Here is a 143,494-nt window from a genome sequence, read left to right as displayed (position 1 = left end):
TTTTTTTTTGTTTTGTTTTGTTTTTTGTTTTTGTTTTTGCGGGGCAATGGGGGTAAAGTGACTTGCCCAGGGTCACACATCTAGTAAGTGTCAAGTATCTGAGACCGGATTTGAACTCAGGTACTCCTGAATTCAGGGCCGGTGCTTTATCCACTGCGCCACCTAGCCGCCCCCCCTCCTCTGCTTTTGAAAGTTCTGATGTGGGATCTACCATCCTATAAGTAGAAGGATGCATGCTGGCATATCTCCTCCATCTTCTGAAGCAGCAAGTGAAGATGGAGGAAGGCATGACAAACACTAGCAGCTGGGGGCCCTGCTCTAAAGAGAAGAGCTCTTTTCTTTCCTCATGAGCATGGGCAGCCCAACTCCAGGGTTGCCCCCTTGAATTGGAATGGTCCACGTGGGTAGCTTGTTTTGCCTCCTGAGTTCAACTTCTTATATGGAACTTGAAGCAGCTTCAGCTGTTGAATCCAAATTGGCAACAGTTAGGCTGCTAAGAACGATAGGGAGAAATGTAAAGGCCTGTACTTGGGTTCTAAAAATTCACAGGCCGAGTGCATAGCTTTGGATACCAGTCCATATGACAAAGTCTTGAGGGTTTTAGAGCTGTCTAGCAGACATGGCAGGCAGATGAGCTAATTTTGCCCTTTCCTCTTCTGATACTAGAAACAGAGCATCCAGAACATAGAAGCTGCCCCCACCTGCCCTCTACTGCCACCTCCCATGGGGTAGAGAAATCCATCAAACTCACTCTGGAATCAAGGTGGGCAGGACACGGGGAGCACTAGCAGTAAAGTAAAAGCTGGAAGAAAAGAGTCACAGGCAGAATGAAGAAGAGGACAGTCTTACTGCCCTAATCCTCATCTTTGCTTTAGGAAGCCATAGATTCCTTTAAAAATCAGCTCAGCAGGGGGGGCAGCTAGGTGACACAGTGGATAAAGCACCGGCCCTGGATTCAGGAGGACCTAAGTTCAAATCCAACCTCAGGCACTTGACACTTACTAGCTGTGTGACCCTGGGCAAGTCACTTAACCCTCATTGCCCCACAAAAAACCCCCAAAAATCAGCTCAGCAGGAGGTCTTTCCAGATTACTCCCGCCGGTGCTCCCGTCCACCAAACTACCTTGTATTTGTTATTTTGTCTAAATTCCACATGTACTTCTAGACTGAAGGTGAACAAACTCTGGTCCTGCCTGAAACATATTAACACTTAAAGTGTAAAAACCATTCTTAGTTCAGCAGGCTGTATAGAAGCAGGTAGCAACTGACTTGGATCTTGGACCGTATTTGGCTAAGGAGACCCTGTTCAAAACTATGTTGTCTCCCTGATAGAATTCAAAGGCCCTGGATGCCAAGGATTTTTGTCTTTGTAGCCCAAATGTTCTTTTATTTTGAACTTTCCTATTATTGTGGAGGGCATTACCATCTTTCCAGTCACCCAAATCTCTCCTTCTAAGGGAGATCCCCACCTGGTCAATCTATTGCCAAATCTTTCTATTTCCACCTTTATGGCACTTCTCCTATAGCCTAGGAGGTCGCGACCCCACATGGGGTCAAGTAACTGAATGCGGGGGTTGTGAAAAATTTGGCAAGAGTAAAAGGTTATGTATACCTATTTTATATACCTAGATACTCAAGGTCACCTAAACATTTCTCTGGCGAAAAGGGGTCACAGAGTGGAAAGAGTTTAAGAAGTCTTGTCCTATAGGTCCCCTTCTCTACAATCACTAATTACATCATCATAAGCCATTGTTACTTTTCACTTGCACTATTGCAATAATGATAGGGCTGATCTCCCCAATTCCTATCTCCTTATTTTAATCCATCTACCGTTGAGTTGCTAAGGTGATTTTTCTAAAGTGTGGGTCTGAAATGCCACCCCCTAGCTCAGTGAGCTCCAGCAGTTATCCCAGAACTCAGATGGGTCTTGGAGCCATCACATCTGCCTTCACTTTGAACTACACAGCTCAGAAATACCAGGGCAAGGGCAGGGTCAGGGCAGTAGGGGGATGGGAGCAGGGTGTAGGAGCTTCTTTCTGCTTTCAAATACTGGGCAAGAAAGTGTCAGGGAATAATGGGGTGTTCAGCCAGCCCTGGATCTTCAGTGAAGAACTTTCTCCACCACTGCTGGTCTTAGATCCTGGTTCCAGTCCTGGGGTACATTGAGGAGTAGTGACTTTCCAGGGTCACATAGTGTCATAAGCTGGTCTTGACCAGACCTTTCTGCCTCTGTCACCATCAGCTCTATCCACCACCCTGACAGGTCATCGGTGTGAAATTGTCATCAGGATGGTAAGGGAACAGAACTTTGGAAGAAGAGAAAAGGGCTTCTTGGTGATAACTCAAAGCTATTCATGCCCATAAACAGCAGGAAAAACCCTATGACAACATGGAAACCATTGGTTTGAGGCAAAGCAAGTTCTGAATTCTGAGTCTGGGCCTCATCAATAAGACTTGTGGGCATAAGACCAAGCTCAAAGCCCATTACCCTGAGACAGTGGTATGGAGTGGGAATGAACATTGGCACTAGAGAAAGGTTGGCTTGAAATCCTGCCTCGAACACTAATACCAGTGTGACCTGGGTCAAGTCACCACTTAACCCTCTTGGCACCCATTCTCCTTTGCAAAATGTGGGGATTGGACTACATGGCCTGAAAGGTTGCCCCCTCCTCCTCTCCATCTCTGATGCCCTTGGCCTCTCTATTCACTTATATCTCAGCTGTCCAGAGATTTCTTCACTGGTTGTTCTGTACGAATAACTCAAAGGCAATTTGGCTTTTCCCATGCCTGTTTGGTTCTCAAATGCCTGCATCCAAAGCCAGGTGTGGATCAGGAAAAAAAAAAATTGGTTGGAGTAGTATCAGCCCATTTAGAATGGGGGAGAGGTGGAAGGGGGAAGACACAGACACTATTTGTTTGTCCTTCATTTTCTTTTTCTTTTGTTGTAGGGCAATGAGGGTTAAGTGACTTGCCCAGGGTCACACGAGAATGAGGATCAAATGTCTGAGGCCAGATTTGAACTCAGGTCCTCCTGAATCCAGGGCTGGTGCTTTATCTACTGTGCCACCTAGCTGCCCCTATGTTTGTCCTTCATTTTCAAAGAGGACCAAGCAGACAGGCTAAATCAGGTTGAGGGTAACCAACAGGCCTCAAACCCATGGGTGAGTTAGGACGATGGAATTCTGCCTCCCTTAAATCCAATTCACACACAAGTCAAGCTATCGCCCCATGATGCCATTGGTCCTCTTTATTACTACCAAAAGTCTTCCCAGGTTTCTCTTAAATCTTCATATTTGTCATAACTTATGGCACAATACAATTTGATTAGTGGTAGCGAAAGATAGTCGGGTAGTGTAGTAGAGCCCTGAGATGGGAATCAGGAAGCCCCGAGTTCAGATCTGTCCTCAGTCATTTACTAGCTGTGTGAGACCTTGGGCAAATCTTATAATCTCTATCTACCTCTGTTTCCTCAAGTGTAAAATATCAATTATAATAGTAACTACCTCACAGGGTTTTTGTGAGGCTTAAATGAAATAATATTTATAAAGTACCTGAAACATAAGGCAATAATGGTTTCTTAAACACCATAGTAGACATGGAATAAATACTATTCCCCTCCCCCACATCCATCTCCCAATCAACAAGGTTCTATTTTGGTTTTAGGTTTTTTTTCCTACAACAAAGTGCTGTCATGAGTGTTTAGACATATACTCCAACCTTTAAACTATTAAAGCTTCTGTGGCTTAAAGCTTCCCTCAGACTTTTGGGACACTTGGGATATGGACCTGCTTGGCTTCTATGCCCAGCAATGCAAGAGTTAAGGATCGACTTGTTATGGGCCTAGCACCCCTGGGGTACATCAAAGAACCTTCTCCTGGAGAAACTAAACCAAAGGACAGACACACCTAAGGAGATAAGTGGCACCTGATCAGGACTGAGCTAGCTCCAGGACCACCACCCTTCATTCCAGTCTCCCCCACCCCTGGGGAGATAAGATTAGGTGTGGCTGCTGTCTTTGTGGCATGAGGGGGACAGAGATGCCTTGAGAGATCCAGAGCCCCCCTCACCCAACTTCCCCCAGTCACCACCAGTGGGGGGATGGTCCTCCCCCAATAAGGGAACTTCAAACAGTCAGATGATCACCCCCATCAGTCCTCTATAAAAGTATCTGCCTGTCTTCTGCTGGAGGAGATTGGTATCTCAGAGCCACGCTCTGTGCCATGTCTTCTCCCCATGAGAAGTCCAAGGATTTCTCTCTTGGTTTCCCTTCCCCAGCCCCTAAATAAACTATTATCTTATTCTATTGGATTTGTGTGCAAGAGGGTGTAATTCCTTAAAGAGGAATTCCTAAGGACCCCTAACCCCTATCCCTAACCCCCTACCCCATTTTCCCCATGACATAACTGAAGAACATTTCTGGCCAGTGGTCATAGGTGCATCCTGCTGAGTGCATTACTGGCTCACAAAGCTTCCCTTCTCACAGATTTTGAGGTTTAGTGGAGCTGTGCTCGGATCCACAGTCACCATTTCCACAAAGAGAGTCACAGGGCCAGTTTCTTCCTCTGCATCCCACTGCCTCATGGGACTTGTTCCATTTTTCAGGAAAGATTAATTATAATGGGCCATGAGACTTGGGACTTCCAAATGAGGGCTTCCCTTCCTAGAAGCAAGGGATGGAAAGGGCAGAAGAAGAGAATTGCAGTTCCTGAATTAAAGTTGCCCAAAGAACAAGTCTGGGGGCTGAAGTCAAGAGTGGCATTTAAGCTCCAGAGACTAAGACTTTAATGGGTCCATTATAACAACTGAATGGCATTTCACTGCTAAAGAACCATTGAAAAGAATGAAACCTGAGACTGAGGAGAGGAAGTGTATTCAATCCTGGGAAACACTTATTTGCAGCTGAATGGTTTGGTTTTCAGAGACAATTTTTAGTCCCTAGGTAGAATTCTCCTTAGACTCAAACCAGGTGCAATAGGAGTGTGGACTGGGGTCTCCCTATGATTTTGTCTCGACCTCTTCCCAACCCTTCTCCACATTGCTCCCCAAAAGGAGGCATATCAAAGCTTCTCCCCAGAAGTATTATTAGGCATACTACAGGACTGGGGAGATTCTCAAAGGGCAGCACAATTCCTAAAAGAATTTCCTCTTGACATAGATCCAAAACTTCATATGCACCAGTTCTGATTTTCCAATACCCTAGAGAAAACAGAGACATGGTGAAAATGTTATGGGAGAAAGATCTCTTCTCTGAGTTCATGTGGTGGGTAACTCTTGCTAAATATATGTTATGGGCCCAGAGCACCCCAGAAATTCTCTGGGGTACGTCAAAGAACCTTCTCCTTGAGAAACTAATCCAAAGGATAGATACACCTAAAAGATAAGTGGAACCAGATTGGACTGAGCTAGCTCCGGGACCCCCACCCTTCATTCCAGTTTTCCTCACCCCTGGGGAGATAAGATCAGGTGTGGCTGCTGCCTTTGTGTTGTTATGAGAAGATTATGGGCCCTGGTTACCCCAACAGTCGTCTGGGGAAGTCAAGGAACTTACAAACTTGAGAAAGAGATGTATGATCTATTATTGTAACGCTGTCTGGCCACAGTATCCGCTAGGGTCAAAGGAAACTGGCCTATACACAGAACCTTTAACTATAACACCATTGTGCAATTGGACAAGTTCTGCAGGCGTGAAGGGAGATGGAAGGAGATTCCATATATTGTCCTTTATGACTTTAAGCCAGAAGTCAAAAGGAAAGGATGAGGTCCTCTTGCTGGTAGAAAATCACCACAAGTCCAAGCAATTAGCTAACTCTTCGGGCACCTCCTCTGGGACCCCATCCCCTCCTGCTCCTCAGCCTCATTCCCTCCCTGGTTCTCGATTCACTCCTTCTTCCCCCCCTGCTTCTGTCCCTATGGGTCAACCACTGTCATACCACTCCATGACAGACCTCTCTTTGCTCACCGGCTGATCTCAGAACCAATCCCCTATGCCCTCCACAGCTGAGCTCCAGCCACACTGGGAGCGGACGTCAGTATTCCTCTATTTGCCCCACCCAACAGCGGTCTCCACAACCTATCCAGCTGTACCCCTCACAGCTGTGCCCCTCACAGCTGTACCCCTGTCACAATCCGGGGGAGCTCCAATATGTTCTCTAGTCTCCCATTTTTTCCATTCAGCAGCCACTCCCACCTGCTTTACCTAATCTGCAGTTGCCTACACCCATTCCCCCAGTCTCCTTTACCCCTCCCCCACCCATTCCACAGCCAAAGACTACTACCCCTCCCCCACCCACTCCACAGCCAAAGACTATTACCCCTCCCCCACCCATTCCACAGCTAAAGACTGCTACCCCTCCCCCACCCACTCCACAGCCAAAGACTACTACCCCTCCCCCACCCATTCCACAGCTAAAGACTGCTACCCTCCCCCACCCACTCCACAGCCAAAGACTACTACCCCTCCCCCACCCATTCCACAGCTAAAGACTGCTACCCTTCCCCCACCCACCTCACAGACTAACCTGGCTCCTCCACCCAATCCTCTACCTCCAACTGAGCCACCTATTCCATTAGCCTCCTTATCCCCTCCCCTACCAGCTTCACCCAAGTCTGTACCAGCATCTCCCACTGCTCCCCTGCTTCCATTAAGGGAATTTCCCATTGGGAAGGGTACAACACTAATGCATGTTCCTTTTTCCATGAGCAGTTTATCTCCGATTAAAGAGAAATTGGGGTGTTACTTAGAGAACCCCACAAAGTTCATAGATGGCTTTAAGTCTGTGACAGTGCAGTTTGACTTTTCCTGGACTGATTTTCAAATTATTCTTGCCAGCTGTTGTACCCCCAATGAGAAGAAACAGATTTTGACCCTGGTGGTATAAGTCGGGGATGAATACTTGCAGGTTAGAAATTGGGCTGGGGTTCCTGGAACTACAGCTGTGCCAGCTGTAGACCCAAGATGGGACTATCATAACAGGGAAGACAGGGCTCGTAGAAACCACATGGTCACCTGTCTGGTTGAGGGAATGAGAAGGGGGGTTAAGAAACAAGTCAATTATGAGAAGCTGAAGGAGATCACACAGGGGCCACACCAAAACCCAGCTCTTTTCATGAGTAGCCTCGTGGACTCTCTGAAGAAATATGCCAACCTAGATCCAGGAAGAGATGTAGGAATAACTGTCCTCTATATTCATTTTATCAGCCAATCTTCTCCTGACATTAGGAGAGAACTCCAGAAATTAGACTGGGGTCCTCAAACCCCACCCTCACAACTCCTTGATATTGCTTTTAAGATTTTTAATAACAGGGACCTTGCAGTAACCAAAGAGAGAGAAAAGATGGCTTGTGCCCGCTCCATAGAACAAGCCTTGCTAATTGCAGCAGCCATCACATCTGCTACCAGCAGATATTCGGGTGGCCGAGATTCTGGCAACTGCAGTAAACTGAGACACAGGAGTGGGGGACACCCCATGAAGGTGAGACCACCTCCCCTACCTCCTTGTCCCCAGTGCAGCCCCCAAGTGGTTGGCCTAGCAAAAACCCAGCTCCCCACAGTCTGGTCTCCTGGCCAGCCCCTTGTTACTGACATCTCCAGGGCCAAGCCCATGGCCAAGCTGGGTGTAGGAGGTAAGTCTATGGATGACTCAGGGGCGACCCCTGCCTTACTCTCTCATTCATGTCCTACTATTCCATCAAAGCTAAAGGTTGTGGGGAATTTAAGGGGAACACCCCTTAAATGTAGACCAACATTGCCTTTAATGTGTATGCATGAGGATCACAAATCCTTCATCCCTCCCTGGTTCTACCCTCTTCACCTTGGACCTTATCAGGATGTGATGTCAAGAAAAAGCAAGCTCAGTAAGAAGTTCCTAGCTTATGGAATAGACCAGAACAAATAACCTTTAGCTATCTCACAGTTGTTGATCTGTTTACTGCTACTCTTAAAATCTTTCATGGTAGAATAGTTAAAATGGGGAATTATTTGTAATGTGTAAAAGCTGCAAGGAACAATATTTTTTTTAATCTAACCACTGAACTGCACAGAACTGAGCTTTGATCTGATTATTTAACACTTGTAAGGCAGGCTACACCTTGTCTTGCATTCATCTTCCACTGAAAAAAAAGCCGATACTTTACTCCTTATCTGAAAATTTTTTGTTTAAGTCTGTTCCATCTAGGCTCAAGGATTCACTGTGCCCATGTGTCTCCTCCCACCCTCTGGACCTCACAGCTCCTCACACTCAGGACCAGGCCTTCTCCACTTCTCCCCTCCCCCTCCCCCACACTGTGATTTCTTCAACCCTGCTCAGTATGAAGCAGTTTCAGAAGAATCGTAGTCCCTTTTCCTTATATATAGAGAACTGGGGAATATTATGGGCCCAGAGCACCCCAGAAATTCTCTAGGGTACATCAAAGAACCTTCTCCTTGAGAAACTAATCCAAAGGACAGACACACCTAAAGAGATAAATGGAACCAGATTGGACTGAGCTAGCTCAGGGACCCCCACCCTTCATTCTAGTCTCCCTCACCCCTGGGGAGATAAGATTAGGTTTGGCTGCTGCCTTTGTGTCCTGAGGAGAGAGAGGGCTTGAGAAATCTACAGCCACCCTTCACCCAACTCTTCCAGCCACTACCAGTGGGGGATGGTCCTCCCTCACTAAGGGAACTTTCCACAGTCAGATGGTCACCCCCATCAGTCCTCTATAAAAGTATCTGTCTCCTGCTCGAGGAGATTGGTATCTTAGAGCCACACTCTGTGCCATGCCTTTCACCCCATGAGAAGTCCAAGGATTTCTCCCTTGGTTTCCCCTCCCTTCTCCAGCCCCTAAATAAACTATCTTATTCTATTGCTTTTGTGTGCAAGAGGGTGTAATTCTTTAAAGAGGAATTCCTAAGGACTCCAACCCCCTAAACCCCCTACCCTATTTTCCCCACAACATATATTAACCACAATGCAGAAATTTTGGAGGTAAAAGCCTAGGTTCATATAGGCAAAATGAAGTCTGAGTGACAGAGAAATAATTCATTTTGTACTGTAATCTTATACATTCCTCTTAGGCCCGTAAAAGTTAAAGAGAAAATTCCTTCATTATCCCATACTTCCTTCAGTGTATTCAAAATTGAATCAACTTAATTAAATAGAATCATAATCTCATATATTCTCTAAGGAAACAAACCTTATCAAGCAAACTCTATAGGTAAACTAAGTCAGGTTATAGATTAAGCCACATTTAGAGGATTCACAGACTGATTGAGGAGGAGGATTTTACAAAGGAGTCAGAGACAATTGAGATTCTTCCTCTGGCTTATCTGGGTAAGACTGCTTATCTAAGGCTCTTAAGGAAATTTTTACATCCTGTTATGGGAATATTATGGGCCCCGGTTACCCCAGAAATTGTCTGGGGAGATCAAGGAACTTTCTCCTTGAAACCCCAGGAGTTTTCCCTGGAGATCAAGGAACCTTCTCCTTGAAACTAAACCAAAGGACAGACATACCTAGAGAGAAAAGCAGCACTGGATCTGGACTGAGATAACTCCAGGACCACCACCCTTCATTCCAGTCTCTGTCACCCCCCTCGAGGAGGTAATCCTATTAGGCGTGGCTGCCCCAGGAGGGGATAGAACAACAGCCCACCACCAGACTACTTCCAACCCATCACCAAACTGCTTCCAACCCACCACCCAATAAGGGACATTTTACCATTACTTGGGTGGTCACGCCATCTTGGCCCTATAAAAGGAAAGGGCGCTCCCCAGTCAAATCAGGGAGGAAAGAGTTTTAAACTTTCTTCCCAGCCAGTTTCTCCTGTATCCAATAAAACTGTTCTTTTATTCCTAACTAGGACGTGTGCGAGAGTGTAATTATTTCCAGAGGAATCCTAAAGACCCACATGCTTTCCCCATAACACATCCCTTGGGACAGCTTTTTTTCAGGTGAGGTTAATATTAGAGCAGACATTTATTCAACTAAAAATTGCAGGAAGAATAGCCCTGAGTCCCAAATAATAAGGGGAAATAAAAAATTCCCACAACAGTCCTCCATTTTGATCATTGTTGCTACTATTTAGTCCTGTCCTACTCTTCATGACCCCATTTGGGGTTTTGGTCATTAAGAGGTCTGCAATACCTCTCTTTGATTATTCGCATAAATTCTATCACTCTCTTCCCTGGGCATATTTTTCAACTGGATTTATGCACACATGACTATTAGAAAATATTCGATACAGCAATAAATCAAAAGTAATATAACTATGATCATCAATACAAATAAATAAATAAATAAACGGACAGACGGACAGACAGACAGATAGATAGATAGATAGATAGATAGATAGATAGATAGATAGATAGATAGATAGATAGATAAGTAAGCAAATAAATAAATAACATCAAGTCTTCTGGTCCCTGGTAACCCATTCCCAATGTCCTTGCAATCTTCATAGTTCATCTTGAGTCCCAACTGTCCCATGTAGTCACCTGATCCCTGGGAGAATCTTCTCTTGGAAATTCTGGAACAGTCATACATCTGTTTCCCTGCTTCCAAGTTACTTGCAGAGCTTCCCCAGATAAGGCTGTTAGAACCTACTAGGGATAAGATTCAGTACAATTTAGTAAGGCCTAACACAACATCTGGTCTTCCAGTAACTAGTTCATGTGGTGAAAACCAGTTCAAATCTCATGGAGCTAACTTTATTGACAACAAAGCTATAAGAAGAACATCAAATTAGGAACCCATAACTCACCTGAAAGTTCAGAGAATTTCAGTTTTTACATACAATTTGCTCTATCTTTACCTGAACCCTGTTCCTCATATGGACAATGACATTTATGCCGAAGAAGAATCTTCAAGAAAGGATCTATGAAGGCCTGACTTGTCAAATGAGTCTTCCTCTCTCTTAATATTATCAGATAGAGACGTCAAAAGAGTAAAAATAAACTGTTATTGAACATTTTCTTTCCAATTACTAATGCGATTTTATGTGTAAAATCCTCAATCCAGTTTTGAGAAGTTATTACTAAAATGTAATCCAGACCTGTATATCTCAGAAAAAAAGAGAAGAAAAAAATTAATTCATCTGTGTACATTAAATTCAAACCTGAAAGATGTTCAGTACTTTTCAGTCTTGTTCTTAATATCAGGATCAAAAGAAAAACCATTTAAAATCATTTAAAAATATCATCCAGGAACATCATGTTTACTTTGTTGTGGAGAGCTGAAAGGAGACAAATAAAAGGGATAAGTAACAGGGAAGCAGATTTTTGTTTAATGTTAGGAAAAGCTTCCTAGCAATAATGAGAGTTGTACAAAAATGGGATGAGCCGCCACAATGGGAGCCACAAGCCTATTAGAGCTGAGTCTAGGCAAGGCCAGCTCCATGGTTAGAGATGATGGTCAGTGACGTCAACATTCACCTTTGTGAGGCAGGACCTCCCCCCCCCCATATTCCCTTATGACATCAACCCCTCATTGACCCTCCACCTGGGCTCAGGAGCCCCTCTCATCTTTGGGCCCATGGTCAGCCCCTCCTGGGCCTTTATTACAGAGGTGAGGGACTAATGGTATAGAACATTGCATTCATTGCCATCAATAGTCAAAGTATTGGTTTTGCTTCTTTAGGTATATACTGTGTAAGATGGTGTTTGCTTAATGAATAGGATATAAAAACAAAAGACATCAATGCAAATAACATTACTTTCAAATTGATGTTCCTTCTGATGCTTAGTGAAATGAGCAGAATCATTTGAACATTATACACGGTAACAGCAACATTGTGCTAGGATCAACTTTTCTAGACTTAACTCTTCTCAGCAATACAATGATCCAAGACAATGCCAAAAGACTCATGATGGAAAATGCTCTCCACATCCAGGAAAAGAACTATGGAGTCTGAATACAGATTGAACCATACTGTTTTCACTTGGGGGGTGTTCCCCTTTTCTTCTGTTTCTTCTGTCACAACATGACATATAACCTATATCAGATTACTTGCTGTCTTGTAGAGGGGGGAGGAATTAAAAAAATAATAAACATTTTTATTTATAGTTTTGAGTTCCAATTTTTATCCCTTCTTCCCTCCCTCCCCTCCCCTCTCCCTGAGGTGGTGAGCAGATATGGGTTATACATGTGCAATTATATAAAACATTACTGTATTAGTAATTTTGTACAAGAAAACTTGAACAAAAAGAAAAAATGAAAGCAAGTGAAAACAGCATGCTTCAGTCTGTTCCATCAATATCAGTTCTTTCTTTGGAGGTGGATAGTATGTTTCATCAGTACTCCTTTGGGATTGCCTCGGATCATTGTATTGCTGAGAATAGTCAAGTCATTCACAATTCCTCATCAAACAATATTGCTGTTTCTGTGCACAGTGTTCTCTTGGTTCTGCTCACCTCACTATACACCAGTTCATACAAGTCTTTCCATGCCTTTCTGCAATCATCCTGCTTGTCATTTCTTATAACACAGCAATATTCCATCACCATCATATACCACAGCTTATTTAGCCATTCCCCAATTGATGGGCATTCCTTTGATTAAGGGAGAAAAATTTGAAATTCAAAATCTTATTAAAAATGAATGATGAAAACTATCTTTCATGTAATTAGGAAAAAATAAAATACTACTTACAAAAAAAAATGTTCCTTGAATGACACCACTTACTTTTCTGCTACCAAGTTTCTGAGGTTATTTACAGGGATGGTTTTGTTAAAAAGATTTCACTTTAACTTCTTGATTGGGATCTTTCTCTGTGGCTGTTTAGGGAGGGGGGAAGGGAGATGACAGTTAGACAATGGCAGTTAGACTGGCTGCTCTCATTCCTTTTTCTGTGCTATGGAAGGTTCTGATGTGGAAGGTTCTATTGCCTGGAGAGAAGGATCCACCTTAAGCAGAGGATGCTGGACTAACTCTCCTATATGGTGAGACAGAAGCCGGAGCAAAACATGACATAACTAGAAAACTGGGATGACTTGGGTGTTTCGAGTGACACCTTTTCAGAGCTCCTATTCCTTCCTTGGGTAGCAGAACATGCCTGACTCTGTTTACAAGAACATGAAAAGACTATGTTCTAACTTATTATTCATTAGAAAAAAGCAAATTAAAGTAACTTTGGGATATCAGATTGGCTGAGATAGATGCTCTTCAATTGGAGAATGGCTAAATAAACTGTGGTATATGATTGTGATGGAATACTGCTGTAATGTAAGAAAAGATAAGCTGGTTGATTTAGAAAAGCAAAGAAAAACTTGAACCTATGAAGGAAGATGCTGTTTACCTCCAGAGAAAAAACTGACAAATATAAATATGCATAAGATGATCTTACAAATATGTATATTTAAACATATGTGTCTGCTTATGTGTGTATATATATATATATTTGTGTTTAATAGTTGCCTTCTTCTGGAGGGGGGAGGGAGAAAAAATTAAATAAAAAGTGCACAGAAGAGAACAAAAGAAAACCTAGAAAAAGCACAGAAAAGCTGGTTTTCTTTGAAAACAATGTATAGAATTGATTATATAGATTTTTATATTAAATAGATTTTCCTTTCCATTTTCATGAAATGGAAATTGATAGTTTTATTTTGAGTCCTCTTCTTATGTTATACTGTGTACATGGAAATGTTCTTTTTTCCTTTTTGTTTTTCATTTAAGTTTAAAAGTGAATTTAAAGATTTTCTAAAAGTTTTTAAGGACATGGGCTGGTCTTACGGAATGCTCACCCTCCCTACTAGGTTCACCTTATTAGACTGAACTCTTAAGTGGCTTGAGTTGTCTAGTCCAAGTTAACAGTAATTCAGCTGTTACATTCTCTCTGGAGAAATGTAAAGTCAGGCACTTGGGTTCTAAAAATTACCTTGACAAGTACAGGATATGGGAGCTGTGGCTCAAAGCCAGTGCATGTGACTAAGGCTTGAAGGTTTCAGTGGACAGTAAGCTCAGTGTGAGTTATGTAGGGGACACTGCAGCCAAAAAAGCAAATGCAATTCCACATCGAGACTTTCCCCATCTTGGTTTTGTTATATCGAGGGTCAGCATAAGAAATTAAATGGGAATTTGGGGGGAGTTCGGAAGAAGCTGCAGACTATACTCAAATGCAAGCAGACAACACAGAAAAAAAAGTTTAGAAACTCAGAAATGCATAAAATATGTGTGGAGTATTTGGCAAATTTTACAATAAGGTACTGTAAACACCCCATAAAGAAAAAAAGTCAGGCCTTCTCTGGTACAAAGGGAGAGCCAAAAAATTTTACATGGATTTTCTAGATTTGGTGGGGAAAGGGAAAGGGATAACTGTAGTGTGGGTCTGTTTAAATGGACAAAACACAATATGAATATTTCTGCTAGTCAGTGGCAATCTAGTGATTCCAGAGTTCTCACATTAAATTTATTATCTGGATTTGAGGCAGCCGGGTGATGCAGTGGATAGAGCACTGGCCCTGAAGTTGAGAGGACCTGAGTTCAAATCTCCCCTCTGACACTTACTAACTGTGGGACCCCTGAGCAAGTCACTTAACCTCAATTGCCTTAAACATCCCTGGTAATCGCTGGTCATTATGATGTATATCTTGCCACTGGACCCAGATGGTTCTGGAGGAGAGAGTGAAGCTGGTGACCTTGCACAGCCTTCCCTCACTCAAATCCAATTCCCTGCAAGTTATAATATCACGTCCCAGATGTCATGGTCCTCTTCAAGAATGAAGGACAGACAAGAACAACAGCTACTATCTGGATCTATACAGGACTAAGTAATATAGCACTTTTCATGGGTTTGGGTGTGTATGTGCATGTGTGCGCGCGTGCGCTCGCACAGTAGGTTCCCTCGACCTTTTTCAGCCCCTTCTTTAAGGGGTATGTCCTGACCCTCAACAGTGAAACCAATGAAGAAGGCAATGAAGCAAGCATTTGCCTATCTGAGAACAGAAAGCAGGGAGGTTTTCCTGTATCATTCTACCTCCTCTTGGAAAAGACTCCCTTTTTGGAAAGGAGGGGCTGTAATAGTGTGGAAGAGAACTGGAGGTTCTGGGTAATGGGATGCGTGAAATGTAAGTTCCTTGAGGATAGGGATGGCTTTTTGGCTTTGTGTCCCCAATTTTAACACATGGGCCAGCACACAGTAGGTGATTAATAATGGCTTATCAAACTGAGAAATGCAATTCAAGGAATTGAAGCCATTTCTATAAAAGATTGTCACCATTGATAGTGCCCTACTACCCTTGACAGTGAGCAGGATTCCAGCAAAACCTGTGCAGATCTTTGACATCTTTCAGCATTTTGTCATCCACCTTCCAGTTATAGCCTTCAATACCCTCCCAGTGATTTTGCTTAGTTGGATCTCCCACTGAACTCTCCTTAAACCTTCCACTATTTCTCTCCCTGTGAGACAATACATGAGCACTCACATTTTTGAATATAGAAAGAACATATTAGTATTCGTATATATGGAGAGAGAATATGCAATCACTCATATGTATGTACATATACATATATGTATGTATATACATATATACATACATATACATAGAGAATAGAGGAATCCTCATCTATGAAGAGAAATATCCCAATATTCCACCATGCTTTTCCATGAGATTTTAGAAATCACTTTGTGTTCTAAATTGTTTTCTCCCCCTTGGCTGCCAGATCTCAGTACCTTAGTAAAATGTTTCTTAAGGCCCGTTTTCATGCCTCCTTTCATCACCTCACTACAACAAATTATATCAGTTATAGTTCTATATGAAATGATTGTACTAGGAGTCTTTTTTTTTTCAATGCCCATCTGCTTTTAATCATTAATAACACTCAAATAGGTCAGGTTTGAATGAGTTTCAATGTAGGCCACATTTCACATTGTTCTATTTTTATGCTAACGTCAGTCTTTTCACTAACATGTCACTGTCTTAACTATTCATCCTCTAAGGCTGTTGATGAAGGAATTGCAATGTTCTTGGTAAAGGTGTTATCCTAAATATGTGGTATCACTTTTACAGACAATTGACTTGACGTGTGGCCTCATGGTCTTTCTCTTTATGATATTTGCAGGAGAGACACGATCTTAGTAATATCCATGAGGCTTGTCTCTTCAGACTGTGGAAGACTAGCTCTCCTACGCGATGACAAAACTCGACAGACCTGCCCAGGGTGGAAAAGAAAAGGGCTTGTGAACTCTGCTCAAGGTGTTATTTGGGTTTCCTATCCCATCCAGATTCCCAGAGCCCCCTTCTGCAGTCCAATCAGGTCCCTTGGCACAGCTGACAATCCCCACTTTGTTCTGTGGATAATCCCCACCTTCCTTCCTATCACTGAGAGCCCAAGTGCCACCCAGCCCACCTCCACCACTTGATCCCTGCCTCTCCAAGGCTGGCCTCCTTTGGCCATGGATTTCCCACCACCACCACATTGGGCATGTCCAAGGCACACCTTTTCCCTCACTAGACTGGGAGTTCTCTGAGGGAATCAATCAGGGACCTTGCCTAGGATGGCATATCTAAGCTCCAGGTTAAAGTTCAAGTGGGGCTCTGAGTGTAGCAGGTGGGGTCATTCCTCTTATTGGACAAATGGAACAAATTCATTCTGGGAAGGCAGGGGCTTGGCTCAGGCTCACTCTGCATAATGTGGATCCCAGGCTGGCCTAGAGCTCTTTTTTTTTAACTCTCCACTTAACTAGATAGTCATAACTCTAACCCCTCCCACCCCCAAACCTGCTTTCTGGGTAATGTCTTCAAAGGGACCTCCAGCCTAGAGAAAGGCCAAGATGGAAGCCAGCTGGCCTGGGAGGCAAGAGAGACCCGGGATCAAAGTCTGGGTCTGCCCCTCACTGGCTCTGTGACCTTGGCCCTCCTCTTGACCTCAGTTCCCTTTTTTCTAAATGAGGAGTTTAGACCAGATGACCTCTGAGGTCTCTTGTAGCTCCCCCCCCCCCCCCCGCCCCCGCATCCTACCCAAACCTACAATGTCATTCAGACTCCACTCCCACCATCCATACCACCCCTCCCCCAAACCTAGAAGTCACTCACCCCCCCATGAGAAATCCCTGCTAGTCTAATGGGAGCAGCCCCCAATCAGCCAGTTCTGCCCCTATTCTAACCGTAAAGACTGGAATTAAGCCCATGGTTGTTCTGCCTCCTGAGCCAGAGGTGTTCTCCCCCCAACCCCAACCCCCCTCACAGGGACGGTCACATCTATCTAAGAGCCGGGGGGGGGGGCGGTGTGAAAGGACCAAGTTCTCGTAGGGCCCAGTTGGGTGGCGTTGCCCTACCTTGGGTGCTGGCCCAGGATTCTCCAGGCGGATGTTTCGTGGACGTTTTCGGCCCCTCTTCCGGCGTCGGAATCTCCGGTGAGGGTTGGCCTGGACCCCTGGCATCTCAGGAACCCCAAATATTTGCTCTGTGCCCTCGGGGAGGTGCTCTGGGAGCCCCGAGCAGAGCAAAACAGACTCTGGGCAAGAGCAAGCCTCCATGGATGAATACTGGCTCCCTCTGGCCCGTGTGCCCGCTAGTCTTACCTTGGTGACTTTGTGACGCAGGAGGGAGGGGCCCCTTACCTGGCAGCCCCGCCCCCCACCCCCCCCCACCCCACCCCCACCCGCCTGGCACCCCGCCCCCACCCGCCTGGCACCCCGCTCACCACTGGGCTGTAGAACAGCTCCCTTGCCCTCCCCTCCTCCCTCCGCCACACCCTCTGGCTCTAATTTTAGCGGCCATCCGCCATACACTGTCTACCCTTGCAAGTGGCCCACACTACTAGTGACTTTATCCGACATCTGCTATTCTTGGCAGGGAGGGAGGGAGGGAGGGACGAGGGAGCAGGGCCAGTGCCATGACAGGTGTCTTCTAAGTCTCTGTGCAGGATTTACTCTCGTCTTCATATCCTTGAGTGCCCACAGATTTCCCTTCTTTATTCATATATGGGAACTACTCTTGTGTTCATTCTCTCTACATATTCATATAGACAAACACATATATGAGCACTCATTCTCTCTGTATTCATATGTCTAAATTATCCATAGCCTTATGTATGAGCACTTAGGTATGTCAGCACTCATACTCTCTCTATATGGCCAGATACCTGTGAGTATTCATATGACCTACATACTCCTACGGGTGTGTACCCATAAATCCTCTAAATCCTTACAGAAGAATGCTTTCTGTATACACATTCATATATATACATACACCCACATATATACATACACATACATACATACATATGTATGTATATATGGATGGATGGATGGATGTCCTCCTAAGGGCATTAAAGGATGGGACTAGAAGGTTTTGCCTGAATTCTGGACCCTCTAAAGGGTAGCAGTCCACTGTCCCTGGGAACCTTTCTATGAGATAGGTGCCTCTTCAGTGCTTAACTGATTTTTCAATTCAACAACAATGTATAAAGCACCTACTTTGTGCCATGGTCCTCAGGGTGGGAATTCAAAGACAGAAAATAGTTCCTGTGCCCTAGGAGCTTCAATTCCCCATAGAGCATCCTCCCCTAGACCTTCTCCCTGAGCTGGTATAATGTAGGAGCTAAAATTCTCTTCCTCCTTCTTATTGCCGTTCCTTCTTCTGGAAGGGGAATCCTTGGTTTGGGAGTCCACAGTCCCATGGACCATTGGGTCAAGGATTCCCCTATCAGCAACTTCCAGTGTTTTGAAATAAAGTAATTTGAAATAAAGAAGAAATAATCTTTCCCAAGAAATGAAGCAAATTCAGTGAGGCTGAGGGGTGGGGGAGAAGGGGCTACTGTGACCCTGTGATTCTCTTTGCAGAATTTGTGACTAGGAATAAAGGCATGGCTCCACTAGGCCTGATATTATGTAAGAAGGGAAGCTAGGGGACCCAGGGATCCTCCCAGCAGGCTCTACCCATCATCACCCCCCAGATATTCTATTAAAAATCATATATTTATTTTTTAAATTTTATCTTATTTTTATGGTTACTTTTGGTTTTTCCATCACATTAATCTCCAAATATATTACTCCCAGTTCCTGTAACCCAACAAGTCATTCCTTGTAACAGGGTTTTCCCAAAACATGAAGAAACAACACAGAAAGCAGTTTGGTCCAGTTCACAGAGTGCTTGGGTTTATAGCTCTCTAACCTACTCATTGGGTAATCCCTGGTGTTTGAGCTGTGTTTGGCTTCTCCTCTTAATAGGCCTTAAGTACTATAATGTCTGATACTGTCTTCTCTACATGGACTTCCCCCAGTGCCTAGAATGACACTTCTCCAAATGGTATGGGCTTATTGCTGAGGTCCAGAAATTCTGCAAAGCAATGGGGAATCATGGCCCCAAAGGGACCAAAACCTGTGGCACACGTCCTTGACAGTAATCAGGATTCCAGCAAAACCTGTACAGGTTCCTATCATCTTTTGGCATTTTGTCATCTTTCAGGTTTCACCTTGGAGCGATTTCACTTGGATCTCAATGAACCCTTCTCCACTATCTCCCTGTGAAAGAATATATGGACTCCCCACATGAACAGAGAATATGTGAGTGTTCATACATATGAATGGTAGGGAATATATGAGAAGTCATACATATACAAAGATGTATGTGTATACATATATACACATATCGATATAGAGACAATACACTCGTCTGTGAGCAGATGTCACTGTTTAAGGAGTTTTTATTAAAGCAAGGATTTTATAACCCAAATTACATTTCCTTGCTCAGCTATCAATTCTGTCAGCTAAAACAGTGGTGATATTCATGAGCTTTTACAAACAAGTTTGTCTTTTAGATCTGTTTTTCCTTTGGCTGCCACATCCCTCCCCTTGGTAAGTTAGTCAGACGTTTCTTTAGGCACTTTGGAGGTACCCTTTTGTCCCCTCATTATGAGAAATTATTTCTATCAGTTAAAGTTCTCCATGGAATCAGACTGTATTAGAGGTGTGTGTTTGTGAATATGCCTGTGTCCATCTTCAATGCCCATCCCCCATCCCCCTTTTCAATCATGAGTCCCAGACTAGACAAGGTTAAGTTGGATCAGTTTTTATTATAGGCCACATTTCCTTTGGTTTTGCTTTTTTAATCATTATACTAATGTCAGTCTTTCAACTAATCAGTCAATGGCTTAAGTGTCCAGCCACTGAGGCTTTCAATGAAGGAATTGTGGTGACAGTGTTCTTCTATATTTACGGCATCATTTTCACAGACAATTTGATTTGGCTTCTTCCCGTGCTTTCTTCCACTTTAGACTGTTTGAAGCATGGAAATGATCTTAGTGACATACTTGAAGCTGATCTCAACAGGAGGGGGAGGAATCCTTCTCCTTCTGGGGGGCAGAATCCGACAGACCTGCTCAGGTGGGAAAGGAAAGGGCACGTGAGTTCTGCTCAAGGAGTTATTCAGGCTTCCTTACCCACCCTGACTCCCATAAACCCCTTCTGCAGCCCAGCCTGGAGCCTTGGCTCTGCCTACAAATCCCATCTTTGTTCTGTCAACAATTAAAAAAAAAACCCAAACGCAATCAATTTCTACTTTCTTTTCCATCCTTGAACTCATTTGCTGTGCACCTCCACCATGCTCTTCCTGACCCCCTGTCACAGAGGCCCCCCTCCTCTGCCCAACTCTTTTCCACCACTATCCCATTCAGTATGTCCAGGGCACTGTTTTTCTCCCATTAGACTAGGAGTTCTCTGAGGGCAGGAAACAGGGGCCTTGCTTAGGCCTCTGTACCTCCAAAGCCCAGGAGAATGTTCACGTAGGGCTATGAGTGGAACAGTTGGGGATCACCCCCCCCCCTTATTTCTCAAATGGAAGAAACCCATTGAGGGAAGGCATGGGGTTGGCTCAGGCTTCCCCTCCTCACTATGGATCCCAGGCTGGCCCCAAGCTGCCGGGGAGTGGGGGGGTGGTTTGGTTTGTCTTTCACTTAACCTCACGGTTAAAATAAAGACCCTAGATCTTTCTGGACACTTCTCCCGGGCCAGAGGTGTCCGCCCCCACCCCCACCCCCCCCAACCCCTCACCCAATCGTCTACCTATAGAACCTAGGGGGCGGGAAACCGAACGTCTAGTAAGGATCCGTTGGGGACTAGTTCCCTACCCTTGAGGAAGGTCCCGGGTTCTCAGGTGGTGGGTTTTGTGGTCGATTGGGGCCCCCCGTTGGGCGCTTGAGCCTTCGCGGAGTGTTGGTCTTTTTCACCGGCATGTTGCCTCTGAGATAGCCACTCCCAGCCCTCGGGGTCCTCAGATAACCACAAGCCAAGCAGAGCTAACTGCGGGCAAGGCGGACCCCTAGATGAGACCTGATGACAAGTGACGTCAGAGCCCACCTTTGTGAGGCAAGAATCCGCCTCCAGCGCCCCTCCCTTTACTGGTCCCCCAGCAGGAACCCCAGTCAGCACTGAGCAAAAGGTCAGATCCTTCCACTCCCTTCCAAAGAGACCCGGACAAGTGGTCAAGACAACCCTATGTCACGTTCTTAAAAACCAGTTGGCTCCGTGTATACTTAACCATGAGTATCAAATTTTCCCCCTTTATATTCACATAAACTCTCACACATTCCCCCCTCTCTATATTCATGTTTTCAAGTACCCAAGTCTCTCTACTCACATATTCTCTATACATTCACATGCGCATCTAAAAAGAGTTCATGTTTCATTCATATATATTCAAAAATTAATGTATGTGAGTTCTCATATGCGTATGTGAATGTATAGAGAATATGTGACAACACAAACATGAATATAGAAAATATATTCATAATGAGCATTCATAGATTCTGTATATTCATTTTTATGACTCATCTCTTTATATGGGAATCTTCATTCTCTATGATCCTATATGTGTGTGCGCGCTCATAAATTTTCTCTATTCATAGATACAAGTGTTCATATATGTTCATATATTATATCTACAAAATTAGTATTCATGTACATGAAAAAATAATATGTGAGTGATCATTTCTATGAATGTAGTGAAAGAATATGAATACTCTTGTGAATATGTGGAGGGGGTATATGAGCAAAGTAAATTTTTCAGGGCTAAAGATGGAAACCAGTTTGAGCTGGTTCTGGATGGTGTCCTAGAAAAAGTAGGTAAAAGGTTAACCCTAGTCTCAACTGCAGTTGCTTAATAGACATATTAATATTAACTTCTTCCCCTCTGTCTAAACTTGTGTAGCAGCAGCCTGGTAGGCCTGGGTCCAGTTAGGGATGCTCTGGCCCTGAGGGGGGACACTATGACCATGGAGAAATACGGTTGGTCAGCTTGCTGGGGTCAGTTAGAGATTACTCTTTCCTCAGAGAAGCAAAGTAGTTAATTAACCAGGTAGTGGTTAGTTAAACAGATAATAAAAGCAGACATGTCAGGGATACCCAGAAAGCTGGGTGCCTTGAATTTACAACATGAGCTTAAGCTGGGAGCTAGTCGTGTTTGCTATGTGATTAGGACCAGGTAATGACAATAATCTCAGGTTAGGAATGTAACATATTTACTACTTATATATCACACTCCCCGAAAAGCTAACGTCATTTTCCAAATAGCTGTAACTTTTCAGTCTTAAGTCTCTCTCTCCCTCACTCCCACTCCCTTCTCTCCTCTCCTTTGTTCAGGGAGTTGAAGTTAGACTTCTTCTCCAGGCCATACCTCTGTGTGCCATATAATAAAAACTTTTAATTAAATTCTGATTGGAACGTGTGTGCCAGTAATTCCTTAATAGAGGAATATTTTCATAACCAATTTAGTGGTGGTAATCTCCACCCCATTTTCAATCATGGGTCACACGAAGGTGTATGTGTATGGGAGGAGTAACATATCAAGGAGGATTTAGCTAGAACTCTTCCAGGAAGATTGTGAACCTGTGCCTAGCACCCTATGGTGTCTCAGGGGAGGGACTGATTGGGGCAGGTTGTAGGATATATACAAGGTGCTTGCTTTCAGCATTTGTACTCACTAACTGCTTTTCTTTCTGTGAGTGCCCATTCTCATGAGAATGCAATAAAGGCTTTTTGTTATACCAAAACTAGTTTCATCCTCTACTGGCCCCACCAGAAATTAATAACAGATCGGAATAGGTCAAGTTGGAAGGTTTTTATTGTAGGCTAAGTGCCTTCTGTTTCGCTTCTGTTTCTCTTTATACTAACTGGAGTCTCTTCTAATCAGTCAGTGGCTTAAGTGTCCACCCACAGACGCTTTTGATGAAGGAATTCTAGCATTCCGGGGAAAGGCATTAACATATTCGTGGCATCATATTTAAGGGTAATTTGATTTGGCTTCTGGCCTCAGGGAGAGGCTCTTAGTGACGTCCACGAGGCTGATCTCTGCAGGTTGGGGGAGAAGCCCACTTTCCCAGGTTGGCAGAACCACACTGACCTGCCCAGGGTGGGATAAGAAAAGACCCATGAGCTTCAGCCTAGGGCTTCTATTGGCCTCCTTCTTCCCCGGACACTGACTCTATTTTTCGCCTCTGTTCTGTCAACAATTTCCATGGTTTGCCCCCATCCTTGAAAGTCTAACACAGATGCTGCCCACCTCCAGCAAGCCATTCCCCATCCCTCTGTCACAAAGGCTTTCTTCCTCCATTAGACTGGGAGTTCTCTGAGGACAGGAAACAGAGACATGGCCTAGGCTTCAACCTTCAAGGCCCAGGGAAATGTTCAAGTAGGGCTTTGAGTGGAGAAGTTGGAGGGGTCATCTCCCTTATTTCGCAAATGCAAGAAACCCATTCAGGAAAGACAAGGGATCTGCTCAGGTCCAAAGCCTAGGGGAAGTTTTTGCCTTTTGCTTAATGACATGGTCATAACTGGATTCCCCAAAGCCCTTGCTATATGGGGAACCTGCCCACCAGCTTCTGGTGAGAGCCCTCCCAGAAACCTTTGGTATGTGATGCTTGGTTTTCAGAGGAGGGAGAAGCCAAGAGGGAAGCTAGCTGGTCTGGCAGGCAAGAAACCTGGGCTCAAGGCCAGGCTCTGCCCCTCACTGGCTCTGCGACCTTGGCCATGTCCCTGCCCTCCTCTCAACCTCAGTTCCATTTTCTCAAATGAGGAGGTCGCACCAGGTGACCTCTGAGGGTTGTTGTAGCCTTCCATCTTATTCTAAACATACAAGCTTCTTCAGATGCCACCCCAATATCTACACCCCTCCCCCAATGCTAGCAAACTACCACCATCCCCCAGCTAAGAAAACCCTGGTCTAATGCTTTCCCTTAGGGCAGCCCCCAACAAGCCATTCTGTCCTTATTCTAAGCCTAAAGATGGGGATAAAACCTGTAATGGGGGAAATGGGGTACGGGTTGGATCAGGGGTAGGTATTCTTAGGAATTCCTCTTTAAAGAATTATACCCTCTTGCACACAAAAGTAGTTAAAATAAGGTGGTAGTTTATTTAGGGGCAAGGGAAGGGAAGCGGGGAGGGAAACCATGAAAGAAATCCTTGAAATTCTCATGGGGAGATAGGCACAAAGCCCGTGGCTCAGAGGTACCAATCTCCTCGAGCAGGAGAATGGCAGGTACATTTTATAGAGGACTGATGGGGGGAAGGGGTGACCATTTGACTGTGGAAAGTTCCTTTAGTGAGGGAGGACCATCCCCCACTGGTGGTAGCTGGGGGAATTGGGTGAGGAGTGGAGGACCATCCCCCACTGGTAGTGACTAGAGGAATTTGGTGAGGGGTAGCTCTCTCTTCAGGGCACAAAGGCCGCAGCCACACCCAAATTTATCTCCCCAGGGGTAAGGGAGACCAGAATGAAGGGTGAAGGTCCCAAAGCTAGCTCAGTCCAATCTGGTTCCGCTTATCTCTCTAGGGTATCTGTCCTCTGGTTTAGTTTCTCAAGGAGAAGATTCCTTGGTGTGCCCCAGAGAACTTCTAGGGTACTCTGGGCCCCATGACAAACCCATGGTTCTTTCTGGACTTGCTTCCCTACCCAGAAGTTCCCTGTACCCCCACCCCGATCTCACAGGGACTGTCTCACCTCAGAGCCCAGACGGGTAAAAGGCCGGCAGAGACCAGTTGGGGACCATTTCTGGGGTCTGAGGCTTATGTTTCCTGACCCTTTGTCTCTCATGCTCAGGAACCTGGGCCTCAGGTGGGCTTTTCGATGTCCCCTGGCATCTCTGGCCTTTAGGGTCCTCAGGGAGTCACCAGGAAAGTGGAACTGAGTCTGGACAAGGTGGACGCCTTGCAGAGCTCCAGTGCCCTGTGATGCTAGCACCCACCTTGGAGATGCAGGAGTCTCCCACCTGGCTCTCCATGCTGAACTGGTCCCCACCAGCCATCCCACTCACCTGCCTGCCTGCACTCGGCATCCCTCCTCCATGTACCCCATCAGGTTCATTTCCCCCTCCCCAACAGACCTCTCTTGCTCATTTCCCCCTCCCCCTCTCCTGCTCATTTTCCCTTCTCCCAAACACTTTCTCAGTCTCATTCCCCTCCTCCACCTCCTGCTACAAGTGCCTCGAGCTGTCAGCAGCGGCTTTACCTGCTTATGGCCGATCATGGAGCTGGGGCCGAGGGAGGGAGGGGACCCCAGCGACCTGGACGGATGCCCAGAGACCCCCTGCTGTCTGTCCAGACCTCCCTCTGTCCTCTTCAAAACCTCTAGGCTTTGTATATTCTTATCCATGAGTGCTCAAATATTACCCTATATATTCATGTAAGGAAGAAACCTTCCATTCTCTTTTTAATCCTCTTTATGAGCACCGAATGACTCTCTTTATACTGTCTCTATTCATTTATGACTCATTCTTTCCATGTATTCTGATATGTGAGTATTCCTATAGACAATAATATTCACATATATCTATATGTTCTCCATACATCTTTACACATTCATATATTCTCTATTCATATATATGAGTCCTCATATCATCTCTATGTTCCCATATTTCCCTCTTTCACTTCCTGTAAGAGAATATGTGAGAACTCCTACATATGGATAGAGGGAGAAAATCTGTGAATCCTCATACACACACACACACACACATATGGATATGATTATTCATGTGGGTAGGAATAGAAGAGAATGAGCATTCATCTTTGAAGAAAGAATATGCGCATACTCAAGAATACAGGAGGACTAATACACATGACTATAGAGAAATAGGATTATTCCTTTATGTGAATAGGTAGAGAAAATGTATGAGTGATATGCTTAGTAAGAGAATATATATGTTAATGTATATGTATCAACACCATCTATTCAAAGACAGGGTCCCTCCCCCCATAAGGAGAGGTTACTGTGGTACCAAAGAAAGAGGGGCCCGTAGCAACTTGGTAGTAAATGAGTTTTATTGGAGGGAGCTGACTCACAAGACCTTGGGGGAAGGAGTGGGTAGGACAGTAGTAGTAGATCTCTGTATAACTCTTAGGCCAGGCCAGGTATTATGCAGAAACAGAACAAAGAAGGCATGGTGCAGGATCACATACAAGTTCTCCCATGGGATATAGCTGCTTTTTGCTGTTTACATTAACCACAATACTCTTCCTACACTCTTGCTCCCATCATACCATACATGGTATAAATATGACAACTATGGTTGTCCTTATGTTATGTTGTCCTTTGTTCTCTATTAGGACCAAAATGACATCACTCTGTTAGAGTCAAGTGTGTCCCACTAGGGTTGATCAGACCTATATGGGCTCAGAAGGCTTTCCCATAGGTCAGGCACAAATAGTCCATGTGAACATTTGGGGTAGATTCTCTAAATCTGCACATCCCCAAATGATTGCTGCTATATATGAAGATGGTGATAAAGTGGTACAGAGAGACAGACAGAGAGATAGATGATAGATATGAAAAGAGAGATGGTAGATGAGTACTCATATGAATAGCAAAGAGAGAATACTGGAGTCTTCATATATATGAATACATAGAAAGAACCTATCAGAGTGTACATATATATATATATATATATGTACACACACACACATATAAAGAGTATATGTGAGTATTCATGGATGATACTATACAGATAAACTATAGGAATACTCAGCTCTGGGGAGATAAGTCCCAATCTTCTACCAGCCTTTTCTATGAGATTTTATGTAAGAGTTCTGTTCTTAACCTCTTTTGCCCTTGGCTGCCAGATCTCTCCTCTTGGTAAATTAATAAAATGATTCTTAAGGAATTTTTATGCCCCTTTTCTTCCCCTCACTAGGATAAGTGATTTATTATCAGTTAAAATTTGATAGGAAATTCTTATATTAGGGGTGTGTGTGTGTGTGTGTGTGTGTGTCCTTTCTTTTATCCATATCACCTTTTGAATCATTAATTATTGTTGTTCAGTCCTGTCCAACTCTTCCTAATCCCATTTGAGGTTTTCTTGGCAGAGACACTGGAGTGCTTTGCCATATCCTTCTTCAGCTCATTTGACAGATGAGGAAACTGAGGCAAAGAGGGTGAAGTTTCTTGGCCAGGGTCACACAGCTAGTGAGTGTCTGAGGCTGGATTTGAACTTGGGAAGATGAGTCTTCCTGACTCCAAGCCCAACACTCTATCTGCTGTGCCTCCTAGTTGCCCCATGGATAATCAGTTCTATGCTGGCAAAGGTTACGTTGGAAGTGCTTTTATTGTAGGCCACATCTTTTTGTGTTGTGCTTTCTCTTAGATTTATATTAACTTCAGTGTTTGCTTGAATAATTTAGGGGCTTGATGAAAGAAACTCATCCAGGGAAGGCATAGGATTAGCTCAGTCTCACCATGCTAAATGTGCAGACCAGGCTGGCCCAAATCTGGAGAGGGTGGGGGTGAGGTGGGGGGTGTTGGTTTTGCCCTTCCCGTAACCCCACAGTCAGAACTGAAGACTCCCAGAACCCCTGGCTCTATGGGGAGCCTGCACACCAGCTTCTGGGGAGAGCCCTTTTCAGGGACCTTCAGCCCATGAAGCTTGGCTGTCACAGGAGAGACCAAGATGGAAGCCAGCTGGGCTGGCAGGAGGGGAGATCAAGGCCTGGGTCTGCCCCTGACTGGCTCTGCGACCTTGGCCACGTCCCTGCCTTCCTCTTGACCTCAGCTTCCCATTCTCAAATGAGGAGCTTGGACCAGATGACCTCTGAGGCTCCAGAGGAGATTATGCTAATTTAATTATTTTCCTTAGGGCCGCCCCCTACCAGGAAATTCTGCAGGGAGTCTAACCCTAAAGCCCGAATAAACACCCAGGGGTTTTTCTGGGCTTGTCTGGGGAGTCAGAGGTGCTCCCCCCCCCCCCCCGCACTGTCCATTCTCAGAACCCGGGGCTGGGTCGGGGGAGGGGGGAGGAGGAAGGGGGCAGCGCGGGAAGAGAACGTTTAGTTGGAAGTGGAACGTTGAGTAATGACCCGTTGGGCGCTGTTTCCCTGCCCCCAGCCGGGACCCAGGGCTCTGGGGCTTTTGTCTCCTGGCCCCTTGCCTCCCATGCTCAGGCACCTGAGCCTCAGGTGTGCTTTGGGCTGGTCCCTTGGCCTCTCGAGCGCCTCAGACATCCCCTCCCAGCCCTCGGGGTGTTCGGGGAGCCAGCAGCCAAGCGCAGCCGAGTCCGGGCAAGGTGGACCCCCCGCTGAGCGCTAGGGGCCGGTGACGTCAGTGCTCACCTTGGGGAGGTAGGAGCCAACGCCGCTCGTCCCCCCACTGACCACCAGACATCCCATTGATCACTGCCTCCAGTCAGCTCTCCTCCCCCACACCTCCTCTGGGGTTCATTTCCCCATCCCCCAATGACACTATGACTGGTTCAAGCGGCCAGCATTTACCTGACTTGCCAACGCTAATTCGGGCACAGAGGAAGAGAGGACCCCACGATTGATGCCCAGCTCCCTGGTGCACCCATACATGCCTCCATCTCTGTCACCCGAATAAAACTGATCACTTTGGATACTGTTATCCATGAGGACACATACATTTTCCTCTTTATAATCATATAGATGAATACTCTTACATTTTCTGTATATTAACATATATGAGCTCTTGTTTGCTCTCTATAATCATATTTAAAGAATTAATACACATTTCATATATATTTTATTATAATATATTGAATAATATATCTGTTAGAGAATATATTCTAATTTTAGATTTAATGTATTTATATATTCATATACATGAGGGCATGAAAGATGAACACAGAGAATAAATGAGCACATAAATACATGTAGAATATGATAAATCATATGTGTGATTTGGAGAATATGTTCATATATATATATATAAGTCCCCATACCTTCTCTACATATATTCATAGATAGGATTCCTTATATAGTGTCTCTCTCTCTTTTTAAAAAAATATAGTCTCTCTTTATATGGGAGTGTGCTAGTGTTTCTCTCCCCGTTGGAGAATACCTGAGGACTTCCATTTATAAGATCAGTCTCAATCTTCCACCCTTCTTTTCCATGAGATTTTACAAATGAGTTGATGTTCTAAACCCATTCTGCCCTTGGCTACCAGATTTCTCCCATTAGAAAATTAGTCATATGGTGGCTAAAACATGTTTAAGGTTCACTTGGGTCCCCTCACTCTGAGAAATGATTGATATCATTAACACTTTTCCATGAAATGATTGTAAATTGGGTTTCTGTGTGTCCTTTCCTCAACGCCCATCCCCTTTTCAATCATTAGTAATAGACTGGAATAGGCCAGGTTGGAAGGCTACATCTCCTTTTGGTTTGTTTCTTTAAATCTTTATACTAATGTCAATCTCTTTTTGATCAAATGAGTGGCTTAAGTGTCCAACCACAGAGCCTTTGGATGAAGTCATTGTAGCATTTTCAGGCAAGGTGTCCTATATTCATGGCTTGCTTTTTACATATCATTTGATCTGGCTTCTGGCATCACAGTCTTCCTCTTCAGACTACAGCAGGGAAACAATCTTACTGAGGTCCTTGAGGCTGATCTTTGTAGTTTGGGGAAGAACTCCTCTCCTCCCAGTTGGCAGAACCCTACTGATCTGCCTAGGGTGAGAGGGAAAAGGTGCACGAGCTCTGCTCAAGGGGTTATTTGGGCTTCCTTTTCCACCCTGATTCCCACAGCCCCTTTCTGCAGCCCAAGCAGGTACCTTTGCTCAGCTGAAAATTCCCCCCTCTGTTCTGGGGATAACCTGCACCTTCCTTCTGATCACTGAAAGCCCAGCTGCCACTCAGCCCACCTCCACCAAGCACTTCTTGATCCTTGCTAAATCTACAAGAGCTTTTGGACTCTACCCCACATCCCTCTCCCAAGTCATTACTTTCTCCCAGTAAGAAAACCTTGCTAGTCTAATGCTTTCCCTTGGGCAGCCCCTTACCAGGAAATTCTGCTGGTGGTCTGACCCAAAAATACTGAATAAAACCCTTTGATCTTTCTGGACCTGCTTTTCCTCCCCAGTCAGAGGTGCCCCCAACCCCACAATGGACCTGCCACACTTGCAGCCCAGGGGACTGAAAAGTGATAGTCTAGTAAGGACCAGTTATCTTTTGTAAGAGCCTGGAGGTCTCAGGGCATGTATTTTGTGACCACTTGTGACTTTTATTTAAGAGCTTAAGCCTCAGGTGGGTTTTGGGTGGAGTCCCTGGCATCTCTTGATTAAATTCCAGCCCTTGGTGGGCCTCAGGGAGCCATCACCCAAGCAGAGCTGAGACTGGCCAAGATGCCCCCCCCCCCCACTGAGCACCATGACTGGTGACATCAGTTTTCGCCTTTATGAAGCAGGAGTCCCCTTCCTACCAACCCCTTTCTATCCTCCAACCAGCCCCCACCAGGCATCCCACTCACCACTGGACATAGAATCAGCTTTCCTTCTCCCCTCCTCTCCTCCCCCACGTGCTCTCTGGGGCTCATTAGAGCCTCCCCCCATTTCCCTGCATGTGGCCTGAGTTGCCATCGAGTTTATGTGACTGTTCATATTCCCCCAGCCAGGCACATAGTGAGAAAGGACCCCAGGGAAGTATTATAGATGCACTATGGCCCTCATCTGCCTCTGTCGTCCAGACATTCCTCTGTTGCCCCAATAAAAAAACCTTTGTATATTCTTATTCACAAGCGCTCATAGATTTTCTTTTTCTATTTAGATGAATGAGTTCTCATATATTCTCTCTATATATTGTTGTTTACGAGTACTCATATATTCTCTAATAGAAGTCATATAATATGTGTAAATTTTATTCACATATATTATTATATATTATATTACATATATAAGTTCTTGTAGGTTTGACTATAGATAATACATGAAAAATATGTGAATATAACACATACATAGAAATATGGAAAATATATAAGTACTCATATTCTCTCTATATATTTTTATACACAAGTACTCCTATAATAGTCACGTATATACTCACATATTCTCTGTTCCTTTAAATGACTCATATTCTCTCTTGTCATATATTTGAGTTCTTATTCTCACTTTATATTTATAAATATGTGAACACTCACATATTCTTTATACATATATAGAACTATTTATATTTTCCCTTCATATATTCATATATATATATATATAAGCCCTGATAGTCTCTATATATTCATGTAAGAGTACTCTATAGCTTCTCTCCCTGTGAGAGAATATATGAGGACTCAAATAGGTGAATATGTTTATGTATGTGTATATATGTGTGTGGTTATATACAGAGAGAGAATATGTGGGTACTCCTTTGTGTAGGCATATATACAGAGAATGAGTACCCATATATGAAGAGAGAATATTTTAATATACTAATATATATACTCATGTATATTGATATAGGGAGAATATAGGACTATTCACACGAATATAGGAGTACTATATATTAATTTATAGAGAGGATATATGAGTATGTGTTCATTATACATAGTGAATATATGATTGTTTATATATGAATATGAAGTATGAGTACTTATATATGTATGAATATATAGAGGATATATGAATATTAATATAGGAAAAGCAAGATATAATATAGGAATATTAATATATATGATTAGAGAGAGAGAATATGTGAGTATTCATATATGGCAACATACACACAGAATATAGGAATACTCATCCTGGAGGAGATAAGTCCCAATCTTCCACCATCTTTTTCCATGAGACTTTACATGCAAGTTAATGTTCTAAACCTGTTTTGCCCTTGGCTGCCAGATCTCTCTCCTTGGAAAGTAAACCCAGTGTTGGCCAAGGCACTTTGGTGTCCTCCCCTCTTTCTCCCCCTCACTAATGACAGACAAATGATTTAGAGCTGCTAGAATTGTACATGAAATGGTTGTATTGGGGGGTGTGTGCGCGTGTGTTTCCCTTTTCCCATGCATATCCCCTTTTCAGTCATTAAGGACACTTTGGAGTAAGTGAAGTTGAAGTGAATTTTATTGTAGGCTACTTCTTTTCCTGTTGTTCTCAGTCCTCTAAACCGTCAGTGTCTATCCACTGTGACTGTTGAAGGAATTGTAGAGCTCCTGGTAAGGGTGTTGTTATCCTATATCGTTGGCATCGTCTTTACTGATAATTTGCTTTGGTTTCTGATCTAATGGTCTTCCTTCCACTTCAGGCTGTTTGTAGCAGGGAGATGATATGAGTGATTTCCTTGAGAGTGATCTCTATAGGACGGGGAAGAGCTCTTCTCCTCCTTCTAGGTGGAACTTGACAGACCTGCCCAGGGTTGAAAAGGAAAAGGCACGTGAGTTTGGGCCTTTTGCTGAACCTGACTCCCACAACACCCTTCTGCGGCCCAGCCTTGTCCCTTTACTCTGCCTGCATTTCCCAGCTCTACTCTGTGGACAGTTTCCTCCCTCTTTCCCATCAACCCTTGAACGCCCAACTCTTGAAGTCCAGGGAACTGGAAGGTGAAAAAAGTCTACCAGGGACCGGTTGAGGATCATTTCCTTACCTTAAGCGAAGGTCCAGGGGCTTCAGAGCGGGTGCCCAGTGCTCTACTGGGTCCCCTGTTGGTGTTCCCAAGCCCTGGGGGGGTGTTGGCCCGGTCCTCCGACATCTCTTGTCTCCCAGATATTTAAGCCTAGTCCCCGGGTGGTACTTAGGGAGCCAGCCACGAGACAAGCGGAGCTGAGTCTGAGCTAGATGAATCCCCCATCCCCCTGCTTAGAGCGGTTGGCCGGTGACGTCAGAGCCTGCCTTTGTGAGGCAGTAGTGCCCCTCCCGACAACCCAGAGCCTCACCTGCTCTCCTCATTCCCTCTCGGCTCCGGGCTTGGTCTCGGACGCATCACTTACCGTTGGGCTGCCAATTGGTTCGCCTACTACTATCTTCCCCAACTCTCCCCTCCTAGGCTCATTTTAGCTACCCCCACCCCACCTTCACTCCCAAACAAATCCCCACAAGTGACCCCAGGCCAGTTTCTCTGACGTCATTCAAGGAGCTGGGCGTGGCGCGAGGAAGGAGGACCCCGACCTGGATGGATGTCCGTTCCTCTGTTTATCCATCAGTCCGTCCATCTGTCAGTCCACTTAGTACCTGCTTGACTTTGTAAGTTCATATCCATGAACACTCCTATATTTTCTCTATATTCATATAGTGATACTTATGTATTCTCTCTATTCATATATCGTTTCCCAGTATGAGCGCAGAAGTTGGAGTGGAGAGAAAAATTGGGAGCCAGGTACCAAACTCACTGACCTGAGGAGGTCTGTAACCAACAGCTATCAGGATTTTGACTGGGTGATAGAGAGGAATGGCATGAACCTCGAAGGAGGAGAGGTTACTGAGTGATGGAGGTGGGGAGAGAACCTGGAAATGGCAATGGGGTGGAAGGAATATTCCCCTGCCTGGATCAGTGAGTCAAGGGAAATTTGTGAAGGTGCAGCCAGTACTGATTGGCCATGGAGGTTGAGTCATTGGGGTGGGGGTGGGGGAGCCAGGTTTCAGTGACTGCTAAAAGAGGGAAGGAGTGGAAGAGGAAAAGATTTAGGATGAACCGAAATTTGTTGCCCATGGAACTAGCATTCCAGAAGGCACAGTGGAAAGAGAGGGTGGCGTTTGGTTGGAACTTTGTGTGGTGAGAGGGTTGAGGGGGCAGGAATAAGGTATCAGGTAGTGGGGGATGAGGAATGGGGTTTGGATAATGACCTACTGGGGTTTAGAATCGCTGGGATTGCATAGGATATGACTTGGTGTGAGAATTTCCATCATGGAAAATACCACTCTTTTCCCCAAACAAGACTGGGATTCAGGCTAGAGACAAGTATAGCATGAGATGAAAGGTGCACAGATTGGGAGACCCTGTTTTACTACTTCCCTTCATTCTGAAGGACAAGAGATCAGCAGTCAATAAATGGCCCAGAGGGAGAAAGAAATCCCGTTCCTCACCAACTTTCCTCTTCTTTTTCCCTCAACAGACAGGTACAAAATGAAATTGGAGGCCTGAAGTCAAGGGGAAGGTTGCTCCTCTTCGCAGAATGGCTTGGTTTCAAGAAACATTGATCTACCATTTGCAGAAGCATCAGCGGAGGCACAGGGAGAAATGCAAAGTCTAGATCGGATGGTTCCAGACCTCATAACACTCATGGTCTAGTAGGAGGCTAGGCCAAACGCGATTAGAATGACATCAGAGAGGCATGACACCAAGTACTGTATGAATTGAGCTGAAGTGCATTGCTTTGTTTTTTTCCCAAAATTCTCTTTACAAGGGATGGTTTGTTGGGTAGTGAAAATGGGAGGGATATGTTCAAAATGGTATGTGATAGGAAAAACAAAAAAAAATCCCCAAAATGAGATAAACTCTTTTAAAAAATGAAAGAAAACGTAAGTTCCAGGGAATGGTCAGAGATAGATCCTGCTGAGTGCACGCCTGGGTTACATATTTCCCTTCTCATAGACTAGAGGCCTGGTGGAGCTCAGACTGGATCTGCAGGCACAGCTTCTACAAAGAAAGTCACTGGGTCATGGGTCCCCTTCCCCAGCCAAATGAGATAATATTTGTAAATCAGTTAGCATAGCGCTTGGCATGGTAGTATATAAATGCTTATTCCCCTCCCCCCTCCTCCCTGCCCCAGGAGACTTGTTTCATTGTTTGTAAAAGGTGAATTCACTTTTACAAACTACTGGATGGTGCAGAGAGGGGCTCCTTGAGCTGATGGGCCTTCTGAATTTGGACTCCCAAACCAGGGACTCCCCTTCCAGAAGGAGAGACTGCAACAGGAAGGAAGAAGAGAATTTGAGATCCTACATGAGGCTAGCTCAGGGAGAAGGTCTAGGGGAGGATCCTCTATGGGGACTGCAATAGAGAGTAAGAGGAGAATTGCAGCTCTTGAATGAAACTAGCTCAAAGGAGCCAAGTCTGGGGGCCAAGGCTGTGTGTGAGGGTGGGATGCTTTAGCTCCAAGCCTGGCACATAGTAACCACTTAACATATGTTTGTTGGGGGCAGCTAGGTGGTGTGGTGGATAAAGCCGGAGCCAGAGTCGGAGTCTGGAGTCAGGAGGACCCGATTTCAAATTTGACCTCAGATACTAGCTGTGTGGCCCTGGGTGAGTCACTTAACCCCGATTGCCTCCCAATCCCCTCAACCCCCATATGCTTGTTGAATTGAAAAATAAAATTCAAGAAATTAGAATCCCTTTCCTAAAAGAAAGTTGTATCAGGAGTAACAGTGTAGAACTAAGGGAAAAAAATCAAGAGTCAATCCTGGTCATTCTCTCCTAAACCTACAAAGTGAACGGCATCCTTCCTGATACTGGGAAAAAGAAGAAAATGTAAAGAGGTGAGAGGGAAGAAGGGATGAGAGGATTCAATTATATGAGACACTCTTATTTACATCAAGATATGCTTTTCAGTCACTTAACCCTCATTGCCCCACTAATTATTCTTGTTATCATCATTATTATTATTAATAATAATAAAAAACAACCTTTGGGGGCAGCTAGGTGGCTCCGTGGATAAAGCACCAGCCCTGGATTCAGGAGGACCTGAGTTCAAATCCAGCCTCAGACACTTGACACTAGCTGTGTGACACTGGGCAAGTCACTTAACTCTCATTGCCCTGCCCCCCCCAAATAATAATAATAAAACAACAACAATATAAAATAATAATAAAATAACAATAATAATAATAATAATAATGCTTTTCAGAGACAATTCTTTTTACCAAGACATAATCTCTTTGGGCTCCCACCAGATGCAAAAATAGCATGTTTTTCCGTCTTTCTGTCTTGGTCTCTATCTCTCCCTTGCTTATTTCCTAACTGCATGCTACCTGACTTGAGATATTACTGGGGGACAGAAAACTTTCCAAAAAGACTTATTTTCTTTTAACATGAATCTAAAAATTCACATACTAACTTTGATTCCTCAGTTTCTTTTTCCCTAGAGAAAACAGGAATACGTTGGGAACAACCAGGCGCTGTTGCCAAAGGTAAATGAGGTATAAGATCCAAAAAGAACAGAAGGTATGGCGATGATGACCTCTTTCCAAGAAGGTTGGTTTCACTTTAAAAAAAAAAAAAAACTGGCTGTGTGACCCTGGGCAAGTCACTTAACCCCCATTGCCCCGCAAAAATAAAATAAAATAAAATAAAATAAAATAAAATAAAAAACAACAAAGCAAAACCCCAAATGATCATTTGGTAGGCTCATATATTGAGGAATCCAGATTGGTGTTCAGGCCATTGTCCAAAGCAATGACATTTTCACTTCCCTCCAGAGAAAATGAAGGAAAACTTCAATTTTTCTAGCTTCCCTAATTTAGACTGGATGATAATTTAGTTTGCCTTGGCCACTGAGGAGCTCTTAAAGTATCTCCAGAATTAGGTGAGCAGGATATGAGGAAGGGATATCTAAGAAATGGGGAAGGAGAGTTATGACCAGTCTACAAGTATTTGTGGGGCTGCTATGGGAAAAAAAGATTTGACTTTCTTTTCTTGGCCTTGAATTAGGATAAATGACAGGGATAAGTAATGGGGAAGCAGATTTTGGCTTTATGGAAAGAACTTCCTAGGAATAATGAGAGATGTACAGTGATGAGATGAGCTTCCATGAGAGGTCATGAGTTCTCATAACTTCATGACTCAAAGATTTCTAGCAGAGGCTAAATTGTCTCCTTATTAGTGATGATGCAGAGGGAATTATTTTTCCCTTTTTTAATTTGTTACATTTTAGGTTCCAAGTTGTCTTCCTCCCACCCTCTCAATCCTGCAGTAGAGAAAGCTAGTATTTGATATAGTGGTGCTATACAATACATCCTTCCACATATCAGATTTTTTTCCTCTGGAGGTGGCTAGCATATTCCTAATTCCTTCATAGTTGATTTGAGTGCTCATATTACTTAGAATAGCTTATTTATTCAGTTACTCTTAGAACAATATTGTTACTATATACAGTGTTCTCTTGATTCTGTTTGTTTTACTCTGCATTATTTAATGCAAGCCTTTCCATGTTTTTATTTTCCTTTTTCTTTTCTGGCAGATTTACCAAATGCTTCTCCTTCCCAGAATCCTTCACCTCAGAGTTCATTGAAAGGATTCAGGAAAAGTAAAAGTATTTCCTTTGCAACAATGTTGGAAAAAACACACAAAAAATCCCCAAAGAAAAAACAAACAAAAAAGAGAGAATGTGCAACAAGGTTGAGCCCCTTCTGTAAGTAGTTATGTTTAAAAAAAAAAACCTCACATTCTAAACCACACTACCAAAAGGATCTAACTAAGAGTATTGTCTATTTTTGGTACCCCCCCAAAACTAAAAAAAACCCCTCAAACTTGCAACAAATGCAATTCCATGCAGTTCCTTCTTTGCTAAAGCCTGTCATTGATATTTCTATTATTGATAATGAATGTAGAGTATTGCAGGGAGAGGAACAAGGCTCTCAAACAAGAATTTATAAGGGACACAGTTTATATTTCAAAATCTGTATGTCAGTAAGATGCAAGTGCATTATAATAATAATCTAATAAGTGAAAATGAAAAAAAAATACTTTATAAACCATAGGATTGTGAGGCTTTAGAATGAAAAATGTCATCTCTTGAAAGGTCTTTAGAAAAATAAATGTCCTACCTTCCAGATAGCACTTAAGAGGGAAAGTTGGAGGGGGGCTGAGAGATTAGAATACACAAAGTACCAGCTAGGAGGTAGGTCCTTCCACTAAACGTCCTAGTTTGGAGGGGAAAGTGAAGCCAGAATATCAAATCAGGGAGGGGACTTAGAACCTAGCTTGAAGAAAATGTTGAATTCAGAATCCTGAGCTGGATGAGCTTGTAAAAGCTGTAATGTCAGTGGTGGGGGAGGGGTTAGAACAGAGAGAGTTGGAAACGTTCAGAGGCTGGGAATGGAATTTTCAGAAGCATACAGAATGTTAGGCTCTGTGGTTGCCATGGAGAAGAGAATGTGAGAGAGGCAGGGGGAGCATTTAAAGAAAAGATATCATGAGCTTTGGAAGAGGCCTGAGAATGGAAAACTCTCCAAAATGACAAGAATTAATTTCCATATAGATTTTTAGGGGGCCAAATTCTAGGTAAATGAAAGAACAAGAAAGTAGTTCTTTTTTTTTTTTTTTGGTATGAGATCAATCATTTAGTCTAATTGAATTGATGTCACACAGTGGGGAGTTTTTCAAAAATAATCTCATATCCTGAACCATGCAGCCAAAAGGGTATGATGAAAGTACTATTTTTTTTTTTTGGCCAGCCAAAAAAATTCAGAAAAAAAACCCCTTCACACCGAAACAAATACAATAATAAGTAACAATTTCTTTGGGAAAAAACTACTATTGTTTAAGATGGTGTATTAGAAGCAATCCAGCTGAACTCTCTCAACATTCCCTTCCAAACACCTTTAAAATAACACCTTAAATCAAATTTTGGAGTGGCAGAGGGAAGAATACATATACACATTCAGTTGGGTATAGAAATCTATCTAGTAGGTCATTGTGGAGGAGGTCAAGGTGAAATTACTAGCCCTAAATCTGTCATCTTAAGAAGGGCACAGGGCTTGGCAATAGATTGGATATGGGGTGGGGGTGGGACATGAGAGATAGTGAGGAATCCAGGATGATAACCTAGGTTTTAAACCTTAGGGATTAGGGGGATAGTGTTGCCCCTTTCCTTTTTGGGAAAAAGATAATGAGTTCTGTTTTGGGAATGTTGAGTTTAAGATATATACTGACATCCAGTTCCAGATAAATGAAAGGCGGTGGGAGATGCAAGTTTGTAGATCAGCAGAGAGGTAGGGGGATTTTGAATCACGAAGGACATGATATTGGCTACCAGACAGAAAATCACAGGGCATCAGTATTAGTGTGAAGAGATTTAAGAGGTCATGTAACATGTTCTCTTATTTCAGTTCCTGGCTTGGTCTGTAGAGACCATGGGACACATGGGAAGACCTATTGTTATGCTGTATCAAGATCCTATTTTCAAACGTATTAATGCTAAGTGTAATATTGATGCTTGTGTGTGCCTTATGTTGTAATCCTAAGAGATGTAAACATTTTGAGTTTGGAGTTGCTATTTGGTTTGTATTGGTGATCATTTTATTTATTTATTTTTCTATCTATCTATCTATGGGGCAATGAGGGTTAAGTGACTTTCCCAGGGTCACACAGCTAGTAAGTGTCAAGTGTCTGAGGCTGGATTTGAACTCAGGTCCTCCTGAATTCAGGGCCGGTGCTTTATCCACTGCGCCGCCTAGCTGTCCCTAGTGATCATTTAAAATGTAATTTATAGACCTTTCTAGATACCACAAGGATATCCAGAAGAAGGTGGAATGTAGAGTGAGAATGGATTTGTTTGCCTTGACACAACTGACTCTTTTCTATTAAAATCCAATAATCGTGGGGCCGCTAGGTGGCGCAGTGGATAAAGCACTGGCCCTGGATTCAGGAGGACCTGAGTTCAAATACAGCCTCAGATACTTGACACTTACTAGCTGTGTGACCCCGGGCAAGTCACTTAACCCTCATTGCCTTGCAAGAAAAAAAAATCCAATAATCGCCAGAGATCTATCCCATCTTTTTCTAAAATTCTATTCAGCTCCCTTCTTTCTTATTTTTGTGTTTGCTTGTAAGTTAGCTTTGAAAGGAATGTATTGAGATCCTTCATGATTACAGTTTTACTATTTCTCCCTGCAATTAATTTATCTTTTCCTTAAGTATTCATATGTCATACCATTTGGTTATATGTTGAAATTAACTCACTGTCCATGGTATCTTTCAGCAAAGTATCATTTCCCCATTTCTCTTTCTCTCTCTAAAGTCTATTTTTGCTGTTGCCTTGGTTGAAATCATGTTTACCATCCCTGCTTTTCCAAGTTCAGCTGAAACATGATGGATTTTGTTCCGGCCCGGTGATTATCTTTATGTTTCAAGTGTTTCTTATAAACATGTCTGATTCTGTTTTCTAACCTGTTTTTGCTATCCTCTTCCAGTTTAATTGCTGAATTCTTCTTGATTTAAAGACCAGAGCTGAGTAGAAACTTTGAAGTACAAACGCAAGAATCAAGAGAAATATCAAAAGGTAAAAACAAATGGGCAATTGGAAGGGACTTTATGAGAAGGAGGTATTTCCATTCCCATAGAATGGAAGACAGATAGGGGATGCAGCTGATAGGGTGCTGGACCTGAAGTCAGGATGACTTAAGTTCAAATCTGACCTTACTTATTAACTATGTGAGATCCTTGGCAAATCACTAAGCTTCTGCCTGCTTCAGTTTCCTCAAGTGTAAAATGAAGATCATACCTATCTCACAAACATTGTGGGGTTAAATGAAATAATATATCTAAAGTGCTTAAACATAGTAGCAGGCATATAAAAGGTATCTGAAAATCCTTACTCCCTTCCCCTCTCCCACATGGGTATGTCCCCAGAACCTTGTCATCAGGAGTCAAAGAAGGAGTAAAATAAGCCAGAGGGTCTGAGAATGATTTTCTTATGTTTTGATGATTTTAAAAGAAGAAAAGGAATGCAGGGAAAAGACTATACAGTTATCTTTTTCACATCGCAGGGGTTAGGGGCACTTGTCCCCTGTGATCTGGAAAACCCAGGTAAAATGGTGTTGGCCCTCTCTTTATCCCAGAGAAGTCTGAATTTTGTCTTTTTCTTTTATGGGGGTATTTGTTATAAAGTTTGGGGTTTGATTATATTTGATCATAGGTTCTATGTTGTCAGCTGTCCTTCGAATGTTGACTGCAGCTTCCACAAACCTCCCCCCAAATTCCCATTTGATTTCTTTTTTTTTTACAGGGCAAAGAGGGTTAAGTGACTTGCCCAGGGTCACACAGCTAGTAAGTGCCAAGTGTCTGAATCCAGGGCCAGTGCTTTATTCACTGAGCCACCTAGCTGCCCCACCCCATTTGATTTCTTATGTCGACCTGCAATATATCGAAACCCCAATGGGGAAAGTACGTTGTGGAAGGGATAACTGCACACTGGTGAGGAAAAGTCAAGGCAGGAGGGAACTTATTTCACATAATGGTGTGTAGTACAAATTAGAAGTCTATAGAAACAAGGTAGGGATCACTTGAACTTCACTTTTATTTGAACTCATCAAGGTAGACAGAACACACACACACAGAGGTTAGTATAGCAATGTATTTACATCACCAGGGAAACAGGAGAGAGGGAGAGAGAGAGAGAGAGAGAGAGAGATACAAAAAAAGGTAGTCATAATGCAGGAAGGGATTAGTCATAAGCAAAATGAATCCGAAGCTCTGAGTGGGAGTTGTGAAGATGGGTTTACAAAAATTAAAGAAAGGTAAGAACCTGTGACTTGGGTATGGCCAAAGGGAAGAGAAGAGGGGAAAGGGGAGGGGAGAAGCTGACTGCATCAAACACAGGGCATTGCTGCAGAAGTGATTTCCATAGCCCTCTTTGTCAAGGAGGAAAAGGTATATACTACAATGGCATGGAGAGAGATACACAATTAATCATCGTGGCTGCAGATGTGAATTGGATGACAAGATTTGTTTGGAAGTCTCGATAGGTTCCCAGGTTTTCAGACTGAAAAAAATTCACATAACAGAAATGTTATACCCTTTCCCCTAGCAACCCAACTTTCTGGTCCATACCCTAAGAAAGTTAAATGAAAAGGGGAAAAAAAGACCTATCTGAACAAAATAATTCATAGAATCACTATTTGAAAAAGCAAAAACTGGGAACAACCTATGTTGTTAACCAACAATTGGGGAATGGCTATATAAATAGGGTACGGCACACAAAAACAGCACCAAAAGACACTTGCCGCACCATAATAGACGATAAATATGAAAAATAAAAATAAGGGAAGACATTCAAACAACACAGAGTGACAAAAGCAGAGAATACAAACATTGACGTCAATTATGTAAAGGGAAGAGATTAAATGACAGCAAAGCTGCTGGCAAAAGAAAACATGGGGTCAACACTGGTACTGCTTGTTCAAAGTTAATGCCCGTGTTGAAATGTTAAAAAATCAATCGGTAATTGACAGAAAGTCACAGCCATTCTAAATCATTTGGGAAATGTTGTTTTGGCTGAATTGTTTATAGGGTTTAGGTTTTGTGGCTGTTGCTTTTTGCTTTATGATCGGTTTCATTTCAGAAAAAACGAACATTTTTAAAATGAAGGGGCTGAATTCATCTCTGAGACCCCCCTCCATTCTAAAGTCTCTGAATGCAGAACTGGAATACTCAATACATTTTCAGAGGACACCAATCTGGGAGAGCTATCAAACCAGATGACAAAGTTTGAATTCAAAAAAGATTTTCTCAAGTCGGTGTTTAATCAGATGAAATTCAATAGGGAATCAATGTAAAGTGTTCCAATGGGTTTCTAAAAATCACTTCACGAGTACAAAATGGGAACAAGGCTAGACAGGAGTGTGCCTGAAAAAGATTTGGGGGTTTTAGTGGACTGCAAGCTCAGTAGGGGTATAATATAGGCAGCCCCCAAAATTTGAATTCTGGGAATTAAAGATCTGATCGTCCCTTTATAGTCTCTGGTTAGACTTCACTTGTACTAGAGTGCTCAGTTCTGGGCTGTACAGTTTAGGTAGATGTTAAGCGTCCAGAAGAGGGGAAAACAGGATGATGAAGGGCCTCTGTGAGATTTAAAATTGGATATTAGATCATAAATCTCCCCTACTTAACCTTTCCCTTAATTTATCTCCCAGACTAGTAAATGGACGAAGCTTTTGGTTTTCTAGATAGACCTTTTATTGTTATGGTAGTCACAAGGTGATGTTGATTAGAAGGATAGGAAAGTAGAAACACAATACAAATCGTCTTAAGTCTAAGCTTAGTCTATATTCACTATAAAAACTCACCAAAACCGAAGGCCACCTTTGGAGAGAGAGAGACCGACCGTCTGTGCAGCGCAGTCAGGAGACCAGCAGAGCAGGAAAAAGCCCCACTTCCGTTCTCTCCTCCCCGGAAGTCGAGTGCGTAGCAGGCAGTCTGACGTGCGCAGCAGGCGGACTGTTGGTCTCCTCCCCAAAAGGGTGGTCCTTCAAAAAAAACTGGCGTCTTTCAGTTATCCTAACTGACTGTTAAAAAACTTTCATATTTTTTTACCACACCTCTAATGAGGACTCAGATGGATGTGGGGAAGTTCTGACTTGGGGAAGGGAAGCATGGAGGATACATGAGTTCTGCAAGGATTTTGTAGTAGAGGGATTAGACTAATTTTTTTTTTGTGAGGTAATGAGGGTTAAGTGACTTGCCCAGGCTCACACAGCTAGTAAGTGTCAAGTGTCTGAGGCCAGATTTGAAGTCGGGGATTAGATTTATTCTGTTTGGCCCCAGAGGGCTAGGCAGAGGTTACAAAAAGGCAGATTTAAGTTTGAGGTCAGGAAAAATGTCTCAAGAGTTATCCTGAAGTGGAATAGGCCTCCTTGGGGATATTGTGTGTCCTCTTCAACCAGAGGATAGATGACCATTTGTCGGGCATATTTGTCATTGGGTCTTCTTTTCGGGGACGGATTGAACAAGATGACTTCCAAGGTCCCTTCCAACTCTAAAATTCTGGGATTCTGTAAACACTTGTGATTCTGCAAATACCAGCAAAGAGGCATTGTAGGTAAAGCACTTTGTAAACCTTAAAACCATCTAAATCCATGAAAGTGTTATTAAAGCTATATAATCAATGTGGAGGCAGCTAGGTGGTGTTGCAGTGGACAAAATACTGGGCCTAGAGTCAGGAATACTCTTTTTCCTAAGTTTAAATCTGGCCTCAGACACTTCCTAGCTGTGTGACCCTGGGCAAGTCACTTCACAAAGTTTGCCTCAGTTTCCTCATCTGTCAAATGAGCCAGAGAAGGAAATGGCAAAACCCACTCCAGTATCTCTCAAGGAACACCCAAATGGGCCCATGAAGAGCTGGACATAAACTGAAAAACAATGTGTTCTTTTTTTTTTTTTAAGTGAGGCAGTTGGGGTTAAGTGACTTGCCCAGGGTCACACAGCTAGTAAGTGTTAAGTGTCTGAGGCCGGATTTGAACTCAGGTACTCCTGACTCCAGGGCTGGTGCTTTATCCACTCCGCCACCTAGCTGCCCCAAAACAATGTGTTTTTAAAAATGGATGGGGGGGTGGGTGGCGAGAAATCCCATTTGTAGAATGCCAATCTGGACATTGCATTTTGAGTTTGCATGATTCCACAGAGTATCTGAGGAATAACAGAAATACAGCAGAGGTTCTTAAATTAACTCTGAAGTATCTGATTCTGCAATATACTAGTCCCTTGTTCTCATTTCCCACATCAGTAAAATCCTAGACATTAAATGTGTACTATAGTGTTACTTGGCAGGTCATTTAAATCAAAGCTAAGTGGCACCACAGTGCATGGCATGCTGAGTCAGGAGTGAGAAAGACCTGAGTTCAAATCTGACCTTGGATTCTTATTAGCTGTGCGACCTTGGGTAGGTCACTTAAGGCTCTGTGCCTGTTTCCTCAACTATAAAATGGGGATAATATCAGCACCTACTTCCCAGAGTTATTATTGGTGTCCACCCTTAAGCTCCTCCAAATCAGGAGAAAATGGCTTCCATCCAATCAGGTGCTGTGAGTTACCTAATTTCCCCTGGACTCTGTATGTACTTGTGGAAGGGTGCCAACTGTCCTTACCTTTCTAAAAGCTCCTTAAGGCTGGATGACTGATAATCTAGTTGATAATCTTGGGGGAAAGCACACTGTTAGGGGCTCAAGCCAATGGCATCCCAAGATCAACTTTGTCCCTTCAATGCTACTTCTAGGCCTTTTAAGGGGGGAGATGGAACCAAGCATTAGAGACCTGACTCAGCAGTGGGAATGAGAGTGGGAGTAACACTCCTCGAAGCACACTTGGGCAACATAAGCAAGGGATCAGACAATGGGTGGTCATTACTGGTCATGTCAGCCCAAGCAGCAGAAAGAGGGCAATAAGAGAAACCACAAGGGAGAATGGCCTCATTAGACCAAGAGGAAGCAAGTGGGAAAATTCAGACTGAATATTTTTGAGGGGCAAGAGGGTTAAGTGACTTACTTGCCCAGGGTCACACAGCTAGTGTGTGTCAAGTGTCAGGTGAGATTTAAACTCAGGTCCTCCTGAATCCAGGGCTGATGCTTTATCCACTGCACCCCCTAGCTGCCTCTCAGACTGAATGTAGTATTTCAGAGGATTTAAACCATTCCAATGTGATCTGCAAGAGTGTGGTATAGTTTCCATATACTCAAAAACCTCATGAAAAGGAATCATGTATCAGTTATAGAGTAAATAAGCAGAATCCACAATGCAGAAATACTGCACAACATAACCTAAGTTTTGTTTCTCATGCCAGAGAACTGAAGTACTTAGAGCTTCCATTCAGCAGCCTTACTCCCCACCTCACTGCCCCCCCCCAACCTACTAGGCACAGTAGGTGTAAGCAACCTCTCAATTGTGATTCAGGGTCAGGGTGTATAGATTACTGCCCACTGCCTGACTCAAGCAGAATAAACCTTAACATTCTCTTACCCAACAAGAGGTGGAAAACGCTGATAGTGCCCAGCCACTTGAAGGGAAGGGAGGGGATGGGGTAGAATGGGTAGCAAAGAACACAGTGCAGAGCTGAAGGTGAGAGGAGACAGAGCTTCCACAAAGGAGAAAGAGGACTAGAAACCCATTGAGAGCTCTCTGTCTCTGTCTCTCTCTCTCTGTCTCTCTCTCTCTCTCTCTCTCCCCATGTCTCTGTCTCTCCCTCTATCCCTGTCTTTCTCTGTTCCTGTATTTCTCCCATCTCTGTTTCCCCCCTGTCTGTTTCTCCGTTTGCCTCCTTGCCCTTGTTTCTTTTTGTCTCTGTGTCTCTCTTCTCTGTCTCTATCCCCTCTGTTTATCTTTCTTCCCTTTCTGTCTGTTTCCCCTTTCTTTGTCTCTGTCCCCCCTATCCTCTCTTCTCCCTCCATCTCTTCTGTCTCTTTCTCTTGTCTGTCACTCCATCTCTTCTGTCTCTGGCCTGTTACTCTCCATATCTCTCTCCTTTCTCTCTGTCTCTCCCTCTTCTCCATTCTCTCCATCTCTTCTCTGTGTCTCTATCTTTCTCTTTCTCTTGTCTGTCACTCTCCATATCTCTCTCCCTTCTCTGTGTGTCTGTCTCCCCCTCTCCTCTTCTTTCTCTTCTCTCTCCATCTCTTTCTTCTGTCTCTATCTTTGTCTCTTGTCTGTCACTCTCCATATCTCCCTTCTCCCCTCTCCTCTTCCTCTCTTCTCTCTCCTCTCTCTCCATCTTTCTTCTGTCTGTCTCTTGTCTGTCACTCTCCATATGTCCCTTCTCTCTGTGTGTCTGTCTCCCCCTCTCCTCCTTTCTCTCCAGTGCTTTCTTCTCTGTGTCTCTCTTTGTCTCTGTCTCTTGTCTGTCACTTTCCGTATCTCTCTCCCTTCTCTCTGTGTCTGTCTCCACCCATCTCTCCCTCTCCTCTCTTCTCCTTCTCTCCATCTCTTTCTCTGTGTCTGTCTCTGGTCTGTCACTCTCCATATCTCTCTACCTTCTGTCTCCACCCCTCTCCTCTTCTCCTTTCTCTCTTCTCTCTCCTCTCTCTTCTCTGTGTCTCTGGTCTGTCACTCTCCATATCTCTTTCCCTTCTCTCTGTGTCTGTCTCCCCCCTCTCCTTTCTTCTCTCCATCTCTTCTCTTTGTCTCTCTTTCTCTGTCCCTTCTCTCTGTGTCTGTCTCCCCCCTCTCCTCTCCTCCTTTCTTCTCTCTCCACTTCTTTTTTCTCTCTGTCTCTTGTCTGTCACTCTCCATATCTCTGTCCCTTCTCTCTGTGTCTGTCTCCCCCCTTTTCTCCTTTCTATCTCTTCTCTGTGTCTGTCTCTTTTCTGTCACTCTCTCTTCTCTGTGGTCTGTTTCCCCATCTCTCCTTTCCATCTCCTCTCTGTCTCTCTTGTCTGTCACTATCTCTCTCCCTTCTCTCTGTGTCTGTCTCCACCCTTCTCCTCTTCTCTCTCTTTCTTCTCTGTGTCTCTATCTTTGTCTCTGGTCTGTCACTCTCCATATCTCTCTCCCTTCTCTCTCTGTGTCTGTCTCCCCCCTCTCTCCCTCTTCTCTTCTCCTTTCTTCTCTCCATCTTTCTTCTCTTTGTCTCTTTCTCTGTCCCTTCTCTCTGTGTGTCTGTCTCCCCCCACTCTCCTCCTTTCTTCTCTCTCCACCTCTTTGTTCTGTCTCTTGTCTGTCACTCTCCATATCTCTCTCCCTTCTCTCTGTGTCTGTCTCCCCCCTCTTCTCCTTTCTATCTCTTCTCTGTGTCTCTTGTATGTCACTCTCCATATCTCTCTCCCTTCTCTGTGGTCTGTTTTCCCCTCTCCTTTCCTCTCTCTTCTCCTTTCTTCTCTCCATCTCTTCTCTGTGTCTCTTGTCTGTCACTATCTCTCTCCCTTCTCTCTGTGTGTCTGTCTCCCCCCTCTGCTCTTCTCCTTTCTCTCTTCTCTCTCTCCATCTCTTTCTTCTCTTTGTCTCTATCTTTGTCTCTGGTCTGTCACTCTCCATATCTCTCTCCCTTCTCTCTGTGTCTGTCTGCACCCCTCTCCTCTTCTCCTTTCTCTCTTCTCTCTCCTCTTTCTTCTTTGTGTCTCTATCTTTCTCTGTCTCTGGTCTGTCCCTCTCCAAATCTCTCTCCCTTCTGTGTGTCTCCATCCTTATCCTTTTCTCCTTTCTTCTCTCTCCCCTCTCCATAGCTCTTTCTTCTCTCTCTATCTTTGTTTCTGGTCTGTCACTCTCCATATCTCTCTCCCTTCTCTGTGGTCTTCCCCCCCACCAATTTCCTTTCCTCTCTTCTCCTTTGTTCTCTCCATCTCTTCCCTGTGTCTCTTGTCTGTCACTATCTCTCTCCCTTATCTCTGTGTGTCTGTGTCCCCCCTCTGTTCCTCTCCTCCTTTCTTCTCTCCATCTCTTCTCTTTCTCTGTTTCTTGATTTCTCCCCCTTCTCTGTGGGTCTCCACCCCTCTCTTCTCTATTTCTTCTCTCTGTCTCTGTCTCTTGTCTGTCACTCTCCATATCTCTCTCCCTTCTCTGTGGTCTGTTTCCCCCCCTCTCCTTTCCTTTCTCGTCTCCTTTCTTCTCTCCATCTCTTCTCTGTGTCTCTTGTCTGTCACTATCTCTCTCCCTTCTCTCTGTGTCTTGTCTCCCCCCTTCTCCTTTCTCTCCATCTCTTCTCTGTGTGTCTCTGTCTCTTGTCTATCACTCTACATATCTCTCTTCTGTGTGTCTGTCTCCCTTCTCTGCTCTTCTCCTTTCTCTCTTCTCTCTCTCTCCATCTCTTTCTTCTCTTTGTCTCTATCTTTGTCTCTTGTCTGTCACTCTCTTTTTTTTTTTTTTTTTTTTTTTTTTTTTTTTTTAGTGAGGCAATTGGGGTTAAGTGACTTGCCCAGGGTCACACAGCTAGTTAAGTATTAAGTGTCTGAGGTCGGATTTGAACTCAGGTACTCCTGACTCCAGGGTCAGTGCTCTATCCACTGCGCCATCTAGCTGCCCCATCTGTCACTCTCCATATCTCTCTCCCTTCTCTCTTGTGTCTTGTCTCCACCTCTCTCCTCTTCTCCTTTCTCTCTTCTCTCTCCTTTCTTCTCTGTGTCTCTGTCTCTGGTCTGTCACTCTCCATATCTCTCTCCCTTCTCTCTGTTTGTCTCCCCCCTCTCTCCCTCTCTTCTCTTCTCCTTTCTTCTCTCCATCTCTTTCTTCTCTTTGTCTCTATCTTTCCCTGTCCCTTCTCTCTGTGTCTGTCTCCCCCCTCTCCTCTCCTCCTTTCTTCTCTCTTCACCTCTTTTTTCTGTCTCTGGTCTGTCACTCTCCATATCTGTCCCTTCTCTCTGTGTCTGTCTCCCCCTCTTTTCCTTTCTCTCTATCTCTTCTCTGTGTCTCTAACTTTGTCTCTTGTCTGTCACTCTCCATATCTCACTCCCTTCTCTGTGGTCTGTTTCCCCCCCCTCTCCCTCTACCCTCTCTTCTGTCTCTTGTCTGTCACCATCTCTCTCCCTTCCCTCTGTGTCTGTCTACCCCTCTCTCCCTCTCCTCTTTTCTTCTTTCCATCTCTTCTCTGTCTCTGTCTCTTGTCTGTCACTATCTCTCTCCCTTCTCTGTGTGTTTCCACCCCCTCTTCTCCTTTCTCTTCTCTCTCCTATTTCTTCCCTCTGTCTGTCTCTTGTGTGTCACTTTACATATCTCTCTACCTTTTCTCTCTCTCCACCTCTCTCCTCTTCTCTTTCCTCTCTATCTCTTCTCTGCATCTCTATCTTTCTCTGTCTCTGTCTCTTGTCTGTCACTCTCCATCTCTCTCCCTCCTCTCTTCCTCTCCTCTCTTCTCCTTTCTTCTCTCCACCTCTTTTTTGTCTCTGTTCTGTCCCTCCATATCTCTCTCCCTTCTCTCTGTCCCCCCCTTCTCCTTTCTATCTCTTCTCTGTGTCTCTCTTTGTCTCTGTCTTTCACTCTCCATATCTCTATCCCTTCTGTGTGTCTTGTCTCCCCCCTTCTCCTTTCTCTCCATCTCTTCTCTGTGTGTCTCTGTCTCTTGTCTATCACTCTACATATCTCTCTTCTGTGTGTCTGTCTCCCCCTCTCCTCCTTTCTCTCCTCCTTTCTTCTCTGTCTCTATCTTTGTCTCTTGTCTGTCACTCTCCATATCTCTCTCCCTTCTCTCTGTGTCTGTCTCCCCCCTCTCCCTCTCTTCCCTTCTCCTTTCTTCTCTCCATCTTTTTCTTTGTCTCTCTGTTCCTTCTCTCTGTGTGTCTGTCTCCCCCCTCCTCTCCTCCTTTCTTCTCTCTCCACCTTTTTTTGTCTCTGTTCTGTCCCTCCATATCTCTCTCCCTTCTCTGTCTCCCCCTCTTCTCCTTTCTCTCTATCTCTTCTGTGTCTCTATCTTTGTCTCTGTCTTTCACTCTCCATATCTCTCTCCCTTCTGTGTGTCTTGTCTCCTCCCTTCTCCTTTCTCTCCATCTCTTCTCTGTGTGTCTCTGTCTCTTGTCTATCACTCTACATATCTCTCTCTCCTGTGTGTCTGTCTCCCCTCTATGCTCTTCTCCCTCCTCTCTCTCTCTCTCTTCTCTTTGTCTCTATCTTTGTCTCTGGTCTGTCACTCTCCATATCCCTCTCCCTTCTCTCTGTGTCTGTCTCCCCCCTCTTTTACTTTCTCTCTATCTCTTCTCTGTGTCTCTAACTTTGTCTCTTGTCTGTCACTCTCCATATCTGTCTCCCTCCTCTGTGGTCTCTTTCCCCCTCTCTCCTTTCCTTTCTTCTCTCCATCTCTTTTCTGTGTCTCCTGTCTGTCACTATCTCCCTTCTCTCTGTGTGTCTGTCTCCCCCTTCTCCTTTCTCTCCATCTCTTCTCTGTGTGTCTCTGTCTCTTGTCTGTCACTCTCCATATCTCACTCCCTTCTCTGTGGTCTGTTCCCCCCCCTCCCTCTACCCTCTCTTCTCCTCTCTTCTCTCCATCTCTTCTGTCTCTTGTCTGTCACCATCTCCCTTCCCTCCGTGTCTGTCTACCCCTCTCTCCCTCTCCTCTTTTCTTCTTTCCATCTCTTCTCTGTCTCTTGTCTGTCACTATCTCTCTCCCTTCTCTGTGTGTTTCCACCCCCTCTTCTCCTTTCTCTTCTCTCTCCTATTTCTTCCTTCTGTCTGTCTCTTGTGTGTCACTTTACATATCTCTCTACCTTTTCTCTCTCTCCACCCCTCTCCTCTTCTCCTTTCTCTCTTCTCTTTCCTCTCTATCTCTTCTCTGCATCTCTATCTTTCTCTGTCTCTTGTCTGTCACTCTCCATCTCTCTCCCTTCTCTGTCTCCCCCCTCTCTTCCTCTCCTCTCTTCTCCTTTCTTCTCTCCACCTCTTTCTTCTCTTTGTCTCTATCTTTCTGTCTCTGATCTGTCACTCTCCATATCTTTCTCCTTTCTGTGTGTCTCCCCCTCTCCCCTTTCTCTCTTCTCTCTCCCCATCTTTCTTCTGTCTCTGTCTCTTGTCTTTCACTCTCCATATCCCTTTCCCTTCTGTGTGTCTGTCTTCCCCTTCTCCTTTCTCTCTATCTCTTCTCTGTGTGTCTCTGTCTCTTGTCTATCACTCTCCATATCTCTATCCCTTCTCTATGGTCTGTTTCCCCCTCTCTCCTTTCCTCTCTCTCTTCTCCTTTCTTCTCTGTGTCTCTTGTCTGTCACTATCTCTCTCCCTTCTCTCTGTGTGTCTGTCTCCCACTTCTCCTTTCTCTCCATCTCTTCTCTGTGTCTGTCTCTTGTCTGTCACTCTCCATATCTCTCTCTTCTGTCTCCCCCTCTCCTCTTCTCCTTTCTCTCCTCTCTCTCCTTCTCTTTCTTCTCTTTGTCTCTACCTTTGTCTCTTGTCTGTCACTCTCCATATCTCTCTCCCTTCTCTCTGTGTCTATCTCCACCCCTCTCCTCTTCTCCTTTCTCTCTTCTCTCTCCTCTCTTTTCTGTGTCTCTGGCCTGTCCCTCTCCATATCTCTCTCCCTTCTCTCTGTGTCTGTCCCCCCCTTCTCCTTTCTATCTCTTCTCTGTGTGTCTGTCTCTGCCTCTTGTCTGTCACTCTCCATATCTCTCTCCCTTCTCTGTGGTCTGTTTCCCCCCTCTTGCCTTTCTTCTCTGTGTCTCTGTCTTTCTCTGTCTCTGGTCTGTCATTCTCCATATCTCTCTCCCTTCTCTCTCTGTGTCTGTTTCCCCCCTCTCTCCCTCTCTTCTCTTCTCCTTTCTTCTCTCCATCTCTTCTGTCTCTTTCTCTGTCCCTTCTCTGTGTGTGTCTGTCTCCCCCTCTCCTCCTTTCTTCTCTCTCCACCTCTTTTTTGTCTCTGTTCTGTCCCTCCATATCTCTCTCCTTTCTCTCTGTCTCCCCCCTTCTCCTTTCTATCTCTTCTCTGTGTCTCTCTTTGTCTGTCTTTCACTCTCCATATCTCTATCCCTTCTGTGTGTCTTGTCTCCCCCCTTCTCCTTTCTCTCCATCTCTTCTCTGTGTGTCTCTGTCTCTTGTCTATCACTCTACATATCTCTCTTCTGTGTGTCTGTCTCCCCCTCTCCTCTTCTCCTTTCTCTCCTCCTTTCTTCTCTGTCTCTATCTTTGTCTCTTGTCTGTCACTCTCCATATCTCTCTCCCTTCTCTCTGTGTCTGTCTCCCCCCTCTCCCTCTCTTCCCTTCTCCTTTCTTCTCTCCATCTTTTTCTTTGTCTCTCTGTTCCTTCTCTCTGTGTGTCTGTCTCCCCCCTCCTCTCCTCCTTTCTTCTCTCTCCACCTTTTTTTGTCTCTGTTCTGTCCCTCCATATCTCTCTCCCTTCTCTGTCTCCCCCTCTTCTCCTTTCTCTCTATCTCTTCTGTGTCTCTATCTTTGTCTCTGTCTTTCACTCTCCATATCTCTCTCCCTTCTGTGTGTCTTGTCTCCTCCCTTCTCCTTTCTCTCCATCTCTTCTCTGTGTGTCTCTGTCTCTTGTCTATCACTCTACATATCTCTCCTGTGTGTTTGTCTCCCCCTCTCCTCTTCTCCTTTCTCTCCCCTCTGCTCTCTCTCCATCTTTCTTCTCTCTATCTTTGTCTCTTGTCTGTCACTCTCCATATCTCTCTCCCTTCTCTCTGTGTCTGTCTCCCCCCTCTCTTCCCTTCTCCTTTCTTCTCTCCATCTTTTTCTTCTCTTTGTCTCTCTGTTCCTTCTCTCTGTGTGTGTCTCCCCCCTTCTCTCCTCCTTTCTTCTCTCTCCACCTCTTTTCTTTGTCTCTGTTCTGTCCCTCCATATCTCTCTCCCTTCTGTCTCCCCCTCTTCTCCTTTCTCTCTATCTCTTCTCTGTGTCTCTATCTTTGTCTCTGTCTTTCACTCTCCATATCTCTCTCCCTTCTGTGTGTCTTGTCTCCCCCCTTCTCCTTTCTCTCTATCTCTTCTGTGTGTCTCTGTCTCTTGTCTATCACTCTACATATCTCTCTCTCCTGTGTGTCTGTCTCCCCTCTCTGCTCTTCTCTTTCTCTCTTCTCTCTCCTCTCTCTCCATCTCTTTCTTCTCTTTGTCTCTATCTTTGTCTCTGGTCTGTTACTCTCCATATCCCTCTCCCTTCTCTCTGTCTGTCTCCCCCCTCTTTTACTTTCTCTCTATCTCTTCTCTGTGTCTCTAACTTTGTCTTTTGTCTGTCACTCTCCATATCTGTCTCCCTCCTCTGTGGTCTCTTTCCCCCTCTCTCTTCTCCTTTATTCTCTCCATCTCTTCTCTGTGTCTCCTGTCTGTCACTATCTCCCTTCTCTCTGTGTGTCTGTCTCTCCCTTCTCCTTTCTCTCCATCTCTTTTCTGTGTCTGTCTCTGGTCTGTCACTCTCCATCTCTCTCCCTTTTGTGTGTCTGTCTCCCCCTCTCCTCTTCTCCTTTCTCTCTTCTCTCTCTCCATCTCTTTCTTCTCTCTCTCCATCTCTTTCTTCTCTGTCTCTATCTTTGTCTCTTGTCTGTCACTCTCCATATCTCTCTCCCTTCTCTCTCTGTGTCTGTCTCCCCCCTCTCTTCTCTTCTCCTTTCTTCTCTCCATCTCTTTATCTTTCTCTGTCCCTTCTCTCTGTGTGTCTGTCTCCCCCTCTCCTCTCCTCCTTTCTTCTCTCTCCACCTCTTTTTTTCTGTCTCTGTTCTGTCACTCTCCATATCTCTCTCCCTTCTCTCCGTGTCTGTCTCCCCCCCTCTTCTCCTTTCTCTCTATCTCTTCTCTGTGTCTCTTTGTTTCTTGTCTTTCACTCTCCATCTCTCTCTCCCTTCTCTCTGTGTCTGTCTCCCCCCTCTTTTCCTTTCTCCTTCTCTTCTCTGTGTCTCCTGTCACTATCTCCCTTCTCTCTGTGTGTCTGTCTCCCCCTTCTCCTTTCTCTCCATCTCCTCTCTGTGTGTCTCTGTCTCTTGTCTGTCACTCTCCATATCTCACTCCCTTCTCTGTGGTCTGTTTTCCCCCTCTCCCTCTCCTCTCTCTTCTCCTCTCTTCTCTCCATCTCTTCTGTCTCTTGTCTGTCACTATCTCTCTCCCTTCTCTCTGTGTTTGTCTCCCCCCTCTCTCCCTATCCTCCTTTCTTCTCTCCATCTCTTCTGTGTCTGTCTCTTGTCTGTCACTATCTCTCTCCCTTCTCTGTGTGTCTCCACCCCTCTCTTTTCCTTTCTCTTCTCTGTCCTCTATTTCTTCCCTCTGTCTCTGTCTCTTGTGTGTCACTGTACATATTTCTCTACCTTTTCTGTCTCCACCCCTCTCCTCTTCTCCTCTCTATCTCTTTCTTCTCTGTGTCTCTTTCTTTTTCCTCTGTCTCTTGTCTGTCACTCTCCATATCTCTCCCTTCTCTCTGCCCCCCTCCCTCTCCTCTCTCTTCTCCTTTCTTCTCTCCATCTCTTTGTCTCTATTTTTCTCTGTCTCTGATCTGTCACTCTCCATATCTTTCTCCTTTCTGTGTGTCCACCCCCTCTCCCCTTTCTCTCTTCTCTCTCCCCATCTTTCTTCTGTGTCTTTTTCTGTCTCTGTCTATTGTCTGTCACTCTGCATATCTCTCTCCTTTCTCTGTTTGTCTCCCTCCTCCTTTCTCTCCATATCTTTCTTCTCTGTGTCTCTATATTTTTCTGTCTCTCTCCATATCTCTCTCTCTTCTGTGTGTCTGTCTCCCCCCCCTTTCTTCTCTCTCCTCTCTCTCCATCTCTTTTTTCTCTCTGTCTCTGTCTCTTGTCTGTCACTCTCCATATCACTCTCCCTTCTCTCTGTGTGTCTGTCTCTGTCTCTCCCCCACCCCCCTCTCAGAACTGGAGCTAGGCCAATCACCCTTACATTACTCCAAGACAGAGATATCCAGCATGCCCAATCTTGAGAGTCTGTGCTTCAGCAGAAGGGGGAGGTGCTAAAGAGCAAGAGAAATCAAAGGGAAGTAACTGAAAATAGAAAAGTAGCCTTGAAAGCCTGAATAAAAAGAATCCATAAGTAGATAAGTCAGTGACAGGACAAATGAGTAAAACCTCAAAAAGAGTCCAGAACCTTATGAACTATTATCATGATACCATGAGACAAAAAGGACCAAAATTACCCAAAGGAAACAGAAATCACTGGACAGCACCAAGAAAATGCAGAGTAGTTCAAAAGGGAAACAAAACATAAGAAAAAAATAGGAATCAAAGAGGTCAGAAGGCAGAGGATTAAAACAAGCAGGTTTAAAACACAAATAGCAGAATAGGAAAAAGGAATATAAGACTGAGAACCTCTCCACAGTAGCTGAGGTTCTGAGTTAAAGAGGAACTGTTTATAATACAAAAATAAAGCAGAAATTTTGGTGGAACCGGTCAGCCAAAGTCAACAACATTGTGAGAATACATGAATTCTAAGCAAGTCAAAGCAACTGACCCTGAGGACAGGATTTGCTGAGATAACAAACATCACAGATTTTTAAAGCACACAAACTTGACTACAACATAGCAGGAAACGACCCAAGAAAGCTCTCTTTTGAAGTAGAGACAATAAAGCACACTCAGATTTTGGAGGGGGATGGGGTGGGGAGGGTGTGCTTCAGAATTTCCATACAGTGGCTAAATTTCACCATTTCTAGAAATCTATCTTGTGAGAAACCAGAAAATATTCAATTATTACAATGACTACCCAGGATTCCAGAGGGCCTATATATACATGATGAAGCATGCAAGGGAGGTGATAAAATCAAGGTGTAGAATTGGACAAAACCAATATGGGAATTTGCTTTGATTAATGAGAGAGACAGTGACAGAGAGAGAGACAGAGAGATGGAGAGACAGACAGAGCAAGACAGAGACAGACAGAAGAGACAGAAGAGAAACAGGAGAGACAGAAGAGAAAGACAGACAGTAAGACAGAGAGACAGAGACACTAAGACTGAGACAGTGAAAGACAGTAACAGAGAGCGAGAGAGACAGAGATAGAGAGACACAGAGAGACAGAGACAGTGAGACAGAGAAGAGAGAGAGAGAGAGAGAGAGAGAGAGAGAGAGAGAGAGAGAGAGAGAGGAGACAGAAAAGACATAAAAGAGAAACGGAGAGAGACAGAAGAGAAAGACAGAGACAGAGAGACAGACAGAGAGACTGAGACTGAGACAGTGAGAGAAAGGCAGTGACAGACGAGAGAAGAGAGGAGAGACAGAAGAGGGAGAGACAGAGAGAAAGAAGGGAGAGACAGAGAAGAGTGGCAGAGAGACAGTGAGAGAGACTGAGAGACGGAGAGACACAGACAGACCAAAACTGAGAGACAGAGACAGTGAGACAGAGAAGAGACAGAGGAGAGCGAGAGCGAGAGCGAGAGCGAGAGAGAGCGAGAGAGAGCGAGAGAGAGCGAGAGAGAGAGAGAGAGAGAGAGAGAGAGAGAGAGAAGAAAGGAGAGACAGGAAAGGAGGGAGACAGAGAAGAGAGTGATAGCTGCAAATATGAAGGAATGGCAATTCAAATAACAGGATCAGTCCACATTTATGAGAAATCACAGCAGAATGGAACAATAGATTGCAAAAAGCAAAGAGCACAGTCTGCAATAAGAATAACATGCTAAAAATCTAAGCTTAATCAACAAGAGACGACCCAACAACAACAACAACAACAAAAGGCACCTGGGGCATTCTTGATAAAATTAAATACAAACCACAAAGAAGAGCTGATTATTTGACTTTCAAAAACCCCCTGACAAGAGGAACATAAGGGAAATAGTACCATTTTCAAGAAAACGCTAACAAATAATTTTCTGATGTTAAACTATTATTAAAAGAAAGAAAAAGGTTTGAATTGTGGGGTTAAAGAGGGCTTGAGGGAGAAGGCCCTCGAAGGTGAAAGATTTAAGGGGAATTGAAGGAATCAGGAGAAAGGAAGGAGGAAGAGAATCCATCTCTTATTAAGAGTGAATTATTATTATTATTATTATTATTATTATGAGTGACTAATATGTATGGAAAGAACAAAAAATAGAAATTGAGCCCCATATATATAATGACCAAACTTTGTCCCAGAGGCACATGCCTCCCTCAATTGAAGAAGGGGAGGACTATGGACGGAAAAATATCACATGCATTACTGAACACAGTTGAGGCACTGGTTGATTTTACTGAACTTTTTTCCCTTTTTGAAAATCTTTGTTACAAGGGATGACTTCTTGGGTAGTAGAAGTGGGAGGAACGTACTCAGAAATAAATGTAACAGAAAAGCAAAAAGTATCAAAAACAAGACAACCTTTAAAAAAATAAATAAAAGAAAATTTCCAGGGAGTGGTCACGGGCAATTCCTGTTGAGTACATCCTTGGGTCACGGATCTTCCCTTCTCGCAGACTACAAGGCCTGGTGGATCCACAGTCACGGCTTCTGCAAAGAGAGTAACAGGGTCATACTTGTCTCTTCCTTACCCCTAGACTTCATAAGATGAATTTATTGCTTTGCTGATTGGGTACCTCTTGAACTGATGGGCCATGTGACTTTGAACTCCCAAAAGAGGGACCCCCTTTGCAGAAGGAGTGACTGCAATAGGGAGTAAGAAGAAAGTTGCAACCTCGAAATGAAACTAGCTCAGGAAGGAGCTAAGTCTGGGGGCTAATGGCACATACAGAATTTAAGGCCCACAGGGCTAGGACTGGTTTTTGTGTCTGTGTCTCCATACTGAGCCTCATGCAGGGCACACTATAGATGCTATATAAAAGCTTGTTGATTTCAAAAGTAAAATTCAAGAAATGAGAATCTCTAGAGCTAAGGAAAAAAAATACAGGGTCCAATGGTTACCCTCCCCTATTAAGACCTACAACTGGATGGCATCTTCCTGTTACATATGCACTGAAAAAAAATAAAGGGGGCAGGGAGATGGGGCAATTAGAGGGTTCAGTTGTGGGAGACGGTTTTATCTGTATCTGGCTGGTTTGGCTTTCAGATTTGACTCTTTTCCTTGAGACATATTCTCCCTGGGCTCAAATTAGATCCGATAAGAGTGTGTTTTGGGATCTCTCTATCTCTTCTCCACCTCCTCCATTGATCTTCAAAAGGAGTCCTAGCATAGCTCCTTCCCAGAAGTATGAGGCATGTTACAAGTTTGCAAACTTCCCAAAAGAAGGAGTTTCTTCTCCACGTGTACTCCAAAACAGATTCTTCAGCTGCATTCAAGATAGGTTGAAATCAACCAGGGACTTTTGTTTTGTTTTGTTTTTTTAGCGAGGCAATTGGGGTTAAGTGACTTGCCCAGGGTCACACAGCTAGTAAGTGTGTAAAGTGTCTGAGGCCGGATTTGAACTCAGGTACTCCTGACTCCAGGGCCGGTGCTCTATCCACTGCGCCACCTAGCTGCCCCGTTTTTTTTTGTTTGTTTGTTTGTTTTTACTTTTGTCATAGTAAGACTTTCTGGAAACTGTTTCGACATGGAAAATAAGGAATTGGCTCCAAAAGGGAAAAGGCTCATAGGATGGGACCTTTCCCCTCATGGGACCATATATTGAGGAACCCAGATGGATGGGCAAGCCATCGGCCAAAGTGATGGCATTTTCAAGACCTCCCAACCAGGGAGATTGAAGGAAAACTTCAAAAATTCTGACCATTAATTTGGAACTTAGGACAACTTAATTTGGCTTGGATATTGACAAGCTCCTGGACTGTCTCTAGAATAGGGTGACCTGTATAGAGACCGTTTAAAGAAGGTCTTCATGGAGAAGACTGTGGAGATGGAGAATGAGGAGTTATGATCACAGTGCTTATGTTTTGGTAGAGGTGCCCTGTTGGGGAGAGAGTGGACTTGCTCTTCTTGGTCTCAGAAGACAGAACTAAGATATGTAACAGAGTTCAGTAATAAGGAAGCAGATTCGGACTTGATGTAAAGAAGCCCCCTCTTTGCAATAATGAGGATTGTACAGAGATAAGATGAGCTTCCATACTTGATAATGGGCTCCCATCCTTTAAAGACCGGGAGTCCCCAAGCAGAGGCTCGATTTGCTTATTAGTGATGGGGGGGTGGAATTGCTGGTGAGGATGGAGTGAATGAACTCCCCTTTTGAGGTTTTTGTCACTGAAGTGAAACCTCTTCATATTATTCTGAAGAAAAGGAATTGTTAAGAAAGTATGATATGTAGGATTTGGGAGACTATGGGATCTTTTTCTAGGCATTTTCTGATATTTCTAAAACCCATCTTTTTTCTGTTTGTTTGTTTGTTTTTTTGGCAGGGCAATGAGGGTTAAGTGACTTGCCCAAGGTCACACAGCTAGTAAGTGTCAAATGTCTGAGGCTGGATTTGAACTCAGGACCTCCTGAATCCAGGGCCGGTGCTCTATCCACTGTGCCACCTAGCTGCCCTGGCATCTTTTTTCCATTCGTGCTGAAAAGGTAGCCAAGATTTATTACTTCTGCGTCCCTTCCATTTGTTAAGCAAGTGCTGGGAGAAATACGAGTTCTTGCCATTCATTATTATGTGTCTTTCAAAGTGACATTTTCTTATAAAATATCCTAGAATTCAGACCTCTCTCCTTTTTACAAAAATTAGCACAGTTTTGCTATATTGATCTGTTGCATTAATCCCCAATGACTCCATCTATTCTAGGAGTGAAGATGGAGAAAGAAAAGGATCAAAAAAGAGGGTGCTAGGGGGCAGCTAGGTGGCACAGTTGATAAAGCACTGGCCCTAAATTCAGGAGGCCCTGAGTTCAAATCTTTGGCCTCAAATACTTGACACTTATTAGCTGTGTGACCCTGGGCAAGTCACTTAACCCTCATTTCCGTGCCCCCCCAAAAAAGGGTGCTAAAAATAGCTGGGGGCAAAGATGAAATTTCTGAGAGAAAATTTCATTCTAACACAACGGCACATTTTTTCCTCATCTCTGTCTCCCACAGTTTGGCACATACACATTGATCATTTCATCGGCAGGGAGTAAAGAGAGTAGATTCCTACTCTGGACTCCATCTGAGCCCTTAAGAGGAACATTCTGTCCATAAATGAGGTCAATGTTCCTCAGGCAGAGGAACAAACATTCATCAGGAGCAGATACTGATTTACTGCACTGTACCCCAAACTTGCAGGTCACTGCTGCTCTCCTCCTTGATGCTGGTCTCTCTTGCCAGGGTTAGGCGGCTGGCTCGAGGTGAACACAGACTGCTTGGGCTTTGGGACCAGTGCAGGCAGCGCAGCTCCTTCCCCCATTAGGCTGCCATTGGGCAACAGGGCAGGTGGCAGTGGGGCACAGCTCTGCTCAGTGTCACGGAGGGCATGGTTCAGAGGCTTACTCAAGGCACTTTCAGTCTGAGGCTGAATACAAGGGTCTTCCAGGGAGAGAACATTGAGGTCTGGAAGCTTCTGTATTAGTAATAATGAATGATGGAGGAGGAGAGGGAGAGAGAGAGACAGAGAGAGACAGAGGGAGAGACAGACAGAGAGACAGAGAGAGACAGAAACACACACACACAGAGGAGAGACAGACAGACAGGGAAAGAGAGATGGAGACAGAGACAGAGGGGAGAGAGAGACACAGAGGAGAGAGAGACACAGAGAGAGACAGAGAGGAAAGTGAGAGAGACAGAGACAGAGAGTCAGAGACAGAGGAGAGATGGAGGGAGAAACAGAGAGACACAGAGACACAGACAGAGACAGACAGAAACAGTCAGAGACAGAGGAGAGAGAGAGACAGAAGGAGAGAGAAACAGAGAGACAGAAAGACAAAGGGAGACAGAGGGAGAGGAGAGACAGAAACAGAGACAGGGGAGAGGAGAGACAGAGACAGAGGAGAGAGAGACAGAGGGAAAGAGAGAGACAGAGAGAGAGACAGAAACAGAGATAGAGACAGAGGGGAGAGAGAGACAGAAAGGAGAGAGAGACAGATAGAGAGAGACAAAGACAAAGACAGAGAGACCAAGAGAGAGGACAGAGACAGAAAAAGAGACAGAGAAACACAGAGCAATAGAGATAGAGGAGAGAGAGGCAGAGGGAAAGAGAGACAGAGAGACAGAAACAGAGATAGAGACAGAGGGAAGAGAAGGAGAGAGAGAGAGAGAGAGAGAGAGAGAGAGAGAGAGAGAGAGAGAGAGAGAGAGAGAGAGAAAGGAGAGAGACAGAGGAGAAAAACAAGAGAGAGAGACAGAGAAACAGAGACAGAGACAGAGGGGAGAGACAGAGAAAGGGGAGAGACAGAGAGGAGAGAGACAGATACACAGAGAGAGACAGAGGAGAGATGGAGGGAGAGAGAAACAGAGAGACAGACACACACACAGTGAGAGACAGAGAGAGAGGAGAGAGGGACAGGGGAAGAGAGAAACAGGAGAGAGGGAGAGAGAGAGACACACACACACAGACAGAGATGAGAGAGACAGAAAGACAGAGAAAAAGACAGAGACAGAGACAGACAGAAAGACAGAGACACAGAGAGAGTCAGAGACAGAGGAGAGATGGAGGGAAAGAAAAACAGAGAGACAGATACACACAGTAAGAGACACAGAGAGAGACAGAGGAGAGAGGGACGGGGAGAGAGAAACAGAGAGACAGAGGAGAGAGAGACAGAGGGAGAGAGAGAGAGAAAGAGAAACAGAGACAGAGGAGACAGAGAGAGAGAGAGACCGAAACAGAGACAGAGAGACACACAGACAGAGACAGAGATGAGAGAGAGAGAGGGGGGGGGGAGAAAGAGAGAGACCAAGAGAGACCAAGACAGAGAGAGACACACATACATACAGAGACAGAAAGACAAAGAGAGACAGAAACAGTCAGAGACAGAGGAGAGATGGAGGGAGAGAGAAACAGAGAGAGAGAGACAGATAGAGAGACAAAGGGAGACAGAGGAGACAGAGACAGGGACAGAAACAGAGACAGAGAGGAGAGAGACAGAAGAGAGAGAGAGACAGAAGGAAAGAGAAAGACAGAGAGAGAGAGACGGAAACAGAGACAGAGGGGAGAGAGAGACAGAAAGGAGACAGAGACCGACAGACAGAGAGAAAGACAAAGACAGACAGACCAAGACAGAGACAGATATAGAGAGGAGAGACAGAGACAGAAAAAGAGACAGAGAGACACAGAACGATAGAGACAGAGGAGAGAGAAAGGAAGAGGGAAAGAGAGAGACAGAAAAAGAGATAGAGACAGAAACAGAGACAGGGGAGAGACAGAGGAGAGAGACAGACAGAGACAGAGACAAAGACACAGAGACAGAGAGACAGAGGAGAAAGACGGGAGAGAGAGGCAGAGAGAGACAGAGACAGAGGGGAGAGAGAAGACAGAAAAAGGGGAGAGAGAAGAAAGAGAGACACACAGAGATAGACAGAGGAGAGATAGAGGGAGAGAGAAACAGACACACACACAGTGAGAGACAGAGAGAGAGGAGAGAGGGACGGGGGGGGGGGAGAGAGAAACAGAGAGACAGAGAGAGACAGAGACAGGAGAGGGAGTCGGGGGAAGGAGAGACAGAGAGACACAGAGACAGAGAGACACACAGAGACAGACACAGAGAGAGTCAGAGACAGAGGAGAGATGAAGGGAAAGAGAAACAGAGAGACAGACACATACAGTGAGAGACAGAGAGAGACAGAGGAGAGGGGGACAGGGGGAGAGAGAAACACAGAGAGAGAGAGACCGAAATAGAGACAGAGACACACACAGAGACAGAGACAAGAGAGACAGAGACAGAGGAGAGAGAGAGACAGAGGGGAGAGAGAGAGACCAAGACAGAGAGAGAGACATACACAGAGATAGAAAGACAAAGAGAGAGAGAGACAAAGGAGAGAGATAGGAGAGAGACAGAGGAGGAGAGAGACAGAGACAGAGAGACAGATGGAGAGAGAGAGAAGGAGAGGAGAGAGAGAGAAAGAGAAGGAAGGAGAGAAAGAGAAGGAAGGAGAGAGAGGAGATGAGAGAGGACAGAGAGGGGGGAGGGGAGAGAGAAGAAACTATGAAACATGAGAAGAAACCAAAGAGCACTGGCAGGTGCATGAACTATCTTCCTCACTGGCACTTGCTTTGAACTCATGCTCCTCCCAACATCTCTACCAGTTGCCAAAGGTCTTGAAATTCCCATCCACAGAGACTCATTCCTTTGGGCTAAGACACTTTACCCCAGAATACTCTTTAAAATACAGCCTGGGGAGGGAGAGAATTTAGAACTCAAAATTTAAAAAAAGAATGTTAAAAATAAAGTCAGTGAAATAAGTGAAATGAAAAATAAATCAAACATAAAACAGCCTGAGTCTAAGGTAGGGAAATACTATACTGATACAACTTGGAATGAATCAGTTAGGATGGCATTAGCAAGCCAGTCACGCCTCAAGGCTCCATGGGAACAAGACAGGACAAAGAAGCTTTAATAAGACTTAGGAGGGAGCCATTAAAATGGCACAAAAGATGCTGGTCTGTGTGTGGGGCCAAAGTGGGGAAGAAGCGGGGGGGGGGGGGGGAAGGAGGTAAAAATCTCCGTCCTTTCAAATTCTGCCTTGAACTGGTTCTAATGTCCTGAATCTCAGGATTGTGGGTGGGGTGTCTATCTCTTCCAGTTTCAATCTTTCTCCAGCTTTTGGAGAACAAATTATTGGGATTTTTTTCACTCCTGGAAATATATCCAAAAGCTGAGGGGGAACTGGCATCTCTTATGCTCAGGATATACTTAATTTTTAGAACACAAAGGGTTACTTGCTCAGTCACAATGAGCAGAAAAGCAGTGTCTTAGTTGAACAGAGGTGATTCATTCCTAGATAACAAAGAGCATATCCTGATGAATTCTCTTTCACAACAGTCTCCCTCCCCCCCCCTTCTCCCTTCCACACACACCCTCCATTTTGGCCCGTTCTTTATGTAGGTAGCTCACTGGATGCTACATTTTCTAAAGAAATCTTTTAAAATTGGTGATTTAATACACATTCCCAACTTTTAAAATCTGCTATTACTAGTTAAGGTGATGGCAAAAGCTCTCAAACATCAGTTAATGATTAACGTGGGAAGGACACAAAAAAAGCACATCCATGAGATTTTTCTCATGGTCAATAACAATTGCACAACTTTAATTACTGGAGTAGGGCACAGAGGTCATGTGGAATTATGGAGATAGACCTAGCTTGGACTTGGGTTCAAATCCTACTTCTGACACATACTGGTTGTGTGACCCTGGGCAAGTCATTTAATCTCTTAGTATTCTAGGTAAATCTCTAAGACTCTAAACTGAAGAGAAGGTCCTGGGAATTTCCCCATCAGAGAGCTCCTTAAACCAGCAAAATTCTAAGTACAGACTCATTCCCTATCTGTAATCTCTCTCATAACTTTAGACTAGTTTATTGCACTAACAAGTGCCTGTCTGGCTTCTCACTCATTCACTTCCATTCCCTCCTAATCATGCAGAACAGTTCAAACTGATCGAACCTACTCCTATGTTGAAATAGCTGGTTGGCATTTTCTTGCCAACAATCATTGAGGAAAAGCACTACTAACTGAACCTCTCCAGCCCCTCTACAGGCAGAAGCAGTGAGAAATTGGGGAGATTTCAGCTTAATGAAATGAAAAACTTCCTAACATTAAGAGCAGTACTCATCATTCATTGCCTTCAAGGGGAGGCTGGACAAAGATCTCTTGGCAGAATTGTGAAGTGCATTCACCTACATGGTCAAACTGGTCTAAATTCCTTCTGAAGTCTCTTCCAAATCGTTCTGTGGGTCAAGCCAAGTGGGCAAGATGCTTCCCTTTGACCATCCCCAGTCACGGGGAACTCACTACTTCCCAAGGAAGCCCATTTTGCTTAGGGAACCATCTAAGAAGTAAAAGCTTTTCCTTATAGGGAGTTGAAATCTTAGTGTCATTTTCATACAACAGTCCTCCTTCAATGATCGCCACAGGAAGAATCTGAAGACTCTTAGAGATTGCCATCCTTAGGACATGCTCTAGAGCTGGTTTTTTGTTTGTTTGTTTTTTTTTTTAGTGAGGCAATTGGGGTTAAGTGACTTGCCCAGGGTCACACAGCTAGTAAGTGTTAAGCGTCTGAGGCCGGATTTGAACTCAGGTACCCCTGACTCCAGGGCCGGTGCTCTATCCACTGCGCCACCTAGCTGCCTCTGGAGCTTGTTAATCTTCCTAAAATAGTGTTCAGGCCTGGATGTGGCTTGCTTAAAAAAGAACAGAGCAGGAGGATTAGCCTCTCCTTTCCGCTCGTGACTCCTCTGTCCCAGACATTGTCCTGGGACAGTTATCCCTTCTACACCATGACTTTCCCCATCTCGGTTTTGATGTATCTCAGGTTGGCACAAGCAATCAAATGGGGATTTGGGGGAAGTTTTGCAGGAGCCCCAGATGACATTAGAAGACCAACAGAAGGAGATTGGTACCTCTGAGCCATGTGCTTTGTGCCTATCTCCCCATGAGAAATCCAAGGATTTCTTTCATGGTTTCCCTTCCTTTTCCCCTAAATAAACTGCCTCCTTATTCTAAAATGATGTTACTGGAAACACTCCTTAAAAACAAAGAAAAAATTCAGACTTCCTCGGGATGAAGGGAGGGCCAAAAAATCTTCCGTGGATGGCAGGGGGTGCCGCACCCTTAACCCCGTGATATAGAAGGGATAACTATTTCCACATCTGCCTTTGGGGCAGGGGAGGTAGCTTCTTTATTCTGGACACCATACTGCTATTATTGGAACAGTCTAGGACAAAATTAGCCTTTGGGACAGCCAAGTAGCCTATGTAATTCACACCAAGCTTAGTGTCCACTAAAAACCCTCAAGCCTTTATCACATGGGCTGGCACTGCATAGCTCCCTCACCCTCTACTTGTCCAGTTAATTTTCAGAACCTAACGGCGGGACTTTGCATTTCTTCCTGTTCTATGTCATACATTTCTTCCTATTCTATATTATTCTTTTTTTTTTTAAGGGAGGCAATTGGGGTTAAGTGACTTGCCCAGGGTCACACAGCTAGTAAGTGTTAAGTGTCTGAGGCCGGATTTGAACTCAGGTACTCCTGAATGCAGGGCTGGTGCTCTATCCACTGAGCCACCTAGCTGCCCTATTCTATATTATTCTAAGGGGGCTTAGCTGATGTGAAGTAGGATTAGATCCCCAAAGCCACTTCAAATTCTGTATAAAAAGGTGAACCCAGCCGGTAGGTCAAGCTTCCCACAGATGGCGCAGTGGATAGAGCACTGGCCCTGAATTCAGGAGGACCTGAGTTCAAATCTGGCCTCAGACACTTGACACTTAACTAGCTGTGTGACCTTAGGCAAGTCACTTAACCCCCAAGTGCCTCACAAGAAAAAAATAGACCAACTTAACTTGATGGGGTAACCTTGGAGCTGGGCTGTGCCCCAGACACTCACAGTCTCTAAGTGCGTCATGTCCTCCTCCATCTTCACTTGTCGATTCAGAATATGGAGAAGATAGTCCAGCATGTTCTGCTTAGGGTGCATCCCTTTGTCAAAACGATGGTACATCCCACACCAGAACCTTCAAAAGCACAAGAAAAGGAATGAGAGTAGCCAGTCATACAGAAAAGCAGAAGGTTGCTGCCCTTTTCTGAATATCAATTTACACCTACCCAAAACAGTGACTGAGGAAGTTCCCAAACAGAAGTGAAAAGGAAGGCTTTTCAATGCAATGATGGAAGACAATTTTGAAGGTCTTATTAAAAATGCAATCTATCTACAGAGAGAGAACTGATCGTATCTGAATACAGATGGAAGCATAATTTTTTGTTAGTTCCTTTATCTGAAGTTTTGTTTTTGTCGGTTTTCTTTCACAACCTGGCTAATGTGGAATTGTTTTGCATGACTACTCATGTTTAGCTTATATTGAATTGCTTGAGTTCTTGTGGCGGGGAGGGAGGGAGGAAGAGAATTTGGAACACAAAGTTTAAAAAAAAATTGATGCCAAAATTTGTATTTTACATGTAATTTGGGAAAATAAAATTCTAAATATAAAAACAAACAAACAAAAGCCTTCACCATGGCCAGGACCCAAGATATTTCTAGGAGAAAAAATATTTCATTCAATCAACATTTTTGTTTTAAAATATTTTTATTGATGTCTTTTGTTTTTTCCATCACATTCACTCTGAATAGTTCATTCTTCTTTCTCTTACCCAGCAAGCCATTCCGTATGAAAAGGGGAAAAAGAGGGGCAGTTAGGTAACACAGTGGATAAAGCACCGGCCCTGGATTCAGGAGGACCTGAGTTCAAATCCAGACTCAAACACTTGACACTATCTGTATGACCTTGGGCAAGTCACTTAACCCTCATTGCCCCACAAAAAAGCGGGGGGGGGAGTAAAACCCACATATGGACTGTTTCTGAGAGTAAATGCAGAGCTCCATATCCATGGTCCCCCATATCATTTTCTTACCTCTTCTCCAGGGCTGTCAAGCTCGGTCATTATTATTATACAACATTAAGGGTTTACTTTCCCTTTCCATTGTTGCAGCTTGTATAGTTGTCCTGTATCTTTCTGGGTTTCCCTGACTTCATGCTTATCATTTCTTATGGCACAGTAATATTTTATTATGACAGCTAGGTAGTATAGTGGTTAGAACAATGGGCTTGGAGTCCGAAAGCCTCAAGTTCAAATCTGACCCCCAATACTTACTAGTTGTATAAGACCCTGGGCAAGTCACTTAACCTATCTGCCTCAGTTTGCTCAAATGTAAATGTAAAATTGGGGTTATAATAGCAGCTACCCAGCAAGGTTTTGACAAGGTCGAATGAGATAATATTTGTGAAGTGTTTACCTCAGCACCTGGCACATAGTAGGCACTTAATAAATGCTTATTTCCTCTCTCTCTCAGCACAAGCCACCCATCCATCTCCTCAATCAATAAGGCCTCTATTTCTCTTCCAGTTCTTTGCTTCTACAAAGAGTTACTATATGCACCCAAACATTTAAGCTATTAAAGCTTTAAATGCTTCAAACTGTACTCAGACTTTAAAGAGACCCTGTATGTGTACTGAGATTTTACCTTCTTGAAGTATATGCCCAGCAGCAGAATCTCTGGGTCTAAGTTGATGTGCATTTTAGAGACTTTTGTTTTGTTTTGTTTTTTTTGGTGAGGCAATGGGGGTTAAGTGACTTGCCCAGGGTCACACAGCTAGTAAGTTGTCAAGTGTCTGAGGCCAGATTTGAACTCAGGTCCTCCTGACTCCAGGGCTGGTGCTCTATCCACTGTGACACCTAGCTGCCCCCTTAGTGACTTTTTTTTGGGGTGAGGCAATTGGGGTTAAGTGACTTGCCCAGGGTCACACAGGTAGTAAGTGTTAAGTGTCTGAGGCCAGATTTGAACTCAGGTCCTCCTGAATCCAGGGCCGGTGCTCTATCTACTGTGCCACCTAGCTGCCCCTCTGATGGCTCTTTAATAGAAAGTGTGACTATCTAAACTAAGCTGCCAGCAGTAAGATTTTCAATGTGGTCCCTGAGTCTTCTTGATATTTTCCTGATATGGTTGACTTGCTGACCAAAAAAGGTCAATTTCCATATATTTTCCTTTCTTTTTAAAGTTCTTTTAGAGATTAGCCTTCCTATCTCTCTCATGCTGACGTGCATTGTCCATTCAGGGGTCCAATCCCATTGTTGCTTGGTACAGAAGCTTTGACCTGCCCTGTTCCCACCTTGGGTCAGCTAAATTGACTATAGCTCAGAATTCTGCCAGCATCAGCTGGTAACCCAATGCAGGGGTTACAGGCATGCGCCATCATATGTAGCTGTCCTCCATGTATTTTTACTCACTGTTTATCTTTTCTCAACTCTCTGGCAAGGTGGTACTGGGGGCAAGTTGGCAACTAACAAAAAATCATCTTTACTCATATAACTCTTAAAGGAGAATAGGAAGAATGCAGCTTAGGAACTTACTGGAAACTGAATGGTAAAGTGTTGGGATGAAGGACTCCGTAAGCAGTGATACCCTTGTACAGTGGATTCCTGAACTCAGTTTTCTTCTCTAACAGGAAAGGCCACAAGGAATGAGTTTTCTCAAAGATTCTGTTTAAAAACAAAAGCAACAAAGTCCAAATGAACTCATGAACCATCCAAGTTTTTGTAAGAAGTGAAATAACTCAGGTGGAGGGTGAGGGTGAGGGTAGACAGGGAAAAGAGGTGAGAGAATATTGTGAGAGGAAACACTTACTAAGGACGTGGTATGGTCAAAACTCAAATATTCAAAGGTATTTTTTTGTTTGTTTTTTTGAGGGGCAATGAGGGTTAAGTGACTTGCCCAGGGTCACACAGCTAGTAAGTGTCAAGTGTCTGAGGCTGGATTTGAAGTCAGGTCCTCCTGAATCCAGGGCCTGTGCTTTATCCAGTGCAGCGCCACCTAGATGCCCTTCAAAGGTATGTTTTGTAATTGATGTGGATATTGCCTCCAATGAAGCCTATGACAAGCCATCCGTGCCTGGCAATTATGTGTCTAGGAGTCCTCTCATAGGTTCATTGTAGGGGTTTACCCAATGTCCTGGGGGCCCCTTCCTTGATCTCTCTTGCCACATGATCAGCCTATCTTCTTTTTTGACTTTATATTTCTTTGCTCCATTTCTCCTGGTGTCTCTGCACACCCATTATGTTTCCTCTGTATGACACTAATTTAATTCAACAAGCATTGACTATGTGCCAGGGACTGTGCTAAATGCTAGGATTCAAAGATAAAAATAAGGCCTTCTTTGCCCTCAAGGAGCTTATCTTTTACTTGGGAGATACAACGTGTGAATATAAGATGCATACAGATTAATTTGTTTGTTCAAGGCACTAACAATGGGGGTGATTGGTAAAAGCCTTTCTTCAGGGGTGGCACATCATCTGAATCCTGAGAAGAGCTAAGGGGCGCAGTGGATAAAGCACTGACCCTGGATTCAGGAGGACCTGAGTTCAAATTTGACCTCAGACACTTGACATCGGGTGATCCTGGGTAAGTCACTTAACCCTCATTGCCCTGTCCCCCAAAAATGAAAAATAAAGAGAAAAAAAGAAGAGCTAAGGGTTCCAAGACTATTCTAGGCATGAGGGACAGTGTATGCCAAGGCACAGAGGTGGGTGATGGGATAGCATGTATAATAATGGTGTCAAACTTGGACAGCGTATTGACTTAGAAAACCACAATTATCTGCCTTATTATATTTGTATTTATTTTGTTAAATAGTTCCCAACTGCTTTTAGTCTGGTTCAGCCACAAGGGCCACAAATTTGCTACTTCTGTTGTCCAGTGAACAGCAGAAGGTCAGTTCGGCAAGAACAGAGGACGACGTGTGCCCGGAAAGAAAGATTAGATCCACATCATGAAGGGTTTTAAATGCCAAAGAAGAGTTGAACAGTTTGGAGAAGCCTAACATAACTTGTGGCCAAACACTGCCCCCAATAGAAGAAAGGCAGAATGTCATTTCAGAGAGACATGTGAGGTCATTAAATGAGCTTTAGCAAGTTTCCAAAGCCAATTGAGCCTGCTCCTCTCCTCCTCTGAAGGACTTGCCCACAGTACCTATTGTTTCTAGATGACACTGTGTTGGTGGTATCAAATCCCTGGACCACGACACAGACTCCTGAATGAGATCCACAGCCTAGAGTCTAGAGAAATAGCTTCACCAACTTAGATCTTCTGGCATAGACATGTATTGAGTGGTTATGGATCTCACTACTGAGGCTTGGCAGTATCCCAGGGTGTCATCCCCGTGGATAGGCAATTAATTCCTCTTCAACTCAAACTTTGTGGTGGATCTCCTCCAAGATTGTGGCGAACACCTTTGGATAGTTTATGTTCTTCTCTTTTATATCTTAACTGATATTAATAGTTCAAAGATCAAACGGGCTCATTTCTCTCAAGGAGTACTCACTAATTTTGACACCTTGTTGGAGGAGAGCTATGAGGCTGCATTTCACACTACCAAATTGACGATAAACAATAAAGACAACACAATTTTTCAGTCTCTGAATCTCCCAGCCCATTGTATGATGGTACAGCTGGATCTACTTGCAGAATATTTCTTGTGATGTTCCGTCTGTTTCCTATCTTATTAAAGATACACAAGTAGCAGGGCAGCTAGGTGGCGCAGTGGATAGAGCACTGGCCCTGGATTCAGGAGGACCTGAGTTCAAATCTGACCTCAGACACTTAACACTTACTAGCTGTGTGACCCTGGGCAAGTCACGTAACCCCAATTACCTCACTAAAAAAAAAAGAATGAAGGACAAAGATACACAAGTAGCTTATTCTCATAAATAATTTCAGATGGATATGAAAGGAGGGATATAGACCAGCTCTTGTTGATGTTCCCCTCTGTCAACTTCATAGGTTATTCATAAAGTCCAAAGACTGTAGTAAGTGCTGACAGGGACAATGTGGAAATCAACATCATAAAGTTCCTCCAGCCACGTGGCCATTATATGATCTCACATTTAGGGTATCAACAACTAAGTTGAAGTATATTGATTGTTGAACCCTGTGTGACTTTTCAGTATCCTCTGCCTCTTCTCCCCCCCCCCCAGCACTATTGAAAGAGGGTTGCAGAGGACTGAGGGCTATTTTATTTTATTTTATTTTTGGTGAGGCAATTGGGGTTAAGTGACTTGCCCAGGGTCACACAGCTAGTGTCAAGTGTCTGAGGCTGAATTTGAACTCAGGTCCTCCTGAATCCAGGGCCAGTGCTCTATCCACTGTGCCACCTAGCTGCCCCTGAGCACTATTTTAAAGTTGTCTTTGTTTCCTGTGTTGCCACAATAAAAAAAATCATCATCAAGTGGCCGGCATGGTGACAAGCTTAGGCTGGTCCTCAGTAGGCAGGTGTAACTGTTGCTGAGAGGGAGCTTGCACTCTCTTGGCACCCCAGAGTTCACTTGGACTTCTGTACCATAGTGTGACATGAGAATAGGCATTTGTGGAGTCTTTCTGTGGGAAGGGAGGAAGGAAGAGGGAGAAGAGGACTCTATCAATCCTCCTGCCATTTGGTTGTACACATAAACAAAAGTCTCAAGTCCTTTTAAGCAGAAGACAGGTTGTTTATGAGTTTGCTGTTGAATATCTGTAAAATGGAAATAACACTACTCATCTGACCTATTTCCTATGGTTGCCACAAGTGAGCTGCTACTATTATTACTTGGTGATGACCAAGGCCAGTCAAGGCCCGTGAGAGAGAGAGTGGGGGAGAGTCTGTGCCATAGTCTAGACATTGTGTTTCCTGATTGATCATTCTTCACCTTCAGAGTATTTACTCAATCTCTACATGTATACTATGGGGATGTTGGAGCTTGATTTGTCATTGTTGTTTGTCCTTCATTCTTTTTTTTTTGTTTTAGTGAGGCAATTGGGGTTAAGTGACTTGCCCAGGGTCACACAGCTAGTAAGTGTTAAGTGTCCGAGGCCGGATTTGAACTCAGGTACTCCTGACTCCAGGGCCGGTGCTCTATCCATTGCGCCACCTAGCTGCCCCGTTTGTCCTTCATTCTTGAAGAGGACTGTGGCATCAGGGTGATGTCATGACTTGCAGTGAATTACATTTAAGTGAGGGAAGGCTGTGCAAAGTCACCAGCCTCACTCTCTGCTCCAGGGCCATCTGGGTCCAGTGGCAAGATATGTTACCAGGATGACCAGAGATGGCCCCGGATGTTTAAAGCAATCATAGTGAAGTGACTTGTCCAGGGTCACAAAGCTAGTAAGTATCTGAGGGAATATTTGAATTCAGGTCCTCCCAACTTCAGGGCTAGTGTTCTATCCACTGTGCCACCTAGCTGCCCCTTGATTCTGTCTAGTCTTGTGTGATGTCCTGGAACAGCACAAAATAATACTTCAAAGTTTATCCAAAAATCTTTCCTGATGTATCTCTGACTTTAAATAATTTGTTCCATTATTCGCATATATAGAGGAAAACAAGGCAAAGAAGGATGAAAAGGCTGGACCATATGGTCTCTGGGGTCCTTTCCAGTTATAGAACTATGATCCTAAATAAAACTCTTCACAGCTTGATTTGTAAATGAGCTGCAGACCAATGACCAGCTACCAAGACCTTCCTCTCCCCTGTACCGCCCAGCCACCATTCGAAAGAAAAGAGGGCTCAGATGCCAACACACCAGCCCCTCCCCCAACTCACTTCAGCTCCTCCCGCTCTTTGTGGCAGGTTCCTATGAAGTTCCCAAATTGGCAGGAGAAAACGTGATCATGGATCTCCAGTAAGAAAAGCTCGTTAAACTCAAAAGCGCAGGGGAATTGCTCCATCAGTTGCCAGATACACTCCAAAAACTGAGTGAAGACAGGAGATACTTCTTTGGGGTCCCCATCCAGGTGACCACATCTAGCAATTTAAACAAAAACAATAGAGTCATGACCCTCAGCATCATACCTTGGCACAGGAGAGAAGACTGGACTTCACTACCTGTAGTTACTAATCCACCCAGATGGTAGATCAGAAATCTATTGGAAATGAATAAGAATCACATCCAGGGGAAACTAGAACCAGCAAAATATAGTTATCCCTTCCATATCATGACTTTCCCCCATGGTGGGTCGGCATAAGAAATTAAATGGGAATTTTTGTGAAGTTTTATGGAAGCCACAGACAGTATGTGAAGACCAGCAGACAACACAGAGCCTATGGCCAAATACTGAACCCGAATTTTACAACAAGGCCCTGTAAATACCTCATGAAAGAAAAAGAAAAAAAATCAGACTTCTTCTTTGGTACAAAGAGAGAGCCAAAAAATTTGACATGGATTTTACAGATCTTGGGGGTGTCATGCATGCCCCTAACCTTTGAGATGCGGAAGGGATAACTGTAGGTACTATGAGGTACATAGTTGAAACCAAATAAATATTTCATGGTTAATTTCTTTGAGAAACAAACAGTGAAAACTGAAATTTGTACTGGTTTTTTCCCTCTAAAAGGAGTCAAAGGTCAATTTATCCTTAAAGAAAAAAGATGCCACATTCAAATTTAAGCTATGGCTGGCCAGGTTGCTTAGAAGGCTTTGATAATACAAGAGTTACCTTGCCTAATGTCTTTAACTGGCAACAGGAAAACCTGACATTAAGTGAAGTAAGGTTATGAGGGATGAATGGTTCCAAAAGAACACTGTGTTAAACAGGTGATTGCCAGAACTGGTTCTGATGTTAATAATGATGTTCTAGAGAAACTAGGTCGATAAGGACAAGTTTATACAAAATATACCTGTTCTTATTTTACTAACAACACTACTGAATTCCCACCTCGAATAATATGCATATGTTTTTACCTTTGTGAAAACTTGTGGCCCATAGAGATCCATTCCCTTTCTATGAGGACCTGACGTTTCGTACCAAAAGAGAAAAGAGTTAACATCAGGGAAATTAAAAAGATTCTTTGTGACTTAAATATCCCTATGACTTGTCTCCAATGAAGTTCTCATAACTTGTTTTTACTGATGGAATAAAGTGAATTTCCTAAGCAATAACTAAGTTACTTGGAATTCATTTCAAGAACTCATTATACTTCCCATAAATTTCAGATTGTACCAAGAGAAAATATTCTGCATTAAATACAATATGGTTTCATTTGGCTCTTAGACTGTGGTAGGCCGGGCCATTCAAACCATTACTAAATGCAATTCCAATGAACACATTAAAGTGAGCCTTTAAGACACAAAAGACAAAATCCAAAGCAATATTTCTGTTAGGAGCTTATACCAAGAATTAAATAATTTTAAATAAATAATTAGATTTAAATGACTTTTTGTTTGGTTTTGGTTTTGGTTTTGTAGAGCAATGGGGGTTAAGTGACTTGCCCAGGGTCACACAGCTAGTTAAGTGTCAAGTGTCTGAGGACGGATTTGAACTCAGGTACTCCTGAATCCAGGGCCGGTGCTTTATCTACTGCACCACCTAGCTGCCCCTAAATGACTTTTTAAAATAAAGAGGAAGGGAATAAGCATTCATTAGGAAACTACTGTATTCTGGGCATTGTACTAAATGCTTCACAAATATTATCTCATTTAATCCTTAAAAACCCCCTGGGAAATAGGTACTATCATTATCCTGCTTTTCCAGATAAGGAAACTGAGGCAGATAGAGATGAAGTGACTTGCCCTTGGTCACATAGCTACTATGTGTCTGAAGCCAGATTTGAACTCAGGTCTTTCTGATTCTCAGTCCAGCATCCTAACTACTGCAGCATCAGCTGCCTCTGAAGAAAGCAAAGCTTTTCGATTTTGGGAAATCAATTAAATGTTTATGTAAGCTCTATAGTTGAGTCTTTTTTTTTTTTTTTTTTAGTGAGGCAATTGGGGTCAAGTGACTTGCCCAGGGTCACAGAGCTAGTAAGTGTTAAGTGTCTGAGGCTGGATTTGAACTCAGGTACTCCTGACTCCAGGGCCGGTGTTCTATCCACTGCGCCATCTAGCTGCCCCTATAGTTGAGTCTTAATGAAATTCAAAGAGGTGACATCTGAGGCATAATGTGTCTGTTCCTGGGAGCTACATTTCCAGCCCCCACCACTATTTCCCTAAATTTTCTATTTCTTCCACCAGGACTCCCCAATAACCTTTTTTGTGGGGCAATGAGGGTTAAGTGACTTGCCCAGGGTCACGCAGCTAGTAAGTGTCAAGTGTCTGAGGCCACATTTGAACTGAGGTCCTCCTGAATCCAGGGCCAGTGCTTTACGCACTGCACCACCTAGCTGCCCCTCCAATAACCTTTTACATGAGGACATTTGCACAAAATTGCTAGGTAAGGGGTTCAGGATAGAAAACAGAGACCACACTAACAGTGTGTGCCTGATGTAAGAAAAGCAACAATTATCAAAAATCTAAGATAAGCACAGGATATTGAGTTTGGCTCTCCTCCAGAGACACCTGGGTCTAGTGGCAAGATATACATCAGGATGACTGGAAATGGCCCCAGATGTTTGAGGGAATCAGGGTTAAGTGACTTGCCCTATGAATATGAATACTCTTATGTGTAGGAAGAGACATGATCTAGTCCAGCCCCCTCATTTTACAAAGAAAACTGAGGCCTCACAAAGGAATGTAACTTATCAAGGTGAAGCAGGTCATTAAGTACTTTGAAGGTAGGCCAAATAGTAGTACAGTTATCCCTTCCACTCACGACTTTCCCCATCCTGGTTTCCATATCTTGGGTCAGCACAAGAAATTAAATGGGTATTTTGGGGGAGTTTTGCAGAATCTGCAGACGATGTGTAAAGGCCAGAAGACAACATAGAGCCAATTATGACCAAATGCTTAATCCAAATTTGACAATAAGGTACAGTAAATACCCCATAAAAGAAAAAGAAAAATTTTGGACTTCTTTTCTGATACAAAGGGAGGGCCAAAAAATTTTCTGTCAGTTTTTCAGATCATGGGGGTGCCATGCTCCTAACCCCTGTGATGTGGAAGGGATAACTGTCTAGCAAATACCCTTGGAATCACGAGGATGGGTTCAAGTTTGCCTCTGACAAATAATACCTGTGTGCCCAAGATCAAGTCACAACCTCTCCATGACACAGGCAACACCCCAAACCTTTATGTGACGGGCAAGATGCTTATCTGTATCAGACAAGGGAGTTCCTTCTAATTGGTGAAATCAGAGATCCCGTTGAAAATAACAAAATAAGGTCTTTCAAAGATCTTATCTACTCCAGGCTGAGTCAACTTAGATTTTCTCAGAAACAGAAGTAGGATTTCTTACCATTAGCCCTTCAAATGTCCTATAAAACGGATCAAGAAGGATGCCAGCTAGAGAGCACACTTGGGCTGTTCGGTCCCAGCCATCAGAACAATGGACCAAGACGCTAGCTTTTTCCACTTTCACTGCCTGAGGGAAACAAAGAGGGTAGGGGAAAGTCAGCAAAGAAAACTTTTGCGTGGTATACTGGTTTCAGCAATAGGAAAATGAATGGTAGTTATGAGCATTTTACCCAAGTCGACCTGGGCAAAGTCAATCAATCAATAAGCACCTACTATGGTCTCAGCAATATGCTAGATGCAGGGGAGACAAAGTTAAATAGTCTCTGCCTTCAAGTAGTTTACATTGTAATAGGAGAGATGACCCAATGGTCAATCAGATAAAAAACACAAACTAAAGCTGATATAAGGTAGCATTGGGGGTGGTACTAGTAATGGAGGAGACCAAAAAAGACTCATGGTGAAGGTGGTACTTGAGCTAATTCTTGAAGAGAATTGTGAAATTAATTCTCAAAGGCCAAGGTGAGGAGGGAGTTTGCTATTGCTGTTGTTTAGCTACATCTAACTCTTTGTGACCCTGATTGGGATTTTCTCAGCAAAGATAATGGTGTGGTTTGCCATTTACTTCTCTGGATCATTTTAGAGATGAGGAAACTGAGGCAAAGAGGGCAAAGTAACTTTCCCAGGGTCACACTGCTGTTAAGTGTCTAAAGCTGGATTTGAACTTGGGTCTTCCTGACTCCAGGCCCAATGCTCTATCCATTATACCATCTAGCTGCCCTGGAGGAGGGAGTAATACTAGGAAAGAGATAGAATGTCTGTCACATGTGAAGAACACCAAGGTAGCCAATTTGGCTGGACCATAAAGTGAATGGGAGAGTAACCAGCACTTGGGCTGGAAAGACAAGTGAACATGTTGTGAAGAGCTTGCAAAGCTGAAACAGAGGAATTTATTTGAGATCCTAAAAGTAATAGGGAACTATTGGAGTAAGGAAGTGATGGCCAAACTTCTTCCTCAGGAAGATCACTTTGGCAGCTGTTGTGGAGGATGGACTAGGGTGAGGAGAAACTTGAGGCAGATAGGCCAGGTAGGAGGGCTTTGCCAACAGCCTCTGTGAGAAACGATGGGGTCCTGAATTAGGGTGCTGGCTATGTAAGTGTAGGAAAAGGGACACAGGCAAGAGATGGTGCAGAGAGAAAAATATAATATAATAATTGTTTGTCCTTTGTTCTGAAAGAGGACCATGACGACATCATGGCAATGTCATGACTTGCAGTGGATTGTGTTAAGGGCTAAAATTCTAGCTAGTCTGTCTAAAATATCCAATGAGTGGTCGCCAATAAATTATAAGCTTTAGCAAGAGTTAGACTTTTAAGCATTTATTAAGGAGAATAAGAATTTGGTAAAGAGAGAGAAAGAGGCCTAGATTCCTATCTATTAAAGGGAGAGCACATTTCTAGCTCCACTCTCCACCAGAGTCCAGAGGAAAGAGCGTGAGAGCGAGCGCCAGTCTCTTCCTTCCTCCTCCCACTCGCCCGCGTCACTTCCTGCCGCCAAAGAAAAGACTCCTGGTCTTGCCCTCAAAGACCTTCGCTTCATGGGCGGAACTCTTCTACAGTAAGTCTCCAGCAGGTGGCATCATTCCAATCGTTACAATTGCAAGATATAGATCAGGACCACTGGAGATGGCCCCGGATGCTTAAGGCAATTGGGGTTAAGTGACTTGCCTTATGAATATAAATACTCTTATATGTAGGGAGAGAGAGATAGAATAAATGCTCATATATGGAGAGAATATATGAGTGCTCTTTATATGATGAGATAGAGGAGATCTGAGTACTCATATATGTGAACAGAAAGCATATATAAGTATTCATAGATATGGATGGAGAGAGAATATAGGATTCTTTATATATGAATATTGTTGTTGTTGTTTGTCCTTCATTCTCAGAGAGGGCCATGACACTGGGGTGATGTCAATGACTTGCACAGAATTGGATTTAAGTGAAGGAGGGCTGTGCAAGGTCACCACCCTCACTCTCTCCTCCAGAGCCATATGGATCCAGTGGCAAGATATACATCAGGACGACTGGAGATGGTCCTGGGTGTTTAAGGCAATTGGGGTTGTGACTTGTCCGGGGTCACAGAACTAGTAATTATCTGAGGGGATATTTGAACTTAGGTCCTCCTGACTCTGTGCCACTGCAGTGCCACCTACCTGTCCCAATATATAGCAACTGAGTGGGCTGAGGTAAGAGGAATCTAGGATGCTACCGGAAGCGATGAATCTGGGTGGTGCCATTAACAGAAACAGGGAAATTAGGAATGTGATGAAATAATGGAATTTAGCAGATACTCAAAGACCCACCTGGAGATTAATCTATACTGATTGAATCAAGTGAGAGTGACTGACTGCTGATTAGCCTAATTCAAGTTAACTGGATTGTAATCACACCTGGCTAGCACTTAAGAAGGTATTGTTCTCAGAAGCTAGACTGTGAACTCAACTTGAGAACACCTTCAAAACCAATGGATTTGGATGACGCCAACCAATCAGCTTGAAGCAGTGTGTAAGGACCGCCTCTGTTCCAGACCTATAAAAAGCTTCCACAATCAGCTTGCTGGAGAGTTCCTGATTAAAGCAGGCTCCTGGAGGAGGACTTGAGGAAGAACCCAACCAGGCTGGAACTCTAGGCCAGGTAGGACTTCTTTTTTCTTAACTTTCTGAACTCCTTGTGAATACCTGTATGCTTTGATAAATGTTTAATGCCCAAAGACTGGTGCTGAAGCTTCTAAATTAAGGCGACAACAATATAGATGTTAAACATCACAGGAAGGGGGGGTAGTTTTTAATGGTTGAAAAAGCATTTATTAAGCGCACACTATGTGGCAAGGATAGTGATAAGCACTAAGAACACAACTATAAAAGCAAAGACTGTGCTTGTCCTCAAGGGCCTTATATTCTAATGGGGAGACAACGGACAAAAGTGGCTGGGAGGGAAACTTTGTATTGCGGGGAGGTACTAAATTCTGTTGTGGACATCACTGAGGGTCTGGACAGCTAGAAGAGGAGGTGGGTTGGTCTCACAGTTGAGAGATAAAACTCTGGACAGCTTAAATGCCATATTGGATTCTCCAGATATATTATTACAAGAATGTTCTAGCTCTGGAGCTGGTCACATATATCAATGCATTCATGTTATTTATTCATTCTTTAAATTAAAATAAAAAAAAATATTTTGTGGGGTAATGAGGGTTAAGTGACTTGCCCGGAATCACACAGTTAGTAAGTGTCAAATGTCTGAGGTCAGATTTTAACTCAGGTCCTCCTGAATCCAGGGCCCGTGCTTTATCCACTGCAGCGCCACCTAGCTGCCCCCTACAATTTTTTTCAAAGAAAATCCATCTTCTCTCCCTCCCACCTCCTCTCCACTGCCCACCCGAATTGTGAAAAGCAACAAAAACAAAAGCCCTGTTAAAAATATGCATAATCAAATGAAACAGATTCCCTTATTGGCCATGGCCCCAGTACCACGTTATAAAGATGAGTTCTGACAACATAATAAGGAGAGTGGCAGCCACTACTCCCGGCTACTCAAAGCAGCCAAAAAAAGATACCCCACTAAACATATCTTGTTCTTGACTAAGCATCTGAAACTTTACTCCCCCTTAGCATAAAGAAATAATTCTGCCTTCGTGAAAGTGACAGAAGTTTGCCCTCGATTCCTCTCTCTTCTTTCCACTAAGGGAATGGAGGAAAGAAGATAGGGAGAAATACTAAAATACAAAAACCTCACTTTACAATTTAACACATTTTTACCCTGTAGTCTATGCATGATTCCAACTGTACAGAACCTCAGGGAGATGAAGTGACTTGCTGAAGCCAGGCTTCCCTAATCAATCAGCAGCAGAAGAAATGGGTATGCAAATGTACTGAGAATTACCTTTGCAAGGAAGATTCCAGCATCCATAATAGCTTTAATATGTCTCAACCACCCTGAGCTCTCCAGGCCAGCAAGAAAGTCACTCATTGATGGAACTTTCATTTCACAGACTGCAAGAAAAAAACACCAAAGACTGAAGTCAAGCATTTCCTGTACCTCCCCGCCCAAAACAGAGTGAGACAAAGCACACAGGCTATAGAGTCATAAGGTCTGGGTTCAAGGTCTGCCTTTGCTAGTTGTGTGACTTCCTGTCTCTGGCTCTTAGTTCTTTGGGAAATGAGGAAGTTGGCTCTTCCCTTTGGGCTCTGACATGCTAGATAAGCCACTTGACAAATGGGGAGCGGCTAAGGATTCCCAGTATATGTTTAAGTGACTGGCACGATGAAGACTACATGGGCAAGCAGATCCAGAACAGGTAAAGGGGCTAACCAAAGGCAAAAATTCAAGTAAATTGTGCCTGGTTGGTGAAAAATATACTTGAATCCAAAGAACTGGAGTGGGGATACCAAAATGTGGTATTGTATAAGCGAATACGTTCTTTGAAAACATCTCTTTCCCCTCACACATGAGAGAGCTTCTGCTTACTGTGGGATCTGAGACAAAGGGGCAGCGTGGCTGGGTAAGGTTGGTTAGAATATCAACAGTACTGAAAAGTTACTTTTAATGTCTTTTCACTGTCCAGTAGGAGACACGAGAGTGCCTTGAGGATAGTAAATACTACTGGCTGCATGGAATCATGGAGGTGATTTCGAGATCATTTAGTCTCACTGCCTCATCTAACAGAGAAGTAAACTGAGGCCTGGGGAGGGGAAATGACTTCCCAAGGTCACTGAATTAATAAGTGGTAAAGCCAGGATTCAAATTCAGGGTCTTCAAAAACAGTGTTCTTTCTTCCATTCTGCCTCTCTAAAGTCTATAATAGGGCAGCTAGACAGTGCAGTGGATAAAGCACTGGCCCTAGATTCAGGAGGACCTGAGTTCAAATCCGACCCCAGACACTTAACACTTACTAGCTGTGTGACCCTGGGCAAGTCACTTAACCCCAAATGCCTCACCAAAAAAACAAAAAACCAAAACAAAGTCTATAATAGTCAAAAAAAATCAGAAAGAGAGACAGAGAAGACATGACACACCCAAAGGGCAATGTTTTTTTTATCATCTTGTCCTAGACGTGGCATTCCACATCTGAAGATTCTCAGAAGTCTGAAGGAAATTCCCTAAGACAAGGGTTCTGTAGGACCCCAAGTTCCTTTTCTTTTCTTCCTATTTTTCACCAATCTGTCCCTGCCACTCCCCATTCCCACCCCTATCTCCTCAGCAATGAACAAAATGAAATGTCCTCTATACATACTGTCCAGCAAAACTAGTTCCCACATTAGCCAAATCTGTTTTTCTCTATAATATTATTGTCCTTGCATACACGGTTTTCCTAATTCTGTTCACTCCAATTGGCATCAGTTTGTGGACGTTTTTCCAACTTCCTGTGAAACTCTTGTTTCATTTTTTATGGCTCAATAATATTCCATTGCATTCATGTGTCACATTTATTTAGCCATTCCCCAATAGGACACCCCCTTAGTTTCCAATTTTAGTTACCATGGAAAGAGCTGCTATAAAACTTTTCATATACACATATCCTTTTCCCTTTTCTTTGATTGTGTTGCATATGGGTCTAGTAGCAGTACAGTTGGGTCAAAGGGCATGGACAGTCTGGTAGCTTTCTGGGCATAGTTCCAAACTGCTTTCCAGAATGGCTGGACCAATTCACAGTTGCATCAGCAGTGCACCTGTTTTCCCACAGTCCCTCCAACATTTGTCATTTTCCTTTTTTGGCATTTTCCCCCATCTGCCTGTTCATCTCTCTATTGAGGCATAACTAAGGCTTATAAGTCTGAATCATTTCCTCAAATACCTTGGATGAAAGAAACTAGCTGCAAATACTTTCCCCCTTCTAATTTTTGCTACGTTGGATTTGTTTGTGCAAAAAAAAAACTTTTAAAATTTCATATAAACGAAATTGCTCATTTTATCTTGTGTGGTCTTTTCTATCACTTGTTTAGTCATGAACTCTTCCCTTTATGCACAGTCTGAAAGAAACTCTCTAAGACCAAAATTCTAAAGGACCCCGATTCCCTTTGTCCATCTTTTCCAAAAGATTCTGTGCTGATGGCAGGTGACCAAGATTATGCTCAAGGCTTTGTTCTTACCCAGCAGAGTGGTAAAAGCAAAAAGTGCAGATGAAACTTTGGAGCATTCTCCCCTAATGAGGACGCTAAACTAAAAAGTCCCACACAGATGCTCAGTTGTTCTCTGCTGGGGTGTGAAATCGATGGAATCACTGAATAACCGAGTTGGAGAGACCTCCTTGTAAGGCAGTCTATTCCAACCTGTGTGTGATGCGTGAAACACGAATCCCCTTAGCAACTTGGGATTGTAATATTTGGAACTGCAAGAGCCCTTTGATTTCAATTTTTTTTTTCATTTAACAAGTATTTATTTTCTCTACCTCCCACTTCCCCCCTCCCAAACTGAAAAAGAAAAAAAAGAAGAAAACCCTTACAACAAATATGCATGGCTAAGCAAAACAAATTCCCTCATTGTGGAAGAATTCTTTGCAATCATCTAGTCCAACTACTTCATTTCAGAGAGCTTAAGCAGCTAACTCAAGGCCACGTGGTTGGGCATCAAAAACCAACGTTCTCTCTAATCGATCATCTGGACCATCTGTCCAGAGATGGACAAACCTACTGAAGCACCTCACCTCATTTCTAGATGGCTCTATTATTATTGATTTTATTCATGAGTATGCTAAGCTGAAATCTGCTCCTACCTGCCTCCTACATCCTCAACTAGTCTAGCCACATTTTAGGACCATATTGGCCAATAACAGCACATTATAGTCAAACACTACAGTGGCAACTGATTCTTTTGCTTTGGTTATATTTCTCTGGACCCACCTTCAAAGCACAGGCTCTTTCTGTATGCATTAGGAGGCAGATTCTCCCCACTCCCCTCTCCTTCCTTCCCGCCCCCCAGTTAAGACCAGGCCTTCCTACCTTCCAGGAGTTTCTGCAGGCTGCTCCGCATCACATGGATATTTTCAATACCAATGAACCTGAATCGAATATTGGCATAATTATCCTCATTTTCATACCCCTTGCCAGCTGCTCGGTTAGCAATGGCATTCAACTGCAAATCAAGGACACGGTAAGGTAGGTATCAATAGGCTGTGTGAGGGAAGGACAAGGCTTGTACATCTCTGGGCTGCAAGGATGTTATTCTTTAGTTTCTAGATTGTTTGAAACCCTACCCATAAAACGAAAAATCAACTAGGGCCTAAGTTAGGGGCTAGGGTAGATTTTCACAGGTTCTTAAGTCTAGTACTTTAGAAAATGGCAAAGGGCAGCTAGGTGGCGCAGTGGATAGAGCATTGGGCCTGAATTCAGGAGTACCTGGGTTCAAATCCGGCCTCAGACTCTTGACACTTACTAGCTGTGTGACCCTGGGCAAGTCACTTAACCCCAATTGCCTCACCCCCCAAAAAAATGGCAAGATACTTTCACCAACATGTTATGATCTCTAATCGTGTCATTGTGTATCATGGTAGCAGTGCAGATGCTAAGTCCTTCCTGCCTTATCAGACTGGCAAGCACACAGACAGAGCATGGGTCATATTAATAAGAAATATGCAAAACACCTCAGGCATAACTTATGTACATTAACCTGGGCAGAAAGAAAACAAATGTGCTCTTAGAAGGCAATACATCTGCTCAAAGAGAGACTGTGGCTAATTATGATCTCTTATCACAGAGACACAGGATAATTAAGGAGCCATTAAATGAATAACAAACAGAATGCAACACTGCGGAAGGAAAAGTGACTACCACCGGGTAGCAAGTAGACTTGTTAGGACAGATAGTATTATAAACCAGGGGTTCTGAAACTTATTTGCATCATGGATCTCTTTGGTAGTCTGGTGAAGCCTATGGGCCTCCTTTTCAGAGATTGTTTTAAATAATTGAAGCAAATGCTAAATTCATCTAGAGGTTAGGTGAGGGAAAACAAAGATGCCATTTTTTTCTCCATCCAAGTTCATGAACCCCCTGAAGTCCATCCATGGATTGGGGCAGCTAGGTAGTGCAGTAGATAAAGCACCAACCCTGGATTCAGAAGGACCTGAGTTCAAATCCAGACTCAGATATTCGACACTTACTAGCTGTGTGACCCTGGGCAAGTCACTTAATCCTCATTGCCCCACAAAAAAATCTATCTGTAGATCCACTGGGGGTCTGTAGACTTCAGATTAAGAACTCTTTCTACAAATAAAACAATACTTAGAAGAGACAGACATGCTTTACCTCATCGGTCTTGGGCAACACTAAAGTAGGAGTTCTTAACCTGGGGTCCATTAACTTTTTTTTAAATTTATTTTTTTTTAGTGAGGCAATTGGGGTTAAGTGACTTGCCCAGGGTCACACAGCTAGTAAGTGTTAAGCGTCTGAGGCCGGATTTGAACTTGGATACTCCTGACTCCAGGGCCAGTGCTCTATCCACTGTGCCACCTAGCTGTCCCCATTAACTTTTTTAAAACACTGTGATAAATGTATTTCAATACAATTGGTTTTCTTTGCAATGCTAAGGATTTTCTTTTATGCACTTAAAATAGTATTCTGGGGACAGCTAGATGGCGCAGTGGATAAAGCACCTGCCCTGGATTCAGGAGGACCCGAGTTCAAATCTGGCCTCAGACACTTGACACTTACTTAGCTGTGTGACTTTGGGCAAGTCACTTAACCCTCATTGCCCTGCCCCTCCCCCAAATTATTCTGAAAAGGGGTTATGGAATTCATCAGGATAAAAGAAAAAGTAAGAATACCTGCACCAGAGAAAGCAACTGCTTTAGACATCTGGCTACAGTTTCCAACTAGTGAACAGAACACTGGACTCTAAAGTCAGAACAACCTGGCCTTGTGTTCCATATGAGACACAGCTGTGAGCAGGAGGCAAATCACTTGATCTCTCTGAGCTTCAGTTTGCTAATCTGTGAAATGGGAATGATACTGCCTACAGTTCTCAAAGGGTTGTTATGAGGCTCAAACAAGTCAACAGGCTGTAAAGAAGGTCTTTGTAAACTTTAGAGCGCTATATGTCAGTTATTATTATAGTACTTAGTATCAGAATATAGAGTATATATAATACTATATAGAATATAGAATTATATATTATACCATATACTATAACACATAATCTATTCTATTCTACTATATTCTATTCTATTTATAATATAAGGAGCCTTAAAGACCATCTAATCAAAAGTAATTTCTCCCTATTTTCTTTCTTGGTGGTGGTGGTGGTGATGATGGCAATAGACATTTATATAATGATTACTCTATCCCAGTCACCAGGCCAAGCACTTTCAAATTATCACCGTATATGATTCTTAGCCCTGGGAGGTAGATGCTACAACTATCTCCACTTACACATGAGGAAGTTGAGGCAGACAGAGAGGTAAAGTGACTTGCCCTTGGTCATATAGCTAGTAAGTGACTGAGGCTGGATTTGAATTCAGGTCTTCCTGACTGCAGGCCTGGTACTCTGTGCACTGTGCCACCCAGTTGCCCCTAATGCTCTTATTATATGACACTGTGAATTACTGCTATTTGTTTGGGAGCTTTCCTCCCTATTAGAATGTAAGTTCCTGACAGCAGGAATCACATCATAACCAAATTTGGTATCTCCTCTAGCACACAGTAGGTACTTAATGAATATCTGCTAAATGAATGGATGAATGAAGAAGACAATGAAGAGGCACATCTAGCCCTGTGTTGAGAATTTCAGTGAGTTGCCTCCAAAGGTACCTTTGGCCTTGTGTCTACCACATAGATGAATGGGCTTTCTGGGTTGGCTTGGCTAATGGCCTGTAACATTTGTTCATCCTCCAGGCAGCGGGACCCGAATCCAGAGAGGGGTTGGCTACAGCGGCAGATGGCAGCCTGCAACGAGCAAAGGACACAGGTCACAAAGGCCCCCCACTACAGTAAGCGGCAGTTCTGCAGGGCAAAGGCTAAATGGTTTGAGTTTCATCATACCTGAAAGATACACCAACGCTAGGAAGAAGATTACTTGTCATTTCTATATGGTTTGCAAAAGTGCCTTACACACATGCATTGTGACATTTGATGATGCCCGTTTTAGAGAAAAGCAAGCTGAGGCTCAGAAAGATTACGAGCAGCTTATACTCCCAGAACTTTCTTCACAGTCCATTTCAACAAACATTTAATAGTTGGGGGCTATAGACAAAGTCCTGTGCTCAGAACTTCAGGAAGGTAAAAAAAATGACAGTCACTACCATCAATATGGAGGGTAAGACCACACAATCAGTGAGTCAGCCAACATTTATATACAACTGATAATCAACTGGGGAAACAGGACATATATACAGTGTAATGCCTTCTTTTCATTTTATCTTTGTCTTCCCAGTGCCTTGTACATAGTAGGCACTTAATAAATGCCTGTTGGATTGGATGGGGGCAAATCTTGATTTGGATCTAGAGAATCAAAGTCAGTGCTTTAGAAAAATGTGAAGATGGGAGAATCAGGGAAAACTTCATGAATAAATAGTGCCTGAACAGGGCACTGAAGGGGGATAACTATTTCAACAAGTAGGGGGAGATAGGGTAGAGCCAAGATGGCAGAGTGAAGGAAGTACTATATTCAAACTCTCCCAATGTTCCCCTCCAAATAACTTTAAAATTGAACATTAAATTGAATTTTGGAGCAGCAAAGCCAACAAAAGGGTGGGGTGAGACATTTTTCTAGTCAAAGAGAACTTAGCGTGTTAGAAGGAGAGATTTGTGACACCGGGATGAGGGTTGGCCCAGAGCGTACATGGCAGCAACATTAGTGGTGGGCCTTGGAGACAGATAAGGATGTCACAGCAACAGCAGCAGTACTAGCTTTGAGAGCTCTCAGCCCATAGACTATAAGGGGATTGGAAAGATATTACAGGGGACTCCTGTGCTAGCCCTAGGCTAGCTACTGTACACAGTGAGTTCTAAGATGTGGCTCCAGGGCAAAGAGGAGCTCTTGCAGCTGTAAAGGATCAGGGGCTCTTTTCTGAGTAAGGACCACAGCATAGACTAGGAGAGCAGTGGCCATATCTCTCCCAGGATTATACTACTTTGGAAACACCAAAAACTTATAGACCCCCAGAACTAGGTGGAGAAACATGGTGCCAAAAAAGCCTGAAGCCTGGGACAGTCCCCCACCCCCTCATCCAGGGAACAAAGTCCAAGTTTAACATAAAGTTCAAAGTTAAAAAAAGGCTGGAAAAATGAGCAATAACAACAAAAACAAAAAGAACCCAATCATAAAAATCTACTATGGAGGGGCAGCTAGGTGGCGCAGTGGATAGAGCACTAGCTCTGGAATCAGGAGGACCTGAATTCAAAGCTGGCCTCAGACACTTGACACTTACTAGCTGTGTGTGACCCTGGGCAAGTCACTTAACCCCAATTGCCTCACCCCACCCCCCTAAAAAAATCTACTATAGTGACAGGGAAGATAAAAACACAAATTCAGAAGAAGACAATGATGTGAAAACAAATACAAGCAAAATTTCACAGAAAATGAAAATTAAACACAAGCTGAATAAGAACTCCTGAAAGAACTAGAAAAAAGAGCAAAAAATTATTTTAAAAATTAAGTAAAAGTGGTAGATGAAAAATTGAGAAAAGAAATGAAAGTGATGCAAGAAAATTATGAAAAGAAAATTAACTGCTTAGTAAAAGAGGTACAGACAGTGGATAGAGCACCGGCCCTGGAGTCAGGAGGACCTGAGTTCAAATCCAGCCTCAGACACTTAACACTTACTAGCTGTGTGACCCTGGGCAAGTCACTTAACCCCAATTGCCTCACCAAAAAAAGGCACAGAAAACACTGAAGAAAATCATATGTTAAAAAACAAAATTGGCCAAATGGAAAAAGAGGTACAAAATCTCACTGAAGTAAATAGTTACTTAAAAATTAGAATCTGGTAAGTAGAAGCTAATGACTCCATGAGACATCAAGAAACAATAAAATAAAGTTTAAAATGAAAAAAAAATAGAAGAAAATGTGAAATATCTCATTGAAAAAGCAGCTGACCTTGAAAATAGATCAAGGAGAAATAATTTCAGAATTATCATACTACCTGAAAGCCATGATCAAAAAAAGAGCCTAAACATCATATTTCAAGAAATTAGGAAAAATATCTTAGAACCAGAGGGCAAAATAGAAATAGACAGAATCTACCAATCACTTCCTAAAAGAGATCCTAAAATGAAAACTCCCAGGAATATTATAGCCTAATTCCAGAGCTTCCAGGTCAAGAAGAACATATGACAAGCGGCCAGAAAGAAACCACTCAAATATTATAGAGCCACAGTCAGGATCACACAAGATTTAACAACTACCCCATTAAAAGAATGGAGGTTTTGGAATATGATGTTATAGAAGGCAAAGGAACTAGGAATGCAACCAAGAATAACCTGTCCAGCAAAACTGAGAATAATCCTTCAGGGGCAAAATGGTCATTTAATTAAATAGAAGACTTTCATGCATTCTTGATGAAAAAGACCAGAGCTGAATAGAAAATTTGACATTCAAACATTAAGACTTAAAAGACGTATAAAAGGTAAACATGAAAGAAAAATCATAAGGGACTCAATAAGGTTAAACTGTTCATATTTCTATGTGAAAAGATGATACTTGTAAGTCCTAAGAATATTATCATTATTAGGGCAGTTAGAAGGAGCTTGCATAGACAGAGGGCACAGGTGCAAGACGATTATGCTGGAATGATCTAAAAAAATGGATGGATGAAAAAGAGGTCTGCACTGGGAGAATAGAATTTTAGGTAAGTTAGATATGATAGACCTCTGGAGACAATTGAATGAGAATAGAAAGGAGTATTCCTTTTTCTCAGTTGTACATGGCACCTTCACAAAACTGACCACATATCAGGGTCTCACAAACAAATGGAGAAAGGCAGAAATACTAAATGTACCCTTTTAAAATCACAATGCAATAAAATTACATTCCATGAGTGGTCTTGGAAGCATAGATTAAAAATTAATTGGAAGGGCAGCTAGGTGGCGCAGTGGATAGAGCACTGGCCCTGGAGTCAGGAGGACCTGAGTTCAAATCCAGCCTCAGACACTTAACACTTACTAGCTGTGTGACCCTGGGCAAGTCACTTAACCCATTTGCCTCACTAAAAAAAAATTAATTGGAAACTAATCCTGAAGAATGAGTAGGTCAAATAATGAATGATAGAAACAATAATTTCATTAAAGACAATGACAACAATGAAATAAGATAACAGAATTTGTGGGATGCAGCCAAAGCAAATAAAACTAGTAGCTAGTTTTACAAAAAGAAAATTAATAAAGTAGTACAAATGTTGGTTAATTTTATTTTAAAAAGAAAGAAGAAAACCAAATTGTCAGCATCAAAAATGAAAAGGGTGAATATGCCACCAATGAAGATGAGATCAAATCAATTATTAGAAGCTATTTTGCCCAATTATATGCCAACAAAATCTGTAATCTAAGTGAAATGAATGAATATTTACAAAAAACATAAATTGCCCAGATTAACAGAAGAGAAAGAATGATTAAATCTTAGGAAGAGACATTGAACAAGCCATAAATGGGCTCTGTAAAGGAAAAATTCCCAAGACCAGATGGATTTACAAGTGAATTCTGCCAAACATTACAAAACAATTAATTCGAAATAGGCAGAATCCTATCAAATTCCTTCTATGACACAATTACAAATTGATGCCTAAACCAGGGAGAGAAAAAACAGAGAGAGATAACTATAGATCAATTTCCCTAATGGATATTGATGCAAAAATTGTAAATAAAATACTAGCAAGGAGACTATAACAATATATCACAAAGACCATATGTTGTAAACAGGTGGCATTTATACTAGGGATTCTGGGCTGGTTCAATATTAGGAAAACTTATAAGTATAATTTACCATATCAATAACAAACCCAATAAAATCATATAATTATCTCAATGGATGTAGAAAAAGCTTTTGACAAAATACAACACTAAATCCTATTTTAAACACTAGAATCATAGGAAGAAATAGAGCCTTTCTTAAAAAGATAATTAGTAGTTATATAAAACCAAGAGGAAGCATTATCTGTAATGGGGAGAAACTAGAAGCTTTCCCAATAAAATACCACTTTCCAGGAGAGCATGCTCATAGCAAAGATAGGTTGAGTGCCTTCCTACCAACAACTCTACAAATTATACCAAAAAACTAAGGGAACAGAAATCGATGATGTCCACATTATGGCTGGAAACCCCCGAGCTCTGGAAGGATACTGTAATCCATAAAACTAGAACAATGTGCACAGTAACAGCAATAGTGTAAGGATGATCAACCTTGGAAGTCTTAGCTACTCTGACCAAGACAATGATTCAAGACAACTCCAAAGGAGCCAGGATGAACAATGCTATTCACCTGGAGGAAGAATTGACATAAATATTCTATTTGTGCCCAACCCGTGGTGGAGCATTCTGAGCTTGTATTGGTCTGATCAGACACACAGTAATTTTACTCTGAGTAATGTCATTTTGGTCCTCTGAGAAAAAAGGACAACAACAATTGATTGGCTATGGACAGAAAGGGAAGAGTAAAAGGTAATATAGGGGCAGCTAGGTGGCGCAGTGGATAGAGCACCAGCCCTGGAGTCAGGAGGACATGAGTTCAAATCCAGCCTCAGACACTTAACACTTACTAGCTGTGTGACCCTGGGCAAGTCACTTAACCCCAATTGCCTCACCAAAAAAAAGGTAATACAGAGATGCCAAGCCTGAAAGTGATAGAGGCATCAATGGAAATGGATGTTTGGAAGGAGGAGCAGTTTTGGGGAGGAAAGATGATGATCTTGGATTTTATCCAAGCTGAATTTAAGGACTAAAAGGATGATTCAGCAGGCAAATGGAGCAAGTCGCTTTACTCCTCTGGGTCTCAAGTTTCCTCACCCATAAAATCAGAAAATCTTAGACAAGATGATCTCTAAGGTTCTAAATCTTATGTAAAATTCATAGAATCAAAGAACTCAGAGCTGAAAGAGACCTTAGAGATCACATCATCCAAGCCCCTCATTTTACAGATGGCAAAACAGTCCCAAAGATTAAATAATTTGCCTGAAGTCTCAGCAATAGCAAGTAGCAGAGCCAGGATTTGAACCTAGGTCCTCTGACTCATGATCTAATGCCACTTCTACTATCCCACATTGCAGTTTGGAAGTGTAGGACCAGAGTTTAGGGGGAAGATTAGCATAGGAGACATAAATTTGGGAATTAACTGCATATCTATTACATTTGGACCTTTGGGACTGAAAGAGATGACCAAGGATGCTCATTTCATCTCTTACTTAGTGTTCCCCCCAAGCTAAAGTCAGTAAAGAAGAAAGAAATTCAATTTCAAAGGCAGAGTATGGGTAAAGGAAGCAGGTTGAACTTACGTTGTTCTCTTTGTAGAAGTAGGAAAGCACAGGGATACGCCCTCTGCTTCGGAACTTGGCACATCCTACCACTATCGCCTTGCTAGCCGCTTTTGGAATGACAATTTCAGGAGGGTATGTGCTGCAGACCTAAAAGTAAGAATTGTAAAAATCAAGTTAATTTTTTTGGTTTGTGTTTTGTTTTTGTGTGGGACAATGGGGGTTAAGTGACTTGCCCAAGGTCACACAGCTAGTATCAAGTGTCTGAGGCTGGATTTGAATTCAGGTATTCCTGAATTCAGGGCTGGTGATTTATCCACTGGGCCACCTAGCTGCCCCCCAAGTTAATTCTTCTAATATTTCTTTGATAATAGCAGGTCTAGCAGCAATCATTCATAGGATTGTTGGATTTCAAAATGGAAAGAACTCTAGAGACCAGATAGTCTAATTCCTTCAAGTTTGGGAAAACTGAGGCCCACAAAGAAGCAAAAAAGTTGTCCGAGGTCACACAATGGAAAGAACTCTAGAGACCAGATAGTCTAATTCCCTCAAGTTTAGGGAAACCAAGGCCCACAGAGGAGCCAAAACTTTTCCTAGGTCATACAGGTTATACTTTTTTTTTTTAATAGTGCTATTAATTTCCAGAAAGGAGACATAATGAGAGTATACAGCAATAAAATATACCCTCAGAATGACTGGAATTTGAGGCAGGGGAACATATATGTACACTCATACAAATCACTGAAATCCACACAAAAGGAAGGCCACCAAAGTGAACAAAGTTCACTAGAAACAAGAGATGAAACAAGCAGATTCGTGTTCAAGTGTGTAGACCCTTTGACTCAGCTATACCATTACTAGGCCTACACCCCAAGGAAAGAGGAAGAGGACTCATATGTATAGAAATATTTAGAGCAGCTCTTAGAAGCTTTCACAATTACCTCATAGTTTTTGTTTGCATCGGTTATTTCCCAGTAGTCATTTGGGACTCCCATGCGCTTGTAGTCTGATATTAAGTCGATCACTTTCCATCCAATTTCTCTGTCATCTTTTGAAGATTTAGGGTTATAAGAAAATGCATAAAGTTCTTCTGGTCTCACTGAGGGGGGGGGGAGAAAAACTAATGAAAATGATGCAGTTGTCAGGGAGACTTAAAGGAAGATATACACAAACCAAGTCAAGAATTCATTCCCTAGGATTTAGTGTTGAAAGTAGGCCTTTGAGACCTCTCCTCATTTTACAAAAGAGGAAACCAAGGCCCATAAAGATTGAGTGACTTTCCCAATGTCACATAGGTAGAGATCACAGAATCATAGACTTAGGACTAAAAAGGACCTCAAAGAGTAAGTTTACCATTTTACCAATGAGGAAAATGAGGCCCAGAGGGAAGTGACTTGGCTAAGGTCCCACAGGTAATAATCAGGATTCAAATCCAAAGCATCTGATTCCAGATCCTGGTCTTCTCCCACTAATCCCAGAATCTTGGAGCTGGACAAGCAATCTAATCCTAATGGTTTATGCTAAGGTACCCCTTCATCAGTATCCTTGACTACTTGAAGACCTGCAAAGGAAGGGAAAACCACCACAAACAAGGCAGCTCATTCAACTTAGCAGAACGTTTGTCATTAAGCCAAAGTTTGCCTCTCTGTAACTTTTATAAACTGGTTCCATTTCTTTCTTTTTTTTCTTTGCAGGGCAATGAGGCTTAAGTGACTTGCCCAGGATCACACAGCTAGTAACTGTCAAGTGTCTGAGGCCAGATTTGAACTCAGGTCCTCCTGAATCTAGGGCCAGTGCTTTATCCACTGCGCCACCTAGCTGCCCCTTGCATCCAACTTTTGCCTTTGCTGGCATGACCTCAGGGAAGGCATTTAACCTTTCAATGTCTCTGGCAACTCTCCAAGACCAGAAGTTGCTGAAATGTAATGGAAGGCATTTCCTTATCAGGAATTGAAATCACAGATCTAGCATCAATTAAAACGAATATCAAATTTTCAGAGAACCAAAGTCACCCAGATAAGTCAGGAAGACAAACATGCTTTTAGGTTACAGCTAGTTGCTAACCAACATCAGTGGAGGGAGTCTCCATTTCATCTATACTGTTAAAATCATAGGTCTGGACCCCCCCCCCCCCCGCGCCCCCACCAAAGTTACTTGGGACACTAAAACTTGGAAAAACCAATCAGCTTGTATATCTCTCCAAGAGAGCTTCTTCATCTTAGGATACAGGCATCATAAACAAGTGGAAACTTTTTTTGGGGCAGGGCAATGAGGGTTAAGTGACTTGCCCAGGGTCACACAGCTAGTAAGTGTCAAGTGTATGAGGCTGGATTTGAACTCAGGTCCTCCTGAATCCAGGGCCAGTGCTTTATCCACTGCGCCACCTAGATGCCCCTGGAAACTTTTTTAACGTATAAAGCCCGCTATTTCAGGGAGGTTCATAGAAAGGCAACTACCGGTTGGTCAGAATTTCTATGGCCAATTCATCCCCAAGCTTTTCTATTATTCACAAAGCATCACAAAGCCCAACTACCTGGCTGGGACAGCTTGAGCAGTGAGCCATGCACTTCCTGACATTCCCATTCAGAACCAAAGACAAAGTGGGCCATCCGAAAGTTTTTGCAATGCAAGATCAGAGGATGCCCCATGGAGGTAAGGGCTAACTTCTCCACAGCAGCAATGTGGTGGTGCAGAATCTGCAAAAGATGAAATATGAATCAGTCTTTAAGTAGCAATTTTCTCCAATGGTGAAGTTAACTTGCCCAACACTGACTCTCAGAACAGTGATTCTCAGATATTGACAACAGTCTAAGTGGCCAGAGGCAATAAGCACCCTTTTAAAAAAGGAAAAAAACAACATTGTACTTTCATGTAGGTAGGTGAGCAAGGAAAGATGTCAGTCTTACTATATCTCTTCATTTTTGGATAAGTATTAATGAATTAGAGGGACCCACTTAGCATATTAAAAAAGGTCATATAAAATAAAAAGTAAAATAAGATAAAATAAAAATGTGAAAACAAAAAAATATAAAATAAAAAGGAAGGCCATTGTCAGTGTCATTGTGGGCTGCAATGAATCCATAACCTGCTCCCACCCAAAATCTACTGAAGGACAAAAGGTGGAAAGAACAAGAGGCTTGGAATAAGACAATATGGGACCATGTCCTGGCTCTACCAACTTGGCATCATTGGATCTAGAACTTTAGAGATCACTTCTTCTAACTCCTTCAGTTTGTAGATGAGGAAACTTAATGAGTTTTGTGACTACAGAAACAAGACAAGATAGAAAGAACATCATTTTTTTTTGTTTGTTTGTTTCTTTTGCGAGGCAATGAGGATTAAGTGACTTGCCCCAGGTCATACAGCTAGTAAGAGAACTTTGGTTTTGAAAATGATCCATGCCCAATTCTGTCTCTACTACTTATGTGTGAGCTTGGGCAAGTCACTTTATTTCCTTAGGACTCATTTTTTTTCATCTGTAAAATGAGGGGTAGGGTAAGCTTAGATGACCTTTTAAGGACCCTTCTCTACTTATTGCTGAGCCCATTCCATGTTAAAAGGACCAGTGAAAAGATTTTTTTTTTTTGCGGGGCAATGGGGGTTAAGTGACTTGCCCAGAGTCACACAGCTAGTAAGTGTCAAGTGTCTGAAGCCGGATTTGAACTCAGGTCCTCCTGAATCCAGGGCTGGTACTTTATCCACTGTGCCACCTAGTCGCCCCACGGTGAAAATATTTTAATGCACTGGGTGGGGAGACTCTTGGAAACACTGTGTGAATGGAATTGTTCTTCACTGCTAAGCAATCTCTATTGGAAGCTGGACAGAATCACACACACACATACACACATGAATGGCTCTGGATTGGGACACAACCCAAATCAGTACAGGGGTCATGAGAAATCACGGCTTCATCTAAGTATTACCACATTCCATTTGATTTCAGGAACAGGAGTTAGGGAGCTTAGACTCCAGAGCTGGTGCTCTATCCACTGCGCCACCTAGCTGCCCCCTTTTTGCTTCTTTTATGTGAGTCAGGAGTACCTGAGTTCAAATCCGGCCTCAGACACTTAACACTTACTAGCTGTGTGACCCTGGGCAAGTCACTTAACCCCAATTGCCCCTCAAAAACAATTCAAAAAAAATATGGACATTATATTATATAACCTCTAAGCAAGGCAGAATGATTATAGCTGGTCACTGTGGCAGCTCATGTCTCTCACTATAAATGGTTCCCTTGAACAGTGTTCTTTGGAGGAAAGGGTGGATATATTTTAGGAACATCAAGTCATTATTAAGTACTGGTACTCTACTGAAAAGCCTATATGTCTATGTATACATCTACATCTACATTTACATTTACATTTACATCTACATCTATATCTATGCGTCAGGTACAAGTCCTTGTTATACATTCTTATTTCTTATCAGGAACACAGACCCAGATCTCCTTCCGGATCTCAGCAGAAGCATCTACATATATCAGATGGGTTGCAGTAAGGTAGAGAGTCCCGTTAGCTGGCTTCTTGTTTGCATAACGGTTCAGTAATAGGACATTTTCAACCTATTTAGAAAAAAAAGAAAGGAAAAAGAAAATATTAAACTCTAACTTGCTACCTGTGACTGAAAAATGAGAATTAAACATTTCTTTCATTTTCCTTCTGGTTCTCCTCATCCTTTCTAAAGTGAGATACCCAGAAGTAAACACTGTAGTCCAGTTACAATTAGATATGATCAAGGCAGAACAGAGTATGACTAGCATCTCCCTAGGCCTGGAGGGCAGCCTAAGATCATGTTGGTGTTCTTCAATGCCATATCACACTGAGAGTATGGCCTACTAAGGCGCCCAGATCTTCTTCAGATGAACTGCAATCGAGGCATAGCTCTACCAGCTTGTGACTGTGAAGCTATTTTTTTGAATTTTAAATTTATTCCTATTAAATTACACCTTATAACATAGCCCAATGTCCTAATGTAGCAAGATCTTCCCTTCATCCAAGTCTTTTGTAAAAAAATTAAAATACGCAGATCACTGAGGCATTCCCAAATGACTCTTTGGGTCTGTACTTTCAACCAGTACATGTATGGATGGATCAAGAGTGAGTGGGTATCTAGGACTGCCTGCCAGAAAGAGTCCAGGCACTAGAGGGAAGGGGGTGGGGTGGGGTATTGCTCAAGAGTAGATGCTGAAGGGATGGAGGAAGCTGGGGCAACAGCTGAGCCACACAGGGAGAAAGGAAGGAAGGAGAGTGAAAACCCCAAACTTCATCAACCATTTCTTAGCCCCAGCGTGTGCCATGAACTATCGTGTGCACTGGCCGAAATAGAACAAGAAAAAAAAAGGCATGGCACCTGCTCCCCCCAATCTAAGAAGGAGCCAGGAATCAGCATACAAAACTGTCTTCTCTGGCTCGGTAGCATATATGGCCCTGTACTCAGGGAGCTGCTTGGTCAATGTCCTTCTCCCACACTTCACCCTCCACCACAACCACACAGGATGTTGTGACATGGACAAGAACTCTGCTTTTAGAGAAGCCATAGACCATAAAGCGTGGTGTTTTCCATTTCCCTTCCAAGGAGAAAGGAAATGAGGTACATGTCCGAGGTTTCTTAATCCCTCTACTTACCCTGATTTGCCGCAACTATTGGCAATAGCTCAAATGTATGTGGTTTTTTTTTTTAAATGAGAAACATGTGACTCCAGAAGGCCTTACCAGCCTAAGAACACCCATCAAACATGCACCATACTATCGCTTTCCTATTATCTCAATTATATCCTATTATCTCCTATTGCTATAGGAGATAATATCCTATTATCTCAAATTCCTACAGGAGATAATATCCTATTATCTCAAATAGCATGTGTCAAGAATACTACTGGAAAAACAGAGGATTTAGAGGCCATCTGAGTCAAGTTTCCACATTCTGTACTTGAGGGAAACTGAGGCACAGTGTGGTGAAATGACTTGACTAAAGTCACTCGGGGATTTAGTCACAGAATGGGGATTTAGCCCCAAGTATCCTGACTTCAAATCCTGTCCTCTTTTCTCTCTTCACATTTTCAAAAGCCCTTTTCTGTTTTCTCAATGAGGCCTTCTTACTTAGGTCTCTCCTTTAAAAGAATAAGTGGGACAGCTAGGTGGCACGGTAGATAAAGCACCAGGCCTGGATTCAGGAGGACCTGAGTTCAAATCTAGCCTCAGACACTTGACACTTACTAGCTGTGTGACCCTGGGCAAGTCACTTAACCCTCATTGCCCTGCCAAAAAAAAACACCCACTGGGATTATAAAGGAATCCAAGGGATAGTAAAAATAAAGGGGTAATTGGTTTTTTTTCCATCTGATTTCATGTGCCCCCTGAAGCTGATCCACAGTGGGCCCCAGGTTAAAAACCCTTGGCATAGGGAGTGGGGGTTCAGGTAATTGTTGAATTAGATTGCCACCTGGGCCTCTTCCAAGTCAGAAATTGTTATTCTCTTATTCTGAAAAAGATTCAGCGAAAAACGCTGCAAGAGATGGCTCTGGGTTGGGGGGAGGAAGAGCTACAATGGGAAATGTAGGTGATATAATGACAAAAGATAGCAATAAAATGTATTAAAAAACCTACTTTGGTCAATGAATTCCTTCTATTCATATTAGTCTTTTTTTTTGGGGGGGGGAAGAGCAGTGAGGGTTAAGTGACTTGCCCAAGCTCACACAGCTAGTAAGTATTAAATGTCTGAAGCCAGATTTGAACTCGGGTCCTCCTGAATCTAGGGCCGGTGCTTTATACCCTGCACCACCTAGCTGCCCACTAGTATTAGTCTTTTTAAATGGCTGCTCCCTTTAAATTCCTTTGCTGGAATGGTTTCTCTTTCTACAGAATCTAACTCTCGAGACTCTTATGGACTATGGGATTTTATGCTGTGGACAGATAATGATGAGAATAGGTAACTTTATATAGCGTTCCTAAGCACTTTACAATCATCATCTCATTTGATCCTCTCAGGAAGCAGTCCTGGTACATGCCACTGTTAGATGCTGAATGCATTTATTAGCTCAGGTAACAAGGTCTTGGGGAAGCATCACAGTCAGTGGACCTGGGGTTAAATTCTAGTTCTGCTACTTGCTATCTGTGTGATTTAGGGCAAAATAATTTCTCCTCTCTGGGCCTCAGTTTCTTCGCTGGTAAAATGAGGTGCTCCAACTCAATGAACTTTAAGGCCCCTTCCTGCCCTAAGTCCTATCAGCTAAGAGATCCCTGTGTCTGAAGCCTCCCAGGACTTAACGAAATCTGGCAAGTCTCTCTCAAGGGAAAGTCAGGATGATGCCTCCAGAGCCAAAGTGCTTCTGGACTTGAAATTCAGAAAAAAAGGCAAAGAACAGCACCCTTTGTTACAGGCCTTCACCTTTCCAAGAGCATGCTCTACTTGAGAGCCCCTCTTTAAGCTCTTCAATATAAACCTCCCGTGAATGGGTAACTAGATGGGAGCATGACTTCTGCTCACTAGAAAAGGCACACTTACCAGACTTTCACAGCCCTAAGTTTCTGAAAATCCATCCACACAAGAGCTAATCTCAGTTTTTTTTTTTGGTTGGACAATGAGGGTTTAAGTGACTTGCGCAGGGTCACCATAGCTAGTTAAGTGTTAAACGTCTGAGGCTGGATTTGAACTCAGGTCCTCCTGAATCCAGGGCTGGTACTTTATCCACTGCACCACCTAGATGCCCTGATTTTGTTTTCTTAACTTAAAATTATGTTTTTTTTGGTTTTGGGGTTTTGGTTTTTTTGGCAGGGCAATGAGGGTTAAGTGACTTGCCCAGGGTCACACAGCTAGTAAGTGTCAAGTGTCTGAGGCTGGATTTGAACTCAGGTCCTCCTGAATCCAAGGCCAGTGCTTTATCCACTGTGCCACCTAGCTGCCCCCCTTAACTTAAAATTTAAATGGACACAGGCAATATGGCCCAAAGTAAAATCAGTCCTTGTGCATGATCATTTAAAATTTTTCTGAGCATTAAGCCTACACCCCCCAACCTGGACCCCCATATGAAATGGAGCACTGATTTAGTTTGGGGGAAGTTGTTGGTCTCAAGGGAAGGGGATCAGGGGGCCTGAATTCAAAATAGGGCAGGGATTTGCCCAAGGGATAAGAAAGAGAATGGGACAGAACTCAAAATGAGAAGTAGCAGTGTTCATGTTGCTCTGATGGCTGTATTTCATCAACTGTGCCAGACAGCTGAGCACAAAGAGCTTGAGCTAGAAAGCAATAAGGTGAGGGTAAGAAAGAGGAGGCCTGACAAAGCCTATAACTCTGCCCCAATGGAGGAGGGGTCAGGAAAAAAGAGGGTAGAGAAACAGGAAGTGAAGGATGAAGGGGGGGTATATCTGCCCTATTTCCTTCTGTCATTTGGAGATGCCGTATATTGAAATACCACCTTTTAGCTAAATGTATTCAGTTATTTCTTTTTTTTTAATTAAAAAAAAATTTTTTTTTTTAGTGAGGCAATTGGGGTTAAGTGACTTGCCCAGGGTCACACAGCTAGTAAGTGTTAAGTGTCTGAGGCCGGATTTGAACTCAGGTACTCCTGAATCCAGGGCCGGTGCTCTATCCACTGCGCCACCTAGCTGCTCGTCAGTTATTTCTAATATGGCCTAACCCTTTCTTTCCAGAACTGTAGGGGTTGGGGTGGGAGAGCAGAGCAGGCCTAGACAGGAAGATGCTTTCAATTGCCACTTGGGAGAGGAATATTTTGGAAGACATACCAGTGGTGCTAAGAAGTTTGTTAAAAACCATTTCTGTGGGGCAGCTAGGTGGCACAGTGGATAGAGCACCGGCCCTAGATTCAGAAGGACCTGAGTTCAAATGTGGCCTCAGACCCTTGACACTTACTAGCTGTGTGACACTGGGCAAGTCACTTAACCCCAATTGCCTCACCAAAAAAAAAAAAAAAAATCTTAAAAAAAAAAACAACATTTCTGTAAAGCACTAGTCCTGGATTGAGGAGGACCTGAGTTCAAATCCAGCCTCAGACACTTGACACTTACTAGCTGTGTGACCCTGGGCAAGTCACTTAACTCTTATTCCCGCCCTTCTCCCCCCCCCCCAAAAAAAATTCCTGGCCCAGAAGACATCACGTGTCAACCATCTCACAATACATTTTTTTTGTTTAATTAAATCTAGGAAAAGACAGTTGAAAGTACTGGGCTAGGGGCAGCTAGGTGGCGAGTGGATAAAGCACCAGCCCTGGATTCAGGAGGACCTGAGTTCAAATCCAGCCTCAGACACTTGACACTTACTAGGCTGTGTCATCCTGGGCAAGTCACTTAAGCCTCATTAGCCCGCAAAGAAAAAAAAAATATCGGGCTACCTGTCTTGAGGAGTTGACGTCAGGCACAGGGAACCAAAGTGATAGCTGATAGGTCACTTTACAATCATTAATTATTTACAATTATTATCTCATTCAACCCTCACAACCCCCCTGCAAGGCAGGTGCTGTCGTTATCCCCAATTTACAGATGAGCTCAGGACCTGGCATCCAAAATGGTTTCATGCCCGTCTCTGCCACTTACTAACACTATGACCTTGGATAAGTCCCATCATTTTTCTTTGTTTTCTCATGTAAAAGATAAGGGTGTTGGACCAGATGATTCCTAAGATCCCTCCATTTACCTCATAATAATTGCTTGAGAGAAAGTATTTTTTTGCCTTTACAGAGACTGTAGCAGTAGCTTTTAGTACGGTGCATTTGCCCACAGTTGTTGAATTGCATCATAATTCTAGGGCTGGTAAAACTGAGATGCATAAAGAATCTGGAAAGGAGATAGACTGGAGTGCCAACTCTTCTCTTGTATATGAATGCTGTATGACACTATTAGAATGTGAGCCCTTTAGACAGTCATTCTCTGTGGCCCTTCTGGGTAAGCTACTAGCTGTGTGACCCTGGGCAAGTCACTTAACTCCAATTGCCTTAAATATCCGGGGCCATCTCCAGTCGTCCTGATGGATATCTTGCCACTGGACCCAGATGGCTCCAGAGGAGAGAGTGAGGCTGGTGACCTTGCACAGCCCTCCCTCACTTAAATCCAATCCAGTGCAAGTCATGACATCACCCCAATGTCATGGTCCTCTTTGAGAATGAAAGACAAACAACAACAATATCATGGCAAGCACTGGAAAAACAAGATGACAATCCTTGCATTTATCACTTTCCTCATAAAGCATCTGAAAAAGTCTTAATTGTCTTTAGCATTCATTGGCAGCCTCAGTTTACTTGAAGCTTCAGTGTTCCTGATGCTGTTCTTAGAGGCCTAGATCACACTTCCGTATCCATTTTTTTGCAGGGCAATGAGGGTTAAGTGATTTGCCCAGGGTCACACAGCTAGTAAGTGTCAAGTGTCTGAGGCTGGATTTGAACTCAGGTCCTCCTGAATCCAGGGCCGGTGCTCTATCCACCGCACCACCTAGTTGCCCCTTCCATATCCACTTTTTTTTTTTTAATTAATTTTTAATTTATTTTTGCGGGGCAATGGGGGTTAAGTGACTTGCCCAGGGTCACACAGCTAGTAAGTGTCAAGTGTCTGAGGCCGGATTTGAACTCAGGTACTCCTGAATCCAGGGCCGGTGCTTTATCCACTGCGCCACCTAGCCGCCCCCCATATCCACTTTTAACCAGCCCTCTAGTTGGACCTAGAAACCAGAGAGAAGATGCCTCCTTGGGATTCTTTGAAAATATGGGTGACCATAGGTGGGCAATACTTCCACTCTTTTCTGACATGTTGGCAGTTTTGCTAAACTTTTTTTTCTTCCTCTTTTTTATTATTTATTAAAAAGGGGATGGCTCTCTGGGAGGGGGAGGGGAAGAGATACAATGGGAAATGTCAGTGATATAAAGACAAAAGATAGTAATAAAATTTATTATTTTTTTAAGACTACCTTGGTCGGGCCAGGTAGGTGGCATAGTGGATAAAGCACTGCCCCTGGATTCAGGAGGACCTCAGTTCAAATCCAGCCTCAGACACTTGACACTTACTAGCTGTCTGACCCTGGGCAAGTCACTTAACCCTCATTGCCCCGGAAAAACCAACCAAACAAAAAAACTTCCTTGGTCAATGAATTCCCTCTATTTATATTATTAGTCTTTTTAGATAGCTGTTCCCTTAAATTCCTTTGCTGGAATTGTTTCTCTTTCCACCTTCAGAATCGAACTCTCAAGACTCTTATGGACTATGGGATTTTAGGGAATGATGAGAATAGCTAACTTTATATAGTGCTAAGCACTTTACAATCATCATCTCATTTCATCCTCAGAATATTCCTGCAAGATAGATGCTATTATTATCCTCATTTTATTTATGAGGAAATTGAGGTAAACCAAGGTTAAATGACCTGCCCATGGTCATGCAGTTAAGTAAATATCTGATATCGAATTTGAACTCCGGTCTTCTTGACTCTGGGTCACTGGGTCACCCTTCTTATTTTCATTTCAGTAAATGACATCCCCCTCAATGATTCCTCCACCTTTTGAAAGATCAAATTCTCAATAAAGCAAGCCTAGAATAGAGCAGCTGCTTTGCTTTTCCAGAGAGTTCCAGCAGGTTGTTTTTTTTTTTTTTGGTGGGGCAATGAGGGTTAAGTGACTTGCCCAGGGTCACACAGCTAGTAAGTGTCAAGTGCCTAGGGTCACATTTGAACTCAGGTCTTTCTGAATACTGGGCCAGTGCTTTATCCACTGTGCCACTTAGCTGTCCCTCCATCAGGGTTTCAACCCTCATTCCTTTATGCCTCCATGCTGGGTTTTTTTTTTTGTTTTTTTTTGGGTTTTTTGGTGGGACAATGGGGGTTAAGTGACTTGCCCAAGGTCACACAGCTAGTAAGTGTCAAGTGTCTGAGGCCGGATTTGAACTCAGGTACTCCTGAATCCAGGGCTGGTGCTTTATCCACTGCGCCACCTAGCTGCCCCCTCCATGCTGGGTTTTTGATCTGCCTCCCAAAGTCCTTTCTCCTTCCTCATTTTGCCCATATGTTCTTTTGTATTTTCATACTTTTGTGATGACTTTGCTTTTCTTTCTCCCTCTGTTGATGTCCACTCCAGTATTTCACCATGTTTCTACTCCTCTGGCTCCAGGATTTCCTGACGAGCATGTGTTTTTCACACACAAAACTGTGCTGTCTACTCCCCTTGTACTTCCGCTTTTCTTCTAAAATCAGGGAAACCCTCTCAAGAGCCCCTTCTCACCCAGCCCAGCAAGTCACAGCCATGCCTAGGCTTGTCTCCTTTTATTAGGTGATACAGGATCACCTATTTAAAGCTGAGGGGAATCTCAGGAGCCATCTGGTCCAACTTCCTCATTTTACAGAAAAGGAAACTGAGTCTCTGAAACTCTGATAAAAATGTCAACTATTATTTATTTTATTTATTTTTTTTTGTGGGGCAATGGGGGTTAAGTGACTTGCCCAGGGTCACACAGCTAGTAAGTGTCAAGTGTCTGAGGCTGGATTTGAACTCAGGTACTCCTGAATCCAGGGCTGGTGCTTTATCCACTGTGCCACCAAGCTGCCCCAAAATGTCAACTCTTATTAACTAGAGTTGGGGTTGGAGATGGCTGTTGGCTACTCCAAGGCATCCTCAGTGAGTTATATCTCTTACATGGGGATGGTGTTTTTTTCACAGAATATCCGAGTGGGAAGAAAGTGGCAAAATATATAGAGTCAGGGCAGCTAGGTGGCACAGTGGATAGAGCACTGGCCCTGGATTCAGGAGTACCTGAGTTCAAATCCAGCCTCAGACACTTAATACTTACTAGCTGTGTGACCCTGGGCAAGTCACTTAACCCCAATTGCCTAGCAAAAAACAAAAACAAAAACAAATATACAGAGTCCCCCTTCCAATCATCAAATCCCTCAACTTGGCCTCTCTCACAACTACAGGATAGTCACTTAAAGTCTTAGTGCCCCAGGAAGCCCTGGAAGACTATTACTTGTAGAGTTGGTGCAGATCTGCACTGGTAGACAGATTTCCCTTACTGGGATCTATCAAAGAAATCACAGGTCTCCTCTTTTCTTTCTTTCTATCCTTCCTTCCTTCTTCTCTTTCTTTGTCTCTCTGTCTCTGTGTCTCTTTCTTTCTTCTTCTCTTCCTCTTTCTCTGTCTCTCTGTGTTTCTGTCTCTCCCTGTCTCTGTCTCTTTCTTTGTCTCTCTGTCTCTGTGTCTCTTTCTTTCTTCTTCTCTTCCTCTTTCTCTGTCTCTGTCTGTCTCTTTCTTTGTCTCTCTGTGTCTGTCTCTCTATCTGTCTCTTTCTTTCTTTGTCTCTGTCTCTTTGTCTCTCTTTCTTTGTCTCTGTCTCTTTCTTTCTTTGTGTCTGTCTCTCTGTCTCTTTCTTTCCTTCTTTCTTTGTCTCTTTCTCTCTGTCTCTGTGTCTCACTGTCTCTATCTCTGTCTCTCTGTCGCTCTGCCTCTCTTTTTCTTTCTTAACAAAACTCTCTAAGCCTACATAAAAGTTGCAGGAGAGTTGGCCATCTACTTTGGCGGAGGGAGTTTCTTCATTGGATAGAGAGTTTTCTCCCTCCATGGTAATGACAAGTCTGGAGCCGGGGGGCCAGGGGCTTGGGGGATCGAGTCTAAAGCCCTCATTTGGGCGAGGGGGAAGCTAAGGCCCAGGCAGAAAAGGCCCCGGCACTGTCCATGGGTCCCCCATCCAAGGGCCGGCGGCCGGCCGGGGGGCATGTGGCTGCCCGGGCAGCAGGGACTCCTCCCACTCCACCACACTGCCCGGGTTAGCTTAGGGAGGAGAAGTGGATGGGACGGGACAGGCCGGAGGAAGTTCGCTGGCGTCCCAAGGCGTGGCGGCCGTACTGAGGGGAGCCCGGGGGCTTCTTTGGGGGAGGGGGGTTCTAAGCGGGAAGAACGGCGATCTGGGGTGAGCCTTCTCAGAAGGGGGGGGGCTCTGCGCCCCCCACCCGGGGCACCTCCACGCCCCCCCCCCCCCGCCGGAAGTGGCCCCGAGCCTCCCGTGGCCCGCCGCGGGGGCGCGCCTTACCTTGGGCAGCGTGATGTACTCCATGGCCTCCCGCACTCCTACTCCCAGGTGGAGGGCTTGGCCCGGGAGCACCGGGGCCGGACCGGCAGCCTCAGCCTCCTCCTCCTCCTCCTCCTGCTGCTGCTGCTCCTCCTCCCCTCCCTCCTCCTCCTCCTCCCCTCCCTCCTCCCCAGCCTGCCAACGCCGCCGCCGCCTCCTCCCCCTCCCGCTCCTCAGCCGCTTCCAGGGGCGAGCAGCCCCGCCTCCCCGGCCCCGCCTCCCGGGCCTCAGGCCCCGCCCCCTCGCCACGGCCCCGCCCCCTCAGAGTCTCACCTCCTTCCCCTCCCACTTTAAGCCCGCTCACCTCGTGGCCTGGGCATCTCCGGCTTTGTCTGCCTCCTTTCCCCAGTGGGGCGACGGGACCTGGGCGCCCCGCCCCCCCACCCCCACCCCGAGCTTCTCTGGGCTCGGTTCTACACTGGGAGCTCGCGCCCCCTGCCTCCAACTGCCCTCTGGCTCAAAGACATATCTCCAGGGGCAGCTAGGTGGTACAGTGGATAGAGCACTGGCCCTGGAGTCAGGAGGACCTGAGTTCAAATCCGGCCTCAGACACTTAATAATTACTAGCTGTGTGACTCTAGGCAAGTCACTTAACCCCAATTGCCTCACCAAAAAAAAAAAAAAAAAATTAAAGACATATCTCCCATGGGGCACACACCAAACCCTGGACGTTTGAGAATCACCTGATCTGAGGAACAGAAACGAGCTCAGAGTGCAGCAGGGCAAGGCCATTCTGTTCCTCCATCTCCTGACTCCACACCTTTGCATCAGCTGTGCCAGTGCCTGGAATGCTCTCCCTCCTTGTCTCCTCCTCTTAGAACCACTATTCTCCTTCAAAACTTCTCCATAATTACTTCTACAAGGTACTCTCCCCATTCCCCCTAGTCCCTCTCACTCCCTCCAAAAAAAAAAATAACATTATCTTCTCCCCAGTTAGAATATAAGCTCCATTAAGGCAGGCAGGCAGCGAGTCAGCATTTATAAAGTGCCTACTATGTACCAGGAACTGTGCTAAGAACTGAAGATACAAAGAAAAGGGGGAATAAACCAGCCCCTGCCCTCAAAGAGCTCACAATCTAATTGGGGGGGGGGGACAACAAACAACTCCATACAAAGTAGGCATAGACAGAATCACTTGGAGCTAATACACAGAGAAGGCAGTAAACAGCATGACTCTTGCAGAAGATAGGTTTTGAGCTGTCTTTTTTTTTCTTTTTCCGTGGCAATGAGGGTTAAGTGACTTGCCCAGGGTCACACAGCTAGTAAGTGTCAAATGTCTGAGGCTGAATTTGAACTCAGGTCCTCCTGAATCCAGGACCGGTGCTTTATCTACTGTGCCACCTAGCTGCCCCTTGAGCTGACTCTTGAAGGAATCCTGGGAAAGCCAGGAGGCTGCAAATCCTGCCTCAGTCCCTTGTTACACCCATTAGATTGTGAACTCTGAGGGCAGGGACTATCTCTTCCCAGAGTTTAGCACAGTGCCTGGCATGTAGTTGTTCAGTTGTGTCTGACTCTATATGACCCCATGGTGGGATTTTCTTCTCAAAGATATTACAATGGTTTGCCGTTTTCTTCTGCAGCTCATTTTCCTTTTTCTTTTTTCTTTCTTTCTTTCTTTTTTTTTTTTTTGTAGGGCAATGGGGGTTAAGTGACTTGCCCAGGGTCACACAGCTAGTAAGTGTCAAGTGTCTGAGGCCGGATTTGAACTCAGGTACTCCTGACTCCAGGGCCGGTGCTCTATCTACTATACCACATAGCTGCCCCTTCTCCAGCTCATTTTACAGATGAGGAAACTGAGGCCAACAGGGTAGAGTGACTTGCCCAGGGTCACACAGTTAGTGAGTATCTAAGGCTGGATTTGAACTCAGGTCTTCCTGACTCCAGGCCCAGGGCTCTATCCACTGAGCACCTAGCTGCCTCCAAGGCAAACAGGTGAAGTGACTTGCCCAAGGTCACACAGCTAGTAAGTGTGTAAGGCTGGATTTGAACTCAGATCTTTCTGACTCCAGGTCTAGGGCTCTATCTCACTGAGCCACCTAGCTGTCCCCAGTATATAGTAGGGGCTTAATAAATGTTTATTGACTGATTGGTAAGTGGAAGGAAGAACAAAAAGATAAAACTGAATGTTATATAATCATGATGACCAAGCTTGGTCTCATAGGATGGATGGAGACTAGCCTTGTGATTTCATCAGTACTTGGAATTCTCAGCAGAGGAAACTCCTTCTAACAACACAGGTGAGCACTTCCTCTGTCACAGTGGCAGAGAGTGGCCCAGAACACTGAAAGGATGAAATGACTCACCCAGGGTCACAGAGCTGGTATGTGTCAGAAGCAGAGCTTCAGCTCAGGACTCTCCTCCAATTTGGAGACCCGGTCTCTAGCCATTGTGCTCCATTGCCTCATAGAAGAGATGGGCAAGGGGCAGCTAGGTGGCGCAGTGGATAGAGCACCGGCCCTGGAGTCAGGAGTACCTGAGTTCAAAATCTGACCTCCGACACTTAACACTTACTAGCTGTGTGACCCTGGGCAAGTCACTTAACCCCAATTGCCTCACTAAAAAAAAAAAAAAAAAGAAATGGGCAAATACACCTCCCTTCCCTTTTTTGGAGAGATGAAGGTCTATAGGTGTGGAACATTGTATATGCCATGTAGGTCCATTTCTACAAATTTCTTTGGTTTCACTTTCTTTTTTTATTCTGACTGCATCACTCTTCGTCTAAGAAACTGTAGTGATTGCCTCTAGAATGAAATAGGAGATCATTAGACAGCTGTGGAAGGCCTTCCCTACTTTTCCAGATGTCTCATATCACGCCTACAATCTATATTCCAGCCAGACTGGCTTGCTGGATGGTCCTGCCTCCGAATCTTTGTCCAGGCTTTCCTACATTTCCCAACTGCTCCCCTCCGCCCTCCCCCCACTTCTACCTCCTTCTGTCTTTAACTGACTTCAAGGCTCCACTCAGGTGCCCCCTCTTGTCTGTTCTGGTGCTCCAAAGCCTAGTTTCTTAAACTGTGGGCCAGCCAGTGAAAGTACTTAGATCTAGGACATGGACTGCCTTGTTCAAGGAACTGCAAGGAAGCCAGTGTCATTGGATTGCAAAATACCTAGTGGGGAGGGGACTTGGGTAGCAGAAGAGGAGAAGAAGGTGTAAGAAGACTGAAAAGAGGGGAGCATCTAGGTGCTGCAGTGGATAAAGCACCGGCCCTGGATTCAGGTGGACCTGAGTTCAAATCCGACCTCAGACACTTGACACTTACTAGCTGTGTGACCCTGGGCAAGTCACTTAACCCTCATTTCCTCGAAAAAAAGACTGAAAAGAAAGGGAACAGGTTATTAAGGGGTTAAAAAACCAAAAAGATGAACTTATGTTTGATCCTGGAGGTGATAAGGAACCTCTGGAGTTTATTGAGGAGAGAAGTGACATGGTCAGACCTGCCTTCAGGAAGATTGAATTGAGAGCTGAGTGAAGGATGGGTTGGGGTGGGAAGAGACTCAAGACAGGGAGACATGCTATTTCTTTCTTTCTTTTTTTTTTAAGGGAGGCAATTGGGAGTAATTGACTTGCCCAGGGTCACACAGCTAGTATTTGGTGTCTGAGGTCGGATTTGAACTCAGGTCCTCCTGACTCCATGGCCAGTGCTTTATCCCCTGCGCCACCTAGCTGCCCCACCAACATGCTATTTCAATAGTTTTCGTATGAGTGATGAAGGCCTGGAGCAGGGTGGTGGTCGTGTCCAGAGGAGAGAAGAGGGCATATACAAGAGAAGTTACAAAGGTTTACTAGACATGACTTGGCAAATGACTGGCAGGTGAGAGAGGGTGAAGACTTTAGAATGACTTAGACTGGGAGCCAGCATGACTGGGAGGATGGTGGTACTCTCAATAATAATTGGAAAGTTAGAAAGAGGAGAGGGTTTGAGGGGAAAATAATGAGTTCAGTTCTTGATGTGCTGAATTTAAAAATATCTCTGGGAATATCTCTAGATGTCCAATAGGCAGTTAGAGATGCAAGACTGGAGGTCAAGAGAGAGGTTAAGGGCTAGATAAATAGAAGTGAGAATCTTCTGCATAAAGAGAATACTTAAATCCATGGACCGGCTTAGATCATCAATCAAAATAGTATAGAGGAAGAAGAGAAAGGGGCCCAGGACAGAGCCTTGGTGATCACCCCCAGTTATTGGGTCTGACCTGGATAAGGATCCAGCAATGGAAACTAAGGAGTAGTCAGATAGGAAGGAGGAGAACCAGGAGAGAGGAGTGTCAGGAAAACCTAGAGAGGAGAGATTATCGAAGAGAAGAGGGTGGTCAACAGTGTTAAAAGCTGACGAAGATTGATAAAAAAAACACACTACATTTGGCAATTAAGAGAGAGAGCAGTGATACATTTGGAGAGAGAAATAGAGTAGCCAAGGGTGGTGGCACACGCCTCTAATCCCTGCTACTGAACCTCATGAATCATTTGGTTTGAGTTCCCCACTACAGTAAAGCTGGAGCCCATCCAGTGTCTCCACTAAGTTTGAGAATGATATGATGAGCTCTCAGGATTGAGGGACCACCAGTCCACCTAAGGAGGGGCAAATAGGTCCAGGGCAGAAACAGAGCAGGTTAAAGCTCTCCTTCCAATCAGTAGTGGGATCAGTGCTGTTGCCCAGCTTGAGTAAATAGAGAGACTTAGTCTCCAAAAGAATTAAGTAGAGTAAATGTGTGGGTTCTCTCTCTCTCTCTCTCTCTCTCTCTCTCTCTCTCTCTCTCTCTCTCTCTCTCTCTCTCTCTCCTTCCTTCCTTCCTTCCTTCCTTCCTTCCTTCCTTCCTTCCTTCCTTCCTTCCTTCCTTCCTTCCTTCCTTCCTTCCTTCCTTCCTTCTTTCCTTCCTTCCTTTTCCCACAGAATGACATCCTGAAACTATTGGGAAACAACACACCAGATAATGATCAGAAAACTGTATTTTTGCAAAACAATGAACACACAAAAAAGTTCTCCCATTTAATGTTTTCTTCATATATCATTCATTTTAGAAATTCCATTCAAAACCTGTAAAGCATTGTCATAGCCATGTAATATTAATGTAGCACATATGTTCTGCATTCACGCTTCTAACCCAAACTAGGATGAGTAGGTTTGAACCCCAGAGCATGCCTGGCTACTTGTCCTTTCAGGGTTCTAGGGCAGGAGTTGGGGGTGGTTTCTCTAGAGTTATTACTCATTATTTCCATATGGTATGTTTCCAACCCCCCCAGTATAAATTTACCAATTAATAATCTCTCCAATATCATCCAGTTGAAATTTCCTCAATATCGATTAACATGGATTAGCTTTTACAAAGGCATATGTACTCAGAAAGGATAGCAAGGAGAGAATTACAAAAATAAGGCCCTGAATTGGGGCCTACTCTCTTTTTCATGCATTCAGTCAATCCCTGGGGAGAGTAGACTCCAAATGAAGTGGTGGCGGCAATAAAATATTCACCTCACCAATTCACTCCTAGGCTTACCTGATGGCTGCTCCCTTGCTTCCATGACACAGGGTCTCAGCTGCCAAGGTTCATTCACTGGTGGATTGTATCAAACCAGTTGCTCTGCAAAGCTGATTCCTCCCTGAATTCCAATACGGCATCTCCTGCCAGACTCTGCTATGGACTCCAGTAGCTGGGAGTCTGGTGGCTTCTCTGACATTTGGAAGCTCACTAGGTCATCTCCTGGCCAAATTTGTCTCCGATACTCATTCATTTAGGGTCAAGACATTTGTGTCTTGACAAACCGTGCATTGAGGGCCATATGGCAGCTGGGTGAGGAGAACAGTGAGCTGATAGAAGAAAGCCATTGCATGTTTCCTCTCACTTCAACCCAAGGGCTACTGAGCCAATGTGCCAATGTCCCAATGGCCTGGGAAACCTGGATAGTCAAGCAGCGCCATGCCAGCAAACTGAATGGCATCCATTGGAATTGTCTTAGGAAGATTCTGAAGATCCCCTTGTAAGATAAGATATCAGACACTAAGGGCCTTTCCTGAGCTGAACTGCCAAGCATTCAAACTCTACTACAGAGGGCACGATGCTGATTGGCTAGCTACATCCAAACACTTTTGCCTAAAAGAACCTCCCCAGCTGCCTCCCCCTGCTTCCTCCTCTGTAAAATAAGAGGCTTGGACTCTGGAACTCAAGGGCTCTGGACTCTGGGCTCTGGGGCCCCCTCCTGACCGAATCTGGATCTCCAAACTCGTGGTCCCAGGGGAAGAGGGTTCATTGTGTTTGACCTCAGAGAGCCCAAGCAGGAGGGCCTGAGCCAAGAGTTAGCCTGGAGGGGAATGGGCAGCCTCAGTCAGGAGACACAGGGCTCCCTCGCCCAGGAGGGCTTCAAGCAGACCCTGCACGAAAAGGAGGCTAGAAAAGGGGATTTCTGCCGAGCTGAGGGGACGCCCTCCTGTCCTCCAAGGCCCATTTGGGCTCTGGCCTTCCCTGGCCTGGCAGACTGGGCTGGGCTCCCTCCCAGGCTGGCTCAGCAGGGCAGATGAAGATGGCAGGGCTCCCCCAGGCTGACAGAGCATGGCACGGGGGCATCCTCACAACAGCCCTATGAACAAGGCTCCAGCCCTGCCACGCTCTCCATTTGACTGAGGAGGACACTAAGGCTCAGGGGATGATGAGTAACTGGCCCAGGGGCAGGATCCAGGGCCCAGGGATTTCCCTCCTGTGCTCCAGCTACCTGGATCCCACCCAAAGCTTTCCCCCTTTTTTCTACCAGTGCCAGCACTATGCCCCCTGCAGGGCCCAGCTTGAGAGCTTCCCTCATGAAGCCCTTCCCAGCCTCCCTAAAACAAGTAGTTTCACCCTCCCTGAGCTCGGCCACGGTGCTTTCTGTCCATTCCATGTCCAACTATCTCTCTGGACCTCAGTTTCCCCCCTCTTCAAACTGAGGGGGTTGGATGAGACAACCTCCGGGGTCCCTGTTGGCACTTGATCTCCAATGCTAGGACCCTCTGAGTGACCTTGGGCAAGCTTCTTTCCCTCTCTGGGACTCAGTTTCCTTTCCTGTAAAGTGAGGGGGTTGGACGAGATGGCGCTGAGGTGAGGACCCGTCCAGGATCAGATCAGCCTGAGGTTAGACACACAGTAGAGGGAGAAATGCATTGTGAGATGCCAGGAGGTGGGAATGGTTCATTTGGTTCTGCTGAGGCCCATTCAGTGCATGACAGTGAGTTTTGTTAAGAATAGGAACAGAGGACCCCGTCCCCACAGGGAAAGGTCGGCTTCAGTGTCCAGGGCTGGCCAGGGTCTGTGGGAAGAAGCTGAAGGAGCCTGTGGGAATCTTGCAATCCAAGAGTTTCCCATCTGGCCCCTTCTCCTGGATCTGACAAAGCCTGGGGAGCTGGGCCCTTGAGTCCACAGTTTCTTGGCATAAGTCATCCTCTGCCAGCCCAGCAATCCAACTAGGGAGGCACTGGGAGGCTCCTTGCCCCCACTTTCTGGTTGAAGAAACTGAGGCTCACAGGGTGACTTGGTGATGGTCATAGAGGGTTGGAGGAGAAGGAACTTGAACCAAGGTTTCCTGACTCTGGTTCTAGGATTCCATGCCATGGGAAAATAAGCAGAGGACAATCACGCTTCCTCCCCTGGTACAAGCCATAGGCTCCCAGGAAGGCCTGCTGTGTCGTTTTCATGGTAGCCCAGGGCCTGGACCAGCCTAGAAGCAGGAGTTGGGCTGAGCTGGGAGCAGTCAGTCTCCAATGACTGTTGTGAGTCCAGGTAGAAGACAAGGGTAAACATCAGGGCTCAAGGCCCTGGAGTGTCTGGCTCAGGACTGTGAACTTGCTCCTGGGGGCACCAGAGAGGCACTGCCACCTCTGGAGCAGGAGGGTGATGCCCACCAACAGATGCCTTCAGGAGACTAAGCTGGCAGTGCTGTCTGTCATGAAGCAAAGATAGGCAGGCAGGAAGCAGAGGAGCCACCCGGGCAGCTGGCTTAGGCATCCTGGGGTGAGGCGCAGACAACTGGACCTAGGAAAGTCCAGAAGGCAGGATGGAGTCTGCACAGTCCCCAGGAAGAAGTGAGAGGGGGCAATTGATGTCTCTGACTGGTCCCAGAGGAAGTGTGCGGCCATGGAGAGACACAGAGGCAGACAGAGACAGAGACAGACAGACAGACAGAGATGGAGAGACAGACAGAGATACAGAGAAACAGAGATAGAAAGAGACAGAGATGAAAAGAGACAGCCAGAGACATTGACAGAGAGCCATACAGAGAGAAACTGATGCAGAAGGCCCGATAGGCACCTAAAGAATGCTCCCTTGAGGGACTGACTGGTACTGGGGTGGCCCATGAGTCTCCTCTGGGGGAAGACATGACCTCCTGAAAAGCCCTGGGAAAATGCACATATCGCCCCTAAAGGGGTCCAACAGGACCCTTGCTGGCCCTTACTAGGGAATGTGCATGAGTTGAACCAACCTTTTACTCTGCACAGAACAGGCACCCTGAGGGAATGTGCTAGGACAGCAAATGGTGATTGTGTCCAGGGAAAGGGATTCTGGGTCATTGGCCAGGGCTTTCTGGGAAGCCAGGAGGCAGAATTCCATTCAGTTGGAGTCTGAGCCAACTGGCCCCTTGCTGAGAGAGAGAAAGAGAGAGAGAGAGAGAAAAGGGAGAGGGGTGGGGTGATTCTGGTCTCAGAGGGGACAGTTAGCAGCCCTTGCAGGCTCCCTCACCCTAGCTTTCTCAAGACTGCTGTGCTCAGCATGTTCCCCCAGGGCTTGCCCCATACTGGGTACTTTGGGAAAAGGCTGCAGCCCTCTGTCCACCTGACTTTCTTGGGCAGCACTATGCCTGACTCTTGTGGCCAGTTGGACCCAGGCCAAGGTTTTATACACTCAGAGCTGCTGTTTCCTGGAGCTCTGGGGTTGGGGTGGGACTCCTTTGTCTCTGCTGGACCAGAAGAGAGAGCTGAGGAGTCTAGTGGCCGGTGGAGCTCATGGGCAAATGCCTGCTTGTATCTTTTGAGAAAGGGTGGCGTGCTCCTGGGCTGTGCTTTAGCAATGGAAGGTGTTTCTCTGCTCCTCTGTGACCTTAGAGGTCTCTGAGATCAAAGGGACTGTCTGTTTTGGGAGAGCAGGCATAGCTAGGGACTCGGTGCCCAGGGAAGCTTTCTCGAGTGGCAATTTGCCAAGGAGGCTGGGGACTGCAGCATGGCACAGTGGGCCTCATCCTTTTTTCTGGGAGCGACATCAATTGCCTGGAGGCTAGGCTACTTTTTCCTTGCCAAGGCCATGAAATCATCTTGAAGACCCACCTGAGCCAGGGGACTTCGGCTGCAGCCAGTGAGATGTCTTCAGGATGCTCTGAGCCCCAGGATGCAGGAAGCCAGAGTTCCCCAAGTGTGATGGGCTGCCTGCTGCCATCCATGTCAACACCCCCTCCTTGCTGCAAGCAACAGAACCAACTCTGGGCCTCTGCTAAAGATCCTCTCTATGTCATGGGTCAATCAACTCCTTTGGTTTAATGCTGTGGAGTCTCTGAGGGCCTGCTTTTAGTCCATTCTGGACCAGGATCTGAAAGACCTGCCCAATCCCTATAACACAGTGTTGTTGTGAATATCAAATGCGATCATGTATATGTGCATACAGCTTTGAGCACCTTCAAGTTCCATATGCATTGACTGTGATTCAAAATGAGCTTCTGAGCTATGCAGGATGAGCACACATTACTTCTATGCACAAGTGACGATTATGCCACACAGTGGTGTACAATCCGCACTGAAGGCAGTGCCCCTGGCAGTGGGGAAGCTAGACTATGGCATTTTCTGTGTCCCAAGAAATGGCTCCTTGTGCAATCCCAGTGTTGATTACTTCGGTTTCTTCATCTATGAAGTGAGCTTGAGCCACAGGTGTGACTGGCACTCCAATAAGCTGTATGGTATGCCATGGTCTCACCCTGGTAACACTGTCTGGGTAGACTGGCTAAACCAGGGTGAGAGTAGCCAACAGGGCTCTGACCTGTAAGTGGCTTAGGGGGATGTCTCTCCCAAGCATGGGAAAACTTTCCCCTGTAGAATGGGCAGATGAGAATAATTGGCTCCACCAGCCACAAAGGCAGCTAAAGCAGGTTCTGTGGAGGGCTTAGAGCTGGGTCATACATGGAAGCCACCAAGGGCATCCACTGCATCCTAGGTCATCACAAATCCCGTCAACTTTTGTCCTGCCACTGGACTTTGATGACTCAGGAAGAGAGAGTGAGGCTGTAGACTTTGCACAACTCTGCCTCCCTTAAATCAAATTCATGCACAAGCCAAGGCATCACCTGTGATGTCATTAGTCCCCTTTGAAAGTGAAGGAGAGGGGAAGCTAGGTGGCGCAGTGGCTAGAGCACTGGCCCTGGAGTCAGGAAGACCTGAGTTTTCAAATGCAATCTCAGACACTTAACACACTTACTAGCTGTATGACCCTGGGCAAGTCACTTACCCCCAATTGCCTCACCAAAAAAACAAAAAAGAAAGAAAGAAAGTGAAGGAGAAAAAATTTTAAAGGGGGCAGCTAGGTGGTGCCATGGATAAAGCACCAGCCTTGGATTCAGGAGAACCTCAGTTCAAATCCAGCCTCAGACATTTGACACTTACTAGCTGTGTGACCCTGGGCAAGCCACTTAATCCTCACTGCCCCACAAAAAAAAAAGAAAATGAAGGAGAAACAACAGAAGCAGCAGCAGCAACAAAATGAGCCAGAGAAGGAAAGGGCAAACCACTCCAGTGTCTTTGCCAAGAAAACGCCAGATGGGGTCATGAAGGGTCGGACAAGACTGAATAAATGACTGAACAATCAAAAAAAACCCCAAAGCCTTGCCCAAGCTAGGCCAGCAAAGCCCAGCAGAGGACATAAAGAAAGGGAACGATCATTTATATGGTGCCTACTGTGTGCCAGCCACTCTGATTGGTGCTTTCAACAAATAGGATTTCATTTGATTCCTGCAATGACCCTGTGAGGTAGGTGCTACCATCCTTCCCATTTGACAGTTGAGGAAATTGAAGCAGGCAGACATGAAGTGACTTACTCAATGTCTTCCACAGCTAGTAACTGTCTGAGGCCAGATTGGAACTCAGGTCTTCTTGACTCTGGATCCAGTGCTCAATCCACTGGGACAGAAGCTGCTTCTTCCCTCCCCTCCCCAACCCATGGGAACAGGGGCTCCTCTGGGCTTTCTTCTCCAAGCCCCACTTGCCTCTATGGGCCTCAGTTTCCTCATTTTCCCAATGAGGGGGTTGAAGTAAATGACCTAGCAGGGCCTTCCTAGCCCTCTTCCTCTTCAGTCTTGGGATCCTCTGGGATGGCATGGCTCTAGGATTTTCAGGGCACTTATGGGAATGGGCATCCCTGGACCAATGGCTAGAGTCAGGACATGGGCATTAGAGCAGGCTGGATTTTGCACTTTCTGTCTCTGGAGGTTTGCTGGGGATCAGGGTAGGCATTGGGGGTCAGGGGAAAGGGGGCTTGGGCAAATGGCACTTGTGAGCATGTGTTGCTACAGTATTTGTCAGGGCATTTTCAAGTTGATCTGTACACATTTGCCTGATGTTGAAAGGCAGCAGGGGGCTAAACTAGAGAGAGAGCTGGCCTCAGAGCCAGAAGGCCTGGGTTCAAGTCTCTGCAGCTCCTGGGGATCTGGCCCTGGGCAAGGCACTTAGCCCCTAAGTGTAGTGTTCTGGGCCAGGCTGGAAGAGTCACCCACTTCCATAGGAATGGCGCCCCTGTCGGGTGGAGGCCTCTCCTCTCTCACTGATGTCTCAGGTCCAGCCCCTGTTCCTCTGTCCATCCCAACTCAAGTGGGCTTTCTCAGGCCTCCCATGTCACCTCGTGGGATGGAACGCCAAATGCCTTGGTCTTTTGAGGAAGGGATTCTGAGGGATTATGGGCTGGTGAGCAGACACCTCAAAAAAGAAAAGAAGGAGCTGGGCCCAGCTGCTCAAGCTGGGGAGTAGAGGGGGCAGTAGCAGGGGAGCGTGGGGGGCCCTAATCTCTCGGGCCCAGAGCCAGATTTCCTGCAGGAGCCCTCAGGTTGTGCTTGATTGGACAGGGAGACTGGGCCCTACTCCCCACATTCCCAGAATCCTCTCAGGCAGATTTCCCCCAATTCTTTCCAGTCAACAAACATTCCTCAAATGCTTTTGGGGATTCAGAGGAACAAAATGAGTCTTTCAGAACCCATGGAGCGCCCAGTCACCTGGGGGGAAAGGGGGGGGGCAGGAACAGAGAAAACATGTATGTCAGTGACTGAATCCTTGTCCAAATGGGCTCAGACCCTCAGAGGAATGAGAGAGAAAAATGGCCAGGGAGCCTAGGAGGGAAGGGGCACTTCCAGCTGAGGGGCAGCCAGGAGGGCTGCATGGAGGAGCTGGCCCCTGAGGGAGCCCTGGAGGGGAGATGAACAGGAGACAAGCCCCTTCTAGGCTGCAGGGGCTGAGGATGAGGGCTGCTGGCTGAGGCCCTTACTGGGGGCAGCCTGAGCCTGGCTTTGCTCTCTCCTCTCCTCCTTGCTCCCTCTCTTGTGCCCCTCCCCACCTTGGCCTTCTTGCAGGCCCCTCACCTGCTGGGCCCTTAGCTTTGCCAGGGTGATTCCAGGGGGCACAGAGCCAGGGAGGGATGAGAACGTTGGCGCCGAAAGACCCTTGCAGAGCCCCCTGTCCACTGGCCTCCTTTGCTAGATGAAGCCTCTAAGGCCCAGAAGGGGAAGTGACTCCTCTCTCAGGCCAGGCTTGGATTCCAGCTGGTGCCTCTCTGACTGCACATCCCCCAAGCCCCCTGGGGGAGTCCCCCTGATGGGCCTAGGGAGCCTCAGAGGGGCTGGAGGCCTGGCCTGGGCCCCAGGAGGAATCTGTGTGCAGGCCCCCTGCCCTTGGGGCCTGTGATCCATCCTGGGCACGTGCTGCTTGTCTCCCAACAACAGCACCAGGGGCCCCGACAGAAGTGGGGGTAAAAATAGCGGCTGCCTGCTCTCTGTGGCCTGGCCCCTCCCTGTGCCTCCTCCCCACGTGGCTGCATCTGCCCCGGTCTGGGGCTCAGCCCAGCCCCGCCCTCACCCCTCCTGCTCCCTGGCAGGAGACAAGGGGCCCTTCCTTCCCTGGGCTGACTGATGGGCTGTGGATTGGAATGGATGGCTGGGCCCTTGTTGAACAACTGACCCTCAGGCAGGCAAGAGGCCCCTATTCACCCACTACTGCTATGTGCCACGCACTGTGCTAGGCACCATTGCTCTCACCCTTTCATCCCTCCCTGGCTCTGTCCCCCCTGGAATTCCCTGGCAAAGCTAAGGCTTGAGCAGGTGAGGCCACTGCAAGAAGGCCCCATGGGGGAGGGGCACAAGAGAGGGAGGAAGGAGGAGAGGAGAGAGCAGAGGCAGGCTCAGGCTGCCCCAGCAAAGGCCTCAGTGCTGAGCCCCCAGGAGGCAAGGCAAGGCCAGAGCAGTCCCTGCCCTGGGGAGCCCAAAGTCCAGGGGGGAAGACAACATGTAAACACTAGGTAGGCACCAACTAGAGACAAGATGGCCCAGAAAAGTCAGCCGGGGAAAGGCTTAAGGGGGCCAGTAGGGCCTCCCCATGGGAAGGGGGCACTTGAATGGAGCCCTGAGTGGGACAGGAGGAAGGAGAGAGCCTTGCAGGAGGGAGGGGCAGCCAGTCCTGTCCTGGGGCTGGGAGTGCCCGGGCCTGCTGTCTCCTTCTTTCCTCCCACTCTGCATCTCCCTGGGGGGCACTAGGCAGAGCCCATGATGCTGCTGGACCCCAGCGGACCCTCTTGCCCAGCCCCCCTCCCTCTGGGGGGCTCCTATTGAGCTAGCTCGTCTCATGAGACCCCCCATCCCGGGCTTTCTCAGAGGAATCACTGCCGCTGAATCTGGCCTTTGGGAGGTTGATTGGGCTGCCCCAAGCCCAGCCAAAGTCTCTCCTCTCCCCACCCCTGGAAACTGTGAGGTTGTGACCATGTTTGCAAAAGGCAGCTTAGAAGGGATTGACATATCTTAGAGAAAGCTGGTGTCTAAGCAGATGGAACATAGGGTCAGGAACCTGGAAGACCTGAGTTCAGCCTGGTCTCAGACACTTCCCAGTCATCCTGGCTCCCACTCTCAGTGTCATTCTAAAGTTTTAGCTGTAAAATATAAACATCCCTGTGCCCCCCCATTCCCCTGTGTGTACCCACACCCTGGCCCCTCCCCTGCCTAGAGCTTCCGTCTGTCTGCCATCTGCCTCCAAGGTGCCTCTTCTTCTTCTCCTGGCAGGGGATGAGAAGGGTTCCCCCAGTCAGCTCCAGCCCCCTCACCTGGCCCCCCTCCCCAGGTGCTTCTGCTAGAAGTCTCTATAGTGGCAGGGGTTGGGGTCAAAGTACTTTGTGATAACCATTCAGTTGGTGAACTTGCTGCCCATCAGGCCCTGCATTGCCTTCTGACAGTTGCCCACAGAGGTGAACTCTGCGAAGATCTTTCCAGAGCCAGGGACCTCCACACCATCCACAGGTGAGGGGACCTTGATGGAGTTGGCCACCCTGTACTTGCTGCAGTCATCTCGGATGTCCTCCATGGTCTCCTCATAGTCCTGGTTGCCCAGCAGCTCCTGGGGAGCACCATGATCAGGAGGCACAGGACCTCCATGGTGGTTTGTCTGCTTATCTGCACCTGTAAGCTTATCAGGCCTGGGACCTGCAGCGTCACAGGTGGGTGGTTTATTGTGCTCAGCCCCCACACTAGTCCTCTGGAGAAGTAGCTTCTTATCCCACAGCTGCATCCCATTCAGCCCTGCCATGGCCTGGTCAGTGATGTTGATGTCTACATAGTCACAGAAGGCGTAACCCTTGGCAAAGCTGGTGGCTCTGTCTTTGACCAGGTTAAAGGCTTTGAGTGGCCCAAATGAAGTTAGTAATTCCTTAACCTGATTATCATTCAAGTAGTTGGAGAGTCCCCCAATGAACAGCTTGTAAGCAGAATCTGGGACCACAGGGGACACAACACTGGCATGGAGACAGATTTTTGGACATGCCAGGCTGGTAGTCATGGGGCCTTCGCATCTTGAGGGATTGGCCCTGGAAGATGATGTCATCGAAGGCCATGGCCTGAGTCATCTCATCCACTGATCCAAACTCTGGAAAGGTAAAGTTCTTATCCTGGTTAATCTTCACTGCCAAGACTGGGTTGCCAGGAGCCTGGGATAAGATACCCCCCCCCCCACGTACATCTAGGTGTTAGAAGAAATCCATCATGACTTCCTCTGTGATGGCATGGGGGAATGTTGCCAACATAGAGTCAAAGGTCCTGCTGGGTCATCTGGCTCCCCACCCTGGGTACAGTTGTGGGAGTCACTGCCAGGCAATCAGGGGTCATGGTTGGAAGTAGGGTGGTGGCTGGAATCTGTCTAGCAGCATGCATTGCTTTGTATCATATGGGGGTAACGTGCTCAAAGCCAGGTGGTGGGACATCCCAGTATTTATGAGCCTTCTTTTTCTCCTCATGATGAGGACAATGAATCAGTCTACCTTGTTTTTCTTCTCTGCTACAACTCTGATGCTTCTGGTCTTTGCTCCGACTCCAGCTATGGGTGCCCATATGGTGATAGTTCTCCTTGTGTCTTTCCTGCTTGTGCTTGTTGAACTGCAGCTCAAAGTTGGACATGTCGCATGCTGCCTCCTTTGCAAATCTTAAAGTGCCATGTAAATGTTTATTATTGTTGTTGTTGTTACTACTATTACTACTACTACAACTACTACTACTGCCGCTACCACTGGGCTGGATCCTGAGTTGGCTACAAAACTACAATTCTGGAATGCTGAGACAAGAGAGCACTCTCATGACCTTTTGAAATTCACAAGATCAGAGGTTCTGATCTCTTCTAATAGAATGATAAAGAACAAATTCAGAGGTCCAGGACCAAGGCCCATTTCACAAGTCCACAAGGCCTCATAGGGGACACCAAGACCTTAGAGCTTTTTCTCTCACTGGACACTGTGAGTGAAGGAGTCAAAAAGATTCATCAATCTCTGCCAAGATCCACCCACTATGTGCCTAGAAGGAGCCTTTTGATTGGCTGCTTAGGGTCTTCAACTAGGCAGCCAAAGAGAAAGCATTTAAATGGCCTATTTGACTGAGGCTGTCTCAGTCTGAGGCTGACTGAGCCTATTTGAAGACCCTAAGAAGCCAATCAAAAGGCTCCTTCTAAACACAGAATAGCTCCACTTGCCCCACCATCTCTCCATTCCACATCATCACAACTCTCCCCCAGAAGCAAACTCCTCAGGCTGGCCGTGTGGAAAGGTAGAGAGACCCTACCAGAGGCACTCTGCACCACATGCCAGACTCCGTCTATATCTTTAAATAATATGGAACTATATTAAGTGAGAACAATCACTGAGAGGGAGGGAAAGCAATAATCATTTAATACTAGCTAAATGAGGTTTTCAAAATACTTTACGTATTTTTTTCTTATATGATCCTCCCCACAACCCTAGGAGATAGGTGCCCATTTTACAAACATGGAAACTGAGACTCAGAGAGGTTATTCAAGTGTCCAGGGTCACACACTTAAGTGAAGCAGGCTTCCAATTCAGGTCTTCCTAACGCCAAGTCCAGAACTCTTTCAAAACAGACATCAAAACACAAGTTAGAGCTTTCTGACAGTAGGCAGCAATGTGTCTGTTGTGGAGGTCGGGGATGGGAAGAGGGGAAGCTCAGGATATTGTCTGTTTGTGAAAGACTCTCTGGCCCAGTTGGATATAGTTCATGCTGCCACCTTCACAGTGTCTCTGGGGTCATCAGTTCCCACAATCCCTCTCAATGCAGGCACTGGGGAGACATGTCAGAGGTACTGGTGTGACCCATATGTCCCCTTCTCAAGGCAAATCTCTGCCTACCATTTGAATTCTGTGCCTCTCTCACCTCCATCTTCTTTCTCCTTCCCAGAGATCTCCATGAACCAATCACCTTCCTGTATACACACCCACACAGGCACACACATACACATACACATGCACACACACATATGCACGAATACACAAACGCACATGCACATGTACACACACATGCACATGCACATGCACACACATACACACAGAACCTCTGGAGTTTTCCCCAAAACATCTGTGATTGTGCATTGTGGGAACCTAAGCCTCCCCTAAATGGGGCTAGACATATGGATTAGGTGTATGCAAGTGACAGCTTGCCTCTGGAGCTAGCTTTCAAAAGGGAAGTGGCACAGTCTACCAGATCCATGATGCCCTGCCACTCACTCATGCCACAGCCACAAAGCGCAAGCTGTATACATCCTGCTTGCTCTCTGTTACTCTTGTCCTACCCTTCCTCCAGAGCTTTTACCCGACATGTCAGGGGCTTTCCTCTGCATCTTCTGATTTCTCGTACCTCCCAAGGATAAGACTCCAATTTTTCCACCTGTGATCCACACATAATTGACAGTACAAGGGATCATAGGGTAATTGATGTAGAGCTGACGGGGCCCTCAGAGGCTATCTAATCCAACTCCATCTTAGAGAAGGGGAAACTGAGGCCCAGGGAGGGGGAAGGGACTTGTCCAAAGTCAGACAAGTCAGTCAGTCAATACCCCCTTATTACCCACATCCAAGGTGCCAGGCACTGCACAAAGAAGGGGGGAGAAAGAGTAATTGTCCTCCAGGAGCTCCCATTCTAATGGGAGAGGCAATAGACAAATGACTATGTGTTAGAGGAATCCAAGTAAGCCAGGAGGCATAAAGGTAAGAAGGGAATGCATTTCAGGTATGAGGGATAGCCAATGGAAAGGCACAGAGAGCAGAGATGGAGTGTCTTCTGTAAGGACCAGCCAGTCAGGGTTACCAGATCCCAGAGGACATGGAGAGGGGAGAGAAGCTTCTGCAAGAAGACTACAAAGATACAAAGGGGTGCACAGCTTCTGAGGGCTTGAAGAGTCCAATGGGGTTTTCTAATTGATCCCAAAGATAAAAGGGAGTGTGTGTGTGTGTGTGTGTGTGTGTGTGTGTGTGTGTGTGATAGAGACAGACAGAGAGAGGCAGAGACATAAAAAGACATGGAGACAGAGACAAAGAGAGAGGGAGAGACAGAGACAGAGAAAGTGAGAGATAGAAGGAGAGAGGAAGGATGGGGGAAGAGAGAGAGAGGGAGAGAAAGGAGGGGAGAAAGAGGAGGAGAGAGAGAGACAGAGAGAGACTGAGGGAAAGAGTCAGAGGAGGGGAGACAGAGACAGAGACACAGAGACAGAGAATTTGTGTCCTTCAGGAATGACCACGTGGTCTTTGATCTTTAAGCTTAATGTGGTCTTTGTACCTATTTACCACTATCTCCCTCCTTAAACTGGGAGTTCCCTGAGGGCAGAAACTGACTGTATGGCCATCTTTTGTATCCCCAGTACTTACTGTGCTTTTTGTTGGATTCGGTTAAGTTAAGGTCTCTCTGGTGACACAGCAGAATTTTACTCTCCTGGATGGGAACATGTAGTTTTATCACCTGCTAGGGAGTGGAGATCCCCAATCCCACCTGCAAGCCCCTTGAAAGGTCCCTGTTTTGTAGCTCCCATCTTCCTTTGCATAGACAATGCTGGCTCCAGGGCTCTGCTTGCAGCTGCAAGGCCAGGGCACCCCATCTGGAGAGAGGTGCCTCTCTGAGTCTAGGTCACATTCCGGTTCTTCATTTTCATTCCTCATCTGGCCCCCTCCCCACCCTGGCCAGGTAACAATGACAAAAGAGGAAATATATTTCTATGTCTCTTTCCAGAAGTGATAGAGCAGAAGAGTTAACTGTTCTCAAGTTACACAGCACTCCTGGACAGTGTATAAAATGGCTATGCCACCCTCAGCTTGGTTCTGCCTTTTGTGAGTAATGGATTTCTAAGTTCTGATTGCTACGCCCCCCAACCACCTCCCCTGCCCAAATACTTTTCAACGACGATTCACAATCAGGAATTTAATAAGAATCTCAAAGATTTCTCCAAGTCTACCTATCTACCCCATCCTTCCTTCCCTTCCAGCATTGGGGTTTCATGTGTGATGATTACAGTGTCTTACTCTTTTATCGATGTACGGTGGTCTTGATGTATGGAGTTGGGAAGTTATCGGATTCTAGTGAAGAGATCAAGGACAGATACACATTTCTTTTTGGAACGGGATTTGGGGAAAACATTCCAAAACCTCAGGGTCTTATCTCCAGCTCCTGTAACTATCGATTCTCCATCAGGAGACACGGCTAGATACAAAACTCGGTAGGCATGGCCCTTGAGATCCGCCACTTGTGTCAGGGAGGGGTATTTCCAGATGAGAATCTGGTTTTCAGCATATCCATGGGTGCTGACCAGCTCATCATAATTTTTGGACCAGGCTAGGTTGCACACTTGAGAACCAGTGTCGATGTGCTGGAGGGCCTGCCCAGTCAGTGTATTCCAGAAGCGGATGCAACGGTCGTTTGTCCCACCACCAGATGCTAACAGGCCATGCTGGTGAGGAGACCAAGCAATGGCTTTCACAGCTGCCTTGTGATTGGTGTACTGCTGGATAGGATTTCTGCTGCACTGGTTCCAGACCAGAAGCTTTTTGTCATTTCCACCCGAGGCTAGAAGCTGGTGATTTGTGGACCACTTCAACCCACACACCTCCTGCCTGTGACCTTGCAGCCACCGTTGAGACTGTAGTGGTGATGCCCGGATGTCTCTCTGGAGGATCCTTGCATCTTTGCTCCCAGAAGAAATCTGGTCTGCATACCAGGCCAATGCACCAACTCTGCTCAAGTGACCCTCCATGGTGGACACTTTCTTCCCCACAGTTGCATCCCAGATCTGTATGAAGCCTTTTTCGGTTCCAACTCCTACCAATTTCCCTTGTTCAGAACAACTCACGGAAGTCACAACATCTCCTTCCAGAGTCAAGTCACAGAGTCTGGTCACCTGGCCTGAACGGGCATTCCACAGGTACACAAAACTGCCCAGGCCCACGGTGACCATATTGAGGGCAGACCAATCTAGGAGGTTTAGATAAAAGTCATCTCTTAGATCTGGGGCTTCGAGTACTTTGAAAGGGGTGCCAGGGATTTTTCTGGGGGGTGGTGACGTATTAGTTAGTAAGATCTGGCTTTTAGTGCTGATGGAGGATAAGGAAAATTGAGAGAATTCATCAGCAGGTCTCCAGCGCTTTGTGTTCCGGAAGTAGGTGAAGAGATTCTTGTCCTCTGGGGTTGCTATTTGGACCCGGAGTCTCTGGACGTCACTTCCCAGCAGCTCATTCTCGAGCAAGGCAGAGTACACTAGTTCACTTTGGTTCCCGCCCCCACTGTTGTCTTTCGTGTTCTCTTTCTGTCTCAGTGATCTCTCGGGGTCATCCTCTCTGTGGAATCTCAGATTCCAGTTGGCTCCCGCTCGGGACGGAATGAAGCGGTCTCCGAATCTGACGGGAGAAGACATCGGAGAACTGGGCAGTGTCAGCCTCCAGCTGGGCTTGACTTCCAAGATAACACAGTCAAGTTCTCTTAATGTTTGGATTTCTCTTGGGGTCTCACCCGGAGCTGGTCTGGAGGGTGGGAATGGCCCGCCAGAGGGACCCTGACATTCGATGCTCAATGTCTATGAAGAAGATACCTTGCCGGATCTCAGTGAGGGGAGGGGGAGAGCAGCCTCAGGCTCGGGCTCGGGGCTCGGATTCACGAGGACCAACCGCCACGGTGGATCTGGTTCCCGGGGAGGATACCTGGATGGGGAGAAGGCAGAACCGGGTGCCTGGGATATGGATGGAAGAGTGTCCGATGGCCAAGGTCAGCTTAAGTCCTGTAGAGATGTCTTTTGGACTGGGGTGGAGGTAGGGGACGGGGAGAGAAGGCTCGGAACTAGGGTCTGGAACTAGAAGGGCCCTGTAGGGGAAAGCCCACCCCCCCCCTGCCTTTCAGAAAGCTGTCCGGGGAGTGCGGGGTGGGGTGGGGGCGGGGCAAGGACAAGGTGACACGCACACGCCTTGGCCTGGGCTTCGAATGTTGATGTAGCTGGATTGAAGGCAGAGGGGGGCCAGCCTGGATCCACGAGTGCCCGAAGGCCAAGGTCAGTCTGGCTCGGTGGGCTGCTCTGTTCCCTCTGGCTCCCTTCTTCCCGGGAAAGGGTTTTTAGGGAAGGGGGGCAGGGCGGGGCAGGGTGGGGTTCGAGCATTGAAAGGCCCCGGCTTTGCCACGTGGCAGTCACACCTCACAGACAGGCTGGGGTGAGGGGGATTGGGGTGGGGGTGGGCGGGGGGCCCATCTACGTCAAGGCCTTGCTGCTCATCATCTATCACCACCACCCCCAACACCACGCCCCCAGCGCCCCACTCCGCTTGGGGTTGTGACACATTGATACCAGCATGGGAGGAATCAGGAGAAATGGGAACAAAGGAAGACTGTGGTGGAAGTGAAAAGAAAAAGAAAAACAAGAGAGATACTAAATGAGGAATGATCATCATAATCCAGTTTGTACCTGAAGAAGATGAGAGAAAATGGAGCACACTTCCTTCTTTGCTCAACTGATTTTCCTACTTTCCTTTTTAGTCTTCATTACAAGGAATAATTCTCTGGGTAGATGAAGAGGGAGGAGTATTCAGAGGCAAAAAAGACATGATTTTGTTTTGCAGGGCAATGGGGGTTAAGTGACTTGCCCAGGGTCACACAGCTAGTAAGTGTCAAGTGCCTAAGGCCAGATTTGAACTCAGGTACTCCTGAATCCAGGGCCGGGACTTTATCCACTGCGCCACCTAGCTGCCCCTATTTATTTGTTTTAAAGAAGAAAGCACAAGCTTGTCTAACATTAACAGTGGGTGCAGGGGGTTGGGGTGCATCTATTCCTTTCTCTACTACTAGGACCATCTGCTGGACCTACTAATGAGATCAGACTGGGGGCACTCCTGGGAGAGTCTGAGTTCTAAGGAAAGGTAGAGGCGCCCTTTCCTCATGCTCTTGGGCTGATTAAACTTCTACCTTGGCACCCCATGAACAAATTATTTAAAAGTTAACCCTGGGGCAGCTAGGTGGCACAGTGGACAGAGCACAGACCCTGGATTCAGGAGGACCTGAGTTCAAATCCGGCCTCAGACCCTTGACACTTACTCGATGTGTGACCCTGGGCAATTCACTTAACCCTGATTGCCTCACCAAAAACAAACAAACAAACAAATCAAAACAAACAAAAGTTAAGGCCCAAAAGGGTTAGTAGGAACATACTCTCTACACTAGGCATGGGATAAATCTACATTTCCTACACACAAAAGAAAAGCTAAAACAAAAAAGGGAAGAGAATATGCATTTATCTGACACCTACAATGTACCAGGCACTGTGCAAACCCAGTGAAACTGAGGCAAACTCAGGTCTTCCCAACTCCAGGGCATCTAGATGGTGTCGTGGATAGAGTGCCAAGCCTGGAATCAGGCAGAGTTCAAATCCAGCTTCAGACACTTTCCAGCTCTGTGACCCTGGTCAAGTCGCTTAACTGTACTGTTTGCCTTCGTTTCCTTCATCTGTCAAATGAGCTGGAGAAAGAAATGTCAAACCACTGCATCATCTTTACCAAGAAAACCCTAAATGGGGTCACACAAACTCAACCACAACAATAAAACTTCCTGAGTCCAAGCCCAAGATCCACCAGCTGCCTCAAAAGACTCATAGATACCCGTTGCTAGTGTGACTTCAATAAAATAAGTGCCGATGCTAACCGCCAGGAAGTTGAGACTTAAAATCATCTAAACAGGAAGCGCTTAATGAGATGTAGCTTCCTGGAAGCCTCTGGCCATATAGACATGGATTCCTGGTTATCCAAGGACATCAGGAGGCCCACTTGTGGTATTGAGTCCTTTGGACTTGGAACTGCCAAGACTACATCTTCCTTTACTGACCAGCCCTGGAGTTTCCATACTGAGATGAGGAGAACTTCGTGTACTGAGCTACAACCAATGGTTAGCTATTGAGTGACCTATGGATGTGAAAGAAATCATTATTTCTCTCTTGTATTTAATAGCTAATTATTGAATTAGGACCAAGATTTCCCCCCTTTTCTACTTCATCATTCAAAAATCAACCAGTGTGAGAGATCTTGGACAAAGAATTACTCAGCCAGTAAGGCTAAGATCTAATCAACAACAGTAAAGAAATTCTAGGTTTAGGCCAATGGGTGGATTCCTGATCATTTCATTTACTCCTTATAGGTCTGGGAAACTGTGGGTTCTTTTTTTGGTCAGACAGGTGATGTGGATGTCTCTTTGACCAAGACTGGGTGCTCAGTGTCACCTACCCCAAGACCCTCATTGTTTTTAATTTTTTGGGGGGGCAGAACAGTGAGGGTTAAGTGACTTGCCCAGGGTCACACAGCTAGTAAGTGTTAAGTGTCTGAGGCCAGATTTGAGCTCAGGTCCTCCTGAATCCAGGGCCAGTGCTTTATCCACTTGGCCACCTAACTGCCCCCCCCCCAAGACCCTCAGTGTAATGAACCCACCTCATCAGGCTTAACGTCTTTGTTCCCCTCGAGGAACAAGAAGCCTGTTTTGTTGACTGTTTTCTAGATGTAGTTAATAAAATTGATTATAATTTACCCAGAAACCCTGTCTCTCTTTTTTCCCCCTGTATCTCTTTCAATCATCACAGATGCCTCACTTCATCACAACACCAAGCCTGAACAAATAAGTTACCAATCTGAAGTCAGCCCATCCCTAACAACATCCCTCAGTTGATTCTAGAACTTCTAGACCTCTCCAAGACACAAAGTCATCTCTAAGCTGGGACACATCCATTTTGGGAAAGATTGCTCAGTCACTTAGGAAAGGAACTGAAGGCAGAAAAGGCACCCAGGGGTCAAAGTCCAGCTTGTTCTAGTTGAGTCCATACTAGAGTGAGAGTAGCCATGAGTGGGGAAGGAGTGAGCACCAGCCATTCCTGGGTGGAGGAAGCCTAGGACAGAAGGTATTACTTGCCACATTGAAGGAAACAAAGATGAAAGCCAGCAAACCATTTTCTCCTCTGTTATTGGAGGTAGGGTTCTGGCCCCCTGCCCAATAACAAGGCAGGAGAGGACCAAGGGACCACCCAGAGTTTTCTGCACCATACTACAATTGCTGGGCCACCACATGTTTTTTTTTGGGGGGGAGGCACCACATGTTGGAAGCAGCCAAGAAACTTGTCATCCCTGAAGGGCCCAAGCAATGTGTTGCAATGTTTCTAGAAGCTTCTAGTGGAATTTCTGGCACATGATCCTTGGGATGGCCCCTGTAGGCTAATTAAACCCCCATTGTACTTAGAAAAAGCCCGCTGACAAACTCTGAAATCCTAGAAATATCGGGTGAACTGGGGGCAGCTAGGTGGTGCAGTGGGTAAAGCCCTGACCCTGGATTCAGGAGGACCTGAGTTCAAGTCTGGTCTCAGACACTTGACACTTTCTAGCTGTGTGAGCCTGGGCAAGTCACTTAACCCCAATTGCCTCACCAAAAAAAGAAATGTCTGGTGAACTAACTTGAAGAGTTTCTGGGAAGGGTGTAGAATTTTGTCATTCCCCTGGTCATGATTCTCTTGATCCGGCCTCTGACAAAACACATTCAAGAGATGTACTGGGTACCTTGTCACCAGGTGAAACCACTGAGGAATATACCAGAACTTGCTGAGGAAAGCATGATCGCCAGTGTGTGCCACCACAGTGGATGCTGATAGGATAAATGGCCGATGGATGGAGTTCCAAGACTTGGAGAAGCTGAGGAATCATTCAGTGGGGCTTTGCTGCACACCTGTGTCTGTGAGGGTAAAGAAAAGGATGCTATTACACTTGTTCTACTCCAGGGGGCCACCTCCCAGCCTCTGCCAAAGAACTTTCCAGGGTGGGACAGTATTGCCCAAGCAGTCTTAGAGAGTTTAAACTATTGCTAAAGAAAAATCACAGCTCCTATTGAACAAATGGAGGGGGCGCTATAGACAGGGGTCTTTGTTGTACACGGTGGGGGTGCTGTTTGCAGGGTTCTAGCATAATTGTTCTGGTATGTTTGGCCTAGAAAGACCAAGTACCTGCCTAGGCTGGCCTGTTTTTATGAGAGTCCCAGCAGAACTGAACGTTGCATCTTTTGTCTTTGGGAATTCTATTCACAGGGAACTTCTGAAACCACAGTCACCTCTGAGTAACATCAGTGGGAAATTTCTGCAATCCAATATCCCTCATAGCCTCTCTGAAGAAAAAGTATTTGCTAACCAACCCCAAGGACCTAGGCAATCTCAAGAAAAAAAATCTCAAAAGGAAAGCTTGGGTCATCACATTGTAAATGAAAACATTTCTTTTTCTTTACCTGTAGCTCATATTACATTTATTTTTATTTTAATGGAAGGTGGAAGAGGAACTCTATGTTGGGGGGATAATGGATTGTGGGTTGGTAGAGTCATGGGGTGGGGGACTTGGAGAATTGTTTGCATATATATGTGCTTGTGAGGGAAAATCTGGTTTAGAGGTTGGAGTGAGAGTCATAGAAGAGGGTGGGAAGAGGAATCTCAGTAAAAGACCTAGAGAGTTGGGTCTAAGTTTTATTTGAACGGGCAGTTACAAGGCAGAAAAGCCAGCCTAGCTGAAACATCCAGGCACCTTGTGGGAAAGATGGAAAGGGAAGGGAAGGGAAGGGATAGGAAGGGAAGGCAAGGGAGGGGAGGGGAGGGGAAGGGAAGGGGAGTGAAGGGAAGGGAAGGGATAGGAAGGGATAAGATGGGATAGTAAGGGAAGGCAAAGGCAGGGAAGGCAAAGGAAGGCAAGAGAGGGGGGGGAGGGGAGGAGAAGGGAAGGGAAGGGAAGGGATAGGAAGGGAAGGCAAGGGAAGGGAGGGGAGGGGAAGGGAAGGGGAGTGAAGGGAAGGGAAGGGATAGGAAGGGATAAGATGGGATAGTAAGGGAAGGCAAAGGCAGGGAAGGCAAGGGAAGGCAAGAGAGGGAAGGGGAGGAGAGGAGAAGGGAAGGGAAGGGAAGGAAAGGGAAGGGAAGGGAAGGGAAGGGAAGGGAAGGGAAGGGAAGGGAAGGGAAGGGAAGGGAAGGGAGGGGAGGGGAGGGGAGGGGAGGGGAGGAGATGGGAAGGGAGGGGAAGGGAAGGAAGGGAAGGGAAGGGAGGGGAAGGGAAGAAAGGGAAGAGAAGAGAAGGGAAGAGAAGGGAAGGCAAAGGAAGGCAAGGAATAGGAAGGGATATGATGGGATAGGAAGGAAAGGGAAGGGAAGAGAAGGAAAGGGAAGGGAAGAGAAGAGAAGGGAGGGGAGGGGAGGGGAAGGGAAGGGAAGGCAAGGAATAGGAAGGGATAAGATGGGATAGGAAGGGAAGGCAAGGGAGGAGAGGGGAGGGGAAGAGAAGGGAAGGGAAGGGAGGGGAAGGGAAGGAAGGGAAGGGAAGGGAGGGGAAGGGAAGAAAGGGAAGAGAAGGGAAGGCAAAGGAAGGGAAGGGAAGGGATGGGAGAGGAAGGGAAGGGAAGGGAAGGGAGGGGAAGGGAAGGGAAGGGAAGGGAGGGGAAGGGAAGGGAAGGGAAGGGAGGGGAAGGGAAGGGAGGGGAAGGGAAGGGAAGGGAAGGGAGGGGAAAATGAAGGGAAGGGAAGGCAGGGTAGGGGAGGGAAGAGAAAGGAAGGCAAGGGAGGGGAAGGGAAGGGAGGGGAAAATGAAGGGAAGGGAAAGGAAGGGAAGGGAAGGGATGGGAGAGGAAGGGAAGGCAAGGGAAAGCAAGGAATAGGAAGGGATATGATGGAATAGGAAGGGAAGGGAAGAAGAATTTATATAGTGTGTATAGCAGACACTGTGCTAAGTGCTTTTACAAATATTATCTCCTTTGATCCTCACAACAACCCTGTGAGGGAGATACTATAATAATATAATAATACATATTATTTTATATTATAAGAGATATTAATTATAATATATTATTAGATAATATATCCCCTTTGTACAATTGAGGCAAACAGAAGTGACTTATTGTGTGACTTTGGGAAACAATGGCTGATCTCAGTGACACAAACATACCTCTCTCCAGAGAGGGTGTCTGGGACCTCTTTCAAAAAATATGCATTGCATGCTTTTACGTTTAATCTGCATTACTGACATTTTGTCCATTAATTTATTAAGTCAATCAACAAAACAGTAAATCAAGCCCTGACTTGTAGCATTTGCTGATTTTCAAGGTGTAAATGCTCACACTGAAAATCGAGTCCCTCGGGAGCCATTTTCAATTGACTCCAGTATATCTTCAGCCTAAACTGTCATATTAAAGGTGTTGGTGAGGGCTCTGGTAAATCACATTTCTTTCTCATTTAAAAACAGGGTGAGTAGGCAGCAGACAGAAGGCCTCATTGGTAGTCATAAGCTTGCTTCTTCATGTTCATTTTATCAAATAAAAGAAGTCCTTGAAAAACAAAACAGGTCCCTGTGCAGATGGCTCTGGAGATTTTCTCCCCCCGCCCCTCCCCCCCCATCAGTGGGATCTGTTTTACCGTAAATTACTGCCCTCTGGGTTCACATCTTAATGGAAGCCTGGTGCAGCTTTGGTTTTGTGTTTTGTTTTGTTTTTTTCTTGGTGCAGCTTTGTAAGGATCATTCCCCTCCCCACCCCCATCTCTCCCAAATCCCGTTACCAATGCTTCATTGCTGTAGAGGAGTACGACAAGATAAAAGCCTGGCTGAGTCAGTCATTAATCATAGCATCACCCAGGACTGAGTGAAGATAGAGGCAATGAAGTAATCGATCAATGTCCAGCAACTGATCAGAGCCACGCTCATCCCTTTGCCCAACTTCCTCCATGAAATTTGGAGCTCTTTAACGCTAAATAATCCTCAGCATTGCAAGCAAGGCGGCATTGGGGGTGGGGAGGATTCTGACAGGGGAGCCAGCCATCAGGGCTACTTTGTCATTCAACAGTTTTTTCAATGCCTGTGTGTGTGGCCGGCAGCTGGAACACTAGCACTAGGATTTATTTAATGTACCTATCTGAGCTGCAGTTTCACAAAGCCAATTTAGGTAGATTTTCATTAAAAAAGTTTTAGTGGACGGGAGACGGAGGGCTTTTTCACTCACCCAGAGATCTTGCTCTGAATAGCCCTCCTCTTCCATAGCTTTTCTCTAAGCGATTTGGCTACCCTGGCATGTCTGATTCCCTTCCAAGGGCATTCTAGTCTCTCCCATTAAAATGTGGGCTCCTTGCAAGCAGGGGTTATTTCCTTCTTTATATTTGTATCCCCAATGCCTAGCTCAAGCCCTGGCATATAGTTAGATGCTTAATAAATTCTTGCTGAATGATTGATTCCAATTTCTCCATCTTACATTAATATTTTATTTTCCTCCAATGACATGCTAAAACATGTTTTTAAACATTTGGTATTTTTTTCTTTTTTTGGTGAGGCAATTGGGGTTAAGTGACTTGCCCAGGGTCACACAGCTAGTAAGTGTTAAGTGTCTGAGGCTGGATTTGAACTCAGGTCCTCCTGAATCCAGGGCTGGTGCTCTATCCACTGCGCCACCTAGCTGCCCCAACATTTGGTTTTTTTTAAAGCTTGGAGTTCCAAATTCTATCCCTCCCTCCCTCCTTCCCCTCCCCTTCCCCCTCCCTGAGACAGTAAGCAATCTGATATAGATTATATATGTGCAATCATATAAAGGATTTCCTTACTAGTCATTTTGTACAAGAGCATCTTCCCTTAATATAAGAAGTGGTTTGGTTTAGTGGATAGAGAGTTGGTCTCAGGGCCAGCAAAATCTGGCCTCAAGTCCTGCTCCAGATACATCCTGGTTGTGAGACCCAGGACAAGTCACTTACCCTTTCCGCGCTCAAGACAAGTGTCTAAGATTCAAGATATAGAGCATGTGCTGAGCTTCCTTGGTAGAAGGCGTTTGCCATTTCCTCACCAGGAGTTCCATAGTCCCTTGATTTCTATCCCTAACGGGCTCCTTTGCCCTGACCAGCATGGTGCTGGGTGCTGGTCAGCTCTAGAGGTTCAGGGTGGGGGAGGTATGAGGAATGACCACATGAGGGTTTTTTGAAACAAAAGAGATTTGGAAATTTGGGGTGAACTCAGTATGGATAGATGGAGTGAGATGGCATTCAGGAAAATGAATTTGATCAGTCACAGAAGAGAAGATCGTGTCTGTTCTGATCTAAGTGCATCCGGACTATTGTGTTCAGTTTTGGGGACCACATGACAGGGTGGAAATGAACAAACTAAGTGAAGTTCGAAGGAGGGCAACCGAGACCATGCCACATGGAGCTCAGTTGAAAGATCAGGGCATGTTTAGCACAAGGAAGAGAAGACTCGTGTGTTAGCAGAATGGTGCATGAAAGAGGGAGGGGTCTGACTGGTTCTGCTTGGCTCCAGAGGGTCCTGTATTTGCTTGGTATGTACCAGTGTAATGGGGATGATTAATTAGGCTGTCCACCACTCCAATCTACACTTGTTGTCTCCTCTTATAGAATGGAAGTTCATTGAGCAAAGGGGCTATTTCATTTTTGTCTTTGTACCCCCAGGGCCCCGAATAGGACCTGACACATGGGAGGGATTTACCAATAGTCTGGGGAGTGATTGCTTGCGTGAGGTAAAGTTGCAGAGACAGATTTGGGCTGATTTGAATGAAAAAAAATTCATTTCGGGTACAAAAGTGAAAGTCAGTGGGTTCCTCAATCCTGGAGGGCTCCAAGAAAAGGCTGGATGACCACTTGGGGGGACATATTGGAGAAAGGATTTTTGTTCTGGTATTTTTTTGGTGTATTTGTTTTGGATTTTTTTTTTTGGTTTTGGACTGGTTGTTTGCTGAGGTTCCTTCCCTTTGTGATGGTCCATGAAAATAGAGGGAAAGGAAGGGAGAAGAAGAAATCAGGAGGTGGAGTAGGAAGAGGAATGGAAAGGGGAGGGGGGAGATCAGAGGAGAAGGATGGAAAAAAGATGGAGAGATGGAGGGAAGGAATAGAAAGGAGAGGGGGAGGGGAGAGGAGAAACCTAGGAAAGGGAGGGGCTGAAGAGAGGGAACAGATTAGAAAAAGAGGGTGGAGGGATGGGAAAGGGGGAGAGAGGGGAGGAGAGGGATGGAAAAAAGATGGAGAGATGGAGGGAAGGAATAGAAAAGAGAGGGGGAGGGGAGAAGCATAGGGAAGGGAGGGGCTGAGAGAGGAACAGATTAGAAAAAGAGGGTGGAGGGATGAGAAAGGGGGAAAAGGGAGCACGGGCGATGGAGGAAAGGGACGAATGGAGGGGGGAAGGGAACCGATGGAGGAAAGGGGAAAAAAAGTGGGAGGGAGGATAAGAGGGGTTTGGCGAGATAGAGAGCGAGCAGAAACAAAGAAGGGAGGGAGGCAAGTCTGAGTAAATGACAGCATCGGGGACAGAAACAGTGGGGGGCCCACAGCCCCATCTTCAGACCGCCCCCGCCTCCCACAGCCGTGTAGTACATCCTGGATGCGCAGCCTCCTGCACCTCTGCGCCAGCCAGCACCTAGACACTTCCAGCGGTTGCCTGGGTAACAAGTGGTTGCCTGGGTAACGAGACATTGCGGAGGCGCTGGGGCGCGGGCAGTCGCAGCAGGCTCCACCAGCCCAATAGGACAAAAGACCATGGCCAGTTCCTCTGAGCAGCCTGGGGTTGGACTTCCTCCGCCACCTCCTCCTTCTCCGGCACAGGCCCAACCATATGGCTCCTAAAGGCGGCCCCAGCCACCGGGGAAAGGGGCCCCAGTGTAGCAGGAGAGGAAGTTGAAGTGGGTGGGACGGGGGCAGGACAAGAGGAGGCCATGTTGGGGGAGAGAGCCCGGGTTGAGACCCCCCCCTCTTTTTATAGATGGGGAAACTGGGGCCCTGGGAGTGGGTGGGGAAAGTCGAGGAAGTGTGGGAGCTAGGAGCGGAGCTGGGGTTCCATCCCATCTTCTCATTCTACAGGTAGGGAAACAACCTCCACACAGCGGTGGATAGAGGTGCCCCCAGGGACCATAAGTCGTCTCCCTCTTCAAATCGTTGTTTGCAGGTGATACAAACACATCCTAAAGGAGACACAGCAGGGTCTAGATGGGACAATCAATCAATAAACTTTGATTTAGCTGGTACCACGTTCCAGACACTGGGCTAGGGATACAGAAAGAGGCAAAAGGGGCAGCTAGGTGGCACAGTGGATAGAGCACTGGCCCTGGAGTCAGGAGGACCTGAGTTCAAATCTGACCTCAGACCCTTGACACTTACAAGCTGTGTGACCCTGGGCAAGTCACTTAACCCTCATTGCCCTGCAAAACAAAACAAAACAAAACCAAAAAGAGGCAAAAGACCAGTCCCTGCCTTGAAGGAGCTTACAAGCTAAGGGGAGGGACACTATGCAAGTAAATATATAGGAAACAAGCTCTATATGGGCTAAATGGGAAATAATGAACAAAGAGAAGGCACTGGAATGAACAGGGACTGGGGAAGGCTCCCTGGAAGAGGTGGGATTTTAGTTGGGACTCAAAGGAAGCCTGGGAAGTCAGGCAGCAGAGTCCAGAAGAGATAGCATGAGGGGTTGGGTTGAGAAGGGTTGGATAACCAGAGAATATATCTGAACAGAGAGTTGGATTGTCTTGTTTGTGGAACAGCATAGTGTCACTAGATCAAAGACTACATGTTAAGGAACAAGGTGTAAGAAAACTGGGTGGGTAGGAGGGGGCTAGCTGATGAATTTGCCAAACAGAGCATCTTGTATTTGATCTTGGAAGCAGTAGGGAGCCACTGGAGTTTAATAAGCAGGGGAGTGACGTGGTTGTATGTGAGATTTAGAGACTTTGTGGGCTGAATGAATGGAGGACACTTTGGAGTGGGGAGAAACTTGAGACAGCCTACTGCAGTAGTCCAGGTGTGAGGTGATAAGGGCCTGGCCAGGGTGGTGGCAAGTGTCAGAAGATAAAAGGGGAGTTATTCAAGTGATATTGTGAAGGTGAAATGGACAAGCCTTGGCAACAGATTGAATATGGATGGGAGTGAGAGAGAGTTGGGAGCCTGAGGGACAGGGAGGGAAGGTGGCGGCAGGAGACCTGGAAGGATTTAGGGGTAAAGATAATGAGTTCTATTTTGGACTTGTTGAGTTTAAGATGTTGATGGACAGGGTGGCTAGGTGGTGGGGCGGCTAGGTGGCACAGTGGATAAAGCACCGGCTCTGGATTCAAGAGGACCTGAGTTCAAATCCAGCCTCAGACACTTAACACTTACTAGCTGTGTGACCCTGGGCAAGTCACTTAACCCCAATTGCCTCACTTAAAAAAGTCTTTGAGCTGAAGATATTGATGGACATCCAGTTAGAGATGGGAAGCTGGAGGTCAACAGAGGGGCCACCTCTTCCAGGATGCTGAAATATAATTCAACATGCATTTGTCAAGTGCTCCTGCATGCCTAGCACTGCTGGAGACACAAAAACTAAAACAGTCCCTTCCCTCAAGGAACTTATGTTCTATGGGTGTGGGGAACATCATGTAGAGAAAATATATACAAAATACATTACAAAGTAATTGGAAGGAGGGAAGGGGAAGAGAGGGCAGAGCACAGATATATGGGAGAACCAGGAAGGGCCTTAGAGAGGAGATGGCATTGGCTCTGAGGTAGCTAGCGATTCCAAGATTTGGAGGTGAGGAGGTAGAGCACTCTGGGTTTGGGGGAACAGCCTATGTAAAGACATGGAGGCAGGAGATGGAATGAAGAGAGAACAAGGGGAAAAACTAGTTTGGCTGGAATGGCCAGTCCATAATGAGGGATGATGTGATATGAGATTGGTAAATTGTCACAAAATCCCAGCCCCTGAGAACTGTTGTTGTTCATCCTTCATTTTGGAAGAGGACTCACAGGGTGGTGTCTTGACTCATGTGTGAATTGAAGTGAGGCAGAATTACACAAAGTCATCAGCCTCACTATCTTTTCCAGAGTCATCAAAGTCCAGTGGCAAGACAAAAGTTAGGAAGACTGGGATGGACTGGAATGCAGCGGATGACCTTGGAGTCTCCAATGTCTAAGCTCTAAGTGCTCCACAATGACTGTTTCATGATCATTGGAACAAATTGTTCTCATCCGCCTATTCCAGTAGGTGAGAAGTCTTCACACGCTTGGGGTAGACATCCCTCTAACTCACTGGTACATCTGACTCCATCAATTACCCTCATCCTGCTTTAGCCCATCTGCTGGGACAATTTTACTGGAGTGTGGTTGCTGAGGGTGCTATTACATCTTGGAGCCACAGGTAAGAGTTCAATGAAAAGTCAGCAGCCCTGAAAAGGGTTTGGTGAGCCCTCACACCAGAAGTGCTAGGGAGGACACTTCATACACTGAACCTTGAGAACTGGTCATCTAGTCCAACCCATAAATGAAAGGAATTCCTACCTTGACATCCCCAACAAGTCATTATCCAGGATTCCCATAGACTTCCAAGAAAAGAGAAACCCACCATATTCCACTTTCAGACAGATATAATTGTTAGCAAGCTTTTCCTGACATCCAGCCTACATTTGTCTCTTTGAAACTTTTACCTATGACTCATGGTTCTGCCTTCTAGGGTCCAATGAAACAAAATCTAGGCCCTCACAATATAGTAGACAGCTCTTTGAAAAGTTCCAGATAGTTCCCTAAATCTTCCCCTCTTTTGACTACTTCTAATTCCTTCAGCTAATCTTCATGTGACATGGACCCAAGATTCACCCTGGTTGATCTCCTCTGAATACTTTCCAGCTTTGCAGGGTTTAAACTGTGGTACCCAGAAGTGATGAACACCATCCTCTGGATGAGGGCTGATAAATTTAGAGGGTGGTGAGCTTCTCTCCTCCAGTGGCTGTGCCCCTAAGAATGCATCCTCAAATCCCATTCACTCTGTGGGTTACCCCATCACCCTGTTGACTCAGTCCACTCAAACTCTCAGATCTTTTCTTGATCAATTGCTAGTTATCCACCTCCATCCCTCATCTTATTCTGATGAAGCTGATTTCTTGGCACCTACATGAAAGACTTTCCATTTATCCCCACTGAATTTCAGCGTATTACATTCAGTTCAACACTTTAGTTTATCAGGACCGTTTTGGTTTGTGACTCTCTCTCTCTCTCTCTCTCTCTCTCTCTCTCTCTCTCTCTCTCAGTATTAGCTCTCCCTTTTTTCGGAGGAACAATGAGGGTTAAGTGACTTGCCCAGGGTTGCACATCTAGTAAGTGTCAAGTGTCTGAGGCTGGATTTGAATTCAGGTCCTCCTGAATCCAGGGCCAGTGCTTTATCCACTGTGCCACCTAGTTGGCCCTCTCCCTTATTTTTTTAAGTGAGGCAATTGGGGTTAAGTGACTTGCCCAGGGTCACACAGCTAGTAAGTGTCAAGTGTCTGAGGCTGGATTTGAACTCAGGTCCTCCTGAATCCAGGGCCAGTGCTTTATCCACTGTGCCACCTAGTTGCACCCCTCTTCCTTATTTTTAAAGTTGCAAATTATTTTATTGGAATAGGGATTTCTTCGGTAGGGAAGTTCCTTGTAACTTACAGTCTTTGAAGGTTGCCTAGAGTATTGAGAAATTATATGACCTGCTTGGAGCCATATGGCTAATATGCATCAAAGGGGTTTAAGGTACAGAGGAGGGGAGGGGAGAGGGCTCATGACAATTGTCTCTATTTCCTCAGTAAAATAGGAGGCAAGGTGAAGACCTTTGCTGAAGAGCAAAGAGGGAAGGAGTTGGTGCTATCTAGTACTTGAGGAGAGAGAGGAAGGTTTGGGACAGGTGTTATGGGGACTGTGTGCATCTTGAGGGGATAGTAGTGCCAAGTGAAGGTTTGTTACAGATAGGAAAGGAGCCAGGGGGAATAAGGCCAAGGTGAGATTAAAGAAAAAAAGAGAGAATGATTGAAGGGACAGACTTCTAGACTTGAAAGGTAATGGAATCAAGGGGGAAAACAATGGGGTTGGCTTTAGCAAAAACACCCATATTTAAAAAAATTTTTTTTTTTGCAGGGCAATGAGGGTTAAGTGACTTGCCCAGGGTCACACAGCTAGTAAGTGTCAAGTGTCTGAGGCCAGATTTGAACTCAGGTCCTCTTGAATCCAGGGCTGGTGCTTTATCCACTATGCCGCCTAGCTGCCCCCCAAAAGCCCATATTTTTAATAGAAATCCTAACAAAAGAAGAATGTAGGAATGATGTGGCAGGGGTCTGAGGAATGGAGGAGGGGAAAAGAAGGAGCTCATAGTAGACATCTGGATTTCATCGTTAACATGGCAAGTACAGTCCTATTCTGAGAGGACGGGGAAGGGCTGGTATAAGGGGTTTGAGAAAGGGAGAGAAAGTTTGGAGAGCATGATAGTTAATTTTTTTTTCTTCGGGGCAATGAGGGTTAAGTGACTTGCCCAAGGTCACACAGCTAGTAAGTGTTAAGTGTCTTAGGTCGGATTTGAACTCAGGTCCTCCTGAATCCAGGGCCGGTGCTCTATCCACTGAGCCACCTAGCTGCCCTGATAGTTAAATTTTTAAAGATGAAAGAAGTGTCAGGCATCAATGAGAGTCAAGTTAACATTAAATAACATAAATGAGTGGTGAACCCAGGCCAAGTTGCCTGGCTTTCTCCAGCAGCACTCAGTGGTGCACGAGCAGGAAGAGAGAAAGAAGATAGTCGCTAACTCAGGATTGGGCTCACTGAGTCATGGATGGTCATAGAACAAGGAACAGGGGATTCTAGAGTAGAAGATAGTGTTCAGTTGAACTGTCCCACTAGAAAGTCAAGACCATGAATGGAGAAAAATGTGCCCAGAGTATCAGGGCATTTGACTGGGCAAAGAGACAGAAGTAGAAAGACAGCAGGTCATGGGAAGGATGAAAAATAGGGTTAGGAAGAAGTAATGAAGCAGGGGGAAAGGTGGAAGGTTAGGAGGTTGAGATGGGGAGAGTTAAAGCTTCTGGAAAATAATGTTTAGACCAAGTCACATTTCTGGAGGGCCTGAATGTTATAAAGTGCTTGCCTTATAACAAACAGTCCTTTGAGACAGGTGGCAGAAGTACTTTTATCTCTATTTTATAGAGGAAACTGAGGCCCAGAGAGAGCTTAAGTGGTTTATCCATAGTGGAAATCCTAGGACTATTAAGTAAGTCCCATGTTCTTTTTGCTTGCTGCCCTTTCATTTTCTTTCATTTTTTTCTTTTTTTAAAGTTATACATATGCAGTCATGCAAAACATTTCCACATTAGTTAGGTTGTGAAAGAGAACAGATGAAACAAAACTTTAGAAAAAAGAACTAACAAAAAGATTATGTCCTTTAGTTTTCAAAGGAGGTCTGGTGTCTGCTATTTCAATTATCCAGAGTCTCCTCATTCCCATGCTTATTACCCACCTTACAACATTTAGTTGCACGTTGCTGCTGTTCACAAAAAGTTATGTTCAACTAACTCTTAATAACCCATGGAGCACAGCACACCAGGCCCTTCTATTCTCCACTATCTACTGAAGTCTGTCCATGCTCATATTCATTGCTTCCATGACACTCTCTATCCATCTCATTCTCTGCCACTCCCTTCTCCTTTTGCCTTCAATCTTTCACAACATCAGGGTCTTTTCCAATGAGTCCCATCTTCTCATTATGTGGCCAGAGGATATAAGCTTCAGCTTCAGTATTTGAGCTTTCAGTGAATGGCCTGAATTGCTTTCTTTAAGTATTAACTAATTTGATCTCCTTGCTGTCCAAAGGATTCTCAAAAGTCTCCTTCAGCACCACAATAAGAAAGCCTCAATTCTGCAGCACTGCATGGTTAGCCTATTGAGTGAGTTAGTCGATCTGTATGTATATTTTGGACAGACAGATAATCAACTGGGCCTATGACTCAATAAGCATTTATAAGGCACCTATTATGTGCCAGGTGATATGTTGAACACTGGATATACAAATACAAAATGAGGTAGCCCTTGCCTTCAAGGAGATCATGATGGATTATATGCCCTGCCACCAAAGTTGTTGTATGTTTTTTTCAATATTAATAGTATTTTATTATTTTCAAGTTACATGTAAACATAGTTTTCAATATTTCTGGTTTTTGGTGGGGGCAATGAGGGTCCAGGGTCACACAGCTAGTAAGTGTAAAGTATCTGAGGCTGGATTTGAACTCAGGTCCTCCTGAATCCAGGACCAGTGCTTTATCCACTGTGCCATCTAACTGCCCCCTCAATATTTGTTTTTATAAGATTTTGAGTTCTAAGTTTTTCTCCCTCCCTTCCTTCTCCCCTCCCCAAGACAGCAACC

The 143,494-nt window shown here is 45.0% G+C and overlaps 2 protein-coding genes and 1 pseudogene across 3 annotated transcripts; all 3 read right to left on the bottom strand.

Annotated features, from left to right (window-relative positions):
• Positions 1-57,250: 57,250 nt before the first annotated feature.
• Positions 57,251-106,395, bottom strand: MTMR8 (myotubularin related protein 8). Of its 2 annotated transcripts, XM_043974221.1 has the most exons (15): positions 106,268-106,395; positions 96,691-96,813; positions 94,786-94,948; positions 93,194-93,351; positions 92,274-92,402; positions 86,602-86,736; positions 83,800-83,932; positions 80,744-80,853; positions 76,803-76,928; positions 74,375-74,424; positions 73,237-73,437; positions 69,020-69,148; positions 66,501-66,627; positions 60,239-60,525; positions 57,251-57,568 (listed from the first exon to the last, which is right to left on the bottom strand). In XM_043974221.1, exons 1-14 carry the CDS (start codon positions 106,289-106,291, stop codon positions 60,253-60,255), a joined length of 1,881 nt encoding a protein of 626 aa, XP_043830156.1. In that variant the 5' UTR covers positions 106,292-106,395; the 3' UTR covers positions 57,251-57,568; positions 60,239-60,252. The 2 variants fall into 2 exon arrangements, with proteins under 2 accessions (XP_043830156.1, XP_043830157.1); XM_043974222.1 differs by lacking the exon at positions 60,239-60,525 and having other exon boundaries at positions 57,254-57,568.
• Positions 106,396-120,624: 14,229 nt separating this feature from the next.
• Positions 120,625-121,940, bottom strand: LOC122733905 (annotated as a pseudogene).
• Positions 121,941-125,379: 3,439 nt separating this feature from the next.
• LOC122733904 (fizzy-related protein homolog) lies at positions 125,380-137,032 on the bottom strand. Its single transcript, XM_043974615.1, has 4 exons — positions 136,757-137,032; positions 127,488-127,678; positions 126,971-127,100; positions 125,380-126,879 (listed from the first exon to the last, which is right to left on the bottom strand). The coding sequence occupies exons 1-4, from the start codon at positions 137,030-137,032 to the stop codon at positions 125,380-125,382; spliced, it is 2,097 nt and encodes a 698-aa protein (XP_043830550.1).
• Between the last annotated feature and the right edge of the window lie 6,462 nt (positions 137,033-143,494).

This window comes from Dromiciops gliroides, chromosome X, assembly GCF_019393635.1.
Source record: "Dromiciops gliroides isolate mDroGli1 chromosome X, mDroGli1.pri, whole genome shotgun sequence".
Lineage (NCBI taxonomy): Eukaryota > Metazoa > Chordata > Mammalia > Microbiotheria > Microbiotheriidae > Dromiciops > Dromiciops gliroides.
The sequence above is the reverse complement of the archived record's forward strand: the minus strand, read 5'-3'. Positions and strand labels throughout refer to the sequence as shown.

What these genes read in the sequence shown, in the direction of transcription:
- MTMR8 (XM_043974221.1), bottom strand. Translation starts at nt 106,291, where the DNA reads ATGGAGTACATCACGCTGCCCAAG. An exon ending in AGATCCGGAAGGAGATCTGG is followed by an intron (nt 94,949 to 96,690) that starts GTCTGTGTTCCT and finishes CATCTTTTGCAG; the next exon opens with ATTCTGCACCACCACATTGC. An exon ending in ACTTTACCATTCAGTTTCCA is followed by an intron (nt 66,628 to 69,019) that starts GTAAGTTCCTAA and finishes GTGCTTTTGAAG; the next exon opens with GTTCTGGTGTGGGATGTACC.
- LOC122733904 (XM_043974615.1), bottom strand. Translation starts at nt 137,032, where the DNA reads ATGGCCTCCTCTTGTCCTGCCCCCGTCCCACCCACTTCAACTTCCTCT. An exon ending in GGCAACCACTTGTTACCCAG is followed by an intron (nt 127,679 to 136,756) that starts GCAACCGCTGGA and finishes CTTCCACCACAG; the next exon opens with TCTTCCTTTGTTCCCATTTC. An exon ending in GAACCAGATCCACCGTGGCG is followed by an intron (nt 126,880 to 126,970) that starts GTTGGTCCTCGT and finishes TCTTCTTCATAG; the next exon opens with ACATTGAGCATCGAATGTCA.